General features: G+C 43.3%; 1 protein-coding gene and 1 pseudogene across 1 annotated transcript; both read right to left on the bottom strand.

Moving 5' to 3' along the window:
* Nucleotides 1-74,777: 74,777 nt before the first annotated feature.
* Nucleotides 74,778-137,912, bottom strand: LOC127673704 (histocompatibility antigen 60c-like; annotated as a pseudogene).
* Nucleotides 137,913-138,459: 547 nt separating this feature from the next.
* On the bottom strand, nucleotides 138,460-140,821 carry LOC127673703 (histocompatibility antigen 60c-like). The gene is made up of 4 exons (XM_052169493.1): nucleotides 140,707-140,821; nucleotides 139,723-139,908; nucleotides 139,201-139,464; nucleotides 138,460-138,590 (listed from the first exon to the last, which is right to left on the bottom strand). Exons 1-4 carry the CDS (start codon nucleotides 140,819-140,821, stop codon nucleotides 138,460-138,462), a joined length of 696 nt encoding a protein of 231 aa, XP_052025453.1.
* Nucleotides 140,822-144,179: the final 3,358 nt, after the last annotated feature.

The raw sequence follows: 144,179 nt of genomic DNA, 5'->3' as shown, positions 1-144,179 counted from the left end.
TAAAAACAAACAAACCAACAATAACAACCATAAAAAAAAATCCAACAACAAAAAGGAAAAGGAAAAAGAAAGAAAGAAAGAAAATGAAAAAAAGGCTGGTCCATGCTTGGCATGGGTGCCTTGTGCTAGGCTGAATCTATTGAATTTTCTAGGGGGGATAAAAAAAAAAAAACACAGTGGGAAAGGGGAAAAAGAAAGTCTAAAGGCAAAAAGCTCCCTGAACAGTGGATGATGTGTGAAGATTCCTCATGTGTGGGAGGCTGAATCTTTCTTCAGAGTACAGCACTTTTTAGACCCAGCAGAGCTGTCTGAGACTGCTTCCTGGAGCCTGTCTGCACTGTTGCCATCAGGAGACCCCAGTGGGTCAGAGGGCCACACTAGCCACTCCCCTCTGCTACCTCGACCTCCCCATCCCTGCAGCCCTTTCCTGGCCCACCATCAGTAACTTTCCTGCTAACTTTGTCAATCTGCCAAAGAGGTTGTAGAAGGAGCATGGTAAGGACTCTTGGTAACAGTGAAGTGGAAAGAGTACTGTGACCTTCTGGAGTCAGGGGCCTGGTGTCCCCATCCCTGACACAGGCTGGCCTTGTAGAGCATCAATAGGAGGAGAAGCCTTAGGCCCTCTGAAGGATCTGTGCCCCAGTGTAGGAGAATGCCAGTGCTGAATGCCAGAGAGGAAGCAAGAGAGGGTGGGTGGGTCAGGGGAGAGCCTTCATGGAAGCAGGGGGAGGGAGGATGGGATGGAGGGTTTCCAGAGGGGAAACCGGGAAAGAGGATAACATATGAAATTTAAATAAATAATATGTCCAATAAAAACAAAAAGAAATAAAAAATAAATCCTAGTAACTCACCAGCCATCGAGACAGTTCCCAGACAGCTCAGCAGAACTAAAGCTTTCATTGCAGAAAAGATTGGTGACTGCTCTCTTTCCTTCCTAAGACCCAGGAAGAAAAAGGCAGGAGTGATTGGAGGTGCAGAGAGAATCAGGAATTCCTCAGTACTGCCATGCTAAGGACCAGCACACAGAATCAGAAAAGTTCAGGACCTTGAATTCAGGCTTTTCAGTGACCAAGCCAGGAAAGTTCTTAGTCCATTTTGCCTTACAGTTCTTCGGAGATGGCTCCAGACCCTGTGGCTTCAGGACTCTCTCCCTCACTAAAGATGGAGGTCCCTGTCACCCTCAGGTGCACAGGGGCCACAACATTGAACTGAGTGGAAAGGACAACTTTTTCCTGGGATCCCACACCCTGAGGTCCCTTTAACTCACTCACCTGTGATTGTGCCCCAGGGTCTGTTGGCTACAGAATCAAGGATTAAAGATGAAGAAAAGTCCTTCCCTTGAGCTGGTCCCTCTGCAGGTCTCAGCTAGATTCAGAAATGTTTAAGTTAAGGCCATACCGAACACTTACCCTCACTGCTCACTTATGAAGTTCTTGCACTCACTTACAAAGGAGCTATTGTTTGTATTTTGTCTAGGTTCCTCCCACAGTTAACTGGCACTAGCCAGCTATGCAGGACTCACTCTAATAGGCGCTGCTTGCCCCCTCCTCTCTCTCTTGCTCTCTTGCCTTTTGCCCTCACTCTGTCCCCTCACCCCTTCCCCCACTCTCCCCATTCCACACTCCTCCCTGTGCTCTTTGCTAGCCACTAACACCCCCTCCCTCTCTCAGCTCCCCTCCTCATGCCCTTAACAAACTATTCTAAACTGTACCACCTTGTGACTGCTCCCTCAACATGGAGACAAGCCTCCCCCCTCACACCTGACTGCACATCCAACAAACCAACAAACCATATTTCTTCCCTCCTTGTCTTTTTATAAAACACAACAGGGATCGGTGGGGTCTCTAGGTCTGTGCTCCTCCCCTAACTTCGCACCATTCAGAGAGAAAGACAGAAGCTCAAACTCCTACAGGGTTTTCTTTCCGCCACTCTCTGACTAAGAGGTCTAAGGCCTCCATTGTGCTTGGCACAGAATACAGGAGGTCCAAGAGTGGAGGAGAAGGTTGCAAGTCTTAGCTACCTCAGCACTTAGGGCTTCCTGTTGCTTAGTTTTCATCCCATTCCAATGCCCCTCCCCACATGGATTGATCGCTGGCCTCTTCCTGGAGAAATATTAAAAGAGGCCCATCTTCTAGTACAAAAAAATTGCAACTGGGATTTCAAGACCCTTCAGTTAGTCCTTTGAATGCCCCCATTTTTAAATTTCATAAGGAATGAACTTAGACTGTTAGACCTTAGGACACAAATGTGATTGTGACAATGAAGAGGGCTCTCCACTCAGGACGCCTTGCTTCCCTGTGACTCCACAGGGACATTACCTCATCACCTCATGACACTTGACCTGAGAGACTGCCTTTCTCCCTTCCTTAACAGACTGATGATAAAGACATCTCCGCGCCCCTACAAGACAGGGTTTCGCTGTGTAGCCCTGGCTGTCCTGGAACTCACTCTGTAGACCAGGCTGGCCTCGAACTCAGAAACCCACCTATATCTACCTCCCAAGTACTGGGATCAAAGGCGTGTACCACTACTGCCTGGCTGATAAAGACCCTTTGTGTTTTTAAAACATTCTCCATTCTACTTGAAACAATTAAAATGATATCTATAGAAACTTTCTGACATGAAAATAGCCTTGGTATATGTCAATAGCATGTACAGAAGCACTTAAGTCAGTGCTGCCTGAATTGGCTGAGGTATTGGTCATTCATTCTATGGGTGACATTCATTTCTGCTGCTCTTAAGTCAGTGCTTACATGAGTGTTTAACCTTCATGTAAATACACTTAGAAGAGTAAACGTTAAGCATGACTTGGGCTACCATGCGCAATCATCTTGTCATTATGTAGGGTATATTCTTACTCTCTCTTCTCTTTCTGTCATTCTCTGTCCGCATTCTGAATCTGTCTCTATTCCCTTCCCAGACACCCTTCCCAGGTCCTAGAAAACCTCCTTTTATTACTAGACCTGTCTCTTGACTGGTACCTCCTAGGGTGGGAGGTGGGGATGCCTCAGCACGGGCCCACTACTGTTCCCTCTTCTGCAGCATCACACTGTGTTTTATAAAAGAGGTTCTACAGATGACTTGTTGTTCAAGCATGTGCTCGGCTGCCAACAACTTCCTGGCATGCTTTGCCTTAATAATAGTGTAGGGTGCAAAGGCTTCTGTCCACTCTGAGAATTTGGCAAGAGACACTAATAGATACTTACACCAGGAGTGAGGGAGCTTCATCTCTGAAGTTGAATTACCATTTCTTATCAGGCCCTAGTCACCTTAGACAAACAGAAGAGACCTTAGGTTTAACTGCTTGCAAGAAAGACATTGAAAGGCAGCCTGGGCAGCCACCTTCTGAGATGCAGAAGCCAGTACCTGGACGACAGTAACTCAGTCCAGCTGGTGGCACCCAGATGGGTGGTCTGGCACAGTTGATACACCAAAAACATATGCAAGGGCAGCAGGAAGGACAATCTTGATTCTGGCAAGATCCACTATCCACTTGGATCCTGTGTTGCATTTCAGAAGAAGGTCTTGTCCTCTTCCTGCTGGGATTCAGTGTGTTGGGGAAGGAGTTGTGCATTAGAGAAGGCAATGGGCAAGGTAGAAAGGGCTCCACAGGCATCTCTTGTGCTTGTCAGGCTTCATGGTCTGCGCTCTGGCTGCCATGGTGTCCAGGGTGTTGACTGCTAGATGTGCCTTGCACTGGATAACAGCTCCCTGAGGAGCCTGACTGCCTTAGGGAGAGAGACACAATCTCCTCTTTGTTTGAAAGTCTGTCATAGCCAGCAGTCAATAGGCCTCTCTCCTTTTAATTCATGAGGTACACAGGAAGGGGAACAAAAGTGTTCCTCCTGTCCATATCCATGTTTACTGTTTGTCCTTTTATCAGCATTCGGACATTACTAAGAATGATCAGCTCTGCCTTTGGAGATCAATATACCCAGCTTGTGCCCATATAGTGGCCCTTTGCACAGCAGGTTCACAAACTGGGGGGATGCAAACCCTCTGGAATGGAATGACCAGGGGGTTGCATATCAGATGCCCAGCAGGTTCTCCACCTGTGCATCACAACCCCCCTTGGGGTAGAATGACTCTTCCTCAACCTGTAAGTCACAACTCAACCTGGTGGTGGTGACACATCTGAGGGATAGAAACACCCTTTCCCAGGGGTCAAATATCAGGCATTCAATAAGTTCTCAACCTGTGGTTCACCACCCCTCTGGTGATGTAATGACACTTTCCCGGATGTCCCCTAGCTAACATCCTGTGCTTCTTAACTGGGGATTCCACTACTCTTTCCCAGGAGTCACACACACATAGGATATCCTGTGGTTCTTAAGGTGTGATTTAATGGTCCCTAATGGTGCTGTGGATTCCTGTACTGGCATCTTTATATTGGTAATTAGCCCCATATGATATTTAAAGTAGAAATTGATGGTCTGGTTAGAGTACATGTTCCCTTCTCTTTGAGCGAACTTTCTCAAATAGAAAGCAGACTGGGTTCTTATACCTCTAACTCCTCTAACTTTATTAAAGAATTTCAGTACATTACTCAATCTTGACTTTTCATGATGTCTATATGATTCTTACTAACAATTTACTTCCTGATGAATGCAGGCGAGTTTGGGAAGAGGCAAAAACGCATGCAGACGAAATTCATCAGACAGACAGAAGCTGTCCAATTGGATCTGAGGCAGTGCCTGACCAAGACCCGCTATGGGATTATAATTCCTCGGCTGGTATTTTAGCCAGAGACAGGTTTGTTACATGCCTTCTAGCTGGTCTCAGAAAGGCAGCTTTAAAGCCAATAAATTTTGAAAAACTCCAAGAGGTTGTCCAGGAAAAACAGGAAAATCCATCTCAGTTTTTACAACGCCTCACGAAGGCTTTGTTGCAATACACTAATCTAGATCCTGACAATCCGGAAGGTAAGCAACTCTTAATGACTTATTTCTTTTCCCAAAGCTATCCAGACATAAGAGCTAAACTTAGACGCTTGGAGAGAGGACCCCTGACTCCACAGGTGGAAGTCTTGGCGCTGGCCTTCAAGGTATACCATGAGAGAGATGAAAAAGCCCAAAAAGAAAAGTACCACATGCTGGCAAAAGCTGTCCGACCAGCTCCAGCTATCACCCCGGGCTCCGGGCCTTCCAAGGCTCAGGAACCATCAGCTCCCTGCTACAGATGTGGTCAATCAAGTCACTGGGCAAGGATTTGCCCCAACCCCCGCAAGCCAAGGGGACCATGTCCTAAATGTCATCGTGAGGGCCACTGGACAGTCGACTGTCCCCATGTTACACAGAACAGAAGGCCATCTCGCCCAGAAACCCCTCCTACTGACCTCCTAGGCTTGGCTATGGATGAATGAAGGGGCCGGAGCTCCCTCAACCCGACCTCGCCCATCACTAACAGGGATCCCCGGGTAACTATCGTGGTATGTGGAAAGCCCATCTCTTTCCTTCTGGATACGGGGGCCACTTACTCAGTCCTGGTGGAATTTTGGGGCTCCACTTCACCCTCGCGTCTTCCTATAGTCGGGATAGGTCCTCATCAGACCCCACCACTTAGCTGTACTTTTAGAAATATACCCTTCACCCATTCCTTTTTGGTAGTGCCAACCTCTCCCGTCCCCTTATTAGGAAGGGATCTTTTAGTTAAGTTGGGAGCTTCAATTTCTTTTGCTCCCCCCACTCGCCTGAACCCGAGCTCGCCAGCAGTTCCCTACTTCTCCTTCTAGCCAATCAACCTACTAACACTAACGTGTTATTTCCTCTACCAGCTTCTCAGGTGAACCCCAGAGTTTGGGACGTCCAGAACCCCTCTGTTGCTAAACATCACTCTCCCGTTGTCATCCAGTTACTGGACCCTACCAGGTACATCACCCAAGCTCAATACCCCCTCTCTCTCCAGAGCCTCAGGGGACTTAAGCCTATCATTTCTGACCTCTTAAGGAAAAAGCTTCTTCATCCCACTTCTTCTCCTTTCAATACCCCTATACTAGCAGTTAAAAAACCTAATGGTACCTATCGCCTGGTTCAAGACCTCAGGCACATTAATGCTGCAGTGGTTCCTCTCCATCCTGTCGTAGCTAATCCCTACACACTCCTTTCTACTATCCCCTCAGGAACTTCTCATTACTCAGTCCTAGATCTAAAGGACGCATTTTTCTCTATCCCTCTTGATGCCCAGTCACAGAACGTATTTGCCTTTATCTGGACAGATCCTGACACCCACTTTTCTACCCAACTTACCTGGACTGTTTTACCTCAGGGATTCCGAGACAGCCCACACCTATTTGGCCAGGCCCTAGCTTCTGATTTACTTTCTTTATCTCTCCCCAGATCTAAAATTCTTCTTTATGTAGATGATGTCCTTGTCTGTAGTCCATCTCTAGAAATTAGCCAAGCTGACACCTCTACTCTCCTAAATTTCCTCTCCAGTCGAGGCTACAGGATCTCTCCCTCTAAAGTTCAACTGTCCACTCCTCAGGTTACTTATTTGGGATTAACAATTACCCCAACCCATAAGGCTATTACCTTAGATAGAAAAAACCTAATTCAGTCTTTAACTGTTCCTTCTACAAAGGAAGAGATTTTATCATTCCTAGGAATGGCTAGCTTTTTATGTTCTTGGGTTCCTTCCTTCTCCCTCCTCTCTCGACCCTTATATGAGGCAACGTTAGGCCCCACCCACGAACCTCTTCTCATATCTGTTGCCAAACCCTTTCAGAGGCTCCAACAGGCTCTCCTTAAGGCCCCAGCCTTACATCTCCCTGACCTGACTTGCCCTTTTTCCCTCTATGTAACTGAAAAAGAGGGATTTGCCCTTGGAGTCTTAGGCCATCAACTGGGACCTTCCTTTGCACCTGTAGCATACTTGTCAAAAAGACTGGATTTAACCATCCAGGGATGGGCACCTTGTATTTGTGCCTTAGCTGCTGCTGAACTTCTTATTTGAGAATCAAAGAAATTAACCTTGGGGTCTCCTATAACTGTGCTCTCTTCTCACAACCTGTCACAGCTCCTAACCTACAGAGGCCTGCAGACTCTACCTCCCTCTAGAGTTCTTTCTCTCCAGGTAGCGCTAATAGAAGATTCCACGCTCACCTTTCAATCATGTCCTCCTCTTAATATTTCTACTCTTCTCCCCCGACCTAATACTAACCACTCCCTGTCTCATTCCTGCACTGAGACTTTAGAGCAACTATTACCTCATCCTTCACACATACAGGAGGGCACATTGCCTCAAGCCATTTATACTTGGTACACAGATGGAAGCTCCTTTCTATATGAAGGGACTAGAAAAGCTGGCTATGCCATAGTGTCAGACACCGAGGTGGTAGAGGCACAGGCCCTTCCTGTACACACCACTAATTAACAGGCTGAGCTGATAGCTCTCACCCGTGCCTTTCAACTGGCACAGGGACAATCCCTCAATGTTTACACAGATTCTAAATATGCCTTCCATATCCTCCTGTCCCACGCTGCTATCTGGAAAGAGCGCAGGTTACTTAGCACAACTGGAGGATCAATAACTAATGCAAACCATATTTTAGCCTTTCTAAAGGCCTCCCATCTCCCCACAGCTATTGGGATTGTCCATTGCAGATCTCACCAGACGGATGACTCTATTGTATCTAAGGGAAACAACCGAGCTGATGAGGCAGCTAGAGCTGCAGCCCTTAGGGGGCTAAACTCATCTCACCCTCCCCAAGACATCCTTACACTACAACCCACATCTCTACCTCCACCCCCTGACACTCGCCAAACTCTATCCTATCTTCACCAGCTCTTTCATCCTAACAGTCGAGCATTATCTTCTTTTGTTAAGACCCACTTACAGCCTACTCCTGAAGACTTAAATTTCTTAAAATCTATCACTGCTTCTTGTAAAATCTGTCAGATGTCAGATTCTAACTCGAGGTATCGTAGTACCCCTTTCCCCACCCATCAGGCTAGAGGTTCCCTTCCTGGAACTGACTGGCAGCTTGACTTTACCCATATGCCTACAGTCAAGCGTTCCAAGTACCTCCTGGTCTTGGTGGACACCTTCTCGGGGTGGGTAGAAGCCTTTCCTATCACTAACAAAAGGGCTCAGACAGTCTCTGATCTCCTCCTCTGAGAGATCATCCCCCGATTTGGTGTTCCAACCTCCCTTCAGTCAGACAATGGTCCTGAATTTACTTCCCAGATCTCTCAGAGTTTATCCAAGGCCTTAAATATCCCTTGGCATTTTCACATTCCTTACCATCCCCAATCTTCAGGTAAGGTAGAAAGAACTAATCGCTCTTTAAAAACCAATCTTGCCAAGCTGTCACAGGAACTTCACCTTGACTGGGTAAAACTCCTACCTCTAGCTCTTTTCAGGCTACGAGCTCTCCCCAAGTGACCTCTTCTCATCTCACCCTTTGAACTCATGTATGGATGTCCAGTTTTAACTCCTGGTCTCTCACCTAAATGCTCTCTCCTCCCAGACCACCTACTCACCCCATTGCTTTGCCACCTTCGCTCTCTCCTATGGTACTTTGCTGACCACCACCTACCGCGGCCACAGACTGTCTCCTGTCCACTGCCTGTCAACATTGGAGACCAAGTCCTCTTATCCCCTCCAGATCATCGGCCCTCACCCCTCTCTCCCAAATGGCAGGGCCCTTTTAAGGTGATTCTCGTGACCCCTACAGCTGCTAAACTTGAAGGATTTCCTCATTGGGTCCATCTATCTCACCTTAAACCTTTCATCCCTCCACCTAAAGATAACTCTTCTTCATACACGTCAACCCTGACAGGACCGTGCTCTATTAAGCTCCGGAGGACATCGGGACCACCCACCTTGTCCCCAATTCCAGAACATGAGACTCCACTCCGGCAGCCGAGCTCGACCTCATTGGATTAGACATGGGTTTCTTGTCCTACCCCTGCTGTTCTTCATTTCCATCCAGGGCAGTCCTTACATTTGGAGATTCGAGGTTCAAGAAACCCCCACAGATAACAAACAGTCTTTCCAAATAGGGTCGGGAAACTGCTCCATAGCCGGATGTCAGGTACCGATCCAAATCGCGATCATCCCTGTATCTGTTATCCCATCTAAGTATTATGATCTCTATACTTGCTTTCTCTTTGACCAGACAGAAGATTACTGTAAAAAATGGCCAGACGAATATGGGGACTGCCCATATTGGTCTTGTCAGATACATATGCTAGGATCACGGGTCAATCATTTCTTCTATCAACACCGCAAGACACTTTTCTTCCACATACAAGACCCGTGGGATTCCAGGTGGGAAACAGGAGTTGTTGGTAAGCTCTATCGTAAAAACCAGCCCAGTTCCCCAATAAGTACCATCCATATTCAGAGAAAGTATATCTCAATCGCCCAACCCCTAGATATTGGAAAAGTGGGGGAGATAATTAAACACTCCTCTAAGGTCCTTGATTCTTCGACAGCACCCCTCATAAATGGCACTAACTTGTCATTTCGCCTCTTGCTTCAAACCTTGACCTCAGCGTACCAGCTCCTTAATGTCACCAGGCCCGGTCGCTTTAAAGATTGCTGGTTATGTGTACCCCCAGGGACTGACTCAAAACTGTCACTTACAGCTTCTCCAGTGATACTGCCAAATAACCTCACCTCACCTTTTGTTAGCTGTCCTGACTCCGATGTCACCATGGCTCCGTACCTTACCCCTGTCCCTCTCTTTGGCATGGCAAACTGTTTTAAGAACTCTGGGACACGTTCTGTAGGAACATTAAGCTCCCTAGACTGTAATAAAACCATAAGCCTTGATATATCATCTCTGCCACAATGCCCTGCAATCCAGAACATGTCAATTCTTTGTGGCACTCAGGTATATCATCGCCTACCTGCCAGCTGGTCAGGAGTTTGCACGTTGGTACTCCTTTTCCCTGAGGTGGGAGTGATCCAGGGAAATGAGCCCCTGCCAATCCCAGTTATAAATATGGTAGCTGCCCGATGCGAGAGAGCAGTTCAGATCATGCCTCTTTTGGTAGCTACAGGAATAGCCATAGGTGTTGGCACAAGTGTGGCAGGAATAACAACTTCTCTGGCCCAATACAATACATTTACTTCTCAGTTTAAAAGTGACCTTCAGGGAATGACTGAAACTGTGCTTACTATCCAGAAACAGATTGATTCTTTGGCAGCTGTGGTGCTTCAGAACCGAAGGGGCCTAGATGTTTTAACAGCTAAGGAAGGTGGTCTTTGCCTGTTCCTCCAAGAAGAATGCTGTTTCTATGTCAACCAATCTGGGATAGTGAGAAACAAAATCCAGGAACTCCAGACAGACATAAAGAACTTCAGAGATCGTGAGACCTCCAGCTCTGACATTTTTGAAAACCCTATATGGAAGTGGATATTCCCTTTTGTAACACCTCTCCTAGTCATTTTCCTGGTGTTATTGTTTGCTCCCTGCCTAATTAATCTTGTTTCTACATTCCTCCAACGGCAAATGCAAAAAATTTCTAACCAAACTATTAATCAGCTTCTGTTACAGAATTACCAACCGCTGCCCACGGAAGAGCCCCCGTCCCCAGATGTAGTTGATGCCAACATGCACCAGGTGGACCCCGATGATGAAAGTCATCTATACCCCAAAATTGACAACGCCCCTAGACAGCAGGAAGTAGCTTAAGAGACACAGCGCCCACACTCCTTTTCATCATCGGGTCCCCCCCCTTCCTTTTCTTTTTCTTTTTCTTTTTTAATAAAAGAAATGCAGGAATGTAGGTACCTGAGGTCCGCGACACCATGCAAAGCAATGTATAGGTCCGTTGCCCAGGCAACGGCTGCCATCTACCCAAAATTCCATAGCCCACCTTTACCTGTAATTACGTCACCACCCCTATATAACCTAGCAGCGCTCCTTTCCTCTCTCTCTTTCCTCCTCTTCTCACTCCCTTTCCCGCTGGCTACCCCCCCTTCTTAAATAAAGTCCACGTGGAACCATTTGGTCTAGCATGCCTCATTGCGGTTCCCAGCTCCACTGCGGCCCGCGGCCCGGCGCCTGGGGTGCGCGCATGCGGGCCGGCCAGCGGCAGCAGCCACAGACGTCAACGCAGAAACCAACCGGCGCAGAAACCAACAGAAATCATTGCCATGTTGTCTACCAAAATCTTACCTGATGCCTCCTATTGACACGATTAACAAGGGTTCTTGGAGACTTGAGCAGGCAGAGCCCCAACCCCTTTGCTCTGATTCATTTTCCATCTCCCTTGTGCTCTGGACAGTCTTTGTCTTCCTGGGTTTGGGACGACTGGAACATTCAGTGTCCCTTTTCCTCATAATGACCACATTGGTCCCTTTCAGCCTACTCTTCTCCAGTGTTCCTGGGGCTCTTTCCTTTGGACAGTATCCCCCGGAAGTTCGAGGTGATGACTCAACTGAAAACAGACAGTAAAATACATCTCTGCCTGTGGCTTGATCTGCAGGCAGTTTTTGCTTTTTACTGTCTCAGTTATAAAAAGCCTTCTGGGCCACTTTGGGAAGCTGGAAGGTATTGAACCCTGCAAAGTTCTCAGCCTTTGGAATCCCCCGTCCATGTCTCAGATATCTAGGGTAGGTTGAATGAAAACATTAATTGTAATATCGTGGCAGTTTCCAGAGCCAGAAGTTTAGAAGGGCTGTGGTTTCTGAAACCTTCTTGGAATCACTGGAGAAATGCCCATGAGGTTCTCCTTGGCCCTGAAGAAATTCAGTAGTCTTAGATAAATTAATGTTGTGTTTTTTTATTTTTTTTTTATTTTTTTTATTTTGTCTTATAAAGGACAACATTTAATTGGGGCTGGCTTACAGATTCAGAGGTTCAGTCCATTATTATCAAGGTGGGAACATTGCAGCATCCAGGCAGACATGGTGCAGGAGCTGAGAGTTCAACATCTTCATCCAAAGGAAGCCAGAAACAGACTGGGCATGCTCAGGCAGCTAGGAGGAAGATCTTCAAGGCCACTTCCACAGTGGCACACTTCCTTCAACAAGGCCACTCCTTCTAATAATGCCACTCCCTGTGAAATGGAACAATCCCATCGGAGTTGTTCTGTCATGGCCAGTGTGGATTAGAAAGCTGTGGTATCCGATGCTGTATCGTCTTTGCATAGACTGAATACTTCATTGCCCATCAGTGGAAAGTGTTGTTGACTCATTGACCAGACTGAGTAGATGGAATGTAACCATGGAAGAGGCTGATCCCCACTTCTCATTTGTCTCTTCTAGCCCTCAGATGAATCTCACCCCCAGTTGCATGGCCTGCAAACAATATGTTTGCCATTTTCAAGAATTAACATCTCCAGCACAGATGATGTTCATCAAAATTGTAATCTTATTCGGTTGGGTTACATACTTCTTCCTCTCCTGCCCTAGGCAGTCTGAGTCTGAGAAATTCAGAAGTGGAGAAAGGACAGCATGTCTTCACCCTAAACAACTCTTTCTCCTCTTCTCTTGGGAGCATGGGACACAAAGAGAGGCCTTAGGAGCTGAGCCTCTCTTACCCACCTGGATGTTCATGTCTTTCCTAGTTTCACACTGCCATTCATCATACTGAAATTTAAGAAGCCTCTTTTGCAGGCAAATGCAAAACTTTAAGGGCATCTATTTAGATGCCCAGGGGCTAGACCAGTCCCTGCATTCATAGACAACCCTCCCTCCGGAGAATGAGGGGCCACTCTCTTCTTGAAAGCACTCCACACTTTGAGGTGAATTCTCTTTAAAAAGGTCCTTACTTATTTGGAAGAGAACACATGTCAATGAGAGAAAGGAAATACATAGTATTCCTCACAAGCCAACGAGAGATCTGGCCATCCGCTGACCCCTTAGCTATACATTTATACCAGCTTCAGATAAATACATGAAGGTGTGCTACAAGCATCACATGGCTGAGGCCTCTAGGTTCCTGGGAGTAGGGTCTACTCTGATTTTTCTGTTCTTCATTGTCTTTTGTCGTTGGCTTTGGGTTTTAATTGTCACCTGGAATTTTTCTGTTCAACAAACTATCTGTAAACTGATATTATTACCCTATAGTATTTAAAGTCAACAGAAACCATGCCTACTTGTACACCATAGTGACAAATGCAGGTGAAGTCTATTTATGCAAAGCCTACAGTCCAGGAGAGACTCAAGCCTAACCCATTCACAGACCCCACAAAGTATGGACTGTGAGGATTATCTTTATAGAAAACATGAAGGAAATTTAAAGTATGTAATAAGAAAAAGCTAGCTCAAGGAGCTGACATCTCGGCTAGAATTGGAGAAAAAGGGGAAAGGATATCATGTTAAAAGGAACATTCCAGTAAATAACAAGAAATTATACAAATGTCCTGAAGTGAAGGCACCAAGAGTAGAATAGGAAGAGGCAAGAGAAGGAAGCTTGATTAGGAGACATGAGTAGGTAATGGATCTTATGAGAACTAACCCCTAAGGAAAGGATTGTTTAATGCACTACAAAGCCATTGGAAGATTTAAACAGGAAAATGTTATGGCAAATGTTTGAAAGTGTTTTTTTTTCCTTCAGTTCTTTTTTGGGAGCAGAGAGCAAATGGATCTTGTGAGACAAAGGTGGAAATGGATACTAATTTAAACAAAATATGATGGGTAGCATAAATTCAATCCATAGCAGAGAGAATAGAGAGGAGAGGATAGACTTAAGGGATGAGGGGCTAGGGAGATGACTCAGAGGGCTTGATAAGCAAGCATGAGGACCTGAGTTCAAATCCCTAGCACCCATGTAAAAGCCAGGCATGGGCTGGTCAGCTAGTAATGGCATACAAAGCTCCTAAATTCTCGAGAAGCTACTGCAGTGTAGCAGACCTGGATCTGCACAGCAGGGATCAAGACAGGAGTTGAGGTGAGTGTGGCTGAGGACTTATGTCTCTGACATCCAGAATCTCTAGCAAGGCAGGCAAAGGTGAAGCTAGCTATGGTGGGTGATAACCTTCTTGCCCCTTGAATCCTTCTCATCCTCCCGCCCTTTCTCCTACCCATAAAAATGTATGGATCCAATTTGGCATCAAGAGCTATGTTTAACAGTTGCCTATCTTTCTCTACTGACTAAAGTTTGCCAAACCTTAATTCAGTCTTTTATTTTGCAGGTAAATGTCTCACTCCCTGCTGCTAAGACCTTTCCTCTGAATTCAAAGTCTGTTTGCCTGTTTCTAGAAATATCCAGATTAGAAACTTAAGAATGCAAACACCTGTTTGACAGGTTCCCTCAGGGACCTTAACTACCTCTCTGCAGATGGTGTAAAGGATAAGGGGAAAGCGAGGGTAAGATGTTCATTTCCCTTAACCTTGGAGACCAAAGCAACTGGAGATTTAGAAGTTTAGACATTTTCCAAACTGTAGCCACATGTGAGATAGCCTCTTCTAATTTGCCTGATTAAAAAAAAAGGAAGGATCATATCTTCCACAGCCTTTGTCATTCTGGTCGCATTGATGAGGAGGAAATTAGGGAAAAAAGAGGGATAAGAACACACACACACACACACACACCACTTTCTACTTAAGGGAAACAACCCAGGCTGAGTCTGACTCATCTGAAAGCAAACAAGTCAGTTAAACCAATGATGCACCAAGGTAATCAGGTCCCTGCTACAGCTCAGCTACTATATTGTATCATGTTTACTCCCCAGCTACAAGACAGGGAGAAAACAGAAGAGGGAGGTGTGGGAGGACTTATATTTAAAGAAATAATAGTGATAAAAGATGGAGCATTAAAAAGCAAACACTCACCAATCTTCCAATTAGAACTGCTTAAAACAGCACCAACACAGAAGAAATGCACACATACAAGAGGTTGGTAGAATGCCTTTAGACACAGTCATGTCTACTTATACAATACCACAGTAATAAGGAGTAATGTGGTTCTGACTCTACCCCTCCTACCACCCACCACACTGCACCCAATACACAAAGAATTCTAGAATTTCGAACAGGTCTAAAGAAAAAAGAGTGGAGATGGCACCTAGAATTTACCAAAATATTCGAGAGAAGAGGACAAACTATCTCATCAGCTCATGCTTCTGTCTCCTCCTTATCTAACAGAATGAATGCCTTGCCCATGTGGAGGGTGTCTTGGTGTGAAGAGCAATTTCATATATGATCCTATATAAGGCTCTGTAACACTGTGAAGGAACTCAGAATTGCCACCCTTCTTGTTTTAATATGTGAAGAAACTAAGACACGGAGATATAACGGGATTTGTCCAAAATTACTTCCCAAGTCGACAGTACTTTGAGGAATCAAGCAGAGGTTCAGGCATTCACTCTCTACAGTCACCCTGAAGTTGGATGGTGATACAAAGGGCAACTCCATCATTCTCACCATGGGACAAATTGTGCACCCACCCCTCCAAAGTGTGCCCAGTTCTCATCTATGGATCACCTCCTAGTGCCAGACTGTGAAGACCACCAAATCAAGTTTATTTGTCTCTCAACTTGTCAGGGCCCAGAATCACCAAGGAGTCCAGCCTCCTAGCATAACTGTGCTATGTAGCAAACAGCCTCCCCTCCTGCCATGACTCCCCAGCGGTGATGGACTGCACCCTTGACTTGTGAGCTGAAGCTAACTTTTCCTTCCTTTACTTGCTTTTGTTGAGTCTTTTATCATAGCAATAGAAAGTATACACTTAGCACTGGTATGTCAGAACCATGTCAGCTAAGTGGAAAACGGTTTTAAAATCCTAAGATGTACCAGCTCATCATAGGTTCCAGCATGGCCAGTGCATCTTGAGTAGAGGAGAGAAGTGTGGGAGACAAATAGTGATAGAAAGGGTGAGGGAGAGAGGGCTAATAACAACAGTGGTGCCTTCATTCCTCATCCATTGTTTATCTGCCTGAGTCAGTACCAGGTGGTGGTGGTGGCAGCAGCAGTGTCTGTCTTCTTTGGTCATGGTGGTAAAAATGATAATGTTGCTATTGGTGGTGGTGGTAATGGTGTCTTTCATCATGGTACTAATGATGATGTAGGCGACTGTCTCCTCCCCTCCCACAACTAAGCTGGCTGGCAAGCTCCCAAACTCTTCCGATGGCTACCTCCGGCCTTTGTTCCTGTGAACAATAGGCTCCGCACCTCAACTATCGACACAGCCCCCAAGCCGGTGTTTACCTGACTTGCCAGTCTGAAGGCAGGCGACCCGCTGAGACCTGGAGCCAGAGAATTCACAGGAACGCCTTTGAAGAGAACGACTTCTAGGGGGGTGGTCGATCCCCCAAAATACTATATAACTTGCCTTAAAAATTATTAAAACCAGTCTTGACCGGAATTCCCGCCTTGACTCATGTCTCTCCGCCTCCCTGTCCCTGTAACCTCAAAATTCTCTTAACAGGTAACCTGGTTCACATGTAGCTGCTGGCAGACTACATAATTGGCGCCTGAACGTGGGGCAACCTGGTACGGGAGAATTTCCTGAGGTAACCCTATCGAGCGAAGCTTCGCAGAAAAGGTGATAAGGAATGGTATCCGCACGGTAAGCAACATAGAGGCCAAAAACTAGCGCTAGTGGAAAAATTTTTCTATTGTTGTGAGTGCAGAGGGATACAGGTTTTTCAAGCAAACTGTGTTGACCCGGCACAGTGGCCGCTTGGGTTGAAAAGATAGGGAAAAATGGGACAAGAAAGTTCGCGCGAAATTTGCGCACGCAACATTCAAGAGTTGCTTCAGGCGAAAGGGATAGGGTTTGAAGAAGAAAGATTGGAGGATTTCTTGTACCAGATATATTCCTATCCTTGGTTCCAAGAAAAACAAACGTTAAATGAGAGAACTTGGGTGAGAATTGGTAATTCACTAAAGGCAGCCAAGGCAGACAATATCACCCTCTGCCTTTGGACGCTTATTAAAGATATCATAGATGAAGGAGGTTTGGAAGAATTCGGTGTCATTCAAGAAATTGAGGATTCTCAAGTAGAAAGCCTTATAGAAAGGATCCCTGTAAGAGAAGACTCTCCACACCCTAAGTCTCGTAAACACAGAGACAGTTCTGATGAGTCTATTGTAAGAAAAAAATAGCTCATCCCGAGAAAGGAGCGACTGAAGTTCATGGAGAAGATTGGCCCCCTGTAGCGCCATCTGCTCCGCCTATGACCTTCATGGCAGAGGCCGAGATCCAGAAGAACATGCAATTACAAAAGTTAGAGTTTGAAATTAAATTTCAGAAATTGACTAATGAGTTACAGGAGCTAAAAAGGATCTCTAATACTAGAGAGAACAATAACTCGGAGAGCCGCCAGTCACCATTAGAAAGAGTTATAAACCAGGCCCACGGGGAGGGGCAGGATACGTCAGAAATCTTAGCTTTTCCAGTCCTTGAGATAGAAGACCAGGACAATGTGATTAGACAATATCAGACCTTGGAATTTAAAGTGATAAAAGAATTAAAGCTAGCCGTAGCCCAGTACGGCCCGACAGCTCCCTTTACACAGGAGTTATTGGATACTGTGATAGAGTCGAATTTAACTCCACAGGATTGGAAAACGCTGTGCAAAGCCACGTTGTCGGGGGGGGGGGGGGGAGATTTCTTGCTTTGGAGTTCTGAATGGCGTGAGGCTAGCAAAAGAACCGCCGCCACTTACACTCAGGCAGGCCATCCAGAATGGAATGCTGAGATGTTACTGGGGGAAGGCCTATATGAAGGAAATAATAACCAGATGGGGTTTCCCATCGCAGTGTATGCGCAGATTGCGGTGGCCGCCCGCCGTGCATGGAATCTTTTACCATTTAAGGGAGATCTTAGTGGAAATCTAACAGCTGTGAAACAGGCTCCCGACAAACTCTTTCAAGATTTCGTAGGTCGATTGTTAAAAACGGCTAATAGATTTTTTGGAAATTCTCAGGCAGAGAATCCACTGGTTACTCAACTAGCCTATGAGAATGTTAATGCGGTCTGCCGGGAGGCGATTAGACCCCATAGGGGAAAGACGGACCTAGCTGGTTACATTCATCTTTGTTCTGAAATCTGTCCCTCCTATAATCAGGGTTTAGCTATGGCTGCAGCGCTGCAGGGAACCACAATCCAGGGGATTCTTTCGCAGAGACGAGGAAATAAAAGGTGTTTTAAATGTGGTAGTCTGGGTCATTTTAAAAGTGATTGCCCTGATAATAAGACTACTATAAACGGGCAATCAGGTGGTCCACCAGGAACATGCCATAAGTGTAGAAAAGAAAATCATTGGGTAAAGGGATGCAAGTCCAAAAATAATTTCCAAGGCAGACGCGTGTCGGGAAACGGGGGGAGGGGCCAGCCCCAGGCTCCGATGCATCTAGGACAAACTGTCTGTGGGGCACAGCTGCTGCCAAGCCAAGGAAATCTATCTTTGAACTCGCCAGAGCTACACCAGGAAGTGCAGGATTGGACCTCTGCAGTGTATTCCATGCCGTACTAGCGCCAGAGATGGGTGTTCAGGTTTTGCCCATGGGAGTCTTCGGACCATTACCTGAAGGCACTTGGGGATTGCTGTTAGGACGAAGCAGTTCTACTGTAAAGGGACTGTAGATTTATCCAGGGGTCATAAACAGTGACTATGAGGGAGAAATAAAAATTATGGCTGCTTCTCCTCATGGTGTCATAACTATACCGGCTAATCAAAGAATTGCTCAGCTAGTTTTGGTTCCTTTACATCCACTGCCTTCCAAATTCATTAAAGATAAAAGAGGGGAGGAGGGTTTTGGCTCCTCCGGAGTGTTTTGGGTTCAATCTATCACCAATAAAAGACCTAACCTTAAATTGACTATTGAAGGAAAGAGTTTTGAAGGATTAATAGATACGGGAGCTGATGTTAAAATTATTAAGGGACAGGATTGGCCGTGTAATTGGCCATTGACTGAGACCCTAACGCATCTCCAAGGTATCGGTTACGCAAATAACCCCAAACAGAGCGCGAGACTTTTAACTTGGAAAGATGCAGAAGGGAATTCGGGACAAATTCGGCCTTTTGTGATGCAGAACTTGCCTACTACCCTCTGGGGTAGAGACCTCCTATCTCAGATGAATTTAATCTTGTGTAATCCAAACGAAATCACCTCTAAGCAAAAGACAGTGTCGGAGGAATCCGTACCTGCTCAGGGGCTTGGAAATGAAGGACAAGGCACTAGAAAGTTTAAAAACCCCCAGGCAAACCCTAACTCTAGAAGTCTGGGGCATTTTCAGTAATGGCCACTATCTTGCCTGCACCCCACACCGATAAAATTCAATGGCTTAGTGACAATCCTGTGTGGGTTGATCAGTGGCCTTTATCTAAGGAGAAATTGGAGGCCGCCTCTTTGCTAGTGCAGGAACAATTAGAGGCGGGACATTTAATAGAGTCATTATCTCCATGGAACACGCCAATATTCATAATTAAAAAAAAATCCGGCAAGTGGAGATTGTTACAGGATTTAAGAAAGGTAAATGAAACAATGTTGCCCATGGGAACCTTACAAGCGGGTCTTCCATCCCCGTGGCTATCCCTAAAGGGTTTCATAAAATAGTCATAGATCTAAAAGATTGTTTCTTTACCATTCCATTGCACCCTGAGGATTGCAAAAGGTTTGCATTCAGCGTTCCTTCTATTAACTTTACAGAGCCTATGCAGAGGTATGAGTGGACAGTGCTTCCCCAGGGCATGGCAAACAGCCCGGCTTTACGCCAGAAATTTGTAGCACAGGCTATTCAACCTGTGAGACAAAAATGGCCAGATATTTACTTTATCCATTTCACAGATGATTTTCTAATTGCAGGAAAAAATCCCCAGACCTTGCTTTTATGTTTTAAAGATTTACAGCAAGCCTTTGCCGCCAAAGGGTTACAGATAGCGCCGGAAAAGTTTCAGATCCAGGAGCCTTATAAATATCTGGGTTTTAAACTTACAGACCAGGCAATTTTTCCCAGAAGATGATTATCCACAGGGACAATTTGAAAACTTTAAATGATTTTCAGAAGTTATTGGGTGACATTAATTGGCTTCGGCCGTATTTAAAGCTTACAACAGGAGAATTGCAACCTTTATTTGATATTTTTAAAGGGGATGCTGATCCAACGTCTCCTAGGTTATTAACTTCGGAAGGACTTTTGGCTTTACAGACAGTGGATAAAGCTATTAAAAATCAATTTGTTACCTATGTAGATTATTCTTTACCTCTGCATCTGCTAATTTTTAATACTACTCACTCGCCTACAGGTTTATTATGGCAAAAGGCTCCTCTGATGTGGATTCATTTGAGGGTGTCTTCAAGGCGTAATATTTTGCCATATTTTGAGGCGGTGGCCCAAGTAATTATGCTTGGTAGAAAGCAGGCGCTGACTTATTTTGGCAAGGAGCCGGACGTTATTATACAACCTTACAGTGTAAATCAGGATTGATTGGCTGCTAGCCCAAATTGGTTTTAAAGGGTGTATAGACAATCATTATCCTCAAGAGAAGTTAATACATTTTTAAATATGCATGAGGTTGTATTTCCTAAAATGACATCTCTACAGCCGTTGCAGAATGCCCTCTTAATTTTCACAGACGGCTCGTCTAAAGGAAAAGCCAGATATCGTATTAACAATCAACAGGTGGTCGTAGAAACGTCTGGGTTATCCGCTCAGTTATCAGAGCTTACAGCAGTGCTGTGTGTTTTTCAAACTGTAAATAGTACGTTTAATCTTTTTACTGACAGTACTTATGTTGCATTTTCTATACCGCAATTAGAAACCTGTGGCACGTTTAATTTTAATACGCCAGCTGGATCCTTGTTTTCACAATTGCAAGGTATCATTCTTGCTAGGAAAAATCCTTTTTATATAGGACACATCAGAGCCCACTCAGGTCTTCCTGGACCTCTGGCTCAGGGTAATGAGTGCACTGACAAGGCGCTAATAGGACAAGACTTGGCACTCACACCTGTAGAATTGGCAAAACGTGATCATGATAAATTTCATCTTTCTAGTCATACATTGAGACTCCGTCATAAGATCACAAAGGAGCAAGCTAGAATGATTGTAAAGCAATGCCCTAATTGTCTCACTTTAGCACCAGTGCCCCACTTAGGGGTTAATCCACGTGGTATTATGCCCAATCAAATTTGGCAAATGGATGTAACTCACTATGCAGAATTTGGGAAATTAAAATTTATACATGTTTGCATTGATATGTGCTCGGGACTTATTTTTGCTATCCTGCATATGGGAGAAGCCTCTAAAAATGTAATTGATCATTGTTTACAAGCCTTTAATACCATGGGATTACCCAAGGTCATTAAGACAGACAATGGACCAGCCTACACTGGTAAGAACTTTATCTCATTTTGTAAGGAATTTAATATAAAACTTAAAACTGGAATTCCTTATAATCCAATGGGGCAAGGAATCTTGGTGCGTGCCCATCGCACCCTTAAAAAATTGGCTTATTAAAACTAAGAAGGGGAATTTATATCCTCCTCGGTCCCCTAAATCACATCTTGCCTTTGTTTTATTCGTTTTAAATTTTCTCCAAACGGATGCTAAAGGCCAATCTGCTGCAGACCGACACTGGCATCCAGCTACTTCCAATTCCTACGCCATGGTTAAGTGGCGGGATCCCTTAAATAATTCATGGAAAGGCCCAGACCCCGTTTTGATTTGGGGAAGAGGGTCGGTTTGCATTTTCTCCCAGGAAGAAGACGGAGTGCGTTGGTTACCAGAGAGATTGGTAAAACAGGTAAATTCCACCCCCAAAACTGTTGGTAAGTATAATTAATTCAAAAGGCTGTTTTTCAAGCCGCTTCCCACTTACTTGGGAAGGTATAGTTCCTTTGTGTTCTTGCAAATTAAGTTGCAAGCCAGGCCTCTTGCCTGAGGCCACTGAATTTCAATTAAACTAAAACCGGTTTGAGCTTCCAAGACTAACCAAACAGGTTGTACTCTTAATCTCCTTTTATATTTCAAGCAGATAATGCCCAGAAGACAAAATTCCTTCAGCATGGCCCCAGGTTGAGGATGGGTAGACTTTACAGCCAGCCAGCGCTTATCCGCAGAACATTTACTCTGCCAGTGGATTCCTCAGAGAGGAGGCTGCATGGTACTCGGAACTATGCATGTTTGTTAATATAACAAACATGGGCATCAGTTGAGGTGCGAGGCGAGGCACTGCAAGGGAAAGGGAAAAAAATCCTGGCTCTGAGTTTCCCTGAAAAGCATGCCCAGCTGCATGGGGGTTTGACATCGAAAGACAGTCCTTGAATAAAAAAAAAAAAAGGCAGTCTATTTCCCCCCCCCTGAAAAAGATGTCCTTAACGCTTAAGGGGGTTGGGCCTCTGCCTTCACTCACTGATGAATGCCCATCATCCATTGGATGAACTTAATTATTTCCACTGAGTTGTTTAAAATTAATAATTAAGGGGGAATTGTCTCCTCTCCCCGCAACTAAGCTGGCTGGCAAGCTCCCAAACTCTTCCGATGGCTACCTCCAGCCTTTGTTCCTGTGAACAATAGGCTCCTCACCTCGACTATCGACACCGCCCCCAAGCCGGTGTTTATCTGACTCGCCAGTCTGAAGGCAGGCGACCCGCTGAGACCTGGAGCCAGAGAATTCACAGGAACGCCTTTGAAGCGACCGACTTCTGGGGGGGGGGGTCGATCCCCCAAAATACTATATAACTTGCCTTAAAAATTATTAAAACCAGTCTTGACCGGAATTCCCGCCTTGACTCATGTCTCTCTGCCTCCCTGTCCCTGTAACCTCAAAATTCTCTTAACAGGTAACCCGGTTCACATGTAGCTGCTGGCAGACTACAGGCGACTATCAGTCACATTGCTGAAAGAGTACAAGTTTAAAGGTTAGACTCACCTAGATATTTAAATTTATCACTCACTAGCTGAGTCTTCTCCCAAACAGAGATGGTGTTAAGTCACCTTGCTTGGCCTTAACTGGATTCTTTTCAGGTCAACTTGAATACTTTTCTGCACCAATCTTGGTGCTAAATGCCATGTGTCTATGAATGAATGAACTCCATCCCTAACCCTAAGAAGGTCATGAAAATCAGAGTTTTTGTTAGATTCTAATACTTACTATAAACTGCCCCAAAATGGCAGATATGTACAATGTGCTCTGGAAGTACAGACAAAGTGTGACTAATTCTATCTATGTTCAGTTCTAAGGAAGGCACCATAGAATAGGCAATTGAACTACAAAAATAAAAAATTTTACAGGTAGGTAAGGGGACCACGAATACAGATGTATAAGCTCTTGAGTCCCGTGGGGACAGCAAGTTCTGTGCTATGAAGCTTGTCTGTTGAGGGGAAGACATCTGCAGAGCATAAACCACCATCCCTGGACACTTAAGGACACACTATATTGATGTGGATCCATGGCCAGCATGAAGGCTACATGTCTAGAAGACCCTTTCATCTTCATCCCTACTACTAGCCCTCTGTCATGACTAGAAAACACCATCTCCCCTCCACAGCCCCAGGGCTGAACTCACTCAGTCAAAGAAGACAGGAAACCCACAGCATTTGTAAAAAAGATTCAGAAAAATCACTCAGAGACACACTTTGAGGTAGGAACGCTACTCATGTGGCCGACTGGAGCAATCAGGTGCAGTTGAATGAGTCAAACGCTGTGCTAATGAGAGGGCTTCGGGCTAATCACATTAGGAACTATCATAACTCATTACCCCACATCAAATAATGCACAGACCAGATAGAATACTAGAAAATAAAGCAAAAATAAAAGAATATGAACAACCTCATGACTAAGATAACTAACTTACATTTTTTTAACTTTTCATTTTTACAAAATTGGAATTACTCTAAAATAATTGTTCTGTAACTAGCCTTATTTCAAAAGAAAATATTATGCAAGTATTATCTCATGCCGTGGAATTTCCTCCATTTTAATTTTGAAATATTTCAGCTCTTAAACATGATTTGAAAAGATGCACAATACACTGCATGAACACACAAACACACACACACACACACACACACCCTAGATTAAGAAGGAAAATAATCACTGACCCCGCCTGTTAGCATGGTAGCTGTGAATCTGTGAGGAGGTAGACATGAAATCCTCCACCTTGCCACAGACCACTGCTCTGTCCTTGGTCTGGCCTCCTGGGTGCTAGTCCCTTGCTGAGAGGAGCCCTCCTCACTGGCTCAAGTGAGGTGTCATGGCTGGAGAAAGCAACTTATGCTCACTCCACCAAACTAGGTCTGCAGCCTCCCCCAACTACATAATTTCTATAGTTCTTCAGAGACTAGACCATAATGAGAAGCCCTTGTCCTGTATACAAACTCCCACTGTGGTGATCCATCACATATGATTGTCTTTGTCTCTTTTGGGTTGCTTTTCTTTCTTTTTTTTTTAATTGAATATAATCTTCATTTACATTTCTTTTTTAAATTTTCTATATTCTTTGTTTACATTCTAAAAGCTTTCCCCTTTCCTAGTCCGCCCCCCCCCATATGTCCTATAACTCCTCTTCTCTCCATCCATTCTCCTATCTTTCCCCCTCCCTTTTCTTTGTCCTGGTACTCCCTTACAATGCTGGATCAAGCCTTTCCAGGATTAGGGCCCTCTTCTTCCTTCTTCATGGGAATCATTTGATATGCTAACTGTATCTTCAGTATTCAGAGCTTCAGGGCTAATTAACATCCACTTATCAATGATTGCATTCCATGTATATTCTTTTGTGATTCTATTACCTTGCTTAGGATAATATTTTCCAGTCCCATCCATTTACCTAAAAAAATTCATGAATTCATTGTTTTTAATTGCTGAATAGTACTCCATTGTGTATATATACAACATTTTCTGTACCGATTCCGCCACTGAGGGATATCTGGGTTCTTTCCAGCTTCTGGCTATTATAAATAAGGCTGCTATGAACATAGTGGAGCATGTGTCCTTATTGCATGCTGGGGAATCCTCTGGGTATATGCCCAAGAGAGGTATAGCAGGGTCCTCCGGAAGTGTCATGTCCAGTTTTCTTAGGAACCGTCAGACTGATTTCCATAGTGGTTGTACCATCTTACAATCCCACCAGCAGTGAAGGAGTGTTCCTCTTTCTCCACATCCTCGCCAACATCTGCTGTCTCCTGAGTTTTTAATCTTAGCCATTCTGACTGGTATGAGGTGAAATCTCAGGGTTTTTTTTTTAATTTTTTTATTCGATATAATTTATTTACATTTCAAATGATTTCCCCTTTTCTAGTCCCCCTCTCCCCAAAAGTCCCATAAGCCCCCTTCACTTCCCCTGTCCTCCCACCCACTCCTTCCCACTTCCCCGTTCTGGTTCTGCCGAATACTGCTTCACTGAGTCTTTCCAGAACCAGGGGCCACTCCTCCTTTCTTCTTGTACCTCATTTGATGTGTGGATTACGTTTTGGGTATTCCAGTTTTCTAGGTTAATATCCACTTATTAGTGAGTGCATACCATAATTCACCTTTGGAGTCTGGGTTACCTCACTTAGTATGATGTTCTCTAGCTCCATCCATTTGACTAAGAATTTCATGAATTCATTGTTTCTAAAGGCTGAATAGTACTCCATTGTGTAGATATACCACATTTTTTGCATCCACTCTTCTGTTGAGGGATACCTGGGTTCTTTCCAGCATCTGGCAATTATAAATAGGGCTGCTATGAACAAAGTAGAGCATGTATCCTTATTACATGGTGGGGAATCCTCTGGGTATATGCCCAGGAGTGGTATAGCAGGATCTTCTGGAAGTGAGGTGCCCAGTTTTCGGAGGAACCGCCAGACTGATTTCCAGAGTGGTTGTACCAATTTGCAACACCACCAGCAGTGGAGGAGTGTTCCTCTTTCTCCACACCCTCTCCAACACCTGCTGTCTCCTGAATTTTTAATCTTAGCCATTCTGACTGGTGTAAGATGAAATCTCAGGGATGTTTTGATTTGCATTTCCCTAATGACTAATGAAGTTGAGCATTTTTTAAGATGCTTCTCCACCATCCAAAGTTCTTCAGGTGAGAATTCTTTGTTTAACTCTGCACCCCATTTTTTAATAGGGTTGTTCGGTTTTCTGGAGTCTAACTTCTTGAGTTCTTTATATATATTGGATATTAGCCCTCTATCTGATGTAGGATTGGTGAAGATCTTTTCCCAATTTGTTGGTTGCCGATTTGTCCTCTAGATGGTGTTCTTTGCCTTACAGAAACTTTGTAATTTTATGAGGTCCCATTTGTCAATTCTTGATCTTAGAGCATATGCTATTGGTGTTCTGTTCAGAAACTTTCTCCCTGTACTGATGTCCTCAAGGGTCTTCCCCAGGTTCTTTTCTATTAGCTTCAGAGTGTCTGGCTTTATGTGGAGGTCCTGGATCCATTTGGATTTGAGCTTAGTGCAAGGAGACAAGGATGGATCAATTCGCATTCTTCTGCATGCTGACCTCCAGTTGAACCAGCACCATTTGTTGAAAAGGCTATCTTTTTTCCATTGGATGTTTTCAGCCTCCTTGTCGAGGATCAAGTGGCCATAGGTGTGTGGGTTCATTTCTGGATCTTCAATCCTGTTCCATTGATCCTCCTGCCTGTCACTGTACCAATACCATGCAGTTTTTAACACTATTGCTCTGTAGTATTGCTTGAGGTCAGGGATACTGATTCCCCCAGATTTTCTTTTGTTGCTGAGAATAGTTTTAGCTATCCTGGGTTTTTTGTTGTTCCAGATGAATTTGATAATTGCTCTTTCTAACTCTGTGAAGAATTGAGTTGGGATTTTGATGGGTATTGCATTGAATCTGTATAGTGCTTTTGGCAAAATGGCCATTTTAACTATATTGATTCTACCGATCCATGAGCATGGGAGGTTTTCCCATTTTTTGAGGTCTTCTTCCATTTCCTTCTTCAGAGTCTTGAAGTTCTTGTCATACAGATCTTTCACATGTTTGGTAAGAGTCACCCCAAGATACTTTATACTGTTTGTGGCTATTGTGAAGGGGGTCATTTCCCTAATTTCTTTCTCAGCCTGCTTATCCTTTGAGTATAGGAAGGCCACTGAGTTGCTTGAGTTGATTTTATAACCTGCCACTTTGCTGAAGTTGTTTATCAGCTGTAGGAGCTCTCTAGTGGAGTTTTTTGGGTCACTTAGGTAGACTATCATGTCGTCTGCAAATAATGATAGTTTGACTTCTTCCTTTCCAATTTGTATCCCTTTGACCTCCTTATGTTGTCGAATTGCCCAAGCTAGTACCTCAAGTACAATATTGAAAAGATAAGGAGAAAGGGGGCAGCGCTGTCTAGTCCCTGATTTTAGTGGGATTGCTTCAAGTTTCTCTCCATTTAGTTTACTGCTTTGCTGTATATTGCTTTTAATTGGACTTGACTGATATTTATAGAGCATTTCACCCTAAAACAAAAGAATATACCTTTTTTTCAGCACCCCATGGTCCCTTCTCCAAAATCGACCATATAATTGGTCACAAGACAGACCTCAACAAATATAAGAAGATCGAACTAATCCTATGCCTCCTATCAGATCACTATGGAGTAAAAGTGGTCTTCAATAGCAACAAAAACAACAGAAAACCCACATACATGTGGAAACTGAACAATATTCTACTCAATGATACCTGGGTCAAGGAAGAAATAAAGAAAGAAATTAAAGACTTTTTAGAACACAATGAAAATGAAAACACAATATACCCAAATCTATGGGACACAATGAAAGCAGTGCTAAGAGGAAAACTCATAGCCCTGAGTGCCTCCAAAAAGAAAATGGAGAGAGCATACATTACCAGCTTAGTGACACACCTGAAAGCCCTGGAACAAAAAGAAGCTATTTCACCCAGGAGGAGTAGAAGGCAGGAAATCATCAAACTCACGCCGAAATTAATCAAGTAGAAACAAAGAGAACCATACAAAAAATCAACAAAACCAGGATCTGGTTCAGGTACTTGTTTGGGGGAATTATCTGTTTTGTTCAATAATTTATTTATTAATTAGAAGGCACATGCATGTGTGTGTGTGTGTGTGTTTGTGCGCACATGTGTGCATGCCTGTGAGAGAAACACAGAGAGATTTATAGTTCTTTATACAGGCAGACTTCAGCCCTGTCTGCAGTGCAGTTGGCAGTGCTTCCCTGTGCTCTGTGACTTCCTCTGCATTCTGCTGATTGTTCCCGCGGCCTGCAGAAGTTTATTCAATCTCATTTTGTCAACCTTGAGGAACATACCTTAGGAGATAGTTCTTATTTCCTATGGTATGTGAAACCCTTTTCACAGAGTTCTTGTCTATGCCTAGATCTTGTTCTGCCCTTGTGATTTTCCAGCAGTTTCACAGTTTCAGGTGTTATCATAAGGCCTTCGATCTGATTTTAGTTGATTTTTGTGCCAGCCCACTTGTGGAATGTAACATGGGCAAGCATGCACTCTTAAAAATAAGTTTTAAAAGCTGTGGTAAACATAGACCAGATAACATACAAAGAGATAGTTTTCCATTTTATTTATTTGTAAATGACAGATGTCACCCTTTACATTATTATTAAAGTTTTCTCCACAGTCTTGTGTGTGTGTTTGTGTGTGAGTGTGTAGGGGTGAGCAGGGAGACAACCTTGTGTAAAATGTGTGAATGTTCTTCATTTTAACTTTTTTAAAAAATTTACTTCCTTTTATTTTTTTCTTCACATTATATCCTGATCACAGCCTTCCCTTCTCCTAGACCCTTACCTGACAGTGCCCCACCCGCCTTTTCCTCATACACTAAATACTATTTGGTATCTATCAGTAAAAACAGCCTGTCTTGTTTGATATACTGTGTATTAGTTACATTACTGGTTGCTATAACAAACTACAAGAGAAAGGTGATTTAAGGAAGGAGAATTTGATTTTGTTACCCATATCAAGGGTACAATCTGCTATGCTGGGGGACGTCACAGGGCAGGAGGCAGCTGGGCTGATATCACAGCCACAGTCAGGAAGGATTGAGCAAGGGTAAGGAGAGAGGGGAAAGCAGGAGGGAGGAAGGGGGGAGGGAGGAGAGCTAGGAGAATGGAAGCAATGGGAGAGAGAGAGAGAGGGAGAGAGAGGGGGAGAGAGAGAGAGAGAGAGAGAGAGAGAGAGAGAGAGAGAGGGAGAGGGAGGGAGAGGGAGAGGAAAGAAGGGGGGCTGTGGTGGCTTCAGTAAGAATAAGCCCACAGGTCATAGATTTGAATGTTTGGTCACCAGGGAGTGGCAGTGGTTGAAAGGATTAGGAGAATTTGTCCCTGGGTTTGGGAAGTGGGTTTTGAGGTTTCACAGACTCAACCCAGACCTAGTGGCAATTTCTCTTCCTGTTGCCTGTGAATTTGGAAATAGAACCCCTTCTCTAGAACCATGTCTGCCTAGGTGCTGCCATGCTTCCTGATGTGCTGATAATGGGCTACATTTCTGAAACTGTAAGCAAGCCCCAGTTAAATGCTTTCCTTTATAAGAGTTGTTGTGGTCTACATGTGCTTGAACTTGTGTTTACTTCTAAGATTAGTACATGCAGAATTAACTATAATGGAATGAAATTTAAGATGTAACTTAAGCTATCTTAATTTGGTCTGCTAAGGAAAGCAGATCAACAGCTAAACACTTCAGACCACAAAAGTAACATAAACAGGTTACATTACGTCTCACAACAAAAGTTCTTATCAACCTCGAGTCAAACCTATAGAATCATAGTTTCACATGTAGAAACTTTATCTTCCCCTTAGTTTTCATGCCACACAGATGTTTGAACATGTGGTTTAGAGGGTGCATCAGTTAGATTTCTATGCTGTAGTAAAACGCTGTGTCAAGTTGGGGAGGAAATAGTTTATTTCATCTTATAACTCACAGTCCATCCTGAAGGGAAGTCAGGGAAGGAACTCATGGCAGGAACCTGGAGGCAGGAACTGAAGCAGAGGCCATGGAAGAACAATGCTTCCTGGCTTGTTTCCCCATGTTTTTCTCAGCCCACTTTCTTATATCACTCAGGATTTCTGCCAGGACTAGCACGATCCACCATGGGCTGGGTCCTCCCACACCAGTCATTAATCAAGAAAATGCCCTGTAGATTGTCCACAGGCCAATCTGATGGAGAGATTTCTTGACTGAAGTTCCTCTTTTGAGATAACTCTAGAGCTGACAAAACCTAACATGGACAGGCAGCTAGATTTAGGATAATTTGCCTTGACCATAAGCAAGGATGACTACAGATTCCTAATCAAGGAAAGACTTGATTAGACATAAAAGTATTTCCATTTGGGAAAGACATTGTACTCTTGCTGTTGGAGAACATAGTTTTAGGCGTTAAAAAATAATTGGACAGGGGTTAGAGTTCAGTGGGAGAGCACTTGTGTCACATGCATGAGGGCCTGGGTTCAATCCCTGGATTCACAAACACAAACAAATTGGGGCTGTAATCCAGAAAGCTGCCTGTGGTGGCTTCAGTAAGAATAAGCCCACAGGTCATAAATTTGAATGTTTGGTCACCAGGGAGTGGTACTGATTGAAAGGATTTAGGAGAATTTATGTCCTTGGGGTTTGGGAAGTAGGTTTTGAGGTTTTACAAACTCAACCCAGACCCAGTGGCAATCTCTCTTCCTGTTGCCTGTGAATTTGGAAATAGAACCCCTTCTCTAGAACCATGTCTGCCTAGGTGCCGCCATGTTTCCTGATGTGCTGATAATGGGCTACACTTCTAAATTGTAAGCAAGCCCCAGTTAAATGCTTTCCTTTATAAGAGTTGCTGTGGTCTTGGTGTCCCTTTACAACATCAGAAGAGTGGCTAAGATATGGGGCTACATCTCAGTCAAACGTCTTCCACTATGCTTAGCTTCCAATCCTAGAGTAGAGGAAGGGTTAGTCACTTCCCCACTTTTCACACCTGACCTTGTGGGTGTGGCTAGTTGATTCTTTTTCTTTAATTCAGCTACTACTCATCTCTTCTTGTCTTATGTTTTATAAAACTTGGAACTTACTGAAATTATAACATGCAGAAAATACTTCAAAAATACTTTATTTGAGGGAGCCTCATTAGAAACATAGAGCTAGGTGTAGCGGTATACTTCTGTAATCCTAGCCCTAGAAGGGGTGACAAAGGCAGGTGAATCTCTGTGAGTTCAATGCCAGCCTGGTCTACATAGTGAGTTCCAGGATGGCCAAGGTTATGTAAAGAGACTCTGTCTCAAAAAATTAAAAAAGAAGGAAAGAAATCAAAAATAATAAATTGACAATACAGAAGTCAAAGCAGGTGACTGGCACTACAGCTGTGCATTACCTAACAACCTGTGAACCCTGCAGTGACTCCTATTTCCAAGTTGTAGTTTGTTTAGGTATGCAGCAGAAAAACGATGGTTTTGTTGAACATGATTTATATCTTAGACAAAATGAATGTCAGAACCACATCAAGTTCTCTTACACTCTTTATCCTTTCTGTGTTTTATACATTTCATGAAGTCAGCTCATGTGATTCTAGATTGTAATTATGGTAGGTAAATAAACATTTAAGTCCCTTTCACAGTTAAACATACATATAAATTTGAGGCTATAAAATTAATCTGGGGCCAGAGTTCAGTGTCAGAGCCCGTGTGTGGCATGCACAAATGTCTGGGTTGCATCTCAGGCTCCTCAGACACAACCAATGCACAAAGACAGACAGTGAATTGTGTAGAACAGGCCCTCTTAAAAACTGCTCTCCACTAACATCATATGATAGGAGACATCTTCACGATTCCAGCAGAAGCTTAATGAATAAAGTTAAATAGATCTGATTATTTAATAGGCCTAATCTGTGCGAATTATAGTAACACTTTGTCTTTGTGTGTGTGGCTGGGGGAGTCACTGACTTTGATGCTAATATGCAAAAGCAAACATTAGGAACACAGGCAGAGAGTCAGGGGAATTGTACATTTAAAAACCCAACTGAGCATTGAAACCCTTATTACCAGAGTCACCTCATGGGAAGACTGGCTATTTACTTGTCATGGGAGTATTTTTCTTAGAAATGGCATGATTGACTGTTCAGCTCTTGCTGGCAGATGCCACGTGACCTAGAAACAGCAAAGGAAGAGAGCCAGGACAGACCTTTGCTAGGAATAAACTTATTTTAAATCCTTTTTTTTCTAAACTATTTTGGCAAAGATGCCTCTTCTTAACAAACTAATAAACAAGTAACAATGATAAATAGCATGTACTTCTCTTGGCATGTGTGTATTGGATTATTGTTTTACACAGCCTGGCTTCCTATTTACCTGAAAGTGTATGAGTACAAGACCAAAAGCTAACAATGTGCTTTTTAATGAAAGTACAAGAGCAGGCATGTGATAATAATTCAATTTGTCTTGTATATAACTAAGGAGTTAATGATGATAATTTTCCTTTCTGTTATGCTCTGAGTACTGTTATAGTTTATTTTTTTCTGTCTCTCACAATGATAAATGGTAAAATTGCTCTTCTAAAGAGAGCCACCCATCATCATTGCTGTCAAGCTATTTCAGATTTCTTTGTGTTGGTAATCCTTATCTCAAAGGAGTGCTCTTGCCTTCTGTTCAATTTCAGCTTGCAGAACAATCTTATCCCCCACTATTTGAATTCTTCCTTTTCCATTTCTGTCCCCAGTCCTCCCCAGATGTTCGAATGCTGTCTGTAATGACAGCCATGATCCAGAGGTATGCCTACTATGATATCACTGAGAACGAAAAATGGCCACCTCTTGTTCTAATTTCCTTTCTGCTATTGTGATAAAAATATCACAACATAAAACAACTTAGGAAAGAAGGGGGTTTCATTCAGCTCTTATGTTAAACCAGCTAGTGACATCTGAGCTACAGACCCTGATGCCCATGATAGGGTGGGGTTTCCAACATTAATTAACAATCAAAACAATCCCTCGAAGACACACCCACAGAGCAATCTCCTGTACACAATTCCTCAATTAGGACTCCCTTCTTAGGTGTGGTGGCTGACACCTTTTATCACATCACATGTGAGGCCAAAGCAGGCAGATCTTTGTGAGTTTGAGGCCAGCCTGGTCTACACAGCAAGTTCTAGGACAGCCAGGGCTGTACTATAGGGGAAAAAAAGACTTGCTTCCCTGGCATTCCAAATGGTGTCCAGTTGACATTATTTGAGGAAGTAAAGACACTGACAATCCTGTGTGTTTATGAGTGGAAACAAAAAATATAGTGATCAATGTCAGGTGAGGGGAGACATGGGTGAGTTTTGGCTAAAGATAGACAGAGAAGAGAAAGACAATCAGATTATGTAAGAATGGTCCTTTTTGTGAAGAGTCTTGAGATACAGAGAGCTGGAAAACCATGCCAGTGTCCATGTTGTTTTTTGTTTGTGGGCGTTTTATTTTGTTTTGCTTTTGTTTTTAAGGCAAATGAAAAATACAAAGGATAAGAAGGGGGTACAAAATGTGATATATATTGAGAACAGAGCCAAATTTACCTTGGCTATTACATAAAGGAGAAACAGATATGAAGGAGGGTCTGGGAGGGCTGGTGAGCCTGATTACTGGATCCAGTCTCAGGTCTCTTGGAGTTTCTTACCTGGCATCTAGAAGTTTCTCTGGTGTTTGAGGAGAATTCCTGTGCAATGGACACTTATCTCCTCCCCCAGGTCTTCTTTTGAGAGACTGTGTTACAGATGCTGGTCCAGCCCCTGGGTGGTGCTTCTCGGGTTGAGTCTTAGAGGCTGCTCCTATCTTTGGTTGTTCCTTAAGCATTCTAGCTGTGGATACAGGTCCTGTCCCTTGGGTGTGGCCTCTCCAGTGTCCAGAGAATTGCTTTGCTTGGAGCATGCCCAAAAGTCCCTTTGCAGACTCTGGTCCCAACCAGAAAATATTCAACTCCCAGAGTACATATGGTCCCGATTTAAAGTTTCTTTCCCATAGCCTAGCAATATTCAGGTGGCCACTTTCAGTGTATAGTCTGCCCTATGACACCTGCTCTCAATTTCCTGAGAATGTGACTCACAAAGAATCTTGGGCTCCTGAGAAGATGCTGCTGTGGGGCCTTTTGGTTGCTGATGAGAAAGTAATAACCACACAGTACCAAGGGGAGAGAGGTTCCCCAGCATCTATCTCCCTCTTTGGTGCTACTGCTGTCTGGGTTCTAGCACTTCTTTCAGGTCTTTAAAATGTCTGTTATTGAAAGTACAGGGAAGATTTTCTAGGCCTCTCTGTTTCCTGCAGTCTGTAGTAAGATTTCCCTCTTAGTGGGGACAGAGTGTTACCTCAAACAAACCTAGTCTCTTCTAGTTCTGAACTTGTCTTTCTGTTTCTTCCTATTTTTCAACTTCTCTATTTCACTCATTTTGTTTGTTTTGCTTTGCTTTGAGACAGGGTTTCTCCATGTAGCCTTGGCTGTCTGGACCTCACTGTAGACCAGGCTTGCCTAACTTACATAGGCCCATCTTCTTCTGTCTCCTGCCTACTGGCATTAAATGCACACATCACCACCAACCAGCCTCAGTTTTCTAATTAAAGTAGAAATATTTGGGTACCAGTCTCTCTCCCAGTAATTGCTTTATTCTTTCAATTTCCCACAGATTATTTCCTAGCAGCTCTAGCAAAATATACCTGAGTGTCTTCTGCCATTTTACAAATCCCTCCCAACCACTTCTGCCACCGTTACAGAAAACCATCAAGCAAGACTAGGAAACCACAGTGGTCAAGAAGCCACAGCTGAGTTCCCATTGTGCATATGAGAATCTGCCCTTAACTGATTCTGAGAACCTCAAAGCTGTGACCACATCCTAGTATGCCTGCCAATGATACTTTGGTAGAATATCAGGTCTCTATAACCACGTGTGACAGGCAGGGAAACAGGTGCCTGGCTTTACTCCAATTCTGCTGTATTTGATTGATGGAATCTGAATCTTATTTTGGAGGTTAACTGCAAAGGACCCTGGAAAATGCAGTCTTAGCTTCACTGTATTTGTAACATAGGAAGAGGCAGCATTAGGAAGGTGACATGGATGCCAGACACCTGCTTGCCTTGCCCCACCACCACAACTGCATGTACAATTAACATGGCATTACTATAGTCTCAAAAGTGTGCAAATAATGCTTTATCTTGATTATTGGTTTGTCATATCTACATGCATGGTAATATATCTGCAGTTGTGTATATGTGTACATAATCTTATAAAGGCCGTGAGATTAATAGTGATTTTGAGCATGGGTTCTAGAATTGGGCTATGGTTAAAACCTCTGTTCATGTGATGTGGGGTATGTGTTTCCTCAACATCTCTCAAAGATCCCTCCTACCTCTAAAGTAAACATGAGAGAACTTCCCCCAGAACATGTTTGCGAAGCCTGAATAAGACAGTACATGAACTAGATTTAGCTAGTGCTTGGCTCATGATAGCTACTTAGTAAGTCATAACTCTTTTTGTTTTCTGGTAGCAGAAGATCTAATTGGTAAGGCCAGGGCATTATATGATCTTAGCTGGTTACACCATTTTTCTGGTTTTGAATTGTTATCTTTGTAGATGAATCCTAATCTATAAGAGGAGTTATCGTCTTATAGTCTCATAAGTACTTTCATGGAGAAAATGCAGCACTAAACGTTACTGACTAGTAGTGTGTAGGAAGGTGTGAGTGTGTGTGTATATGCACACATGTACGCACATGCACGTATGTGTGTGCATGTGTGTGCCTGTGTATGTGTGTATATGTGTGCATGTGTGTGTCCATTTGCATGTATATGTGTCTGTGAGTGCACATGTATGTGCTTGTGTGTGTGTGCATGTGTGTGTGTGTGTATGTATGTGCCTGTGTGTGTGTGCGGAGGAGTATGTAGGTATGCATGTAACTGTGTACCGAAGCCAAAGGATAATTTTGTTGCTGTTACTCAAGATTTATTCACATTTTCAATTAAAAACTATTTATTTTAAGTATGTGTGTGTATTTCACACATGTGTGGGTACCTGGGATGGCACAGAAGAAGGCATCAGACACATGGAGCTGGAACTGTAGGCAGTTGTGAGGTACCTATTGTGGGTACTGGGAACTAAGTCCAAACAAGAGAAAGTACTCTTAACTGTTGCGCCATCTGAGCCATTTCTCCAGTCCTGTTGGGGTTCAGGAGTCACCCCAGAAACCACACAAACATCTATCTCAGTCGGACAGGGATGCTTTATTGAACATAGGCCCTAATACTGAGTGATCAGGACCACAGCTCAGAATTCAGGCACTGAGCCATGGTACTGAACATCCTTCTTTGTCAGCTTATAAAGGAATAAAACACCACAAAACCACAATGAGCTCACTTGCAGATGCAAGAAGTGTTGCCTGGTTTGCTGTGACTCAAGTCATTTTACACATAACGGTTCATGATGCTCTGTGGAGTTTCTTAAGATTAACAAACATAGCAGGATCGGGCGGCGGCGGCAGCGGCGGCTGCAGCAGTAGCTAGTCCAGCTGAAGGGCCATCAGCGGTGGAACCAAGGCGACACAGGGTCCAGTTAGGCCCTGCGCCCACGACCACTGACCTTCGCTGACGAGCCGGGCGGCAAGCAGCTGCGGTTCTGTGGAGCCTTTCGCTGCACGGAAGCCACTTCAGAACTCGGCTTCCCGCCAGTCAGGAGAGACTCACCTCCATCTTGATTCCGGGCTCCAGAGATCGGACAGACTAAGGTACACAAACATAATCCTAGGTCCAACACCGCAGGGGTCTGAGCCTGACGGGCGTTGGCCTGCACCCAGGCCCTGGGCTGTTCGAGTGGCCATCGGGGCGCCAACCCAGCCAGGAGTTTTTTTTTGCCCTGGCCGGCGCACAAGCCGCCATTTTGCCTACAGGACCCAGAGTGCTCGGGAGGGCAGAGACTGCTAACAAGCGTAGCCTGAGGCTAACAAAACGGGGGTCTAGGCCCCAAAAGGCACAGGACTGACCCCAAGAACTGGGCGGCTTGGTGGGCCATCTGTGTGTCAACCCGCCCAGGAGGTTATTAGCACAACAGACTCTCCCGGTGCTTTCGGGGAGTGCGGACGCGCACGCCCACAATCCGGGTCACCTGGCAGACCCAAATAACAGTCATAGCCCTAGGGGAACTTTGCTCGGACCTTGGCCTCCCAGGCTTTTGCCTGGACTCAGGGCCTGGGCGACAAGGCTAACCTAGTGTGCGCCAGCACGGTTGGGGAAATCGGCTGCCCAGCTGAGTGAGCAGAACACAGGGGAGGTCACAGCAGCATACACCTTCGGAGCTCCCTGGGAGTGCACACGGGTTCCATCTGGTCCACAGACACAATCTGGGGCAAGGCCTCAGGCAGAAGCCCTCAGGTCAACTCTCTCCGCTTCAGATCAGCCTGGGTGGCCGCAGCACCATATCTCCAGGTCCCTCAAGAGGCTAGTGGGGGCTTCCGGGCGGCCAGCTGGGAGAAGTCGGTGTGCTCCAATAAATCCTGCGGGCCCCAGCGGGAGCCTTCAGGTGCCTGCTTCGGGATCTGAACAGCCTGGACAACAGCACCCTGTCTACAGGCAGTGCAGGGTGTAAGCTGTGCACCAGAGGCCAACGGGGAAGGGGCAGCTTGCACTGGTGAGTCCAGCACTGACAAGACCAAGTAACACCAGTGAGAACTAGATGGCAAAAGGCAAACGCAGGAACGTCACTAACAGAAATCAAGGCAATATGGCAACATCTGAACCCAATTCTCCTCTACCAGCAAGTCCTGGATACCCCATCACACCAGTAAAACAAGATTTGGATTTAAAATCACTGGTCATGATGCTGGTACAGGAACACATGAAGGACATTCAGGAGAAAATGGATCAAAAGTTAGAAGCCCTTGCAAGGGGAACACAAAAATCATTGAAAGAAATCCAGGAGAATACAAAAGCCAACAAGGAGGAAATGCAAAAAACACTTAAAGAAATACAGGAGAACTTTGGCCAACAGGCTGAGGTCATGAAAGACGAAACACAAAAATCTCTTAAAGAAATACAGGAGAACATTGGTCAACAGGCTGAGGTCATGAAAGAAAAAACACAAAAATCTCTTAAAGAATTACAGGAAAGCACAAACAAGCAAATGAAGGAGCTAAGCAAAACCATCCAGGATCTAAAATCAGAAGTAGAAACAACTAAGAAAACTCAAAAGGAGACAACTTTGGAGATAGAAAGCCTTGGGAAGAAATCAGGGGACAGAGATGCAAATATCAACAACAGAATACAAGAAATAGAAGAAAGAATCTCAGATGCTGAAGATTCCATAGAAACCATGGACTCAACAGTTAAAGAAAATGCAAAATGCAAAAAGCTTGTAACCCAAAATATCCAGGAAATCCAGGACACAATGAGAAGACCAAACCTAAGGATTATAGGCATAGATGAGAGTGAAGATTTACAACTTAAAGGGCCAGCAAATATCTTCAATAAAATTATGGAAGAAAACTTCCCTAACCTAAAGAGAGAGATGCCCATGAATATACAAGAAGCCTACAGAACTCCAAACAGACTGGACCAGAACAGAAATACTTCCCGTCACATAATAATCAAAACACCAAATGTTCTAAACAAAGAAAGAATATTAAAGGCAGTAAGAGAAAAAGGCCAAGTAACATATAAAGGAAGACCTATCAGAATCACAGCAAACTTTTCACCTGAGACTATGAAGGCTAGAAGGTCCTGGGCAGATCTCATGCAGACTCTAAGAGAACACAAATGCCAACCAAAACTACTATATCCAGCAAAACTCTCAATCACCATAGATGGAGAAACTAAGATATTTCACGACAAAACCAAGTTTACCCAATATCTATCCACAAACCCAGCCCTAAAAAGGATAATAGGAGGACAACACCAATACAAGGAGGGAAACTTCACCCTGAAAAAAGCAAGATAGTAACCTTTCATCAAACCCAAAAGAAGTTAAGCATTCAAATTTAAAAAATAACGTCAAAAATGATAGGAAGTAACAATCACTATTCCTTAATATCTCTTAACATCAATGGACTCAATGCCCCAATAAAAAGACACAGACTAACTGAATGGATACGTAAACAGGACCCTACATTTTGCTGCTTACAGGAAACACACCTCAGGATCAAAGACAAACACTACCTTAGAGTAAAAGGCTGGAAGACAATTTTACAAGCAAATGGTCTCAGGAAACAAGCTGGAGTAGCCATTTTAATATCAGATAAAATTGACTTTCAACCCAAAGTCATCAAAAGAGACTCTGAGGGACACTTCTTGCTGGTCAAAGGAAAAATACAACAAGAAGAACTCTCAATCCTGAACATCTATGCTCCAAATGCAAGGGCACCCTCTTTCATAAAAGAAACTTTATTAAAACTCAAAGCACACATTGCACCTAACACAATAATTGTGGGTGACTTCAACACTGCACTTTCCTCAATGGACCGATCAGGAAAACAGAAACTAAACAAGGACACAATGAAACTAATTGAAGCTTTGGACCAATTAGATTTAACTGATATATATAGAACATTCTATCCTAAAACAAAAGAATATACCTTTTTTTCAGCACCTCATGGTACCTTCTCCAAAATCGACCATATAATTGGTCACAAGACAGACCTCAACAAATATAAGAAGATAGAGCTAATCCCATGCCTCCTATCTGATCACTATGGAATAAAAGTGGTCTTCAATAGCAACAGAAACAACAGAAAACCCACATACACGTGGAAATTGAACAATACTCTACTCAATGATACCTTGGTCAAGGAAGAAATAAAGAAAGAAATTAAAGACTTTTTAGAACACAATGAAAATGAAAACACAACATACCCAAATCTATGGGACACAATGAAAGCAGTGCTAAGAGGAAAACTCATAGCCCTGAGTGCCTCCAAAAAGAAAATGGAGAGAGCATACATTACCAACTTAATGACACACCTGAAAGCCCTGGAACAAAAAGAAGCTATTTCACCCAGGAGGAGTAGAAGGCAGGAAATCATCAAACTCAGGGCTGAAATCAATCAAGTAGAAACAAAGAGAACCATACAAAAAATCAACAAAACCAGGAGCTGGTTTTTGAGAAAATCAACAAGATAGATAAACCCTTAGCCAGAATGACCAAAGGGCACAGAGAAAGTATCCAAATTAACAAACATAGAAATGAAAAGGGAGACATAACAACGGAAACTGAGGAAATCCAAAAAATCATCAGATCCTACTACAAGAGCCTGTACTCAACACAACTGGAGAATCTGGAGGAAATGGACAATTTCCTTGACAGATACCAAATACCAAAATTAAATCAGGACCAACTAGACCATCTGAACAGTCCCATAAAGCCTAAAGAAATAGAAGGAGTCATAGAAAGTCTTCCAACCAAAAAAAGCACAGGACCAGATGGTTTCAGTGCAGAATTCTACCAGACCTTCAAAGAAGAGTTAACACCAATACTCTTCAAACTATTCCACAAAATAGAAACAGAAGGAACACTACCCAATTCCTTCTACGAAGCCACAATTACGCTGATACCAAAGCCACACAAAGATCCAACAAAGAAAGAGAACTTCAGACCAATTTCCCTTATGAACATCGATGCAAAAATACTCAATAAAATTCTTGCCAACCGAATCCAAGAACACATCAAAACGATCATCCACCATGATCAAGTAGGCTTTATCCCGGGAATGCAGGGTTGGTTCAATATACGGAAATCCATCAATACAATCCACTACATAAACAAACTCAAAGAACAAAACCACATGGTCATTTCATTGGATGCTGAAAAAGCATTTGACAAAATTCAGCATCCTTTCATGCTTAAAGTCTTGGAGAGAACAGGAATTCAAGGCCCATACCTAAACATAGGAAAAGCAATATACAGCAAACCGGTAGCCAGCATCAAACTAAATGGAGAGAAACTTGAAGCAATCCCACTGAAATCAGGGACCAGACAAGGCTGCCCCCTTTCTCCTTATCTTTTCAATATTGTACTTGAGGTACTAGCTCGGGCAATTCGACAACATAAGGAGGTCAAAGGGATACAAATTGGGAAGGAGGAAGTCAAACTATCATTATTTGCAGACGACATGATAGTCTACCTAAGTGACCCAAAAAACTCCACTAGAGAGCTCCTACAGCTGATAAACAACTTCAGCAATGTGGCAGGTTATAAAATCAACTCAAGCAAATCAGTGGCCTTCCTATACTCAAAGGATAAGCAGGCTGAGAAAGAAATTAGGGAAATGACCCCCTTCACAATAGCCACAAACAGTATAAAGTATCTTGGGGTGACTCTTACCAAACATGTGAAAGATCTGTATGACAAGAACTTCAAGACTCTGAAGAAGGAAATGGAAGAAGACCTCAAAAAATGGGGAAACCTCCCATGCTCATGGATCGGTAGAATCAATATTGTAAAAATGGCCATTTTGCCTAAAGCACTATACAGATTCAATGCAATACCCATCAAAATCCCAACTCAATTCTTCACAGTTAGAAAGAGCAATTATCAAATTCATCTGGAACAACAAAAAACCCAGGATAGCTAAAACTATTCTCAGCAACAAAAGAAAATCTGGGGGAATCAGTATCCCTGACCTCAAGCAATACTACAGAGCAATAGTGTTAAAAACTGCATGGTATTGGTACAGTGACAGGCAGGAGGATCAGTGGAACAGGATTGAAGATCCAGAAATGAACCCACACACCTATGGCCACTTGATCCTCGACAAAGAGGCTGAAAACATCCAATGGAAAAAAGATAGCCTTTTCAACAAATGGTGCTGGTTCAACTGGAGGTCAGCATGCAGAAGAATGCGAATTGATCCATCCTTGTCTCCTTGTACTAAGCTCAAATCCAAATGGATCAAGGACCTCCACATAAAGCCAGACACTCTGAAGCTAATAGAAAAGAAACTGGGGAAGACCCTTGAGGACATCGGTACAGGGAGAAAGTTTCTGAACAGAACACCAATAGCGTATGCTCTAAGAGCAAGAATTGACAAATGGGACCTCATAAGGTTACAGAGTTTCTGTAAGGCAAAGGACACCATCAAGAGGACAGATCGGCAACCAACAAATTGGGAAAAGATCTTCACCAATCCTACATCAGATAGAGGGCTAATATCCAATATATATAAAGAACTCAAGAAGTTAGACTCCAGAAAACCGAACAACCCTATTAAAAAATGGGGTACAGAGTTAAACAAAGAATTCTCACCTGAAGAACTTTGGATGGCGGAGAAGCATCTTAAAAAATGCTCAACTTCATTAGTCATTAGGGAAATGCAAATCAAAACAACCCTAAGATTTCATCTTACACCAGTCAGAATGGCTAAGATTAAAAATTCAGGAGACAGCAGGTGTTGGAGAGGGTGCGGAGAAAGAGGAACCCTCCTCCACTGCTGGTGGGGTTGCAAATGGGTACAACCACTCTGGAAAGCAGTCTGGCGGTTCCTCCGAAAACTGTGCACCTCACTTCCAGAAGATCCTGCTATAGCACTCCTGGGCATATACCCAGAGGATTCCCCACCATGTAATAAGGATACATGCTCTACTATGTTCTTAGCAGCCCTATTTATAATTGCCAGATGCTGGAAAGAACCCAGGTATCCCTCAACAGAAGAGTGGATGCAAAAAATGTGCTATATCTACACAATGGAGTACTATTCAGCCATTAGAAACAATGAATTCATGAAATTCTTAGGCAAATGGATGGAGCTAGAGAACATCATACTAAGTGAGGTAACCCAGACTCAAAAGGTGAATCATGGTATGCACTCACTAATAAGTGGTTATTAACCTAGAAAACTGGAATACCCAAAACATAATCCACACATCAAATGAGATACAAGAAGAAAGCAGGAGTGGTCCCTGGTTCTGGAAAGACTCAGTGAAACAGTATTTGGCAAAACCAGAACAGGGAACTGGGAAGGGGTGGGAGGGAGGACGGGGGAAGAGAAGGGGGCTTACGGGACTTTCGGGGAGTGGGGGGGGCTAGAAAAGGGGAAATCATTTGAAATGTAAATAAATTATATCGAATAAAAAAAAAGTACAAAAAAAAAAAAAAACAAAAACAAAAAAATCAAACATAGCAGGAAATGTGATCAGTAAGATATTGGCCTGAATCAAGTTATCCTTCTGAGTCAATGACTGTCAGGCAAGTTACAGCAACAATGTGAAATAGCTGGCAGGCATGAACAAATGCTTATAGCTATGTCCTGCCGCAAGAGGAGCAGACCTCAACAGTCTAGTTGTCTGCCTTTTTTGGATAACGGGTCTCCCATTGGTCTGGGGTTTGTTGATTAGGTTAGAAAGGGTGGCCACTGACTGAGTACTACAGTCATGCTTATTTAATCTTGGGCTTGAAGGAGATTGAACCAAGGTTCTCATGACTGCAAGGCAAACACTTTACTGACTGAGATATCTGCATAGCTCACTGCTTAACATTTGTGTGAATCATAAATAACGGCCTCCGGGCATTTAGATGAGGGATGAAACGTCCCTAGTCTGAAATTAGAGCCTAAATCTTCAGAAATCAAGTTCTTTTGAGTAAGGCTGGTAAACTGTGTAGATAACCCCACTATGGAGCCAAACCAAGATTAATTAATTAAAGCATTCAAATTTATGTATTTATTGTGTTTCGTGTGGTGTGTATATACACATGTTGACTTGATTGTGCCACTGCATAATGTGTGGCAGTCAGAAGACAACTTGTGAGAGTCATCCCCTCCCCCACAAGCCCCCCCCCCCCCGTCTACACTGTGAATCCTGAGGAGTGAAAGATCTGCTGACTTATATGTTGCATGTAATTTTAAAAACACAATTCCTTCTTGCCCTGTGGCTAGAGCTCTGACCTCTCAGTTACCCTAGCTCCCACGGGATCTCGGCCATTACCAACCCCAGAAATCCGGGAGCTGCGGTCCACACCCCATCTACCCTTTTAGGCTTCTCCAAGCCACCCGCTATTGCTCAGCTTCCTGCTTTCTCCTGCCCACCTTAGTCCCATGGAAGAAAAAACACTAGAGAGCTTTGTTATTTTAAAACTAGCCAGATCGCACAATTGCTGGGCTCTTATCAGCTAACCTAGTTCAGTCAACTCGTGGTGGCAGAGGCCACCTTTTCCAGCCACCCAATATCTTACATGGTTGTAGCATGCCTCCCGTTCCAAACCTGCTGAAAAGCCCTTCCTTCCCTGCATCCCCTCTCTTCCTCCTCAATCCGGAAGTCCCACCTTTAACTTCATCCAGCAATTAGCTTTCACCTACTTTGTTGGACAAATCAAGAAGCAATTAGGGAACCAGATTTCAATCTCAGATCCTCCCACTACAGTTATGTTGCTGGCCTAGGCTAATTGTTTTTGTTGTTGTTTGGTTGGTTGGTTGATTGATTTGCTTTGAACCTGGACTCTCATAGCCAGTGAGTTCATATTGGCCTTGAATTCAGTGTGCTGCCAAAGAGGACCTTAAACTTCTGATCCTCCTGCTGATATCCCCTTAATGCTAGGATTAGAGGTGTGTGCCACCACACCTTGTCTGTATGGTGCTGGGGATTATGTATGGAAAGGCAATCATGCTAGGCAGTCCTCTGCCAACTGACATACATTGCCCAGCTCCACCAAAAGCGCTTATAGAATTACGCTAACATTATATCCTCAGTTATCCACCAGAGAAGACTATTCAGACAGGAGTTTGAGCCAATAAACGACTATACTCAGTATTTGGTATCCCAGTGTAGCTTGGAGGCTTCTCAGGGCGAGCTTTTAAGCAGAAAAATATTATCCTGGGTTGACAAAGGAAAATCATGCCACTTTCTACTGCATAAGAATATATATCGAACCATAAAAGTTGTGGGAAGTCAAGAAGAGGAAGAGGAGGAGGAGGGGGAGGACGAGGAGGAGGAGGAGGAGGAGGAGGAAGAGGAAGAGGAAGAGGAAAAAATAGATGTCAGGATTTTTATGTCAGGATTTTTATGTCAGGATTGTAAACTTTCACAGTCCTTCAGGGAAGATGTGCATTGTAAAGAAATGAAGAGTGGAGTCATAGCCATGATCACATGGAACTACAGCCTCAAGGAGAAACTGTTCTCAAAGACGTCTACAACAGGACAATAGCAAATACTGGTAGTCGATAAAACATGGATGGATGCTTGGTGAGTCATAGATTAAATTAGGTGCAATTACTGTGTTCAATTGAATCATTTTTATCTTTCATTTTGTTGAAAATAAGATAATTTAGATACAGTTTATTTTGATTACAGTTTCCCTCTTCAACTCCTAGACTCCTAGATCCTCTCCACCATTTAAACTGGTTCATTCTCTCTCTCTCTCTCTCTCTCTCTCTCTCTCTCTCTCTCTCTCTCTCTCTCTCTCTCTGCTATTTTGGCGTTTTTTACTCCAACTGTCTCTTACAATCTTTCTGTCTCCTGCAGAGTTCTCTGGACCCTGAGGGGAGGGATTTGATGAAGACATCCCATGTAAAATTGAGAATTGCAAGGTCTCTTACTCTGTACATTATCCAGTTGTAGTCTATGCATTTCTTCCCATTTTCTGCAGAAGAAAGTCTCTCTGATTCTGGCTGAGCAAAAAATTAATCTACAGGTATAGCAGAATGGCCTAAGTCTTTTTTTAAAATTTTAAAATTGAGACAGGTTTTCTCTGTGTAACAGCCCTGACTGCCATGGAACTTGATATGTAGACCAGGCTGTCTTTGGACTCACAGAGATCAACCTGCTTCTTTTGACTTCCACGGGCTTGAATTTAAGGCATGTATCACCATGCCTGGCTATATTGATTCTTTTTTTTTTTTTTTTTTTTTTTTTTTTTTTTTTTTTTTTAGTAGAACAGTAGCATTTGGCTTTCCCTTAAGTCCATGACCCTATTGACATAGAACCCATCCCCAACACATCCCCGGTGGTCAAGAACATGAGACTGTGTAGGCCATGAATTTAACAGAAAACCAAATAGTCCCAGGTTCTTGGCTATAAATGTTGAGCATGAGTTCTATGTCATGGAGTGGGTCTTAATTCCAGATAGTGGTTGGTCACTCCCACAAATTGTGTGCAACTACAGAGCCATTGTATCTTGTAGGCAGGTCACCACTGTAGATTAAACGGTATCCCAACCATTTTTACCTGTGAAAGAAGATACTGCAGGCTCACTTATGATTCTGGCTCTTAGATGAACAGAAACATTCTTGTGGTCCAGGAGAATGTGTAATAACAGGTAGGACTCTTCTCAAATCTACCTGACACCATGAGGACACTTAGGCCTACCAGTGTGAACAACCCAAATGGGACGTGAGTGTTGGGTGCTGTGCTAGCCACTTGCTGCCTAACATTCCTAGGAACGTCATTGGCATGACATCAGGAATGGTGGGCCTGTGCCTTCTCCCAGTTTATGGATGACAGTGTTGAAGCATAGTGACACTGGTGATGTCTCTTGTGTAGTCTGCCAGTCTTTTCCCCCAGCCCCACTTAGGACTCTTTTTTTTCACTATGCTGGTTTCTTCCCATCAACTTGAAATAATCAGAGACTTGTATATAAAGAGGAAATATCAATTAAGGAATTGACTCTATCTGATTATCCTGTGGGCATTTCTATGGGGTCTTTTCTTGATTATTGATTGCTAGGAGAGGGCCCAGTTCCTTGTGGCTGATGCCACCATTGCTTCAGAGATTGTATATGAAAGCAAGCTGAGCAAAATAAGTATGAAGAACAGATCAGTAAGCAAACTTCCCTCCATGGTCCCTGCCTCTGCTCCTGCCCATCATCTTTCAATGATGGACAGCGATCAGGATGTATGAACTGAACAATCCTTTTCCCACCAAGTTGGTTTTGGTCATGGGAACAACAATAGAAATGAAACTAGGATAATCACCTATCCTGAGAGGTCCCTGGTTTACAGTCCTCTCCTATATGGTGCTGTGAGTTACAAGAGGTTTCTTCTCTAGCCTCCAGAGTCTGTATTGTTGACGAAAATGGACTGGAAATACCATGAGGAAAGGGCCTATTTGTTTTACTTCTATGCAGTCAGACATCTGGAATGTCATGGAATTTGTGACTAGCAGAGTGAGCAAGTATATGAGTGAAAAGGTTAATAACATTTAAAAACAGTAAAAACAGCAAGTCTTCAGATGCTAGTTCCCCTGCCTTATGATTCCCTACAGCTTCTTAGCAAGCAATTAAGAGCCTCAGGCTCCTCCCACCTAGGCAAGGTGATATTCCCACCTCAGGCATTGTCACTGAGTAGAAAAGGATCTGAAAGGGGAATTTCTTCAGACTCTCTTGGCTCTGGCCCAGTTAACCCTGTTGGGGCCATCATTGAGCCTCATTCTGGGGTGCTCTGGTGGACCAGTGTCTCAAGAGGATAGTGTAAATTGAGTAGGAACCAATGAGCTAAAGCCAGCTCATCTCTTGGGGACTGCTTTCCATCCTTCCATCCCCTACTCACATCCCACATCCCACATCTAATTTCATACTAATGAATCCTGAATGCTCTTTACAGAGTCATTAAATACTCTGCGACTGTGTGCACCTTAGAGAAGATTTTGGTAGTTCCTGAAGCATTCTTTTCTGGGGTTGCCTCCTTTGGAAAGCCTCAAATACACTCTTATGCTGGGGTATGGGTTTCAAGGTCAATTAGAACAGTCAGCTTCTCACTCACGACCACAGGCCAGGAGATAACAACACCTAACTGGCCTCTGAGAGCTTAGTTGATGACAGTTTTCCAAGAAAGCATGGGCTAGGGCAGTGGTTCTCAATATTCCTAATGTTGTTACGGTTTAATAGAGTTATTTCCTCATGTTGTGGTGACCCTCACCTGTTGCCCTGCTAACTAAGGTCAAAGTCTACCATTGACTGGATAGCCTTCTGAGCTTGGCTAGAATAATGGAGGATGCTCTTCATTGGCATGCCTTCCCCTCCATTGGCCTTCTCTGGGGAGTTCAACCCCCTACTCATAACCCTCCCCCCCAAACATATACATCTACCTGCAGAATGTCATGTAGCCTTGGTTAAGATTACATGTTCAAATTCCTTTACCCTCATAAGTACCCCATCAGCTAGCACCTCAGATTGCTGAACTGCTTCCCCATGCTAATGAGGCATCTTCTTACCCTAAGCCAATGACCTTTGCCCATCCTGCATATTCTGACCCCAATCACCCAAATTATATAAACCTGGAATCACCCCAAGCACAGTGGACCTGCCTCCCTGCAGTTGGCCCCAGTGTCTCTGCTCCTAGAAAGGGTCACACTCACCCATAAAATTATTCTTGTTACCACTTTGCAACTAGTAGTAAACTTACCACTGTTTTTTATTATAATGTAAATATTTTTGGAGATAGAAGGTTGCCAAAAAGGTCACGACCTATAACTTAAGGACCACTGTGCTAGAATTGTATCACTGTCATGCTATTGAGTTGTGGATGTCTCTTAAATACAAACTTGGAGTGTACTAGAGGTTCATTTACCAAATTGTGTCATGATTTCACCTGTGTAGGAGAGGCTGATTGCCAACAGCTAAATACCTGGGCTGAAAGTTCACCTCTGACAGCTGGAAGAGTTTGAAAACCAAATTCTTAGTATCCTTGGCATGGTTACCCATGGGTAATCACCACCTCTTAGGTGTGGATGGGAAACAATGTGTTGAGGCTTGAACTTCCCATGTGATCAGTATCCATCCTCCCACAGGGCTGGGCCAGAGTGCTGGTTCATGCATGTTACAAGCATGCACTGGGCACTGTTGCCTGCCAGGCTCCATGGTCAGTAGTTCTCTGACCAGTGGGAGCTGATTGACCCACAGTTCCAAATATCAGTGATTAGCTTGACATAGAGTCGCGATTGCTGTGATGAAATGCTGTGAGCAGAAGCAAACTGAGGAGGGACCAGTTGCTTTGGCTTATGTGTCCACATCACTGTTCATTGTAGAAGGAAGCCAGGAATCTGGAGACACGAAATGACACAGATGCCATGCAGGAGTGCTACTTAGTGGCCTGCCCAATCTGCTTGTGTGTGTGTATAAATGCACATGTACATATCAGGACCTCGTTTAAAATCTAGGCCCTTCCACACCAATCACTAATAAAGAAAATGCCCTACTGGCTTGATTAGAGGCCTCTCTTACAAAGTCATTCTCTCAGTTGACACTTCCTCTTCTCCAGTTACACTAGTCTGCATCACATTGACATAAGACCAGCCAGCCCACTGTTAAAACAGGCAAGGACAATGCTTAGTGTGGAGGCAGCTCGAGATATCACTGCCTCAAAGACTGCTCTGACTCCAATCTGAAGGTTTCATCTCTCTGCATCACCTCTTACTAGCCAGGAGCTCTACAAAGGAGGTGTCATGTATGTTACTCTACCCAGTCATCTCACACCACACAGCAGACAACAGACCCTTAGGATTCAAGGGGCAGAGATGAGGGCTTGCATAACTAACATCACAACACATTGTTTGTCTTGTGTTCACTGATCTCCACTTCATTGAGAGAAGCACGAGAAAGTACTTCTCTCCATATCCCCATCGGTCCTGGTCCCTCCTGCTGACTATGCTGATTCAGCTGAGGCCTGGCTGTTTCTACTTGGGCATGCCACCACTGCTGACTCATGTTTGCTGTCCCAACACTACTAAACCGGACTACAGGTATATTCATGACCTGTTTGGGAACAGATTGAGCTGCTGCTACTGAATGCTGTGGCCTGAACTGCTGTTTTCCTGACCATGAAAATTGAATTTGCTCCAAAGAACAATTTCAAAACAGGTCCACCGCCCTTGTATCCTAATAACCTTTCTTTTATACTACATTTGATGTGTGGTTTGACAGAAGGGAGAGAAAAGAATTAAATAATCCATATTAAAAGTAGGTTCTTAAAAATGTAAGCCTCCAGAACCTAACAGCTGTGCGTGCATCTGTGGAATGGATGAAGGTTTGTGGAAAGCTCTCTGACACAGTGCTTGCAAATGAGGTGGTTTGGCCAGGAGAAGAAGAGAATGAGTGCTTCTGTAAGTCAAACGTGCCCGATTAAGATCTATGTACCTAGATGGCACTGGGAAATCCCTCACTTGTATAAGTAGTTCCAATAGCAGCATGAGCTTTGGCTGACTTCATATCTTCTAAGGGTCTTCTCTTCTGACTTGTGTGACACGTCCTTCCCTTGGGAAATCCTCCTAAGGTGCCCTGCATGGACTGTTGGATCAGGGTGGGACAGGAGCATCGGCCTTTCCTTTATTTCTTTATTTTGGCAGGAAAGATGGTAGAGAGCCATCCTTCTCTACCATCTGCTGCTGTGTGAACACAACTCCACATCTACTGCAGACTTCATTCCTGGTTCAGGAGTGTTGGGAGGTAGCAGTGACAAGGCATTTACAACATTAGCATGGAGCCCTCATGAATGTATTCAAGCTGATTAGAAAAGGCTTGATGACCAACAAGGCCATCCTCTGCTGCCTATGCATCTGGAGCCATGGGTAACACCATGTGCACTCTCTGGTTGATGTCTTTGTCCCTGGGAACTCTGGGAGTACTGGGTAGCTCATATTGTTGTTCCTCCTGTGGTGCTACAAACCCTTCAGCTCCTTGTGTTCTTTCTCTAGCTCCTCCATGGGGACCTTGTGCTCAGTCCAATGGCAGACTGAGAGTGTCCCCCTCTGTATTTGTCATGCAATAGCAGAGTCTGCCAGGTGACAGCTCTATCTCACTCCAGTCACTTGTGGGCATCAATAATCGTGTCTGGGTTTTGTAACTGTATATGGGATGGATCGCTAGGTAAGGTAGCCTCTGGATGGTCTTTCCCTCAGACTCTGCACCACAATTTGTCTCTGTATCTCCTTCTGTGGGTATTTTCTTCCCCCTTCTAAGAAGTACCAGAGTATCCATACTTTGTTCTTCCTTCTTCTTGGGCATCATTTGATATGTGAATTGTGTCTTGGGTATTCCAAGCTTCAGGGATACTATCCATTTATCAGTGAGAGACCCTGGAAAGACTTGATGCAGCAGTATAGGGGAATACCAGGACAGGGAAGCAGGGGGGAGTTGATTGGAGAACAGGAGGAGGGGAGATGTTTTATGGGACATTTGGGGGGGATAGGAAAGGGAAAATCATTTGAAATGTAAATAAAAATATATCTAATAAAAAAATAAAGAAAAGGTTTGAGGTTGTGAGTGAAAGTTCTCCTTAGTGTTAAAATTCACTTGTCTTTCTGTCCTATACCATAGCAACCATGTTGAACTAGATTTCTTTTGATTTCTTTTTTTTTTCTGAGACAGGGTTTCTCTGTTTAGCCCCCTGGCTGTTCTATAACTCACTCTGTAACCCACGCTGGCCATGAACTCATATATCCACCTGTCTCTGCCTCTCAAGTGCTGGGATCAAAGGCATGCACCACCACTGCCCGGCTTGATTTGTTATCTGATACAACTACAAGAATTCAATATCCAGTTTTTTAATAATTTACTCATCTCCTAGGGCTGGTGATGATTTGCATGGCCTCTCCCCACATACATACATCATAACACAATAAGTGAGTGTGTAAGTAAGTAAGTAAACAAACACAGTTGGTTGTCATTGTACGTACCATTATTTCTGGAACCATTACCCAGGTTTGGAAGCTAGTAACAGTTGCTGGGGAATGCCTGAGTGTTTGGCCTTATGGTGCTCTAACTTTAGGCATTCCTGAACTGTTACTGTGTTGAGGAGGCTGAAGCCTGGTGTGTTTTCTATTAGTAATTGACTTGCTCAGTTCTCAGGCCTATTCTACGGAACTGACAATTTGAAGCCTGTTGTGGAGTGAGTCTAGCCTTCTCATTTACCTCTACAAATCTGGGCCATCTCAAATCTTTGAGATGTTTAATACATTCTTTCTTTAACAAACCTGTCTAAAGCATTGATTATGTAGGGACAAGTCCAAACTAACAGCAGTAGTATCTGTTTGTAGTCACTTTCTGACTAAGGCCATGGATTCTGTGACCACCCCTGAGTGGTCAACATAGAAACAACATTCCTCACCTAAGGTTGCAACCTTCCTGTTGGAGGAACACATGTTTAGGCCTATTATGTAAGACTCCTTCTGCCAGAAAGGATAGGGAATTCTGCAGGACCCAGATCGACTTTTCCACCTCCTTCATATCTGCAGTTATCAACATTTGTAGGCCTTTTTAACTTTTATCTTGGAGGATTAGGGCTGAGGTCCCTACACTAGCAGCTGTAGTATGGAGAGCAAGGTTCCTTCACCTTTAAGAGAGGCAGGGAAACTGCTCTGCAGAGTGACTCAGTCAGCCTGGCTGAAGAGTTGACAAGCTACTACTTTCTGACCTTCGGTGGGTAGAGAACAGAGTTTTCTGAGAACATATAAACAAGGCCCTAAGAATCTAGAAATAAAGTTTTAACAAACAAAGTGACCAAGGTGTTCTGACCGTTCTGACCAAGAATCACCCCCTGCCCCTCCTGCTACTGGGTTCCAGGGAAGGCCACAAACTGTCAACAATCTTGCTACCAAGGTTCCCTCTTGACCTGTAAATTGAAAAATATTATACTCATAGTAATCCAGCCCCCCTTGCAAATAGGGTATAAATGATGTATGCATTCTGGGTTCGGGATTGACTCCTCTGCAAGGATGAGTGACCCAATGTACTTGAAACAATGAACCTCATGTTTTTGTATCAATCTTTCCTCAGGCTGTGTCCTGATGGGTTGTGTGCCTGAGCTCAGATCCCAAGGAGTCTGTTGAGTTACAAAAGCAGCCAGCCCTATGCCCAGGAGAGAACATAGTAACATGGTGAAAATTGCCATTCTTTTAACCTGATTGATGAATCTGACAGAAGAGTTGCTTAACAAACTACTTAGGTAGGATGGTTCAGCCTTCAGAGGTCAGAAACCATCAGATGTGACCTTGGCATTTCATCTGATGTTGTTTGTCTTTAGCAGTATATTCGTACATAGCTGTAGCACAGGGGGCAGCAAAGCTAGCAGGATATCAGCAGTGCAACCTCAGGTGACATCCCTTTCATCTTTATCAGGTAGTCTGTTCCCTTGGAATATTTCTGATGTCTTTTTCTGATGCCCAAGACAATGAATTATGGCCACTATAAGAGGAAACCATAATGTGTCAAATAAAGAAAGTATTATTTTGGAATTTTTGTTGTTTTTTCCCTCAGCAGTCAATAATCCCATCTGCTGTCAGTATAAATGTTAGCTATGGCTCCTTTTGTCAGTTTTAAAGCCTGGGTTAGAGACTTTAACTTAACTTTCTGGGCTGCAGTTCTAGGCAACAAAGCATTTGCCCAAAATATAGAGTCAAAGCTCTTTACTCTGGATGCCTGATTCCATTCTGGCTGAAGCTACTATCATCCATGAAGTAGACAGGATCCACGTCTGCCAGGGTATGTATGTCAGTCAAGTTGAGCATGATGTGGATGTGCCCCAGAACTATAGAGCAATCATGCTGCACATTTGAGGTTGGGTCAGGTAGCAGGGTGAATTGGTTTAGGGCAGATGATGGGTTTTATCTTATGTGATGGGGATTAAAAAGTAGAGCCTGAAAGTCCACCAGTCTGGCATCAGATAGCATCTGACTGGGTGGATTCTTAAGGGTCCTGTATGGGTGGTGGTGATACCCAGTTCCCACCCAGTGGTTCTTTTGTCAGCATCCTTGACTAGCTGGGCACTGGGAGCTATGATCGGGAGCCAGGCTGGCCATCCTTGGGCCCCTGCATCCATTTTCATAATGGTTTGGCTATCTCAGTGAACCCTTGCACCCAAAGTCTACAAAACCAGCAGATCTCAGAAATTCCCATACTTGCCTTCAGGTTGATGGAACTGGGATGGGGATGCTAATGAAACCTTGAGGCAAGCATGTCTAAGTTATTTGTACCTTGATGCCTCTCTCCAAGTAGTGCCATTCAAAGACAAATAGAGGCTGACTTTTGGGTGCCAAAGGCAGGCCACAAAGCCATTCAGTTGCAGAAGCTTCTAATGTTTTTGGGAAGCTTGGTTAACAAAAGCTCCATTCATATCTGACTAGTGCTCTCTGGCTATGAGTCAGAAGGAGTATAGGCTGTATAGGCTTCAAAAAATCTTTGTAGATATTCCCTGGGGCTCTTATTTTCTCTCCCTGCATCCCCTGACTCACCTTAGATAAATTAGGGGGCCAACTGGCAGCCTCTCAGAGGCTCCCCACCAGAACCTGGTGTTGTAGCTGGAGCCCCTCCTTATCTTGAGCAGTGTTAAAATCATGGTCAGGTTGAGTCAAAGGAAAGACTGGATCGATATCAGTCTAACCTTGAGTGGGCAACCCATTTGCTCCTCCTGAAGAGGACCTAGAGCAGTTGCTGACAGTTGTCTCAGGTGGGTAACAGATTCAACATTTAGAAGACCATTGGGCGCTGATGGTTTTTCTAAAAATGGGTAGTTCTCCAACTTCCAATTGTAAATATCATCATTGGTAAATAAAGCATATGTCATGAACTGTCATCTTTCCTGAGCATCTTGGGTTCTTGTAGCCCAGAGGGGTAAGGCCATAGTAGAGCTGGCCCTTTGGGCACTATGGGCCAGAGTCTGAGGTGGACACCTAGTGGAATCCGGAGAGTCAAGGGAATCAGGAGCAGCTCCTCCCTCCCCTTGTGATGGCTGAGCAGGGATAGCAGTGACTGGAGCAGGAACTTAAGAAGGGGACAGGGATCCTCCCAACGAGCTGAAGTGGAAACAAAGGCAGGGAGACTAAGGCTGACTATCCTTTAGTGCAAGAAGAGTGGGGAGTGGGGAAGCCCACAACACTTGGTCCAGACGGTCCCAGGCCTCAGAAACTAAACCTTCACCCTGTAAATGATGGGAGCTGGAAAGACCTTTCCTCATCCCTGCAAATGATGGTTAGATTGCAAGGATGCACAGCCAGACAGGAGTCTTCTGTGACTTGGTAAAAGTCATTAAAATGGTTCAGGACAAGGCCCAGTGGTGTGCTTTGTGCCTGGCTCATCTTAGGACTCAAAGGAAAATTTCTAAAAGAGGACAAAATGCACAAACAGAATATACATGGACAGACACAGAAGGACATTCTGGGGGAAACAAAAACAAACTGGAAGGCTATCTCAGATGGTCTTCCTCCTTGCACATGGAAGGCCCAACACACAAGTTGTTCAGAATCCAGATGGGAACTAGCTAGTCTTCCTGCTTCCGGGAAGTGGGTCAGGAGTGTCCTGCATTGCCCCTGGCTGGGGGACAAAATAGGTGTCAGCTTTGTCCCTCTTGGCCTCTAAATTAAACCTAAAACAGAAACACAGAGATGCACAAGGCAAAAGACAACCATGTTCCCAGACACAATGATTGAAAAAACACTCCACAATTTGCGTCAAGGGGTCTCCAGAAAATCCGGGTAAGACTCTCTTAATGTAAGGGTCCATGATTTGCTGAAGAAGACTCAAATAGTGTAAATGCAAGGAAAGTTTTACTCTGTAGAAGTCTAGCATGCTGGGGGCTCCTATTACCAAGATAAAGAAACAAAGATGTGAGTTTGCAGGCTCAATTTAATGCACATTGTAGTTCATGGTAGATGACCTTTATCTTTTTGCACCTCTATGCATTCTGGAACTATTACTGGGGCACGGAGGCTGGAGGCTAGTGTTTTCTCTGTTAAAAGTTGGCTTGCCTGGGCTTGCCCAGTTCTTAGGCCTAGTCTCCTAAACTACCAATTTGAAGCTAGTCATGGAGTCAGCCTAGCCTTCTTACTGGTTTACTTTCCTCCTTTCTAACTGAAATAAATGTATTGTCAGCACAGTGTTAACTGCTTATAGGTAAATCAGAAAACTCAGTTCATGACTCAGTTCAAACCAACAAACCTTCACTGAGTATCATGGCTTTTCTTGGTTGGCAACTTGACTACATCTGGAATTCACTAAAACCCAAGTGGTTGGGTACACCTGTTAGAGAATTTTCTTGATTAAATAATTTGAAGTGGAAAGGCCCATCTCTAATCTGGGTCACACCTTCTTGTTGCAGCCTTTATAAAAAACATGGAAGAATGAAGCTTTTGTTCTTTGCCTGCTTCCTACCACCCTCAATAGCAAGTCCATCCATTCACTGATGTAGAGTCAACTTCTTTGGGATTCTGGTGCATACTGGAGATCAGTTGAGATATCCAGCCTCTCGTACTGAACAACTACTGGATACTTGGACTTCCTGTTGGTAGACAGCTATGTTGAACTACCTGAATCACAACCTATAAACCCCACAATTAACCCACTTTCTCTCTGTCTCTCTTCATCTCTCCCTCTCCATATATACATACACATGCACATGCACATACACATATACATACACACACACATACACACACATACATACACATACATATACACATACACATACGCATACCCATACCATACACATATACATATACATATGCATCATCTACATATATATCATCAACATCTTCATATACATCTACATCTTCATATACATCTTCATATACATATACACATACACATACACATACACATCTACATCTACATCTTCATCTACATCAACATCTTCATATACATATACATGTACATATACATATACTTTATACATATACGTATACGTATATGTATACGTATACGTATACATATAGAATATATGCATATTCTATCAGTCAGTGACTAATATGATAAGAATCTGTAACCTTGAAGACACCTCATGTGAGAGGCTTCAGAAAGTGCAGGATGTGTGAAGCAGAGGCTTCCAGGAGCTTATTTACAGTAAATAAGAAAATTCATTACAGAAGCCACTGGAGTGCTGGGAAATACTTGTACCTGCATGAGTCACCCTCTGCCCCAGAGAAGGGAAACCTGTAGTAGGAGGGAGTCGGTCAGTGGGGATAAGACAGGGATGCTTGTAGGCACTGGGGAGCACTCAAGGGAATATAGTGAGATTGCTGGAAGGCTCAGGATTCACATAATGTAGGAAGGAGAAGTAAGATATAGCAGGGAAGAGAAGTTGGTCCTGAGCCATGGGAAACATAGAATATAGGATTTCAATGTTTCCAGGGTGACAGGAGAAGGCAGCCAGGTGGGGATTTAATCCTGTGCTCCATCTGATCCTGAAGACCTGATTTATCTCACTGGAGGTCTATGTAAACTGTTTAATGAAATTATCCATAATTGGGAGGAATGTGACAGACTTAGGAAGCCCTCACTGTCAGCTCAATTTGTAATTCCCAGCTTTTCTGGAAAAGGCCCACAGCAAAAGAGAAGCCTGTGGGAGAGGCAGGAGAAGGCTCTACAGGGAGAAAGGTTGGCACACAGCAACTGCAATACTAGCTCTTGATTATTAACTTGGAGACCTTCTCAAGTTTCTTTGAATGTGTGTGTGTGTGTGTGTGTGTGTGTGTGTGTGTGTGTGTGTGTGTGTGTGAGTGTGTGAGTGTGTGTGTGTGTGTGTGTGTGTGTGTGTGTGTGTGTGTGTGTGTTTAATTTGGGGAAAGAGAGTGCCTGTACTCCTACTGCTCTCTATAGAAATAAGGACAGAGCAGGAAGAGGAGAGCCTCAGATTCCAGGGTCCTAAGTGCTTGGCACCCTGGGTACATGAGTTTGTGGGCATCCTGGGATATTTTCCCTGGAAGAGCGAGCTAGGCCCTAGGCTCCCACTTTTAGGATCCTTTTTATGGTAAGCAGCTTTAATGGGAAGTGGAGAGTGACTTATAGTCTTATCAAAGAACTTTGAAATGAAAAACTTTTTGTAAGTTGCGATAATAATAATAATGATGGTTTTAATTTTAAGATAAATAAAAATATTGACTTTTTAATGTTTTGAAAAGACTTATTTATTTATTCATTTTATGTATATGAGCACACTCTAGCTGTACAGATGCCTGTGAGTCATCCTGTGGCTGCTGGGAATTGAACGCTGCACATCTCCTCACTTCTGGCCCCGATCACTCTGGCCCAAAGGGCCTCAGACTCACAGAGCTCTGCCTGTCTGCCTCTCAAAGAGTCTGTTATAAAACATGAACTCCCACAGTTGATACTGAGCTGAGACAAGGATACCCAGAGTTGGGTTAATCACACTGTCTTTGGGCTTCTTACATTCAGGTAGGTGATGAAAGGCCAGAAGTTAAGTGTTCACACCAAACTCCAGACTCCAACAACATCCTTCCAAGATACAGCTTTTGAGTAGCAATTTGACCAGGTAAGGAATGATAGCTCTGTAGGACGCATCTGTTTGATCAACAAGCTAAAAAATTCAGATGTGATGGAGCATGCCTGTAACCCCAGGACAAGGGAGGCAGAGGCCTGAAGATCAGGAAAACTATTCTGGGCTGCATAGCAATTGGGGGCTAGCCTGAGACTCTGTCTCAACAAACTAAAGAGTAAAATAAAAGCAAAATACAATAAATCAAAAGAGCATTTCACTGCTGAATACTTCATAATAATCTCTATTACACTGGGTAGATTGAATGAAACGATTTTGTCTTCTAGGCATGTAACAGATATTAGGGAAACGTTAATATCCTTTCTTGCACAAACTCTTCCTTTTATAAAGTTTTCATCTGAACTGGTTTTAGTAATTTCCACAGTAATTCTGAGATTTGAGACTCATAATAGAGATGAGAATCTGAAATTTGTGAAGAATTTTCCTACACAGTGCTGTCTGGGAGAGGAGGAGCACGGGGCCTCAGATCGGATTCTAACTCCAGCCCTGTATCTGTCCCTTCCTCCCTCCCCCCTTGTGACTCACATTCAGTGAACCTGAAGCTGAGCTGGCACAAGGGACCATAATTCCTTGTCAGGAAGCGCTTCTGTAAGAGATCATGTCTGAGGCAGTGTCAGGATTTTTGGCTCTAATTAATGATCCAAGTGCAGAGAGTGAATAGCTATATTCAAGTTTCTAATTTATATTCATTTTCTTTGGAGGTGAACCAATTCTGGGTTTCCATTTCCAGCTACCCACACACATTGTGACACACCTGGTGAAAATAATGTTCCAAGTAGAGCCATGTCCCAGAAATCCACTGACGTGATGGAGGCTGATAAAATGATTCATTCACACAGCTCGGCACTCAGAGTTATTTACGCTTAGCAATTTAACCAGTTATAGTCTCTGCATCATCTGATATTGTTTTTGTTGGTTTTTTAAGACAGGGTTGTATTTTGTTTGTTTGCCTCTGCCTCCTGAGTGCTGAGATTAAAGACTTGGGGCATCACCACCTGGCCTCTGCATTATCTTTTGCCCATTGCCGAAAAGATGTTCTCTGTAAAGATGCAAGGTATAATCATAAATATTAAGCAATAACAGTAGGCTCTTCCCTTAAGGATTATGATTCCTTCAGTCATAGTTGTTTGGCCAGGATTATAGTACAAGGCACAAAATACTTCATGGGAACACACTTCATATCAGAAAGCAGTTTATTACCCTGGAAATGTCGGGCCACTACTGTACCAACCATCAGGGCACATCTTGCCATTTGGTCAGTACTGTAGCATTCAGGATCCAGTGTTGAGTAAGAACATGAATATCTTTTTTCCTTCAGGGAGACTGAAAAGCACCTTCTAGCATTGTAAACACTAAAAGCATGTCCTCTTTCATGTTTCTTGGCTAATGAACATGTGCTGTAAGCTACTCATAGCCCAACCCTATCTGCCTTTGGGTGTTGGAGGTGAAGTGGCACAGAGTCAATGACTCAGACTCTGGGAGCAGCTGAGAAACACAGCAGCAAACTCATCTGAACACTGCTGCAAGCTCCTTTAATAACCTCCACCATGCCCCATTGGTTCCAAGGAAGCATCTCTTCTAAACAGCAGTTCCAAATTGAATGGCATTGTCTGCACCAGCAATCCTTGGTCTCTCAGGCAGTCCTCTCTTAGGTCCTCCTGCAGCAGATGCTTCTGTGGCCATGCAGCCCCTGGCATTTACAGAAGCAAACCTGCTGTTCTTGCTACATATCCGCACTTTTGTTTTTACATTCTCACAGCTTAGTTGGAGCCAGGGTGCCATTGACACAACATTGTTGACCCCACCTCAGAGGATTCCCAGCATCCTGGGACCATGACTTTCTTAGGTTGTCCTGTCTGCCAGGATCTTAAGTGTCAGTGAATACCAGCCCTCAAAGAGATATCACTCCAGGAACATGTCACACAAGGGGAAGATGAGGAACAGCCTACATGGTGGTCTCACAGATCTCTACCATCCATGCTTTGGTCACTTCCTTAGAGAATCTGCAATCATGATATTTGAGAGCCCTTAGCTCCTGGAGGGCTGCCTTGTTTATGAAGCACTGCCTGGAGATATGCCGTGCTACACACGTAGACAAAATAATTATTAGTATGACAATTCCTCCTATCATAGAAAAAGTGGCTATCCACTAGGGGTAAAACAGCCTCTTAATATTGTCCCTTTAAGGAGAGAAAGGAGGCATAAATAGAAACAATTAAAGGGTCCATATAAATCCCAATTGTTCATAATGGGGTCAAATTAGAATCTAATGGGATCCTTGCTAACATAGGAAGTAATATTGGAAGTATCATGTGAAGTAAACCTCTATATACTAAGTGTGAGGTTAGATGACAATATTGGGTAGTTCCCAGTGAGTTTCACACCTCTCCATCACACAGCCACATCTGCTTTGATATGATTGTGGACGAATATGTGACAAAATGTGGCCACAGCTTTTGCTACAAGTATATTCATCAGAGCTTGGAGGACAATAATAGACATCCCAAGTATTATTATGAGGTGGACAATATCGAACATCTCTATACCAATTTCTTGGTGAATGAGCTAATTCTCAAACAGAAGCAAAGATGTGAGGAAAAGAGATTCAAATTGGGCCACTCTGTGAGTAGCACCAATGGGGATGATTGACAAACTTTTCAAGATTTGCTGAGAACTGATCAAGATAACCTTGATTTGGCCAATGTCAAACTCATTTTGGAATTACTAGTGCAGGCTGGTAGTGCTCCTAAGGGATAGAAAGTCTCTCAAAAGTAGGCATTTGTAGGACCCTTGGACAGTGGCACTAGAGGACAGCTTGGAGCCTGATGGCTAGAAGATGGAGCAGAGGCACCCTGATCCTCACCACTAAAATCAATGTGTTTATCTGATTTTGGTCAGCAATGGTTAGGTCAATATTAGCCTGATCCTGGCAGTGTTTGTTATGGGCGGCCACCACTTCCACTGGAGAAGAAATCTTAAGGCTGGGCATGACTGCAAGGAGGATGGGGACAGTGAACAAGGGAAGGGTGATCCCAGACTGTACCTCATGCTTGCTGGCAGGGAAGAGAACACACATCCAGAGGGCAGAGCCCCTCACGTTCTTCAGTGATATCCAGGGCACAGTCTCCTTTCAAAATTGGTCCTGGTTGTGAGACTTAACCTTGAGGCCATGAGTAACCAGAAAGGTTTTCTGCGGTTCCTTGATGGTGGAGGGGAGGGAACCCATGACGACAAGCACAAAGGAAACAGAACAGATACAAGAAATGCAACACAAGAGGCGATAAAAGTAACTGTGTACTAATCAGGTGACTCCCTCCGGTATAACTCAAAGTTTTTATGCCTAGACAGTGTACTCAGGATGGAAAAGTCATTCAGGAGCCGATCCCTGGTACCACCACCTGGGGAACCAGCACCTATGACAGGTACCAGGATGAATCCAGACCAAAAGTTAAAATGAGCAAAGACAAGGAAGCCAGAAACGATGGCCACTATACACTTATCTTACTGCAGCACACTCACCAAAGACAAAGAAGAACAAAGAAGATGGCCGCCACATGCTCACCCTCAAACAGAAACAAATCTAAAAGCGAGGACACTGAGATGGACAGACAGAAAAGACAAGGAAGACAGAAATGAGGTCCACATGCTCACCTTTGTAGGACCCAGAACATAAAATACTAAGGGGCCAACTCACCAAAAAAGCCATTGAGGGGGCCACAGCAGCACCACGAGAAGAGCAGATCAGGGCAAACATGAGCACTGTCCTTGAAGCAACAGGTAAAAACGAGTCCCCAGAAAAGGAGGTTGACAAGCAGCCTCAAAATGAGGCTGATGAAGTAGTCCATCAACCATGCCAGGTGCTAGATGCTGCCTGAGCTCTGGATGACCTGCCTCCTGACCCTACCTGCCCTTGGGGGTTGGAGTCTGACAGACTCTGGGAGCAGGTGAGAAACACCACCAGAAACTCATCTGAGCACTGCTGCAAGATACTTGACTACCCTCCACCCATGCCCCATTGGTTCCAAGGAAACATCCCTTCTAATCAGCAATTCCTGATTGGCTGGCATTGTCTGCACCAGCAATCTTTGGTCTCTCAGACAGTCCTCAATTAGGTCCTCCTGTGGGAGATGCCTTTATATCAGCAGAGCTCTCAATGTTTACAAAGAGGCAGCCCCGCTGTTCCTGCTACACAGCACCTCTGGATTTAATCTGGGGACAAATACAATTCTTTCTTTCCATGTCTAAAGGATACAACTTTCTCTGAACATCACACATGTGCCAAGATTCTTGGAATGAGCCTGCTGCTGCTGTGGGCCAGCATTAATGCACCTTGATGTATCGCAAACCACTAAACACTTGGCTGGATTCCTCTTATGTCTGGAAGGTGGGTGAAGTTTTGTTCTGTTTCTTTAAGTTTAAAAAAATCCTTAATTTTAAAATTCCCGATACCACTATCTTAATTCACATGGCAATGTATCTGATGTAATGGAAAGATAAAGACAAAGCTCCACAGATAAAAGACCCCAGGAAGGCACATTCAATTGTTACTACATTGAGCTGCACATTTTTTACAAAGTATGGCTATTATCGTCCTGAAAAATAAGGGTTTCAGGCTTAAGCCGCAATAATTTTTCTGACAATGAAGAATTGTTTCCTCTGTAGCAGATTTTCCAGATCCTCTAATGCGTTTAGATTTTCTGTCTCTAAGTAACCTGCAGCTTTCCTGACAGAGCCTTGCTCTTTCATACTAACAATTGTAGCCCCTTCACACTGCCTTTCACCTTCTGCTACTGTCTCCACCACTGTCCACCCCAGATGCAGAAACACAGCAGATCTGCCAGGCTTCTTCAACCAAAACTGCACCCTCTTCATGGAGTCACAGCTTGATGGTTGCTGTCCTCTGTAATTTACACAATCATTACAGGTTCCTACCACCATCATAGTAATGCCCACTAAAATTTTCTCTATTATTGTAACCACGATAACCTCCCCCTCCACTACTAAATCTACCGCATTGATATACATATCCTGGTCCATCATCACTGTGAGGAGTTGAATAGAAGTGGCCTTCATAGGATGCTCATAATGCCCATAAGGATGACATTATTAGGAGATGTGGCCTTGCTGCAGTTGATGTTGTCTTGTTGGAGGCACTGTGCTGCTGTGAGCCTGGACTTTGTGGTCTCGAATGCGCAGGTTAGGCCCAGTGTGGCATTCATTTCTGCTGCTTACCAATGAAGATGTAGAACTCTCAACTCCTCCAGCACCATGTCTGCCTTCATGCCTCCATGCTTCCTACCAGAACAATAATTTCTTAATTGATAATCCTGTTTTATATATACATGTCTATGATGATTTCAAGTTGATAGGAACTAAATCCTGTGTAGTGACCTGTGGGCCTGTGTACTGGACGCTTTCCACAGAGATCTCTGGCCGGGCCTGGTTCGAGGGTTCAGGCAAAGAGGAGAGGGTGTGAGCAGGAAGGGGGAATCATCTCTGAGGCCTCCTCTGCTGCAGCTGGCTCCACCTCAGTCTCTGCCTTCTCGGGTGCTCCACTGACTCAATTGCTCTGCACTGAGTCAGGTTGGGCTAATAAGAGGCTGACTAGCCAGCGAGGAGTGCGGGGGAGCAGACCTCTTCCCAAAGGGCAGTGCTATAGCTCTCATGACAGAAGATCTCAGACCATGGAGTGGTTCTCACACACTTATTCCTTCCAGATAGGATTCCATATAGGGTTTTGGGGTAGGTCAAGGTCTGAGAACAGGTACTTCTCACTGGCTTGGTCTGAGATTTTGAGGAAACCTTATTTGCATATGGGAGGGCTTGCTGCTGCTCCTACATGACTGATGGCCACAGACCTCTCTGCTGGGGGTTGTGGGAGGCTGTAGCTATGTGTCAGGAAGCAGGGGCTCAAGAGGTGTGGCCAAATGTCTGCTGTTCCTTGCAGGCATCAGTCACCTGCTGGGTCACTGTGGTTTTAAGGCTGAGCTTAACTAGAGACCAGGCTACCTGTCACAGCTCACCACCCCACAATGACCAACAGATGAGTCTTAAATAGGGCTGGGGGGAGAAGACTGGCAGATAAACTACACAAGGGACAATACTAGTGTCTCTAAGCTTCAACACTGTCTTCCATTTTGAGTCCAGACTCAACTTTTCCAACTCAAGTTGAATATCTATCTGTAGTTTTTTTTTTTTTTTCGTTATTATGACTGGGATCATATGTACGGAGGCTAAAATCTTGGACAAGGAAGTTTATGGTGCACATGCAATCTTTTAAGCCAAGACTGTTAGATTCCAAGGCCTGCTCGGTATTGATTACAATAAAGAAGCCACCCTGTCTCTTTTGTTTGTTGTTTGTTTTGAGGCAGGGTCTCTCTCTTGGCCTCAAGGATATCCTCTTGCCTCAAGATGCCAGGTCCTAGGGAACACAATTCCTCCCCGAAAATTGAGATAAACATGTCATCACCTCCTGTATATTCTCCGTTCTAGAATAAAATGATTCCTACCTAAAAGCATCTAATTATCTCTAAGGTGACATGCAGGCGCTTGCTCAGGAGGGAACAAACTGGGTATCTGGGGGAGATGTTCTCTTCTTCTTTCCACCAGGCAGAGATGAGTGTTGAAAGTATATTTCAGTGGTGGTAAAATATCTTCCATTCTTGGCAGCCTCCCAAGGAATGTAGTTTCCTCAGTAGCAGACAGCTGGGGTGTGGCATTGGGTGGTTTTACAGCAGGCCCCTCTGCCAGCAAATCCATGGCTGTGTGTCAGCATTTTTTAATAGTGTTCCCGAATAACACAGGTTATGACAAATTAGTGATGAAGAAGAAACTTTCTTGAGTTAGAAGGAATGAAGAGTCAAAACAGACAAGGAAGAAGGCAGGGCATTGTCTACAAGGAATGTATACATTGTAAAGGGAGGTGCAGATACTAGGTCTAGTTCCCTAATTGATTTAATTGATTCTTGATTCTGTCAGTAAAGAAGGCAGGGAGCCAATTGCTATGTGAAAGGTACAGGTGGGACTTCTGGATCCCAGGAGGAAAATAAGGAAGGAGAGAGGCTTCTCTGCCATGCTTTGGAACAAGGAGCAGACAGCAACCATGTATGATCTTGGGGCCACTAGAATCAGTGGCCTCCTCTACAGGAGGATTGCCAAGGAGGGTGGCTGGGGCTAAGTGATGCAAGGCACTAATTCAGGGCAGGAGGAGAAACAGATGATAATTGATGAGGACATGCCTTTTCAGGAAGAGGATATCTGAGCCCAACACTTATGCCAGCTGGCAAGTTCTAAAATAATAAAGTTGTATATGTGTCCATTATCCGAGGATTCTAGGGTCTCAGGTGTGGGCAGGTAAAGTGACCCTTCCCAGAGCAAAGGCCCGTAAAGAGAGAGGCCAGGTCAGTGCTGGTGGCATGGATGCAGATAAGTCCAGGGGAACAAAAGTGAGGCTGGAGCTGGCTGGTAGGGCAGCCTCCATCCCAGGAAAGCACATGTGCCAAAAAACTACATGCAGCAGTAAATTCTATCTTACTTATCTCCCTAACTTTAGGTATACATGTTTAATTATTCCAGACTTATGAAATTCTCCTAGTTTACTAAGCTTCCTAGAGGAGGAGATGCCATTGTTCTCTGTAACCCCCATGGAAAAGTTGTCTTACCACTGGTAGACTATAATTCAAGTAATTTCACAGCTGACAATCTTGAGCTCAGATCTCATTATTCTCCTTAGGTGGAATCTGACCAAGCATCAGCTACTTAACTGAGAGCCGCATTGCTCTTCCAGGGCAGAGGGATTACAGTGTAGGAGGGCACTCATCTTATCCCTGGATGAGCTGAGGTTGAGAGTCAGTGCCCTGGAGTTCAGGGTAAGAGGAAGGCCAACTCCACCCTGTTCTCCATTAACTGTGACTTAGAAATTCTGGGGTCTCCATAAATGGTGTGTTTGCCTAACTTGTGTCTCTTTCTTTTGTGAAAATACATATAAGGGAAAAGTTCTAGAGCCGAGGATGTAGCTCAAGGGCAGAGTGCTTGCCTCCATGTGCAAGGAAGGCCCTCAGCTCCATTCACTGCTTACCACCCACAAACAAACAGTGCAGTGTACCATGCCTTTTGAGCAGAAATGAAGAATAGGGAGAGACAGTTGCAGGGTTATTTTGACCCCATGGAGAACTACACAAAAACAGTTCCAAAGCTGGTGAGCCAGGCTAACATTGTGATGCCAACTTATTGGTGGGAAGCAGAATGAGCAGTGATGACTTATGGTGGTCTGAACTGAAAAACACAGAAAAGCATGGACTTGTCTTGATTTTGTGGAGTCTCAGAAAGGATCCTAACATTGAGTCACACTTGGTATAAATTGTGTCATAATATAAGATGCTTTCAAAGGATCATGAATATTCACTTCACTGACTTCATCCTGATAAAAACATGTCACCTACTGGACTCTGGTATTATCTGGACCAGCCAAAGACTATTATATATGGAATTATATGTATGGGGATGGGAGAGACAAAAGAGGGTGGTGGTATCTTAGTTAGGGTTTTATTGCTTCCATAAAACACCATGAACAAAAAGCAAGTTGGGGAGGAAAGGGTTTATTTGGCTTGAACTTCCTCAAAACAATCCATCATTAAAGGAAGTCAGGACAGGAATGCAATCAGGCTGGAACCTGGAGGCTGGAGGTGAGACAGAGGCCATGGAGGATCCTGCCTAATGTCTTGCTTTCTATGCTGTGCTCACCCTGTGTTCTTACAGAACCCAAGACCACCACCGGCCGAGGGGATGGCATCACTGACAATGGGCTGGATCCTCACACATTGATCACTTTGATAAATTCCTTACCGATGGATCTCATGCAGACATTTCCCCAACTGAGACTCCTTTCTCTGTGATGGCTCTAGCTGTGTCAAGTTGACACACTCAACCAGCCAGCACAGGGAGTTACTGAAGGTAGGGTTACTATCTGTACCATAAGAAATCAGGCTTGGTCAGTGGGGGTTGGGGGCAAAAGACAAATTGACAGTAGAAAGAGGAAAGAGGAGGTAAAAGTGAAATAATTATTTGGTGTCATCCTATGGGGAAGAGAGAGGAAGGAGATCCAGTCTACCTACTGGGGCCAAAGTGATACCAAGCTTAAGGTCCTGGTGCAGTCCCAATGACTCACTATGGGATGGGCTTCAGTCTCTTCCTGCAGAGCAGTCTGACAAATTTTTAGAACCCTTTGAAAGCAGAAAAGTTACCTCTCTGACCAGCACTTTTTCTTTTTCCCTGCATGAGCTTCCTGCCAATGCTCCCATTTCCTTTGGACCCATTTTTTTCAATAGTGTGAGAGTGAGACTAAGATACATAAATATTTTAATTTTAAAATTTCTACCAGATAGGCTGTAAAAAAGGGAATCAAAACAATAGTGGGGGACGGGAAGGAGGACACTGGGGTGAATGGAGAAGCCTGAGAAATGTAACTCAGTTGGTTGTGTGCCTGAGTTTCATCCCAGGACCACATAAATTAGATGTGGAAACATATGTGATCTAAGAATGTAGAAACCAGAGGATTAGAAATCCAAGGCCATCCTCAATTACAAATTTAGTTCAAAATTGGCTTGTGGTGCATAAGATTTGAAAAAACAGATGAAGTAGATTTCTCAGAAAAGGTGGTCCATGCTATAATTACTGTTAAATGTCAATTTAGCAATCTAATCACTTGGACAAGGGCATTTGGGTGTGCTTGTGTAGACTATCGTCATTGCCTTCAGTGAGAAAGAAGCCCTGCCCATGCTCAATAGTTCTATCCCTTGGCTGGGATCCTGGACAGCTAAACAAAGGAAGCTGAGAAACACTGGATAATCAACTGTCCATCCTTGCCATGAGAGGTTGTCCAGCCCCTCCCTAAAGTCCCTCACAGGATACTATGGGGGAGCTTCTAGGCCTGTTGATTAAAGACTAATAGTTCCCTAGAACTTGTCCCAACAACACTCTTCCCACAACAATCGAGAAGAGCCTGGGGTAACAGTCTAAGTCGTAAATCTTTCATTTGTTTTAGATATTGAACTAGGTGGACATACTACTATGATAAAATCTTCCCCGCAGAGGTCACCATACTGATATTAATGGCCAACCTCACATCCCTAGAACCTCTGCTCCCTTACTAGGTGTTATCAATAACATTCCTCTCACCCATTTATTTTCTGCTAATATCCATATGGCCTACTCCCCAATCAGTCTGAAACCTCATGCAAATACTCTTCCACTTTGCTACAGTCAGACACTTTCTGAGTCCTCCCTGGTGTCCCCCCAGCCCCACAGTCAATACCGTAATATATAAATAACTTTAGTTCACCAGATATAATTGTGGTCTTGGAGGCATACTGCTGAGTAAGCTCACCCTTTCTAGTTCTTTCTGAATCCTGGCTGGCTGTTTCAATTCAGCTATTCCAGATCAAATAGCAGCTGTGGGCAAGTGAGCTCTGTGGAGATGGCCCACAAAAATGCTCATCTGTGATGGGGGAGCTCTGGTGGGCATGGGACCAGAGACTTAGTCTGAGAATTGCTTCTTGCTACTCATGTGCTTTCTCATGTTTGTCTCTGCTATATTCCTCACACACTTGACCTGGTGTGAGCAGACACTGGGAGACCTTTCCTGCCTATAGCCTGGTGTGATTACTTATCCTGGGTGATAGCCCACCATATTGGATAAATTTTTTGCAGATGTTCAACATGAAGATGAACTTTCCTGGACTAATGCTGTTTAGAAGAATTAATAACTTTATAAAAATCATTTCAAAGAATTTTAGGAAGAACGTTTAAGGGGATAGATTTATCTGTTTTGCCTGAAATATTTAGTATAGTTAGAATCAAGAACAGAATGCACCCTGCTTCCTGGAATAGGAAGTAAAGACTACATAATAAGGACTACAATGAGCTTTCATAAATTCCACTAAGAAGAGCAGTAAGCTTGGAACAGATTTGTGATCAAGGAATAACATCCTTTCTATGTTAGGTCCAAGGATAAAGCCACAGGTATACACTATGATAAAATAAGGCCATGTGAAACTTTGAGTTTTTGTTGCTTTGAGTTTGTAATGAGCTTATAGAATGAAGCAGTGCTTTGAACTTACTATCAACATCTGCAAATAGTGATAATTTTACTTCTTCCTTTCCAATTTGTATCCCTTTGACCTCCTTATGTTGTCTAGTTGCTCTAGCTAGAACTTCAAGTACTATATTGAAAAGATATGGAGAGAGAGGGCAGCCTTGTCTAGTCCCTGATTTTAGTGAGATTGCTTCATGTTTCTCTCCATTTAGTTTGATATTGGATACCGGTTTGCTGTATATTGCTTTAACTATGTTTAGGTACGGGCTTTTCTTAAAATATTCAGCTAATTTTGTCATTAGGTGAAATGATAATATGAATCGTATCAGTTTTCAGAGCCCTTTTGTTTGTGAGTAATGAGCCTTCCAAAAATTTTGTGAAAATCCATATGTTATCTTTATATATATGGTCATTGAAACATTTTTTACTCTTTGTAGAGTAGCTAACAAGACAGAGTTTATCTTCATAAATACAAAATAGATGATATAGTTGAACACATTTTTAGGATGAAGTATCATGCATTATTAAAATGAAAAGTGACTGTACGGCGATGAGCTAAGATCTTGAAGGTAACAGTGCTTCCTGTTAGTTTTTGTTAAAAGTAATCATTTTACATAGACATCTAAATCTTACTGAGTAAAGAGTTTTTATGATTTACTGGAAACATTTGTATCTCTTTATAAGAAAAATAAGTATGATGAAAATACCCAAAGTGGTGTAAAATAGTAATAAAAGTCTTTATTATTAGTTTGTGTTAAAAATGACTCAGCTGAGTCAGTCAATAGTGATGCCGAGAGTGAAGAGAACTTAAGACAGAAGCAAATTCTGACCATGATAATTTACCTCGGACCTATTTTCAGTCAGTACAGTTACATGTAGAAACTTCTATGCAGAAAGATTTATGGGTCTGATTTCAGTTATAGAATCATTTTAGAAAAAATGTATTTGTTTTATGGTTACAGAGTTTACTCTTGAATAAAATGAACAACAGCTTTTTTCATATTGTAGTGCTCTGCACCTCTAGACAATGAATGGTACAAAGACATTTCAGGAAGAAACCTCAAAAGTGTTCAGTGACCACCATGTCCTCTCCTCCTCGCCCTACCCCATTGCTTCCCCCCCTCCTCTCTCCCTCTCTCCATCTCTCCTTTTCTCCCTTTCTTCCTCTCTCCCTCTCCCTCTATCTCTTTCTCTCCATCTTTCCCTCTCTCCTTCTACCTCTCTGCTGACATTTCCTCAGGGCCCATTGCCCACTCTACTGGTTGTGCTCCTCTCTACACAGGAGCTTGTGACACAACCTGAGTCTGCTCCTCTGTTCATCTCTCTAATTTACTATTTTCCATTGAGTCTAGCAGTTTTTCTTTAGGCATAGATCTGTTCATCTTCTACTAACCTGTCCATCATGGTACAGACTTCGTCTCCACTGTGTCCTAAAGCTCTAACTGTAGCAGACTCCCTCTCTGAGGTACAGTGAGCAGTGCTCTGTCTTTTTCTCCCTGAATGTGAGATCCAAGGAACAGGTGAAAATTCAGCACCTTTAAGATCTATCCTAGGCTCTGGCACCTCTTCCTTAGGACCAGGATTCTATTCTCAGAATCCACATGGTGACCTGTTACTGTCAACTCTGGATTCAACAGATCTGATGCCCTCTTTTGGCCTCTTCAGAAGGCAGACATATACATGATACACAGACATATGTGTTGTCAAAACCCCCAGGTAAATGAAATTAAAAGAAAGTCTAGCCTTGGAAATGGGGCTATATTTGTGATAAGCTGACTTGTAGATTTGGGGAGGAAGAGGTATGGGAGAGTTTTAAATCTGAGGCTGGATACACTACTTAACAAGATCTCAGAGAGGAGGGAATTGTTTGAAATATACCATTTAGGGTTGAGTGGTCCAAGATCTGTCACTCTGCATAAGGCCTGGGTGTGGGTTGCTTAATTTAAAAAAAAAGATTTGTATACAGAGTCTTTGTGTTCACTGAGCTCGTCATGCCTGCACACATATGTGTTAACCATGTTCACAGCCCCCACATTCCGCTCACTCTTTCCAGATCCACTTTCATGACCTTCCAACTTTCGATCTTTGGAAAAATGATATTTTAGGGAATGAAGAGTTGGGACAGAGGTTCGGATCACTGGATTCTCTTCCTGAGGACCTGCACTCAGTTCTCAGCACTCACGTTCTGCCTCACAACTATTGAATAGCTCCAGTTTTAGGGGCTCAGTTGTCGCTCTGGCTTCTGCCAGCATTGCATGACATGGTGCCCTTATATATGTGCAACCATTACCTGATAATAACAATAATCACAGATGATGAAAGCATAAAATAACAATAAATCTTTATGCCAGTGAAGCAAAACTTACTACTGTAAATATTGGATCATGTGTTTCTGCTTCATAATGGCTCCTGAGCCTTGTGGGCAGGGCATATGATGAAATAAAACAAAGGGATATGTATAAATACTAATATGTGCAGCAAATGTAAAGCAAGAAAGGAACAATACATCTCAGCCAGATTAAACGTAGAATAGAAACAATAAAGAAATTCAATGGAAACACATCCTTTCCAGAGTTTACTCAAATTCACAGATCATTACACAGGCTGACTCAAAACAAAAAGAATACTACAAACATGTAATCACAAATGAAAAATAAGCCCCACCAACCCTGTAAAATAATATGAGAGAATACTCTGAAAATATTCTGAAAATTTGAAGTAAAAATTGTATAATATAGACAACACACATTCGCAAAAACCTAAACACCTGTAAACCAATCAAATGAAGAAAGTTTACAAACATCTAAATAGAAAGAGATTGTTTAAAGACAGTAAGTTAGCAGTTAGACATCCAGACCCTGTGGTAAGAACCTTCTAATAAGGACACTGGAGGATGGACAGTACTGTTCTAGGGGAATTCCGTAGAGAAGACTGTCAGACATTTGTTTCCATTAATTGATGACTTTACTTTATGTCCCCTTACTTTTCAGTTTCCCCTCCATGCTTCCTCCATGTTTGTCCTACCAAAGCTGTTTAAGCCAATAGAAAGACTTTATTATCTGGCTCTGATTATTCTAAATGTTTGGAATTCCAATGGAGAATGGAGCCTTTGCCAGGGTAGGCTTCTCAACAACAAAACACTTTATGGGTTGACATACTTCAGTTAACAGGAACAGCTATTAGAAGCCAAACAACAGAAGCCAAAAAGCAAAGTTATTACAATAAGAGACTCTCTCAGAACTATGGACTTTGATAGATGAGGTCTTTCTTTTTATTTATGCTAGAGGTTTTGTTTGTGTGCTGAGTTTTACAGCCTGAATAACACTTCCATCATGGAGTCAGTTGTGTGTAGGTCTGGGGACCTGTTGTAGTTACCACTGACCTCTAGTAAACAAACAGTCCACAATTTCTGTTTCCTATGCATAGTTGTTGAAGGTTTCCTTTATTGATGCCTCAGATACATTAATAGTGCCTGTCTATTAAATGCTGCTAAAGGTTGCAAAGTAATATGCAGCACCCATACCCAGAAGCATGAACATCTGTATGAAACAGGCAATTTTAAATCTCTAATACTTTAATATCACACCACTAGAGCTTAAAATCCAATGAGCAGCCAGGCATGGTGGCACACATCTTTAAATCTAATGCTGGCAAGGTAAATGTAGGTGTGTTCCTTTGAGTTCCAGGCCAGCCTGGTCTACAGAGTGAGACCCAGCATCAAAAAGCAAAGTGTTTCAACAGTGAACTTCACACTCTATGATCTCCACATTCTTGGGATGTGTGAGTGCAAGTGCACTTGTGCAAAAGTGCCCACATGTAGGTCAGAAGCAACAACTATGACTTCACTCTCCTCCCCCAGTTTCTGGATGTGCACAGAGAAGCTTCTCTGAGCACTGTGGAGAGCAGCGATGACCCAGAACCTGCATCAGAGGGTGTGACTCAGGAGTAACAGCTGCACAGGACCTTCCAGCTTTCACTGCCAGATTGACACTGCAGGGGCAGCCAGCCTGTGGGATGGAGTCAGTTCCAAGTTCTCTGCTGCTCCAGTGTGCATGTGGCCATGACTGGACTACTTAGTGAGTATCACACAGACTAATCTAGAATAGTAGTAATATTACAAACTCTCACTTTATGTTATAAAGAAGTTCATTTCCGTTGTATATAGTCATATTAAATAGCACATACATCTACTTTTCATTGGTGGTGTAGAGAATGTCACCCTGTATAGGCTCCTCCTATTCTGTCTCACTCTGACGTAGACACTGATGAGTTACATACACAGGAGTTAAACTTCACACTCCCAGTACTGATATCTAGTTATTCTATTTCTTGTGCTTGATATGGACATATAACTATGATTTTGTCCATGTCAAGTAATTCCATGTTATGGGTGAATCACCCAGAGAAAAAGTAGCCTGTGATTACAAAGGACCAGAGACTGGCACAGAGTGGGAAGGCCTGGACACTCTATGTCGGCAGCATGATGATGCCTGTGCTTGAGGATGACAGAAGGAGCGGTGGCTGCTCCAGATGAGTTCTCATGACTTCCCTGGAGCCTCTTCACCTACAGCAAGGAAACACATCTTATGAAGGGTCTGAGGACAGCCTGGGTCAGTTCCCTGGGTGACCTGTCCCAGTCATCAGCACCCATAAACCCTCTCCCTGAGGGTCATTCATTCCCTCCTCCCATCACTCCTGGGCTCTGCATCCCTGGAGCCTGCACTGTCTTCTTCCTCCACCCCCACATTACAGAGTCAGTCCCAGGCCCTGTGTCAGAGCATGGAGGTTCTGGTTGATGCACTGATGACTAACTCTGCTCCCTCACTCAGGAAGGGGCTGGAGAAGTGTGGAGGATCCCTGTCCAGAGAGGGTCCTGGGTCCTGGTTGTCTAAGCCTTGAATAAGGTTCCACCATCTTTCCCCATTCATTCTAAAACTATGAGTATCTGAGAGGGGCAAACAGATGTGGGTGTGATTGTTCCTGCCCCACCTTATCCATCAGGGTAGTCCAGATGGCAGCAGTGGACTCCAGGGAGAACTCAGTGCCACCTGTCTCAACTGGGAACACTGCTTCATAAGCTGCTGTTGCTTTGTTTGATTCTGTGTTATATTTATGAGGGTTAGCCTGCATGTCTGCAAGGGGGATGTACGAATGCCTTCTGTCTCCAGAGAAGAAGGAGCTGGACCTCCTGGACCGGGAGTGGTTGTGAGCTGATATTTGGGTGTTTGGAATAAAATATGGGTCAGCAAGTGGTCTTGCTACTGGGCTATCTCACAATTTCTATCTTCATTTTCTTGTTCATTAGGATGGAATTCTCTTCCCTCTACACACCAAAGGAACTAGAATGTTCTTCTATGTTTGTGCTGGTGCTGTATCTGCAGCATGGGACACTCCTAATTAGGAACTGGCTATGACCAGGCACCTGCTGTATGCCCTTGGAATTACCCCTGCTCTGTGACAAATTCTTCTCCTGTCCAGGCTGAGCAAGCCCAAGCTATTGCTGTGAGGTGACATGAACTCTGGATCCCCTGCCTCCTTTCTCAGCATGAATCTGCAGCTAAGGGATCAGAGCAGGACTCCTGAACTCACTCACTCCTGCTTCCCCAGTCCCCACCCCTCTGTCCCTTACTCCACTTCCAACATTGTGCCCAGTACTTGTCACTGTCAAAGATTCTCCTCAGAAAACATTTGTGAGGAGGAGGACGAGGCAGCTGAACATTATCAGCTGGACAGAGGGTTTGGAACTGAATGCTGTGGAAGAAGGTTGGTCCATATGTGCAGGAGTGGTTGGTAAGGCTAAAATGAAAACAGATGTTGAGGCTTTAACCAGACTTCAAATCTGAGCAAACCTCACCTCAATTTCTGGGTCCTCAGTAATTCAGCAGCACAGAGCTCTACCCCCTTTGCTGTGTAACACATAGCATATGAAATGATCTTACAGAGCTTGTTTCACTACCAAAGAAAGCAAAGGTGTACAGAACCATCAAACAAGGTGGCATATTTACTGTGGATAGAACTCTCTGGAGTTCTTTAATTGTGCTAGAGAAAGATAATGTGGCCTTCAAAAGTGATGTTGGAGCTGGTGGGAGGGCAGCTCTACCTGAGGATGAGAAGGCTGAAAGTTTACAGTGATGCACACAGACTTGGGGCTCATTAGCAGGCCATGTAGTGCCTGGGCCAATGGTTATGAGGAAATGTGAAGCACTGTGTGATGATATGGGAAAGAGAAATCCTTGTGGTCATCCCTGGAAGACCACCAATGAATCCCTCACTCAGTCTATAAAGTTTTCCATTAGGCACACCTGGCTCCCATCCAGACAGGGAAGTCATCAGACTTTGTAAGAGAACTGCCATAACTTTCCCACCCTGTGACTATTTTCTTGTGCTAATCTACCTAACTACTTACTTGGTATTTCTCTGGAGTGTGGCAACAATTTGTTGAGGCAGTCACTGAAATCTCCCATGAGGACTTTATTGAGACCTTGTTCTAGTTCCTTGTCATTCTTCCATTGCTCCATGGCACCGCTGGCTTCAGAATGACCTTCTTTCCAGGTTTTATTAAGTGGATAAAATCTATACTTCTCATTAAATTTTATGATCTCCACATATCCATCAATCAATTTTTCTTGAGTATATTGACAATTTGTGGTGACTTGTAAGGCATCATTACCTGCAAATGACATCATCTTCTAACCTTTATAAAACCATCACCTCCCCCAAAGGTCCTGTCTTTCTCTGTACACTTAGGACCTGTAATCTTTCCTTCCTGGCTTGCCATTGCTTACACAATGTGTGCCATGTAGTTCCAGGTAGAAAAAAGTGTTCATCTCTTCTAGTAGGACAATTCAGCAGCCCTATTCTGTCACATGCTCTCCTCTTCCTCTTTCTCATTTATCATGTCTACCTTTGCATTCTATTTCATACTTACCTGATTGCAGGCTCCACATCACTCCTAAAGTGTCTTTCAGGCTTTGGAACAAATAAGGACACAGCTCAGTGAGTGACATTTCCCTCCTGTTTTCCATCACCAAAACGAAGGAGAGGATTTCGATTCACTGAGCACTGTCCACGTAGCTCACGATAGTTGACACTGAGATTGCAATTTAGAGAGTCTTTATCTGTAAGAGAAACACAGAAGTGAGGTCCAAAGTAGGAGCAGGGGTCCAGAGAAGTCATGGATTTCTAGCTCTCATAATCACTCTGACAGGAAAAGTTTTAGGAAGAGAAGCCTCTAATCAACAGGTCCACCACCTTCTGGATCCTTAGTTCTGTGCCATCTGTAACTGTCTTAGGTTGATAGAACTCCTCAGGTGCACATATATAACCAAGGAGATTTATCTTACAAGTACTTGTAGTGACTATTATCTAATACTGAAGTATAAAATATGTCAGATATCATCCATGTTCCCGGGGATGTGTCACAGAGAGTCCCAGCTGGGAAGATAAGGATCCAAGGGGGAAACTTGGGGAAACTTTGGATCTCAGGAGAGGAACAGGTTCTGTGGAATGACACACACAAACAACCACACATAGGTGGTTTGAATCTGAATGTATTTAGGAGCTCTAAAGCAAGGATTTTTATATACACAGTGTCAGTATTATCATTTCAAAAGATCTAGCCAGTGAGACAGGCACAATTATCATAACCATTTGGCACAAGGAAATGTAAATCTATCAGGTACAATGTTTCTCATGTAACAGATACAGAGGATCAACTTACAGATGCCATCAAACTTCCTAATTAGGATACAAAGTCACTTATTGTTAACAGTTAACCTTCAAAGAGTTTGAAGTTTCTTATATCTCCTGGGTCTTAACAAATTTTGTGAGAAATTCTTATCTAACATTTAGCTTCTACCTTGTAAAAACTTCTTGGCTTAATCAATGCTTTCCATACCAGAGTGTCAAAGCCACCCTCCTCTACATACACATAGCCATATAAACCTGCATGTGGTTGGAAGGTTGTAATTATGTAAATGACTATGAGGGAAAGCATTGCAATTCTTAAAAAGGAGCTTGCAGTCAACTTCAAAGAACAGATTATTCAGCTGGGCCCTTAGGAATCCTTGTGAAGAGAGAAAAAGAGGAAGTTTAGAGTAATTGGCTTTGATTTTCTTAGCAAATTGCCAAGTGAAATTTTCCACTTCTAAATAAGGCTGTTCAGGAGTGCTCCAGGAGACATTTCTCACCTCAGTCTGCAGAACTTTGTCTTACAGAGTTTACTGGAGCCACTGCTGCAGAGATGAAAATCTAGCTGAACACACAGGAGAAATGAAGGTATCATAGGACACCTGGAGAATTCAACATGGACCTGGTGTTCAGGAAAGACCCTGGAGTAATGCTGCAGCCTGGCACAGAAAGGGAGCTGCCAGCTGTGAGCTTGGCACTCATCCCTGTTCCCACTGGGCCCCTTCACACAACACTTTTTGGCATCAGATCTCAGGTTCTGCCATGGTAAACCACACACCTACTCCATTCTCAAGGAGAGACCTCTGCCTGTCTGTGACCTGCTTGAAGTCCCAGTCTCTCTCCCCTTCTTCAGGTCCCTGTTTGCCAGCACACTTAATGGCCTATGGTTTCCCAGACTTCCACTAACAGTGGAAGAGGACACAGTGCCCTTCAGCTATCCTGGTCCACAGACTGCACAGGTAAGCAGACATCACCTAGTGAGGAATGTGCACATTTACTGTCCTGTATTAGTGTGAGCACTGGAATCTAAAATTAATAACACTTTATTAAAGGAATCTTCTAGAAGTATGCAATGTGATTAAACTTAAAAGGGGTGTTAAAAACCCGAACTCTTTCCTTTCCTTCCCCAGCCTTCAGCTGAGGTAACTGGTGCAGGTTTGGTGACTGCTCTCCTGGTCCCTTCCACCAGCTTCCTCTTCCCTTCCTCCCTCTGCTCCTTCCACCTGTTTTCCTCTTACCTCTGTGGTTTCCCTCACTCTTCTTTCCCTATCCCAACATTCCCAAGGTTTAAATTTGTTCTTGAGTGACTAGGATTCCTTCTTACTAAGTACATCCCTCTGAAAGATTTGGTGGCCATGAAAATGAGCTCTCTGGAGCCTGAGAACTGACTTGGTGGTTGTGAAGTAAAGGTCACCAACTCAGCACTTTGGAGGATCAGGATGAAATATGCATTTGTTATTCTCTAAGGAAAATCCACTTAAAAGATAGCTTATGGAAACCATTTTGCCAAATGAGGAAGAGTGAATAATGCAGGTGACTTAAAGAAAGCATTTCTGACTTCCATATATGTGCCAATAAATAGCAATAGTCATCATCATCATCATCATCATCATCATCATCATCATCATCTTTGAGGTAAGGTTTGCCCACACACCTCCAGATTTTTGTAAGGAAAGCACTTCTATAACCTTTTACAGTGTACTGCAGAAATATTGAGAAGACAAAGTTTATCAATAGCTTCAGTCATACTTCTGCCTTGGTGCTCCTAGTTCTAAAAAAAAAAAAAACAAAAACAAAAAACAAAAAACAAAAAAAAAACACCCACATAGCATCAAACTTGAATGTTATACATGAGATCTAGGCATAAACCCGCTTTCTCCTCAAGCTGTAGCCACACAGGACTTTTAATAATCAGCAAACAGCCAGAGCTTATTGGAGATACAGTTGATCCACACTACATGGACTACAGAATTCAGTACTTGTAAAATTGGTAGTAAAAAAAAATGTTTGTAAAAAGGATCATAGACACACATGCATGTCAAAGTAGATGTGCTATGAAATTCGGAGTGTGGGCATTTTGAAACAGGTGTAGCCTTATTGGAGGATATGTGTCACTAGGTGTGACCTTTGAACTTCCAGAATCCGTTCCAAACCGAGGGTCTCTCTCTCTTTTTCTGCCTTTATAGAATTCTCAACTACCATAGCTGCCTGTTTGTCACCATGCTTATACAATTATACACACAGAGAGACACACACAGACACACATACACGCACACACACAGACACACACACACACACACACACACACACAGACACATAGACACAGACACACACACACACACACACACACACATGCCCAATATCCCTAAAATAATTTAAACTGAACCACCTCAAAAACGGACCCAGACTGCTTTCCTATGGATCAGATCAGGTTCCAAGGAGAGAGACAACTCATCTTGGCAGCAAGGACAGTTATTCCCTCTGTCTTGCTTCATTGCTGCCCTGTCACTGGGGAATGAATCTCCAGAAGCTCCTGTGAATGTCTGATGCAGTGGTTTAAAGGTCAGTGTCCTCCACAGGCTCAGGTCCCCAGTTCCTGGCAGCTGTTTGCATAGGTTTAGGAGGTGTGACCTTGAGGAAGTGTATCACTGGGAGGTATGGCTGTGAAAGCTAAAAACCTCTGCAATTCTCATTTCTCCATCTCTGCATCTTGCTTGAGGCTTATGATACAGACTATCATCTCTCTTTCCCAGTCATCATGCCTGCCTGAGGCCGTGCTTCCTGCTGTGATGGTGATGGTCTCTTGTCCCTCTTTAAGCTATTGACCCACAAACACTTTTCTTCTCTATGGTACATTGGTTCTCGTGTTTCATCATAGCAATAGAAAAATAACTACTACAACAAACTACAAATGCGAGTGTTTGCAGGTCAGACAGTTTCAGTGATACATGCTCATCTCTCCTTGTAGCTTGAGAGCAGCAAGAGATAATGCATCCAGGAAGAGCAGACTGGACCTCCCTCTAGTGTTCTATAACCAGGGACCATTTGTCATGCAGAGTAGTCAAGCCTAGGAAATGGTCCTGGTTCAAATTCATGGCAGTTCCTCATTGGAAAATCACCTTGTTGGGTAGAAGCCAGCCTGGCTCTCCTGCAGTGGAGAAAATTCATTCCATTCCAAAATGGCTCCTCACATGTTACTGCACCCTGGGATATAGTGACTTCTGGTCCTGTGTTACCAGAAGGCCCATCAGTTCTCAAGGAGACAACATGAGGTGTTGTTCACAACAGGTTGTTAAGAGGACAGGCCACACTCAGACATCATACCCAGAATGGAGACACTGGTGCAAAGACAGAACAAGTCACTGTGTGTTGAAAGCAGGAAGGGACAAGGAATCTTGTCTGTCAGAACATCTCCTGTTCCCCAGGTGGTTGTAAATCTTATCTCATCTTGAGGAAATGACTAATGTCAATTAACAAGTAAGCTGCCACCTTTCCCTCAAAAGTACCTCAGTCTTCAAGGAGTGTCCTCTAGGTTCCAAGGAAGCCTAGAAATGCATTGGACAGCAGTGGCGAGATAAGAGGCCTTAACCCAGGAGCTCTCCTGTCATTTCCAGCTGACACAGAATCACAGGCAGCACAGAAGCCAGCACTGCCTGGGAAAGAGGCAGCTTTCTCAGTGCTCTTGAAGATGCTCTGGGGCATGGGCATCTCTAGCAGTAACAAGTTGGGGCGCCAATAGGGACCTGAAGTCTGCTAAGAGAGAGGGAAATGAGAATAATGGGGCAGAAATCAGGGAAGATTTTGCATCATTTCTTAAAGAATGGAGGAGCACAAGTATTAAAGTCACAGCTATTAGACTGCTTGAAAGTAGTTTGGGTTTTAAGCCCTGAGTTCCAGAAGAAGGAATTTTAGATTAAGAAGTATGGGACAGAGTCTGAAAGATTATTGAAAAGGCACAGTGAAAAATGGGAAGGCTCCTATTCAATTGTGGTTACTTGGAAATAAGAAAGATAAACGATTATTAATCACATATCATAAATGACTAATTGCCTCAGAACCATCCCTCTGAACCTTATGCTGACTCCATAGGGAGACACATTGATGCTATTGAAAAGCAAGTAAAGGGGAACAAATTCAAGAGTTCTTATTAAGACAATTTGCTTTGGATCATGCCAGGGATGCTTGACAAAGATAGATCAAACGGGTGAGGGGGGGTAGAGGGTGTGTGTGTGTATGTGTGTGTGTGTGTGTGTGTGTGTGTGTGTGTGTATGTGTGTGTGTGTGTGTGTGTGTGTGTGAGAGAGAGAGAGAGAGAGAGAGAGAGAGTGAGAGAGAGAGAGAGAGAGTAGGTAGATGGAGGGAGGGAGAGAGGGAGAATGGGGGAGAGAGACAGAGACAGGGAGGGGAAAGACAGAGACAGAGAGAGACATGTTATTCATTTTCTTAAGTTATGTAGCAATCGGGGAACCTACAGACATGGAGCCAAATTAGCTGCTTTAGAAAACTGTGCAGTTCAAAAGGCAGATGGCAGGAAAGTGTGTCAATTGTTGCAGACACTCACAGAAGGAGATACAGAGACAAAGTGTGGAGCAGAGCCTGAGGGAAAGACCATCCAGAGGCTGCCCCACCTAGTGATCCATCCCATAGACAATTACAAAACCCAGACACTATTGTGAATGCCCACAAATACTTTCTGACCAGATCTGGATATAGCTGTCACCTGGGAGGCTCTGCTAGTGCATGACAAATACAGAGGGAGACACTCTCAGTCAGCCATTGAACTGAGCACAGGGCGAGCTCCCAATGGGGGAGCTAGAGAAAGGACCCAGGGAGCTGAAGGGGTTTGCAGCGCCATAGGAGGAACAGCAATATGAGCCACCCAGTACTCCCAGAGCTCCCAGGGACAAAAACATCAACCTGATAGTACACATGGTGTTACCCATGGCTCCAGACACAGAGGCAGCAGAGGATGGCCTTGTTGGACATCAAAGGGAAAAGAGGCCCCTGGTCCTGGAAAGGCTTGATGCAGCAGTGAAGGGGAATACCAGGACAGGGAAGCAGGAGAGGTTCATTGGGGAAGAGGGGGAGGGAAGATGGGTTATGAGATTTTCGGGGCAGGGGAGGGAGAAAAGGAAAGGGGAAATCATTTGAAATTTAAATAAAGAATATGTCTAATAGAAATGTAAATTGCCATTACAGCAAACCAATGTGCAAAAGTGGAAGGCTTAAATCCCTAAGAAATAACAATTGTGCTGGTTTCATGTTGTGATCAATCTACTGTTTCCTTACCAGCTGCTACTGGAGGAAGGGCTGCCTCGATGGGCCTTCCTTGTGTCTCTCTTATTCTGGCCAACAGGTGAGTGCTTTCCTTCCCTGGCACTTCCTCACCATGACTCTCATCACCAGTCCTTAGCAATGGAGTAAACTGGTGGTAGGTGAGGCCTCCAATATCACAAATGCAATAAACTCTATTTCTCTGTAAGATATCCATTGCAGGTACTTCTTTAGAGACAGGAAGCTGACTGAAGGGATTTCCAAATCTTTCTGTACCCACTTTCTTGGATGCTGTATTCAAGATTTGTAAATTAATTATGAGTTTGTATGTATTTTTCAAGGTTTTACTTTTGTTTTCAAGTGTGTGTTTGTGTGTGTGCGTGTGTGTGTGTGTTGTGTATGTGTGTGTGTTGGTTTCTGCTTGAAGAGTTGAAGAGTGTTAGATTCTTATGTCCCTGAAGTTATAGGCAGACATAAGCTGCCCACCCTGGGTGCTGGGAACTGAACTTGGATCCTCTGGAAAATAGACAACTATTCTTAACTGCTTAGTGCTCTCTCTCTCTCTCTCTCTCTCTCTCTCTCTCTCTCTCTCTCTCTGTCTGTCTGTCTCTCTCTCCCCCTCTCTCTTTCCCAAGCTCCAGTATGTATAGGTTTTGTTAATTTAGCCTCTTGATAAATATTACCAATTGTCCTTCAGAAAAGGATCAGTTTCTTTTCATCTATTTTTATCATCTTTTGTCAAAGCTAAGTCTTTACGAATAGTATTTAGCTAATGCTGTAATTGGGTAAAATGATAATGTAAATCATATCAGTTTTCAAAGCCCATCTGTATCCAGGAACTATGCTTAAAGAACTGTATGGAAAAGCACACCGATATTTTTATAAATATGATCATTACAACATTCTTACTTGTATAGAGTAGTTAAAAGGAAAGACTTTGTCCTCATAGACACAGCACATATGGGCTCTTAGGACACAACTCTAGGATGACATGTTATGTGTTATTAAATTGAAAAGTGACTATATGTGCTGGTCTAAGAAAATCTTCAGGATTTATATGAGTGAGTACCTGGGCATTGCTATCCTCTTAGGTTTTGAAAAAGTTAGCATTTATACATAGACATCCCCAGATGGGAAGCGCTAGACTACCTAAGGGAGATTGACCAGCTCAGGCAAGACGGCTGTGTGGGTGCATTGTCTCCCTCTGGTCTTGACTATACATGACAGGATTTAATTCCTATTTGACTTTCTTTAATAATGGACTTTAACCTGGAATTATATGCCAGGCATGCCTTTCTCCTCCAAGCTGCTTTTGGTCCTGGTGTTTTGTCATCGGAACAGAAATGAAATCAGGCAGGAGTGAAAAACATGGAAGACAGTGGTCCACATGACTAGTGAGGTAACTGCAGTGTGGGACCAGACACCAGGGTGTTTGTTTGGTCATGGCTAAGGGAACACAGAGGGCAACAGATGATCAGCCAATCAGATGTTGCTATATTTTAATAATTAATTACTAAACTCAGGATTCATGATCAGGAAGGAGGCTGCATGCTGTCACTCATGAGAGAGCTGGGATCCTGATTTGGAGAATCAAGCTGGGTGTGGTGGGACATTCTTTACAGGCTGAGTGAAGTGACTGTTCCCACGGGCATCTAGGCTGCATTACTCAGTGATTTCCCCCTCCCCAGCCACCACCCCCATCAGACCCGAGGAACTCACCTCTACTCACAGGGTGGCAGGATCCAGGGTAGGGGCAGAAGAAAATACAAACACGGAGCAAATCCCAAAAAGTTTGGTAGTCAAGGCCATGGTTCCTCATTTCATGTCCAGCTAAAGGCAGCAGGCAAGACTGCTTTCAAGAGAGCAAAGGAAGCCTAAGTAACTAAGTGGATGACTTCAGAGTCATGGACAGTGCATTCCAGTGTCTCCTCTTTGTTGTGCCTGCTCTCTTGGTCCCTAGTCTCATCCTTTCCTAGAACTCTTAGAGGGAGTCGCTCCCGGGCCCGTTGGGCGTTGCCCATGTCTCCTTGGACCTCCATGATTCTTTCCGTTCAGCTCCGGTAGAGCACAGAGGTCATGACTATGAACTGACTAACCTGGGTCTCGGGGTTCCCAAGTCTTCCCAGGGGCTCAGGAATCTCTTCCCAGAACTTACCAGATCGAGATTGTCTTCTTCAGAAGTCGGACAAGTTGTTTCCTCCGGCTCAAAATGCTTGCTACCAGAGGGAGAAACTGGTGTCTGGGATCTCTTGTACCCTGCGGAAAAAACTGGTACAGACAGTGACGCATCTGTCTCCCCACCCAGCGAGGCGGAGCTTGGAACATTTCTGTTCCTCAGTTTGGCATGTCTGCCTCCCACCTCCTAGCCCAAAGTTGCGTAGTCACCTTCAGAAGAAAGACAAATTCTGGCTTGGTTTAATTTTAGTTATTGAAACACCTAGAAAGTCTCTTCCCAAATACTGCCCAATATGAAATCAACATAATTGAAGACAATTGTTGCCAAACTTTTAGCACCTTTGTGCATTCCCCGTAAACCTTGTAACTTGAAAAAAACTGAGATGTTTGAAAAGTGTGTGTGGAGTCCAGAGATTCCCTCGGGGCTCATTCCTCCAGTGCCTGGGCGTGGTACCTGACAACTATGGTGGCAGCCAGCCAGCCAGCCAGCAGATACTGAGGCATTCGCCTATTTTCTTTGCCAGAGTCACCTCAAGTCCACCATACCTCACCAGCAGCTTTTAAATGAAATTTAATTTTTAGAACGTGAGTTCTGAGGCCTTCACATTTGCAAGGCAAATACTTTAATAACTAAGCTATCTGCAAAACACACACACACACACACACACACACACACACACAGACACACACACACACACGCTCACGCACTAGCACATGCACACACAGTGCTTGCAGGGGCAGGGGCCTGGGGTCCCTTTTCTTGAGATTTCCTTTTCAGTAACTTTTGCCCCCCTGTTGTCCCTGCAGTTATTCATGGAGCGGCCCACCTATCTGCTAAACACTAGGTAAATAACCTCAAGTGACTGAGGCTGGTGTGGTGAGCAGTAGGGGTGAAATGGGATCACCTACATATGGAGTCTGAGAAGACTCAGGTTTGGTTGGTGGTCCCTTTTCTATGATCTTTCTCTTCTCCAGTCAGGGATTTTTCCATCTGTTCAAGTTGGTCCTGCTTAGGATATTGTTTCAGCTCGAATTAGGGGGAACTGGGGCCTGTGATGTCACAGAAACCAGAGGTATTCCTAAGTTAGTCACTTGTATAACTTATACCCCTCCAGGGCCATTTCCATAATTAACCCATTAATTCCTCCAGGGAAGACTATTCGCTTCTAGCTACATGGGAATTGAGCAGGATAAGTTTTTTAAATGCCACAATTGCATCAAAATTGTTAAACTTCTGAAAGCTATATCTGTAGCCCACAACTTATTAAAATCATCTCTAGGGCCAGGTTCATGACCATGTTGAGAAGGTTGTGTGTTTTGCAGGCAGAGGAAAGGCAGGAGGGCCCAGAGTCACATCCTGTCCTCAGCTGACTCTCCTTAAGAACCCGCTAATTCAACCTTCTGCCCTGTTCTTGTTCTCCCGGGGTCCTGCCTGATTCGAAAGCCTCACAGGCTTGGACTGACAAGCCCCTTCCAGTCCAGCATGGAGACACTTCTCCCTACCATACCCACAGCCTCAAGAGGCCCCTCACCTTGAGGGAGCTCTGCTGTGGTTAAGCCAGATTCTTGACTTCACCGTAGAAAAGAATTTCAAGATGAGCAAGTCTGGAGCAGAGTTGGAGTTCATTAAAAAGAGATTTTAAAAATGAAGGTCAGAGGAAAAAAGTCTGGGAGGGAAGTCAGGAGCTGAAGACTTCTTAAAGCAGAGTCACAGGAAGGTGTTCCTAGTGTTGCCAGCAGACTTTTCCTTTGTTTGGCAATCGCACTCAGATGTGGCTCTTGGGTTCACTGGATAAAATCCAAAGAGATAAGTATATACCTAAGTCAAAAGAAGGGCAGGGCATGATATATACATATACATATACATGCACACGCACACGCACACGCGCGCACACACACACACATGCACACGCACGTGCACATACACATACACATACATCATATATGTATACGTATAGGTATACATATACACATACATCATATACATGTGTTTGTGTATATATATATATATATATATATATATATATATATATATATATATATATATATATATATATATATATAAAACAGTGGTTTAGTTTTACTTCTGTGTCTTAGAAATAAATAACCCTGGATAGGAAAAAAGTTATATTGGTAGCTCACACAAGCTTGTTGCTATTCTAACATCTTTATTTGAAAATATCTATCTATAAAAGAAATAATGTCAGGCCAGGTATCCGGCACATGTCTTTAATTTCAACCTTCAGGAGTCTTGGATCTCTATCTATTTAGCTAGCTAGCTAGCTCCAGGATTTTTCTAGCCTAATCCACTAATTTCTCTATCATAGAGAGTCATTTGGAGGCTGGGACAGATGTTGTATCAGGAACTGGCTTTATGGTTGCAGTAGTCTCTGAATACAGCAATGATGATGATGTCACCCATAGGTGACAGGGAATGGGTATCTGTTGCCATGGTGATTGCCATCCATTCCCACATTCCCAGCATCTACCTGGCTCACCTCCCACCCTTCCCTGCCGGAGATTACATCACAGCCTAAATAAAAGGCAGACCCTCTTGACTGACCTTTGCTCTCTCTTTTTCCTCTTCTCCCTTCATCTCTGTTGCACCCTTTGCCCCCCCCCAATAAACTCTCTCAGGTGGTGCTGGCCTGGTGTGGTTTGTCCAGACAGGAGCCGTGTTTCCATCACAACAGAGAACAACAGAAATAGCCTTGTGCTCCTCCCTGAGCTGGTGCAACTCTGAGAGGAGCTGAGAGGAAGCAGCATGGAGAGACAGTGGGAAAAATTAGAGTCTTTGGAAGGGGGAGGAATGTGCTTGAGGGCTCTCAGCAGCTAAGAGCCAGGAATGCCATCAGGGTCACAGGTTGCTGTGGAGGTTGCTAACATAGACGCACTAGGTCTTTCTTTCTTTTCTCTTCTTTAGTTTTCTTTCTTTTCAGGTTTTCAGTAGTTTCTCTGTGTAGAACTGAATGGTTCTACATCTTATCTATTGAGAATACCCGGCCATTAAGCATGGATGTATAAACAGGTCTGTGGCAGGACTTAAACAATTTGAGAAGCTCAGGAGCAGTTTTTAGTTTTGATTTCCACAGTGGTTACTCACTCACAGTTCAACACAGCAGGAAGTCTGGGCTCACCAGTGTTGGCTACAGTTTGTTTTCTCAGTGACAACTAATTTGACCAGAGTGATAAACACTCTAATGAAGTTTTTGTGTTTGGGGTTTTTTGATTGTTAGTTTGTTTTGGGGTTTTTGTGTTTGGTTTTTGTTTTTGAAACAGGGTTTCTCTGTGTAGAGCTGGCTGTCCTGGAACTCATTCTGTAGACTAGGCTGGCCTAGAACTCAGAAACCCAGCAGCCTCTGCCTACCAAGGAATTAAAGGCATGTGCCACCACTGCCCAACTCTAATGTAGTTTTAATTTGCACTTCCCTGAAGGCTAAGATGTGCAACAGCTTACTTTCAAGTGTTTATTGCTCTGTTCTGGTACTTATTTTGGGAATTATCTGTTTAGTTCAATAATCTATTTATTAATTAGAAGGCACATGCATGTGTGTGTGTATTTGCATGCACATGTTTGTATGTGTGTGAGAGAGACACAGAGAGATTTATAGTTCTTTATACAGGCAGACTTCAGCCCTGTCTGCAGTGCAGTTGGCAGTGCTTCCCTGTGCTCTGTGACTTCCTCTGCATTCTGCTGATTGTTCCCACGGCCTGCAGAAGTTTACTCATCTCATTTTGTCAACCTCGAGGAACATACCTTAGGAGATAGTCCTTGTTTCCTATGGTATGTGAAACCCTTTTCACGGAGTTCTTGTCTATGCCTAGATCTTGTTCTGCCCTTGTGATTTTCCAGCACTCTCACACTTTCAGGTGTTATAATAAGGCCGTTGATCTGAAATTAGTTGACTTTTGTGCCAGCCCATTTGTGGCATGTAACATGGGTAAGCATGCACTCTTAAAAATAAGTTTTAAAAGCTGTGGTAAACATAGTTCAGATAATATGCAAAGAGATAGTTTTTTTTAATTTAATTTATTTATAAATGACAGATGTCACCCTTTACATTATTATTAGTTTTTCCCACAGTCTTGTGTGTATGTGAGTGTGTGTGAGTGTGAGTGTGTATGTGTCTGTGAGTGTGAATGTGTGTGTGAGTGTGTGAGTATGTGGGGGTGAGCAGGGAGGCAACCATGTGTAAAATGTGTGAACATTCCTCATTGTAACTTTTTTTTTAAAAAAAAATATACTTCCTTTTTACTTTTTTCTTCACTTTACTTCCTGATCACAGCCTTCCCTTCTCCTAGTCCCTTACCTGACATAGCCCCCCCTTCTACTCATGCAGTAAATACTATTTGGTATCTATCAGTAAAAACAGCCTGTCTTGTTTGATATATTGTGTATTAGTTACATTTCTGGTTGCTATAACAAACTACAAGAGAAAGGCAATTTATGGAAGGAGTTGATTTTGTTACCCAAATCAAGGGTACAATCTGCTATGCAGGGGGAATTCACAGGGAAGGAGGCAGCTGGGCTGATGTCACAGCCACAGTCAGGAAGGATTGAGCAAGGGTAAGGAGAGAGAGGAAAGCAGGAGGGAGGGAGGGAAAGAGGGAGGGAGGGGGAGAGGGAAGAAGGGGGAGGGGAGAGGCTACTGTCCACTGTTTATTTTTGATTTAGTATAGGCACCTACCCCGTGAGATGGTGCTTCAGGTATTGAGAGATGTCCTCACCACAAATGACCTGACCCTCACGGACATGCCTGGAATTGTGTTTTCTGAGTGGTTTGATCCTTCAGCGTGCCTATGACGATGAACCATCACATACTAAGCAACTTCACAATTTTAACCTCTTTATTTTCATTTAAAGAGCATCCTTAAAACCATACTTTGTTAGAATATATTTTTAAAGGTTCAACCTAAGAATTTAACTTATTTAATTGATGGATTTAGTAGCTTATTGTAATCACTAAAATAGTTTTCCCTGCCACCTTATTATCTCCTTATTGTGCATTTGGAGATTTTATTTCCCTTTGTCTGGGATCTGTTTTTATGTCGTATTTTCTTCTGTTTGAAATGTTATACATTCAGGTTTTCTTCTTGTGATGGTTGTGACTGACCTCTGACCCAAACCAACGTTGATTCACAGGAAAACAGTATATCCCATACATTCATATCCTTTCTCATGTGCTTGGTTATATAACTTGCTTAACTGTAGTGTTATTTCTGCTATCTCAGTGTAATCCTCCTCTCCCACTTTGCTGCACATTAAAAACCGTGAATGAATTAATTGGCCACTCATGTTGCTTAGTCCTTGTCACCTATTATTTTTGTTTCTTTTTAATTCTTGGCTTTTATTAATTATTTTACATATTTACATTGCAGCCATTGTCCCCCTTCCTGATCCTCCTCCCACAGCTCCTCCTTCCATTCCTGTCCCCCTTGCCTCCGACAGCATGCTCCCCTCTCCCCTTGTTTTGTTTCTTATTACAGTACTTTCCAGAGAACATGATTGTCAACTAAGATTTGTATTGGGCAAATAGATCTTAGGTATTCAATGTAATATATTTTTGTGCATATATATCATAAAATATGTAATATATTATTTTGCATCTGTCCTTTTCAAACAAAAGACCAAACCACTCACCTCTGCATCACAATTACTGAGATTACTGGTCTCTGCCACCATACCAAATTCAAAATATTTAAATACACATTCACAGGAAAATTCTACACTCTTAAGTGCCCGTCGTTTGGTTATTTAATCAAACTTAGGTAATTTTCAAAAGGCATTCTACAGTTATCATTATATAATTAGTCAGTTAATCATAAAGTATAAAGTCTTTCCTCAGAGTCTCTGAGGAGGCTCAGTGCTGCTCCTCAGAGAGCACTTTAAAACCAGAGAGGCTTCTCTGGACAGGGGATGAAGGGCAGAGGCAGAGGTGAGAGGGACTGCAGACAGGAGAAGAACGTGTGGTGCTGTATCCAGCTCTGTAATATGGGGACAGGGGAGAGGCCTCAAGAAGTTAAAGGTCCCCATGTCCCGGCCAGCAGGGAGGTAGGAACCTCAGGTCTGTAAGCTCGGGGCCCAGGCACCTGCTGTTGGCCAGCTGCATGGCAAGCACACACGCCTACTCTCCAGTGCATTCAAATAACAGTCAGGTTGTTTAGGCCTCAGGAGACCAAGATTGGCAACATCACCTGAGCCAACACAGATTTCTAACTTACAAAACTGTGACATGATAGTTTAACTATCACTTGGGACTCTCTACAACACCCTAGGAAGACTCTCAGAGATGGGTTATCGAGATCCAGTTGACCTTTGATCATGTCTGTGGGGGATTTTCCTGCTTGTATTGACTGGGGTGGGGAGACCAGCTGTGGTGGGTGGCACCCTGCCCTGGTTAGAGTCCTGAACTACATAAATGTAGACATGGGCTGAGCTCATGTGCACATGAACACAGACATTCATTGTTTCTCAGCTCGTGGCTGTGCATTTGACCATCTGTACCAAATCTTTGATGTCCCTCGTCAAATGCCTTGAAATAACGGACTATATCTAGATTTGGGAGCTAAAATAACCCATCTCTTCTCTCACAGATTGAATATGGTTAGTTCAGAGAGTGACAGTATTTGGAGGTGTGTCCTTGTTGGAGTGGGTGTGCCACTGTGGGTTTGGGGTTTAAGTCCCTCAACCTAGCTGCCTGAATTCAGCCTTCCACTAGCAACCTTCAGATGAAGATGTAGAACTCTCAGCTCCTCCTGCACCATGCCTGCCTAGACATTGCCCTACTTCCAACATGATAATAATGGACCGAACTTCTGAACCTGTAAGCCAGCCCCAATTAAATGTTGTCCTGATAAGAGTTGCCTCGGCCATGGTGTCTGCTCACAGCAGTAAAACCCTAAGTTGGTTTGCCCATCCTCCACCCACAGCCAACTCTGTATTTTATCTCAGCAACAGAAAGGAAAGTAGAACCTGTGGTTTAGACAGTGCATCACTTAGATTTCTATTGATATGATAAAACACCATGTCAAGTTGGGGAGGAAATAGTTTATTTCATCTTATAACTCACAGTCCATCAGGAAGGGAAGTCAGGGCAGGAACTCATGGCAGGAACCTGGAGGCAGGAACTGAAGCAGAGGCCATGGAAGAACACTGCTTCCTGGCTTGCTTCCCCATGTTTTTCTCAGCCCACTTTCTTATATCACTCAGGATTTCTGCCTGGGCTAGCATGATCCACCATGGGCTGGGTCCTCCCACACCAGTCATTAATCAAGAAAATGCCCTGTAGATTGTCTACAGCCAATCTGATAGAGAGATTTCTTGACTGAAGTTCATCTCCCGAGATAACTCTAGAGGTGACAAAACCTAACATGGACAGGCAGCTAGATTTAGGATAAGCGAGGATGACTACAGACCCCTAATCAAGGAAAGACTTGATTAGATATAAAAGTATTTCCATTTGAGAAAGACTTTATACTCTTGCTGTTGGAGAACCTAGTTTTAGGCGTTAAAAAATAATTGGACAGGGGCTAGAGTTCAGTGGTAGAGCACTTTTCTCACATGCACGAGTGCCTGGTTTCAATCCCTGGATTCACAAACACAAACAAATTGGGGCTGCAATCCAGAAAGCTGTACGGTGGTGGCTTCAATAAGAATAAGCCCACAGGTCATAGATTTAAATGTTAGGTCACCAGGGAGTGGAACTGGTTGAAAGGATTTAGGAGAATCTGTGTCCCTTGGGTTTGGGAAGTGGGTTTTGAGGTTTTACAAACTCAACTGAGACCCAGGGGCAATCTCTCTTCCTGTTGCCTGTGAATTTGGAAATAGAACCCCTTCTCTAGAACCATATCTGCCTAGGTGCCGCCATGCTTCCTGATGTGCTGATAATGGGCTACACTTCTGAAACTGTAAGCAAGCCCCAGTTAAATGCTTTCCTTTATAAGAGTTGCTGTGATCTTGGTGTCCCTTCACAACATCAGAACAGTGGCTAAGATATGGGGCTACATCTCAGTCATTCGTCCTCCACTCTGCTTAGCTTCCAATCATAGAGTCAGAGGAAGAGTTAGTCACCATCCCCACTTTTCATACCTGCCCTTGTGTATGTGACTACTTAATACTTTTTCTTTAATTCAGCTACTACTCATCTCTTCTTGTTTTATGTTTTATAAAACTTGCAACTCACTGAAATTATAAGATGCAGAAAATACTTCAAAATATTTTATTTGGTGGAGCATCATAAAGAAACATAGAGCTAGGTGTATGAAGAAGGAAATCGAAGATCTCAGAAAATGGAAAAATCTTCCATGCTCATGGATTAGCAGGATAATTATAGTTAAAATGGCCATCTTGCCAAAGTCAATCTACAGATTCAATGCTATCCCCATAAAAATCCCAACCCAGTTCTTCATAGAGCTAGAAAGAGCAATTCTCAAATTCATCTGGAATAACAAAAAACCCAGGACAGCTAAAACTATTCTCAACAGTAAAAGAACTTCAGGGGGATTCAGTATCCCAGACCTCAAACTTTACTACAGAGCAATAGTGATTAAAAACTGCATGGTATTGGTACAATGGCAGGCAAGAGGATCAATGGAATAGGATTGAAAACCCAGAAATGAACCCACATACCTATGGTCACTTGATCTTCAACAAAGGAGCTGAAAGCATCCAGTGGAAAAAAGATAGTCTTTTCAACAAATGGTGATGGTTCAATTGGAGGTCAGCATGCAGAAGAATGCGAATCGATCCATTCTTATCTCCTTGTACTAAGCTCAACTCCAAATGGATCAAGGATCTCCATATAAAACCTGACACGTTGAAACTAATAGAAAAGAAACTGTGGAAGACCCTTGAGGACATGGGCACAGGGGGAAAGTTCCTGAACAGAACACCAATAGCTTATGCTCTAAGATCAAGAATTGACAAATGATACCTCATAAAACTGCAAAGTTTCTATAAGGCAAAGGACACTCTCAAAAGGACAAAGTGTCAACCAACAGATTGGGAAAGGATCTTTACCAACCCTAAATCCAACAGAGGGCTAATATCTAATATATACAAAGAACTCAAGAAGGTAGAACACAGAGAACCAAATAACCCCATTAAAAGTGGGGTATGGAGCTAAACAAAGAATTTTCACATGAAGAAATTTGGAGGGCTGAGAAACACCTTAAGAAATGTTCAACATCATTAATCATTAGGGAAATGCAAATCAAAACAATCCTGAGATTTCACCTCATAGCATTCAGAAAGGCTAAGGTCAAAAACTCAGGAAACAGCAGGTGTTGTTGCCTGGGTTGCATCTCCACTGCTGTTGGAATTGCAAAATGGTGCAAACACTTTGGAAATCAGTCTGGCTGTTCCTCAGAACACTGGGCATGACACTTCCTGAGGACCCTGCTATACCACTCCTGGGCATATACCCAGAGGATTCTTCAGCATGCAATAAGAACACATACTCCACTATGTTCATAGCAGCCCTATTTGTAGTAGCCAGAATCTAGAAAGAACCCAGGTGTCCTTTAACGGTGGAATGGATACAAAAAATGTGGTATATTTACACAATGGTATACTATTCAGACATTAGAAACAATGAATTCATGAAATTCTTAGACAAATGAATGGAGCTGGAGAACATCATACTAAGTGAGGTAACACAGTATCAAAAGATCAATCATGGTATGTGCTCACTGATAAGTGGATATTAGCCTAGAAACTTTGAATACCCAAGACATAATCCACATATTAAATGATGTCCAAAAAGAATGGAGGAGTGGCCCCTGGTACTGGAAAGACTCAATGCAACAGTATAGGGGAATACCAGAACAGGGAACTGGGAAGGGGTAGATGGAGGATCGGGGGAGGGAAGAGGGCTTATGGTACTTGTGGGGAGTGGGGACCCAGAAAAGGGGAAATAATTTGAAATGTAAAGAAAAAACATATCAATAAAGAAACAAAACAAAACAAACAAACAAAAAAATAAACATAGAGCTAGGTATAGTTGTATACTTCTGTAATCCTAGCCCTAGAAAGGGTGACTAAGGCAGGTGAATCTCTGTGAGTTCAATGCCAGCCTGGTTTACATAGTGAGTTCCAAGATGGCCAGGGTTATGTAAAGAGACTCTGTCTCAAAAAACTAAAAAAGAAGGAAAGAAAACAAAAATAATAAATTGGCAATACAGAAGTCAAAGCAGGTGATTGGCACTACAGCTGTGTGTTACCTATCAGTCTGTGAACCCTGCAGTGACTCCTATTTCCAAGTTGTACTATTTTTAGGTAGGCAGTTGAAAAACTATGGTTTTGTTGAACGTGCTTTATATCTTAGTCAAAATGAATGTCAGAACCACATCAAGTTCTCTTACATTCTTTATCCTTTCTGTGTTTTATACATTTCATGAAGTCAGCACATGTGATCCTAGATTGTAATTATGGTAGCTAAATAAACCATTTAGTCCCTTTCATAGTGGAACATGCATATTAATTTTAGGCTATAAAAATGGTCTGGTGCCAGAGTTCATTGTCAGAGCCCGTGTGTTGCATGCACAAATGCCTGGGTTGCATCTCAGGCTCCTCAGATACAACCAATGCACAAAGACAGACAATCACTTGTGCACAACAGTCCCTCTTAAAAACTGCTCTCTGCTAATATCAGATGTTAGGAGACATCTTCAGGATTCCAGCAGAAGCTTAATGAATAACGTTAAATAGATCTGAATATTTAATAGGCCTAATCTGTGCAGATTATAGTAACACTTTGCCTTTGTGTATGTGTTGCTGGGAGTCACTGACTCTGATGCTAATATGCAAAGGCAAACATTAGGAACACAGGCAGAGAGTCAGGGAAATTGTACATTTAAAAGCCCAACTGAGCAGTGAAACCCTTCTTACCAGAGTCACCTCATGGGACGACTGGCTGTTTACTTGTCATGGGAGTATTCTTCTTAGAAATGGCATAATTGACTGTTCAGCTCTTGCTGGCAGATGCCATGCAACCTAGAAACAGCAAAGGAAGAGAGCCAGGACAGACTTCTGCTATGAATAAACTTATTTCAAGTCCTTTTTTTTCCTAATCCATTTTGGCAAGGATGCCTCTTCCTCCTAACAAACTAATAAACAAGTAACAATAATAAATACCATGTACTTCTCTTGTCTTGTGTGTACTGGATGCTCATTTTACAGAGCCTGGCTTCCTATTTACATGAAAGTGTATGAATACAAGACCAAAAGCTAACAATGTGCTTTTTAATGAAAGTACATTACCTCAAGAGCAGGCATGTGATAATAATTCAATTTGTCTTGTATTTAAGTAATACAACTTGTATTGATGATAATTTTCCTTTCTGTTATGCTCTGAGTACTGTTATAGTTTAGTTTTTTTCTGTCTCTCACAATGATAAATGGTAAAATTGCTGTTCTAGAGAGAGCCACCATCCTCATTGCTGTCAAGCTATTTCATATTTCTTTGTGCTGGTAATCCTTATCTCAAAGGAATGCTCTTGCCTTCTGTTCAATTTCAGCTTGCAGAACAATCTTATGTAACACTATTTGGATTCTCCCTTTTCCATTTCTGTCCCCAGTCCTCCCCTGATGGTAGAATGTTGTCTGTGATGACAGCCATGATCCAGAGGTATGCCTACTATATAAACACTGAGAACTAAAAATGGCCACATCTTGTTCTAATTTCATTTCTGCTATTGTGATAAAAATATCACAACATAAAACAACTTAGGAGAGAAGGGGTTTCATTCAGCTCTTATGTTAAACCAGCTAGTGACATCAGAGCTACAGTCCCTGACTAGGAGATGATGCTGCCCATGATAGGGTGGTGTTTCCAATATTAATTAACAATCTAAACAATCCCTTGCAGACACATCCACAGAGCAAACTGCTGTAGACAATTCCTCAATAAGGACTACCTTCTTAGGTGTGGTACCTGACACCTTTAATCACATCACATGGGATGCCAAGCAGGCAGATCTTTGTGAGTTTGAGACCAGCCTGGTCTACAAGCAAGTTATAGGACAGCCAGGGCTGTACTATCGAGGGAAAAAAGACTTGCTTCCCTGGTATTTCAAATTGTGTCCAGTTGGCATTATTTGAGGAAGTAAAGACACTGACAATCCTGTGTGTTTATGAGTGGAAACAAAACATATGGTGATAAATATCAGGTGAGGGGAGACATGGGTGAGTTTTGGCTAAAGATAAACAGAGAAGAGAAAGACAATCAGATTATGTAAGAATGGTCCCTTTTTGAAGAGTCTTGAGATACAGAGAGCTGGAAAACCATGCCAGTGTCCATGTTGTTTTTTGTTTGGGGACTTTTTATTTTGTTTTGCTTTTGTTTTTAAGGCAAATGAAAAATACAAAGGATAAGAAGGGGGTACAAAATGTGTTATATATTGAGAACAGAGCCGAATTGACCTTGGCTATTACATAAAGGAGAAACAGATATGAAGGAGGGTCGGGGAGAGCTGGTGAGCCTGATTACTGGATCCAGTCTCAGGTCTCTTGGAGTTCCTTACCTGGCGTCTAGAAGTTTCTCTGGTGTGTGAGAATTCCTGTGCAATGGACACTTATCTCCTCCCCCATGTCTTCTTTTGAGAGACTGTGTTACAGATGCTGGTCCACCCCTGGGTGGTGCTTCTCGGGTGGAGTCTTAGAGGCTGCTCCTATCTCGGTTTGTTCCTTAAGCATTCTAGCTGTGGATACAGGTCCTGTCCCTTGGGTGTGTCCTCTCCAGTGTCCAGAGAATTGCTTTGCTTGGAGCATGCCCAAAAGTCCCTTTGCAGACTCTGGTCCCAACCAGAAAATATTCAACTCCCAGAGTACATATGGTCCCGATTTAAAGTTTCTTTCCCATAGCCTAGCAATATTCAGATGGCCACTTTCAGTGTATAGTCTGCCCTATGACACCTGCTCTCAGTTTCCTGAGAATGTGACTCACAGAGAATCTTGGGCTCCTGAGAAAATGGTGCTGTGGTGCCTTTTGGTTGCTGATGAGAAAGTAATAACCACACAGTAGCAAGGGGAGAGATATCCCCCAGCCTCTATCTCCCTCTTTGGTGCTACTCCTGTCTGGGGTCCAGCACTTCTTTCAGGTCTTTAAAATGTCTGTTATTGAAAGTACAGGGAAGATTTTCTAGGCCTCTCTGTTTCCTGCAGTCTGTAGTAAGATTTTTCTCTTAGTGGGGACAGAATGTTACCTCAAACAAACCTAGTCTCTTCTAGTTCTGAACTTGTCTTTCTGTTTCTTCCTATTTTTCAACTTCTGTATTTTACTCATTTTGTTTGTTTTGCTTTGCTTTGAGACAGGGTTTCTCCATGTAGCCTTGGCTGTCCTGGACCTCACTGTAGACCAGGCTAGCCTAACTTACATAGGCCCATCTTCTTCTGTCTCCTGCCTACTGGCATTAAATGCACATATCACCACCAACCAGCCTCAGTTTTCTAATTAAAGTAGAATTATTTGGGTACCAGTCTCTCTCCCAGTAATTGCTTTATTCTTTCAATTTCCCACAGATTATTTCCTAGCAGCTCTAGCAAACTATACCTGAGTGTCTTCTGCCATTTTACAAATCCCTCCCAACCACTTCTGCCACAGTTACAGAAAACCATCAAGCAAGACTAGGAAACCACAGTGGTCAAGAAGCCACAGCTGAACTCACATTGTGCATATGAGAATCTGCCCTTAACTGATTCTGAGAACCTCAAAGCTGTGACCACATCCTAGTATGACTGCCAAAGATACTGTTGTAGAATATCAGGTCTCTATAACCACGTGTGCCAGGCAGGGAAACAGGTACCTGGCTGCACTCCAATTCTGCTGTATTTGATTGATGGAATCTGAATCTTATTTGGGAGGTTGATTGCAAAGAAGCTGGAAAATTCAGTCTTAGCTTCACTGTATTTGTAACATAGGAAGAGGCAGCATTAGGAAGGTGACATGGATGCCAGACACCTGCTTGCCTTGCCCCACTCCCACAACTGGCAAGTACAATTAACATGACATTACTATAGTCTCACAAGTGTGTAAATAATGCTTTATCATGCTTATTGTTTCATCATATCTATATGCATGGTAATATATCTGCAGTTGTGTATATGTGTACATAATCTTCTAAAGGCAGTGAGATTAATGGTGATTTTGAGCATGGTTTCTAGAATTGGGCTATGGTTAAAACCTCTGTTCATGTGATGTGGTGTCTGTGTTTCCTCAACATCTCTCAAAGATCCCTCCTACTTCTAAAGTAAACATGAGAGCACTTCCCCCAGAACATGTTTGTGAAGCCTGAATAAGACAGTACATGAACTAAATTTTTCTAGTGCTTGGCTCATGATAGCTACTTAGTAAGTCATAACTCTTTTTGTTTCCTGGTCTCACAAGATCTAAGTGGTAAGGCCAGGGCATTATATGATCTTAGCTGGCTACACCATTTTTCTGGTTTTGAATTGTTATCTTTTTAGATGAATCCTAATCTATAAGAAGAGTTATAGTCTTGTAGTCTCATAAGTACTTTCATGGAGAAAATGCAGCACTAAATGTTATTGACTTTTAGTGTGTAGGAAGGTGTGAGTGTGTGTGTGTATGCACACATGTGCACACATGCACGCATGTGTGTGCATGTGTGTGCCTGTGTATGTGTGTGTGTATGTGTGTGCACGTTTGCATGTATATGTGTCTGCGAGTACAAGTGTATGTGCATGTGTGTGTATGTGTGTGCATGTTTGTGTGTGGGGAGGTGTATGTAGGCATGCATGTAACTGTGTACTGAAGTCAAAGGATAATTTTTGATGTTGTTCCTCAAGATTTATTCACTTTTTAATTAAAAACTATTTATTTTAAGTATGTGTGTGTATGTCAGACATGTGTGGGTACCTGGGGTGGCACAGAAGAAGGCATCAGACACATGGAGCTGGAACTGTAGGCAGTTGTGAGCTACCCATTGTGGGTACTGGGAACTAAGCCAAAACAAGAGAAAGTGCTCTTAACTGTTGAGCCATCTGAGCCATCTCTCCAGTCTATGGGGGTTCAGGTGTCACCCCACAAACCACACAATCACCAATCTCAGACAGACAGGGATGCTTTATTGAACATAGGCCTTAATACTGAGTGATCGGGACCACAGCTCAGAATTCAGGCTCTGAGCCATGGTACTGAACATACTTCTTTGTCAGCTTATAAAGGAATAAAACCCCACAAAACCACAATGAGCTCACTTGCTGATGCAAGAAGTGTTTCCTGGTTGGCTGACTCAAGCCATTTTAGACATAACAGTTCGTGAAGCTCTGTGGAGTTTCTTAAGATTAACAAACATAACAGGAAATGTGGTCAGTAAGATATTGCCTTGAATCAAGTTATATTTCTGAGTCAATATCTGTCAGGCAAGTTACAGCAACAATATGAAATAGCTGGCAGGCATGAACAAATGCTTATAGCTATGCACTGCCACAAGAGAAGCAGACCTCAACAGCCTGGTTGTCTGCCTCTTTTGAATAACGGGTCTCCCATTGGTCTGGAGTTTAGGTTACAGAAGGTGGCCACTGACTGAGTACTAGAGTCATGCATATTTAAACTTGGGCTTGAAGGAGGATTGAACCCAGGTTCTCATGATTGCAAGGCAAACACTTTACTGACTGAGTTACCTGCATAGCTCACTGCTTAACATTTGTGTGAAGCATAAATAATGGCCTCCGGGCATTTAGATGAAACATCCCTAGTCTGAAATTAGAGCCTAAATCTTCCAAAATCAAGTTCTTTTGAGTAAGGCTGGTAAACTGTGTAGATAACCTCACTATGGAGACAAACCAAGATTTATTAATTAAAACATTCAAATTTATGTACTTATTGTGTTTTGTGTGTATACACACGTGTTGATTTGATTGTGCCACTGCATAATGTGTGGCACTCAAGGGACAACTTGTGAGAGTAATTCCCCCCCTCTCCCCCCATCTACAATGTGACAATGCCAATTGAATTTGCTCCAAAGAACAATTTTGAAACAGGTCCACCTCCTTTGTATCCTAATAACATTTCTTTTATACTACTGCTGATGTGCGGTGGGCCAGAAGGGAGAGGAAAGCATAAAATAATCCATATTAAAAGTAAGTTTTTAAAAATTAAAGCACCCTTAACAGCTGTGCGTGCATCTATGGAATGGATGAAGGTTTGTGGAAAGCTCTCTGACACAGTGCTTGCAAATGAGGTGGTTTGGCCAGGAGAAGAAGAGAATGAGTGCTTCTGTAAGTCAAACGTGCCCGATTAAGATCTATGTACCTAGATGGCACTGGGAAATCCCTCACTTGTATAAGTAGTTCTAATAGCAGCATGAGCTTTGGCTGACTTCATATCTTCTAAGGGTCTTCTCTTCTGACTTGTGTGACACTTCCTTCCCTTGGGAAATCCTCCTAAGGTGCCCTGCATGGACTGTTGAATCAGGGTGGGACAGGAGCATCGGCCTTTCCTTTATTTCTTTATTTTGGCAGGAAAGATGGTAGAGAGCCATCCTTCTCTACCATCTGCTGCTGTGTGAACACAGCTCCACATCTACTGCAGACTTCATTCCTGGTTCAGCAGTGTTGGGAGGTGGCAGTGACAAGGCATTTACAACATTAGCATGGAGCCCTCATGAATGTATTCATGCTGATTAGAAAAGGCTTGATGACCAACAAGGCCATCCTCTGCTGCCTATGCATCTGGAGCCATGGGTAACACCATGTGCACTCTCTGGTTGATGTTTTTGTCCCTGGGAGCTCTGGGAGTACTGGGTGACTCATATTGTTGTTCCTCCTGTGGTGCTGCAAACCCTTCAGCTCCTTGGGTCCTTTCTCTAGTTCCTCCATTGGGGACCTTGTGCTCAGTCCAATGGCAGACTGAGAGTGTCCCCCTCTGTATTTGTCATGCACTAGCAGAGCCTCCCAGGTGACAGCTATATCCAGCTCTAGTCATATGTAGGCATCAATAACAGTGTCTGGGTTTTGTAACTGTATATGGGATGGATCGCTAGGTAAGGTAGCCTCTGGATGGTCTTTCCCTCAGACTCTGCTCCACACTTTGTCTCTGTATCTCCTTCTGTCGGTATTTTCTTCCCCCTTCTAAGAAGGACCAGAGTATCCATAGTTTGTTCCTCCTTCTACTTGGGCATCATTTGATATGTGAATTGTGTCTTGGGTATTCCAAGCCTCTGCGCTAATATCCACTTATCAGTGAGAGGCCCCTGGTCCTGGAAAGACTTGATACAGCAGTATAGGGGAACACCAGGTCAGGGAAGCAGGAGGGGGTTGATTGGAGAACAGGAGGAGGGGAGATGGCTTATGGGACATTTTGGGGCAGGGGACTAGGAAAGGGGAATTCATTTGAAATGTGAATAAAAATATATCTAATAAAAAAATAAAGAAAAGGTTTGAAGATGTGAGTGAAAGCTCTCCTTAGTGTTCAAATTCACTTGTCTTCCTGTCCTGTAACATAGCAACCATATTGAACTTGATTTCTTTTTTTTTTCTAAGACAGAGTTTCTCTGCTTAGTCCCCTGGTTATCCTATAACTCCCTCTGTAAACCAGGCTGGCCATAAACTCATAAATCCACCTGCCTCTGCCTCTCAAGTGCTGGGATTAAAGGCGTGCGCCACCACTGCCAGGCTTGATTTATTATCTGATACAACTATATGAATTCAATCTCTATTTTTTTAAGAAGTTACTCATTTCCTAGGGCTGGTGATGACATGCATGGCCTCTCCCCACATCCATACATCATCACACAATAAGTGAGTGAGAAAGTAAGTAAACAAACACAGTTGGTTGTCATTTTACATAGCATTATTTCTGGAACCATTACCTGGGTGTGGAACCTAGTAACTGTTGCTGGGGAATGCCTGAATGGGTGGCCTTATAGTGTTCTACCTTTAGGCATTCCTGAACTGTTACTGTGTTGAGGAGGCTGAAGCCTGGTTCATTTTCTATTAGTAATTGACTTGTGCAGTTCTCAGGCCTAGCCTACGGAACTGACAATTTGAAGATTGTTGTGGAGTGAACATAGCCTTCTCATTTCCCCCTTCAATTCTGGGCCATCTCAAATCTTTGAGATGTTTAACAAATTCTTTCTTTAACAAACCTATCTAAAGCATTGATTATGTAGGGACAAGTACAAACTAACAGCAGTAGGATTTGTTTGTAGTCACTTTCCGATTAGGGCGATGGATTCTTTGACCACCCCAGAGTGGTCAACATAAAAACAACATTCCTCACCTAAGGTTGCATCCTTCCTGTTGGAGGAACACATGTTTAGGCCTCTTATGTAAGACTCCTTCTGCCAGAGAGAATAGGGCATTCTGCAGGACCCTGATGGACTTTTCTACCTCCTTTATATCTGCAGTTATCAACATTTGTAGGACTTTATAACTTTTATCTTGGAGGATTAGGGCTGATGTCCCTACACTAGCAGCTGTAGTGTGGAGAGCAAGGTTCCTTCACCTTTAAGAGAGGCAGGGAAACTGCTCTGCAGAGTGACTCAGTCAGCCTGGCTGAAGAGTTAACAAGCTCCTACTCTCTGACCTTCGGTGGGTAGAGAACAGAATTTTCTGAGAACATATAAACAAGGCCCTAAGAATGTAGAGATAAAGTTTTAACAAACAAAGTCACCAAGGTATTCTGACCGTTCTGACCAAGAATCACCCCCTGCCCCTCCTGCTACTGGGTTCTAGGGAAGGCCACAAACTGTCAACAATCTCGCTACCAAGGTTCCGTCTTGACCTGTAAATTGAAAAATATATTACTCATAGTAATCCAGTCCCCCTTGCAAATAGGGTATAAATGATGTATGCATTCTGGGTTCTGGATTGACTCCTCTGCAAGGATGAGTGACCCAATGTACTTGAAACAATAAACCTCACATTTTTGTATCAATCTTTCCTCAGGCTGTGTCCTGATGGGTTGTGTGCCTGAGCTCAGATCCCAAGGGGTCTGTTGAGTTACAAAAGAAACCAGCCCTATGCCAAGGAGAGAACCTAGTAACATGGTGAAAATGGCCACTCTTTTAATCCGATTGATGAATCTGACAGAAGAGTTGCTTAACAAACTACTTAGGTAGGATGGTTCAGACTTCAGAGGTCAGAAACCATCAGATGTGACCTCCTTGGCATTTCATCTGATGTTGTTTGTCTTTAGCAGTATATTCATGCACAGCTGGAGCACAGGGGGCAGCAAAGCTAGCAGGATATCAGCAGTGGAAGCTCAGGTGACCTCCCTTTCAGCTTTATCAGCTAGTCTGTTCCCTTGGGATATTTCTGATGTCCTTTTCTGATGCCCAAGACAATGAATTATGGCCACTATAAGAGGAAACCATAATGTGTCAAATAAAGAAAGTATTATTTTGGAATTTTTGTTGTTTTTTCCCTCAACAGTCAATAATCCCATCTGCTGTCAGTATAAATGTTAGCTGTGGCTCCTTTTGTCAGTTTTAAAGCCTGGGTTAGAGACTTTAACTTAACTTTCTGGGCTGAAGTTCTAGGCAACAAAACATTTGGCCAAAATATAGAGTTGAAGGCCATTACTCTGGATGCCTGATTCCATTCTGGCTGAAGCTACTATCATCCATGAAGTAGACAGGTTCCACGTCTGCCAGGGTATGTATGTCAGTCAAGTTCAGCATGATGTGGGTGTGCCCCAGAACTTAAGAGCAATCATGCTGCACATTTGAGGTTGGGTCAGGTAGCAGGGTGAATGGGTTTAGGGCAGACGATGGGTTTTATCTTATGTGATGTGGATTAAAATGTAGAGACTGAATGTCCACCTGCCTGGCATCAGATAGCCACTGACTGGGTGGATTCTTAAGGGTCCTGTATGGGTGGTGATGATACCCAGTTCCCACCCAGTGGTTCTTTTGTCAGCATACTCTACTAGCTGGGCAGTGGGAGCTATGATCGGGAGCCAGGCTGGCCATCCTTGGGTCTCTGCATCCATTTTCATAATGGTTTGGCTATCTCAGTGAACCCTTGCACCCAAAGTCTACAAAACCCAGCAGATCTCAGAAATTCCCATACTTGCCTTCAGGTTGATGGAACTGGGATGGGGATGCTAATGAAACCTTGAGGCAAGCATGTCTAAGTTATTTGTACCTTGATGCCTCTCTCCAAGTAGTGCCATTCAAAGACAAATAGAGGCTGGTTTTTAGGTGCCAAAGGTAGGCCACAAAGCCATTCAGTTGCAGAAGCTTCCAATGTTTTCGGGAAGCTTGGTTAACAAAAGCTCCATTCATACCTGACTAGTGCTCTCTGGCTATGAGTCAGAAGGAGTGTAGGCTGTATAGGCTTCAAAAAAATCTTTCTAGATATTCCCTGGGGCTCTTATTTTCTTTCCCTGCATCCCCTGACTCATCTTAGATAAATTTGTGGGCCAACTGGCAGCCTCTCAGAGGCTCCCCACCAGAACCTGGTGTTGTAGCTGGAGCCCCTCCTTATATTGAGCAATGTTAAAATTATGGTCAGGTTGAGTAAAAGGAAAGACTGGATCGATATCAGTCTAAACTTGAGTGGGCAACCCATTTGCTCCTCCTGAAGAGGACCTAGAGCAGTTGCTGACAGTTGTCTCAGGTGGATAACAGATTCAACATTTAGAAGACCATTGGGCGCTGATGGTTTTTCTAAAAATGGGTAGTTCTCCAACTTCCAATTGTCAATATCATTACTGGTAAATAAAGCATATGTCATGAACTGTCATCTTTCCTGAGCATCTGGGGTTCTTGTAGCCCAGAGCAGTAAGGCCATAGTAGAGCTGGCCCTTTGGGCAGTATGGGCCAGAGTCTGAGGTGGACACCTAGTGGAATCCGGAGAGTCAAGGGAATCAGGAGCAGCTCCTCCCTCCCCTTGTGATGGCTGAGCAGGGGCAGCAGTGGCTGGAGCAGGAACTTAAGGAGGGGACAGAGATCCTCCCAAGGAGCTGAAGTGGAGACAAAGGCAGGGAGACTAAGGCTGACTATCCTTTAGTGCAAGAAGTGTGGGGAGTGGGGAGGCCCACAACACTTTGTCCAGATGGTCCTAGGCCTCAGAAACTAAACCTTCACCCTGTAAATGATGGGAGCTGGAAAAGATCAGTTGAGACATCCAGCCTCGTGTACTGAACAACTACTGGATACTTGGACTTTCTGTTGGTAGATAGCCAGGTTGAACTATCTGAATCACAACCTATAAACCACACTAATCAATCTACTTTCTCTCTGTCTCTCTTCATCTCTCCCTCTCCATATATACATACACATGCGCATATACATAAATACACACACACACACATACATACACATATACATACACATACACATATATATACACATACACATACACATATACATATGCATCATCTACATATATATCATCAACATCTTCATATACATCTACATCTTCATATACATCTTCATATACATATACACGTACACATACACATACACATCTACATCTACATCTTCATCTTCATCTTCATCTACATCTACATCTATATCTTCATATACATATACATATACTTACATATACATATACATATACACATACACATATACATACATATAAATATACATACACATAGAGAATATATGCATATTCTATCAGTCTGTGACTAATATGATAAGCATCTGTAACCTTGAAGACTCCTCATGTGAGAGGCTTCAGAAAGTGCAGGATGTGTGAAGCAGAGGCTTCCAGGAGCTTATTTACAGTAAATAAGAAAATTCATTACAGAAGCCACTAGAGTACTGGGAAACATGTGTACCTGCATGAGTCACCTTTTGCCCCAGAGAAGAGAAACCTGTAGTAGGAGGGAGTTGGTCGGTGGGGATAAGACAGGGATGTTTGTAGGCACTGGGGAGCACTCAAGGGAATATAGTGAGCTTGGTGGAAGGCTCAGGATTCACATAATGTAGGAAGAAGAAGGAAGATATAGCAGGGAAGAGAGGTTGGCCCTGAGCCATGGGAAACACAGAATATAGTATTTCAATGTTTCCAGGGTGACAGGAGAAGGCAGCAAGGTGGGGATTTAATCCTGTGCTCCATCTGATCCTGAAGACTTGATTTATCTCACTGGAGGTCTATGTAAACTGTTTAATGAAATTCTCCATAATTGGGAGGAATGTGACAGATTTAGGAAACCCTCACTGTCAGCTCAATTTGTAATTCCCAGCTTTTCTGGAAAAGGCCCACAGCAAAAGAGAAGCATGTGGGAGAGGCAGGAGAAGGCTCTACAGGGAGAAAGCTTGGCACACAGCAACTGCAATACTAGCTCTTGATTATTAACTTGGAGACCTCAAGTTTCTTTGAATGTGTGTGTGTGTGTGCGTGTGTGTGTGTGTGTGTGTGTGTGTGTGTGTTTAATTTGGGGAAAGAGAGTGCCTGTACTCCTACTGCTCTCTATAGAAATAAGGAAAGAGCAGGAAGAGGAGAGCCTCAGATTCCAGGGTCCTAAGTGCTTGGCACCCTGGGTACATGAGTTTGTGGGCATCCTGGGATATTTTCCCTGGAAGAGCGAGCTAGGCCCTAGGCTCCCATTTTTAGGATCCTTTTTATGGTAAGCAGCTTTAATGGGAAGTGGAGAGTGACTTAAAAGTCTTATCAAAGAACTTTGGAATAAAACTTTTTGTAAGTTGCGATAATAATAATAATGATGGTTTCAATTTTAAGATGAATAAAAATATTGACTTTTTAATGTTTTGAAAAGACTTATTTATTCATTCATTTTATGTATATGAGCACACTCTATCTGTACAGATGCCTGTGAGCCATCCTGTGGCTGCTGGGAATTGAACGCTGTACATCTCCTCACTCCTGGCCCCGATCACTCTGGCCCAAAGGGCCTCGGACTCACAGAGATCTGCCTGTCTGCCTCTCAAAGAGTCTATTATAAAACAAGAACTCCCACAGTTGATACTGAGCTGAGACAAGGATACCCAGAGTTGGGTTAATCACACTGTCTTTGGGCTCCTTACATTCAGGTAGGTGATGAAAGGCCGGAAGTTAAGTGTTCACACCAAACTCCAGACTCCAACAACGTCCTTCCAAGATTCAGGTTTTGAGTAGCAATTTGGCCAGGTAAGGAATGATAGCTCTGTAGGACGCATCTGTTTGATCAATAAGCTAACAAATCCAGATGTGATGGAGCACACCTATAACCCCAGGACAAGGTAGGAAGAGTCCTGAAGATCAGGAAAACTATTCTGGGCTGTATAACAATTGGGGGCTAGCCTGAGACTCTGTCTCAACAAACTAAAGAGTAAAATAAAAGCAAAATACAGTAAACCAGAAGAGCAATTCACTACTGAATACTTCATAATAATCTCTATTACACTGGATAAATTGAGTGAAAAGATTTTATCTTCTAGGCATGTAACAGATATTAGGGAAACGTTAATTTCCTTTCTTGCACAAACTCTTCCTTTTATAAAGTTTTCATGTGAACTGGTTTTAGTAATTTCCACAGTGATTCTGAGATGGGTTAGCTGTAATCCACTTTACATAGAGACTCAGAATAGAGATGTGAATCTGAAATTTGTGAAGAATTTTCCTACACAGTGCTGTCTGGGAGAGGAGGAGCACGGGGCCTCAGATCGGATTCTAACTCCAGCCCTGTATCTGTCCCTTCCTCCCTCCCCCCTTGTGACTCACATTCAGTGAACCTGAAGCTGGGCTGGCACAAGGGACCATAATTCCTTGTCAGGAAGCGCTTCTGTAAGACATCATGTCTGGGGCAGTGTCAGGATTTTTGGCTCTAATTAATGATCCATTTAGACCCCAAGCACAGAGAGTGAATAACTATATTCAAGTTTCTAATTTATATTCATTTTCTTTGGAGGTGAACCAATTCTGGGTTTCCATTTCCAGCTACCCACACACATTGTGACACACCTGGTGAAAATAATGTTCCAAGTAGAGCCATATCCCAGAAATCCACTGACGTGATGGAGGTTGATAAAATGATTCATTCACAGCTGGGCATTCAGAGTTATTTATGCTTAGCACTTTAACTAGTTATAGTCTCTGCATCATCTGATTATGTTTTTGTTGGATTTTTAAGACAGGGTTGTATTTTGTTTGTTTGCCTCTGCCTCCTGAGTGCTGAGATTAAAGACTTGGGGCATCACCTCCTGGCCTCTGCATTATCTTTTGCCCATTGCCGAAAAGATGTTCTCTGTAAAGATGCAAGGTATAAACATAAATATTAAGCAATAGCAGTGGGTTCTTTCCTTAAGGATTATGATTTCTCCAGTCATAGGTGTTTGGCCAGGTTTATAGTACAAGGCACAAAATACTTCATGGGAACAGACTTCATATCCGAAAGCAGTTTATTACCCTGAAAATGTCGGGCTACTACTGTACCAACTGTCAGGGCACATCTTGCCATTTGGTCAGTACTGGAGCATTCAGGATCCAGTGTTGAGTAAGACCATGAATATCTTTTTTCCTTCAGGGAGACTGAAAAGCACCTTCTGGCACTGTAAACACTAAAAGCACGTCCTGTTTCATGTTTCTTGGCTAATGAACATGTGCTTTAAACTACTCATAGCCCAACCCTATCTGCCTTTGGGGGTTGGAGGTGAAGTGGCACAGAGTCAATGACTCAGACTCTGGGAGCAGCTGAGAAACACTGCAGCAAACTCATCTGAACACTGCTGCAAGCTCCTTTAATAACCTCCACCATGCCCCATTGGTTCCAAGGAAGCATCTCCTCTAAACAGCAGTTCCCAATTGACTGGCATTGTCTGCACCAGCAATCCTTGGTCTCTCAGGAAGTCCTCACTTAGGTCCTCCTGCCGCAGATGCTTTTGTGGCCATGCAGCCCCTGGCATTTACAGAAGCAAGCCTGCTGTTCTTGCTACATATCCACACTTTTGTTTTTACATTCTCACAGCTTAGTTGGAGCCAGGGTGCCATTGACACAACATTGTTGACCCCACCTCAGAGGATTCCCAGCATACTAGACCATGACTTTCTTAAGTTTTCCTGCCTTCCAGAATCTTAAGTGTCAGTGAATATCACTCTGGGAGCATGTCACACAAGAGGAAGATGAGGAACATCCTACATGGTGGTCTCACAGATCTCTACCATCCATGCTTTGGTCACTTCCTTAGAGAAGCTGCAATCGTGATATTTGAGAGCCATTAGCTCCTGGAGGGTTGCCTTGTTTATGAAGTGCTGCCTGGAGATATGCTGTGCTAGACACTTAGACAAATTAATTATTAGTATGACAATTCCTCCTATCATAGAATAAGTAGCTTTCCACTGGGGGTCAAACAGCCTCTAAATATTGTCCCATTAAAGAGATAGTCACCCTCTTAGGAAAGAAAGGAAGCATAAATAGAGACAATTAAAGGGACCATATAAATCCCAATTGTTCATAGTGGGGTCATATTGGAATCCAATGGGATCCTTGTTAACACAGGAAGTAATATTGGAAGTATCATCTGAAGTAAACCTCTACATACTAAGTGTGAGGTTAGATGACAATATTGGGAAGTTCCCAGTGAGTTTCACACCTTTCCATCACACAGCCACATCTGCTTTGACATGATTGTGGACACATAGGTGACAAAATGTGGCCAAAGCTTTTGCTACAAGTATATTCATCAGAGCTTGGAGGACAATAAAAGACATACCAAGTATTATTATGAGGTGGACAATATCAACCATCTCTATACTAATTTCTTGGTGAATGAGCTCATTCTCAAACAGAAGCAAAGATTTGAGGAAAAGAGGTTCAAATTGGACCACTCTGTGAGTAGCACCAATGGGCATAGGTGGCAAACTTTTCAAGATTTGCTGGAAACTGATCAAGATAACCTTGATTTGGCCAATGTCAAACTCATATTGTAATTACTAGTGCAGGGTGGTAATGCTCCTAAGGGATAGAAAGTCTGTCAAAAGTAGGCATTTGAAGGACCCTTGTACAGTGGCACTAGAGGACAGTTTGGAGCCTGATGGCTAGAGGGATGGAGCAGAGACACCCTCATCCTCATCACTAAAATCAATGTGTTTATCTTATTTGGGTCAGCAATGGTTAGATCAATATTAGCCTGATCCTGGCAGTGTTTGTTATGGCCAGCTACCACTTCCACTGGAAAAGAATTCTTAAGGCTGGGCATGACTGCAAGGAGGATGGAGACAATGAACAAGGGTAGGGTGATCCCAGACTGTACCTCATGCTTGCTGGCAGAGATGAGAACACACATTAGGAGGGCAGAGCCCCTCAAGTTCTTCAGTGATATCCAGGGCACGGTCTCCTTTCAAAATTGGTCCAGGTTGTGAGTCTTAACCTTGAGGCCATGAGTAACTAGAAAGGTTTTCTGCAGTTCCTTGATGGTAGAAGGGAGGGAACCCATGACGACAAGCACAAAGGAAAAAAACAAAGAACAGATATAAGAAATGGGACAGAAGAGGTGATAAAAGTAACTGTGTACTAATCAGGTGACTCCCTCCGGTCTAAATCAAAGGTTTTATGCCTAGACAGTGTACTCAGGATGGAAAACGCTTTCAGGAGCCAATCCCTGGTACCACCACCTGGGGAACCTGCACCTATGACAGGTACCAGGATGAATCCAGACCAAACGTTAAAATGAGCAAAGACAAGGAAGCCAGAAACGATGGCCACTGTACACTTACCTTACTGCAGCACAATCACCCAAAGACAAAGAAGAACAAAGAAGATGGCCGCCACATGCTCGCCCTCAAACAGAAACAAAACCAAGAACAAGGTCACTGGGATGGACAGACAGAAATGACAAGGAAGAAAGAAATGAAGTCTATATGTTCTCCTTAATAGGACCCAGAACATAAAACCCTAAGGGGCCAACTCACCAAAGAAGCCATTGAGGGGTCACCACAACAGGACCATGAGAAAAGCAGATCAGGGCTAACATGAGCACAATCCTTGAAGCAACAGGTAAAAACAAGTCCCCAGAAAAGGAGGTTTAAAGGCAACCTCAAAATGAGGATGATAAAGTAGTCCATCGACCACACCATGCTCTAGATGCTTCCTGAACCTTGGATGACCTACCTCCTGACTCTACCTGCCCTTGTGTTTGGAGTCTGACAGACTGTGGGAGCAGGTGAGAAACACCACAGCAAGCTCATCTGAGCACTGCTGCAAGATCCTTTACTGCCCTCCACCCATGCCCCATTGGTCCCAAGGAAGCATCCCTTCTAAACAGCAGTTCCTGATTGGCAATTATTGTCTGCACCAGCAATCGTTGGTCTCTCAGGCAGTCCTCAATTAGGTCCTCCTATGGGAGATGCCTTTACAGCCACAGAGCTCTCAATGTTTACAAAGACGCAGCCCCGCTGTTCCTGCTACACAGCACCTCTGGATTTAATCTGGGGACAAATAGAATTCCTTCTTTCCCTGTTTAAATGATACAACTTTCTCTGAACTTCACACATGTGCCAAGATTTTTGGAATGAGCCTGCTGCTGCTGTGGGCCAGCATTAATGCACCTTGATGTATCACAAACCACTAAACACTTGGCTGGATTCCGCTTATGTCTGGAAGGTGGGTGAAGTTTTGTTCTGTTTCTTTAAGTTAAAAAAAAATCCTTACTTTTAAAATTCACGATGCCACTATCTTAATTCACATGGCAATGTATCTGATGTAATGGAAAGAGAAAGACAAAGCTACACAGATAAAGACCCCAGGAAGGCACATGCAATTGTTACTACATTGCATGAATCAAGAGCTGCACATTTTTTACAAAATATGGCTATGATCGTCCTGAAAAATAAGGGTTTCTGGCTTAAGCTGCAATAATTTTTCTGACTATGAAGAATTGTTTCCTCTGTGGTGGATTTTTCCAGATCCTCTAATGCATTTAGATTTTCTGTCTCTAAGCAACCTGCAGCTTTCCTGACAGAGCCTTGCTCTTTCATGCTAACAACTGTAGCTCCTTCATACTGCCTTTCACCTTCTCCTACTGCCTCCACCACCGTCCACCCCAGATGCAGAAACACAACAGAACTGCTAGGCTTCTTCAACCAAAACTGCACCCTCTTCATGGAGTCACAGCTGGATGGTGGCTGTCCTCTGTAATTTACACAATCATTGCAGGTTCCCAACAACATCATAGTCATGTCCACTAAAATTTTCTCTATTATTGTAACCACCATTTCTTCCCCCTCCACCACTAGATCTACCACCTTGATATACATATCCTGGTCCATCATCTCTGTGAGGAGTTGAATAGAAGTGGCCTTCATAGGATGCTCATAATGCCCATAAGGATGACATAAGGATGGCCTTGCTGAAGTTGATGTTGCCTTGTTGGAGAAACTGTGTTGCTGCGAGCTTGGACTTTGTGATCTCTAATGCCCAGGTTAGGCCTAATGTGACATTCATTTCTGCTGCTTACCAATCAAGAAGTAGAACTCTCAACTCCTCCAGCACCATGTCTGCATTCATGCCTCCATGCTTCCTACCAGAACTATAATTTCTTAATTGATAATCCTGTTTTATATATACACGTCTATAATGATTTCAAGTTGATAGGAACTAAATCCTGTGTAGTGACCTGTGGGCCTGTGTACTGGAGGCTTTCTACAGAGATCTCTGGCCGGGCCTGGTTCGAGGGTTCAGACAAAGAGGAGAGGGTGTGAACAGGAAGGGGGATTCATCTCTGAGGCCTCCTCTTCAGCAGCTGGCTCCACCTCAGTCTCTGCCTTCTCTGGTCCTCCACTGACTCAATTGCTCTGCATTGAGTCAGGATGAGCTGATAAGAGGCTGACCACCCAGCGAGGAGAGCGGGGGAGCAGACCTCTTCCCAGATGGCAGTGTCATAGCTCTATGACAGAAGATCTCAGACCATGGAGTAATTTTCACACACTTATTCCTTCCAGATAGGATTCTCATATATGGTTTTGGGGTAAGTCAAGGTCTGAGAGCAGGTACTTCTCACTGGCTTGGTCTGAGAGCTTGGGGAAACCTTATCTATATGTGGGAGGGCTTGGTGTTGCTCCTACAAGACTGATGGCCCCAGACCTCTCTGCTGGGAGTTGTGGGAGCTTGTAGCTACTGTGTGTCAGGAGCCAGGGGCTCAAGAGGTGTGGCCAAATGCCTGCTGTTCGTTGCAGGCAACAGTCACCTGCTGGATCACTGGGGTTTTAAGCCTGAGCTTGACAAGAGACCAGGCTGCCTGTCACAGCTCACCACCCCACAGTGACCAACAGATGAGTCTTAACTGGGGCTGGGTGAGAAGACTGGCAGATAAACTTCACAGGGGACAGTACTAGTGTCTCTATGCTTCAACATTGTTATCCATTTTGAGTCTAGACTCACCTCTTCCAACTATCTGCAGTTTTGTTCGTAATTATGACTGGGATCATATGTATGGAGGCTAAAAACTTGGACAAGGAAGTTTATGGTGCACAAGCCATCTTTTAAGCCAAGACTGTTAAATTCCAAGGCCTGCTCGGTATTGATTACAATAAAGAAGCCACCCTGTCTCTTTTGTTTGTTGTTTGTTTTGAGGCAGGGTCTCTCTCTTGGCCTCAAGGATATCCTTTTGCTTCAAGCTGCCAGGTCCTAGGGATCACAATTCCTCTGTGAAAATTGAGATAGGCATGTCATCACCTCCTGTATATTCTCCCTTCTAGATTAAAACGATTCCTACCTAGTATCATCTAATTATCTTTAAGGTAACATGCAGGTGCTTGCTCAAGAGGGAACAAACTGGTTATCTGGAGCAAACATTCCTTGCTTCTTTCCACCAGGCAGAGATGAGTGTTGAAAGTATATTTCAGTGGTGGTAAAATATCTACCATTCCTGGCAGCAATCAAAGGAATGTAATTTTCTTGGTAGCACACAACTGGGGTGTGGGATTGTGTGGTTTTACAGCAGGCCTCTCTGCCAGCAAATCTATGGCTGTGTGTCAACATTTGTCAATGGTGTTCCTGTCTGACACAGGTTATGGCAAATTAGTGATGAAGAAAATCCTTTCTTGAGTTAGAAGGAATGAAGAGTCAAAGAAACAGACAAGCAAGAGGGCAGGGACATTGTCTAAAAGGCATGTGTAAATTTTAAGGGGAGTTGCAGATAGTAGGTCTAGTTCCCTAATTGGTTCTTGATTTTGCCTATAAAGAAGGCAGGGAGCCAATTGCTATGTGAAAGGTACAGGTGGGACTTCTGGATCCCAGGATGAAAAAGAGGAAGAAGAGAGGCTTCTCTGCCATGATTTGGAACAAGGAGCACACGACAATCATGTATGATCTTGGGGCAGCTAGAACCAGTGGCCTCCTCTACAGGAGGATGGCCAAGGAGGGTGGCTGGGGCTAGCTGATGCAAGGCACTAACTTCAGGGCAGGAGGAGAAACAGATAATAATTGATGAGGACATGCCTTTTCAGGCAGAGGATATCTGAGCCCAACACTTATGCCAGCTGACAAGTTCTAAAATAATAAAGTTGTATATGTGTCCCTTATCCAAGAATTTTCGGTTTCAGGTATGGGTAGGTAAAGCGAATCTTCCCAGGGCAAAGGCCCCTAGAGAGAGAGGCCAAGTCAGTGCTGGTGGCACGGATCCAGCTAATCCCAGGGGAACAAAAGTGAGGCTGGAGCTGGCTAGTAGAGCAGCCTCGGTCCCAGGAAAGCACATGTACCAAAAAAACTACATGCAGCAGTAAATTCTAGCTTACTTATCTCCCTAGCTTTAGGCATACATGTTTAATTATTCCAGACAGATGAAATTCTCCTAGTTTACACAGCTTCGTAGACAAGGAGATATCATTGTTCTCTGTAACCAACATGGAAAAGTTGTCTGACCACTGCTAGGCTATAATTCAAGTAATTTCACAGCTGACAAAATTGAGCTCAGATCTCATTATTCTCCTTAGGTGGAATCTGACCAAACATCAGCCACTTAACTGAGAGCCACATTGCTCTGCCAGGGCAGAGGAATTACAGTGTAGGAGGGCAGTCATCTTATCCCTGGATGAGCTGAGGTTGAGAGTCAGTGCCCTGGAGTTCAGGGTAAGAAGAAGGCTAACTCCACCCTGTTCTCCATAAACTGTGACTCTTAGAAATTCTGGGGTCTCCATAAATGGTGTGTTTGCCTAACTTGTGTCTCTTTCTTTTGTGAAAAATAAGTATAAGGGAAATATTCTAGGGCTGAGGAGTAACTCAAGGGCAGAGTGCTTGCCTCCATGTGCAAAGAAGGCCCTGAGCTCCGTTCACTGCTTACCACCCACAAACAAAACAGGACCATGTACCATGCCTTTTAAGCAGAAATGGAGAATAGGGGGAGACAGTTGCAGGGTGATTTTGACCCCCACACTGAACAACACAAAAACAGCTCCAAAGCTGGTGAGTCAGGCTGACATTGTGATGCCAACTTATTGGTGGGAAGCAGATTGAGCAGTGATGGATTATTGTGGTCTGAACTGAAAAATGCAGAAAAGCATGGAGGTGCCTTTATTTTGTGGAGTCTCAGAAAGGATCCTAACATTGAGTCACACTTAGTATAAATTGTGACATAATCTAAGATGCTTTCAAAGGATCATGAATATTCACATCACTGATTTCATCCTGATAAAAACATGTCACCTACTAGGCTTTAGTATTTTCTGGACCAGCCAAAGACTATTATATATGGAAATATATGTATGGGGGGGGGCAAATGAGGGTGGTTGTATCTTAGTTCGGGTTTCATTGCTTCCATAAAACACCATGACTAAAAAGCAAGTTGGGGAGGAAAGTGTTTATTTGGCTTGAACTTCCTCATCACAATCCATCAATGAAGGAAGTCAGGACAGGAATGCAAGCAAAGCTGGAACCTGGAGGCTAGATGTGAGGCAGAAGCCATGGAGGATGCTGCCTAATGTCTTGCTTTCTATGGTGTGTTCACCCTGTGTTCTTACAGAACCCAAGACCACCACCAGCCCAGGGGATGGCATCACCCACAATGGGCTGGATCCTCCCTCATTGATCACTTTGATAAATTCCTTGCAGTTGGATCTCATACAGGCATTTCCCCAACTGAGGCTCCTTTCTCTGTGATGGCTCTAGCTGTGTCAAGTTGACACACTCAACCAGCCAGCACAGGTAGTTACTGAAGGTAGGGTTACTATCTGTGCCATAAGAAGTCAGGCTTGGTCACCCATCCTCAAAAAGCCAGTGGAGGTGGGGGGGAAAAGCCAAATTGACAGTAGAAAGAGGAAAGAGGGGGTAAAAGTGAAATAATTATTTAGTGCCATCCTATGGGGAAGAGAGAGGAAGGAGATCCAGTCTACCTGCTGGGCCTGAGTGAGACCAAGCTTAAGGTCCTGGTGCAGTCCCAATGACTCACTATGGGATGGGCTTCAGTCTCTTCCTGCAGAGCAGTCTGACAAGTTGTTAGAACCCTTTGAAAACTGAAAAGTTTCCTATCTGACCAGCACTTTTTCTTTTTCCCAGCATGAGCTTCCTGCCAATGTTGCCATTTACTTGGGACCCATTTTTTTTCAATAGTGTGAGGGTGAGACTAAGATACATAAATATTTTAATTCTAAAATATCTACCAGATAGGTTGTGATAAAGGGAATCAAAACAATGGTGGGGGAGAGGAGAGAGGACACTGGGGTGAATGGAGAAGACTAACAAATGTAATTGGGTTGGTTGTGTGCCTGAGTTTCATCCCAGGACCACATAAATTAGATGTGATCTAAGAATGTGGAAACCAGAGGATCAGAAATCCAAGGTCATCCTCAGTTACACATTGAGTTCAAAATTGGCTTGGGGTGCATAAGACGTTGAAATAACAGATGAATATATTTCTCAGAAAAGCTGATCAATGATATAATTACTGTTAAATATCAATTTAGCAATCCAACCACTTGGACACGGGCTTTTGGGTGTGCTGGTGTAGATTATCTTAATTGCCTTCAGTGAGAAAGAAGCCCTGCCCATGCTCAACAGTTCTAGCACTTGGCTAGGATCCTGGACAGCTACACAAAGGAAGCAGGAGCCCTAGGTGTTTCTCAATTTGTGTTCCCTGGGATTTCTTTATTACAAAAGTCTGATGTCTCAATCTAATTAAAATTGATGGAGTCAGACACTGCACCTGGGATGGGGCTGTCCCCCAGAGGCTCCTTGTGTTAGATAGAGGCTTGATTCTTCCTGAAGTGCTCTTGGAAAGGGGTAGACACAGTAAGAGTTGGGGTCTGTTGGGAGGTTTTAGGTTACTGGGGACAGGCAAGTGAAGGGGATCCTGGGGCTTTGTTGGTCTTCTTCTCTCTTCCCTTTGCTTCCTGGCATCTAGGAGGTAAGCAGCTTTGTTCTATCTCACATAGACCCCAAAGTAAAGGAGGTGATTTGTTATGCATTGAAAACTCTGACACTGTGAATCATGATAAAACATTTCTTCTTATGCTGATGTATGTGCAAAGGCATATAGTGGCCAGAGGTCAACTTTAGGTATTACCTTATGTTGCTGTCTACATGTTACATGAAGCTGTCTACAATTAGCTCTGAATCCACCAGTGATGTCACCCCTAGGAGACCAGAACCCTCAATGTGTCTATTGCCATGGCAACTCTCACACATTCCCAACATGCATCTAATCTGTGCTGTGGTGTGTGATTAAGGTACAGCCCACATAAAAGGCAAAGAAACCCTTGCCACCCCTTCTTCTTCTGTGCCCTCCTCCTCTTCCCTGCTGCTCCTAGTAAACCCCTTCTTGTAGAGCTGTGCTGGCCTGGTGTGATCTGTTCAGATACAAGCCACCCTCTAACACAACTTTTGGTGTTACTGCCATCACTATGTGTGTTTTAATGCCCTGACAATGACATGTGTTTTCTACCACTACTGCCACAGACTACCACCTATCATTGCCACTACCTCCATGGGGCACCAGACTTCCACTCTGTGGGATTGCTGCTGTCACATGGGTTAAGCTCCAAGGACCAAACCTCATTCCCACAGGCCCAACCACGAAACCCCACTCTTCCTGCTAACAGATCACCAGACTTTCCCACACGAGCATTGGAAGATTGGTAAGGTGTTCTCTCCAGTCAGCAAGGCAAGTCCTGTTCCCCAGAAAGGTCTGGACAACCTCAATGGGCTTAGTGGTTGGTATTTCATGGTCCCTGAGTAGACTCCTAACCAACATACAAAACAGGAATAGAGCCCTGGGTGATTCCCCTCTTGAAAGCACTTCTCATAACCACCTCAGGCTCTTGCAGCCATGCAGTAAAACCTAGGGCTAGCTGGACTGCTTTCAAGTGAGTCTCGGACTCATCTCAGCCCCTAGTTTTTCAGGTGACAACCTCAACATCTAGCCTGGTTGATTACTTATAGTTTGTTGTTGAACTCTTTCTCAGGATACTGGCATGAATAATTCAATAACATCCCATCCTCATGACCCAATAGGTACCTTATCATCTTCAACTGTGCCTCCAGTCTCACCACTGGGATGTCTCTTGGAAAATCCCAAATCTCCAACATTTACACTCAGCTTGGGGGCATCAAAGCTGGTACACCTCTGCAGTAATGTCTGGACTCAGTACCCATTAGATAATGGCTGTAAATTACAAATTAATGGCACAGTATATCCAATTATTTTAAGGGATCTTCAGACATACTGCCAGTGGTCTGGAAAAGGCCCAAGCATTTATCTATCTTCGCTCCAACCCCTCTCTCCATTCTTCTTGTCCCAAGTTCAACTTTTCCCAGCCATGGAAACCTCTACTAGATGACACTACAACCCATGATGCAGCTAACAAAGTTTCCAATGCAGTCTTGTCTCTATAATTTTCAAAATCACCTCTTCAGCTTCTTCTCACTAGACTTCCCCAGAGCCTCCTTGCTCAAACTCTTCAGACCCCTCCCCTGCTCCTGTGCCAGCTGCAGGCTGCTCCAATCACTCTGCATTGGCATCTACTTTCAGCACTCTTATTACTCGTTCTAAGACCACATCCAATGCTCTCCCCCCAAATAAAAATTCCTCAACCCTTGGGACACCTAATCCAACATCATTCCTTCCTTTATGGGAAGTTGCTGGGGTAGATGGTCTAATCAGAGGACATGTCTCTTTCTCACTAAGTCAACTTTCTCCAATAGAAAGCAGACTGGGATCTTATACCTCTAACTTCTCTGCCTATATTAAAGAGTTCCAGTACATCACTCAATCTTATAGCTTGACTTTCCACGATGTACATATGATCCTCACTAATAATTTACTTCCTGATGAATGCAGGGGAGTTTGCAGACAAGACTCATCAAACAGATGGAACATATCCAATCTGACCTGAGACAGTACCTGACCCAGATCCTCGATGGAATTATAATTCCCCAGATGGTATTTTAGCCAGAGATAGATTCATAACCAGCCTCCTGGCTAGTTTCCTTAGGGCAGCCTTAAAACCAGTAAATTTTGAAAATCTCCAGGAGTTCATCATTCAGGGCAAACATGAAAACCCATCTCAATTTTTAGAGCACCTTACAATTTTAGAGCACCTCAAATTTTAGAGCACCTATTACAATTTACTAATCTAGATCCTGAAAACCCAGAAGGTAAGCAACTTCTGATGACCTATTCTACCCTCAGAGCTACCCCACCTTCTCACACAATACCTTAGTCACTTACATTGGCCCAAGATGGAGTCACCAAGATGGAGGACCACTGTTGGAACCAGCTCCTTTGGGGAAGTGAAAGGTGAACATTCTGTTATTTTCAGAAGGCACCTGACCATCACCTCTGTGGAACGTATTGACCACAGCATTCTGCCATCTTAACCAGCTGAAGTCGCTCCATGACATATGTTACTTATTACAGTTATGTTTCTTAAAACACTTCCTGTTCCCTCCATGCTCCCCATCACTTGCCCCTCCAAATAAAATCACCCCATGAAACACATACTTTATTGAGGCAGGGCTGCTTTCCATTTACTTGGACACAGCCTGGCAGTTTATGGCTAAGCTAAAGCTCTTTTGCCTTCAACACGGCTCTGGTTCTTTTCTTTCATGAGGCCTCACATCTGATGTGGTGAATCAGACAGATTATTACATTGTTGCCCCCTAGGCCACTGATACTCTCCGACATTCCTTCTGATTTGACCATTAAAGTACCAATGGGGTCTCTGATTACCAAGGACCTCCTGCTGGTGACTGTCTTCTTTACTCAACACTGATTTGGAATTCTCCTGTCTTGCTTTCTTGAGTCTCTCATCTGATCTCCTGTTTGGTAAGTGTCTATCTATGGCTGGCCTGTTCTTAAAATGTGTCCCTTCCAGGCTAGCCTGTTGTTTGTGTGTGTCCTTTCTGGGCTTGCCTGCTCTCAGGGCTTTACATCAAGCTACATTTCATGCTGTCATGCCAGGTGGTGCCTCTCATGCTTAGAGCTCCTAGGCCTCAGTTAGGGACACATTCCAATCCTGGCTTTCACCTCACCCACGGTCAAAGTCTTGCTTGCAATGCAGAGCTGAGAAACACTAAGAAACAACTGTCCATCCTTGCCATGAGACGTTGTCCATCCCCTCTCTAAAATCCCTCACAGGATACTATGGGGGAGCTTCTAGGCCTGTTGACTAAAGACTAATAGTTCCCTAGAACTTGTCCCAACAACACTCTTCCCACAACAATCGAGAAGAGCCTGGGGTAACAGTCTAATTTGTTTTAGATATTGAGCTCGGTGGACATACTACTATGATAAAATCTTCCCCTCACAGGTCTCCATACTGATATTAATGGCCAACCTCACATCCCTAGAACTTCTGCTCCTTTACTAGGTGTTATTAATAGCATTACTCTCACCCATTTATTTCCTAGTAATATCCATATGGCCTACTCTCCAATCAGTCTGAGACCTCATGCAAAAACTATTCCACTTTGCCTACAGTCAGACAATTTCTTAGTCCTTTCTGGTGCCCCTCCAGCCCCACAATCATTACCGTAATATATAAATAACTTTAATTCACCAGATGTAATTGTGGTCTTGGAGGCCTACTGCTGAATAAGCTCACCCTTTCTAGTTCTTTCTGAATTCTGGCTGGCTGATTCAATTCAGCTGTTCCAGATCAAACTCCTCTCTCAGCTGAGTGATTCAAACTGGCTTCTGACTGAATTTCTTTGCTAGTTCTTTCAAACTAACTCTGGCAATCTATTGCAATCTTCTTGGTGGACACCATGCAGAAATAGCAGCCGTGGACAAGTGAGGTCTGTGGAGATGGCCCACAAAAATGCTCAGCTGTGATGGGTGAGCTCTGCTGGGGCATGGGACCAGACACTTAGTCTGAGAATTGCTTCTTGCTACTCATGTGCTTTCTCATGTTTGTCTCTGCTATATTCCTCACACACTTGACCTGGTGTGAGCAAACACTGGGAGACCTTGCCTGCCTATAGCCTGGTGTGATTACTTGTCCTGGGTGATAGCCCACCATATTGGGTAAATTACTTGCAGATCAATATGAAGATGAACTTTCATGAGCTAATGCTGTTTAGAAGAAGTAATAACTTTACAAAAATCATTTCAAAGAATTTTAGGAAGAAAGTTTAAAGGGTTATATTTATCTGTTTTGCCTGAAAGATTTAGTAAACTTAGAATCAAGAATTGAATGTGCCCTGTCTCATGGACTAGGAAGTAAAGACTACATAATAAGGACTACAATGAGCTTTCATAAATTCCACTAAGAAGAGCAGTAAGCTTGGAACAGATTTGTGATCAAGGAAAAACATGCATTCTAGGTCAGGTGCAAGGATAAAGCTACAGGTATGCACTATGATAAAATAAGGCCGTGTGAAACTTTGAGTTTTTGTTGCTTTGAGATTGTAATGAACTTACAGAATGAAGCAGTGCTTTGATCTTACTATCAACATCCTGTAACTCCCCTTTTGTGTAACATTTTATCTATGAGGAAATTTTTCCATACATAGAGAACCTTTTCTCTTAAAAGGTATAAAAAGGTGAAAGCAACAACAAAGTTTTGGAATAATCCTTTCCTACTTGATCCAGTGTGTATGTCTGTGTGCCTGACCTTTTCTTTTCCCTTCTCTCTAACTCATGAAGGATTAACAAACTCCAAGCCTCTTGCCTGATCAGAGAGAGGTCCATGAGCCAGTGTATAGAGCCTAAGTAACTAGGATCTTTTAATCCCCTGCTGCTATCAGCAGGAATTAGACTTCCAGAAGCCATTAGCTTTTGTTCCCATAATAGCAACAAAGTTAAATTGCCAAGGGTCATGTGCACTGACCTACACCTCACTTCCTGCCTTGATTCACCCTGTGATGTCAGAGATGGTCTTTGGGATCTTCTGGCTCCTTGTTATTCACTGGCTTCAACTTCCTTTGCTGACTCCCACTGAACTGCATAAACTCATAAACAAACTCAACTACATTGTACTGCACTCATTGCATGGACTCTCAACTAACTCTGTCCAAATCATTTCACTGGTCTCAACTGAACTGCACACACTGACTGACTTCTGCATTGTCTGTGTTGCTGTCTCCCTGTGTCTCCTTCTTCCTTGAGCCATGCATTTCATATGGAAGCCTCTTACTTTTCTTTTCTTTTTTTTTTAAATTTTCTATATTCTTTGCTTACATTCCAAATGATTTCCCCTTTCCACATTCCCCCTCCCCATATGTCCCATAAACCTTCTTCTCTCCTTCCATTCTCCAATCACCTCCCTCCTTTTTCTCTGTCCTTATATTCCCCTCCAATGTTAGATCAATCCTTTCCAGGATCAGGACCCTCTCCATACTTCTTCATGGGAGTCATTTGTTATGCGATTTGTGCCATCGATATTCAGAGCTTCTGGGCTAATTAATATCCACTTATCAGAGATTGCGTTCCATGTGTATTCTTTTGTGATTGGGTTACCTCACTTAGGATGATCAAACCATTTGCCTAAAAATTTTGTGAATTCATTGTTTCTAATTGCTGAGTAGTATTCCATTGTGTAAATATACCACATTTTCTGTATCCATTCCTCCTTTGAGGAACATCTGGGTTCTTTCCAGCTTCTGGCTATTATAAATAAGGCTGCTATGAACATAATGGAGCATGTGTCTTTATTGCATGCCGGGGAATCCTTTGGGTATATGTACAGGAAAGGGATAACAGGGTCCTCCGGAAGTGTCATGTCCAGTTTTATGAGTAACTGCAAGACTGATTTCCAAAGTGGTTGTACCATCTTACAGCCCCACCAGCAGTGGAGGAGTGTTCCTCTGTCTCCAACATCCTCGCCAACACCTGCTGTCTCCTGAGTTTTTGACCTTAGCCATTCTGACTGGTGTAAGATGAAATCTCAGGGTTGTTTTGATTTGCATTTCCCTAATGACTAATGATGTTGAGCACTTCTTAAGGTGCCTCTCAGCCATCCGAATTTTTTCAGGTGAAAATTCTTTGTTAAGATCTGTACCCCATTTTTAATAGGGTTATTTGGTTCCCTGGGGTCTAACTTCTTGAGTTCTTTGTATATATTGGATATTAGCCCTCTATCAGATGTAGGGTTGGTGAATATCTTTTCCCAATTTGATGGTTGCTGTTTTGTCCTTTTAACAGTGTCCTTTGCCTTATAGAAACTTTGTAATTTTATGAGGTCCCATTTGTCAATTCTTGATCTTAGAGCATAAGCTAAAAGTTCAGGAACTTTTCCCCTATGCCCATGTCCTCAAGGGTCTTCCCCAGTTTCTTTTCTATTAGTTTCAATGTGTCTGGCTTTACATGGAGGTCCTTGATCCACTTGGAGTGAAGTTTAGTACACGGAGATAAGAATGGTCAGCATGCAGAAGAATGCGAATTGATCCATCCTTGTCTCCTTGTACTAAGCTCAAATCCAAATGGATCAAGGACCTCCACATAAAGCCAGACACTCTGAAGCTAATAGAAAAGAAACTGGGGAAGACCCTTGAGGACATCGGTACAGGGAGAAAGTTTCTGAACAGAACACCAATAGCGTATGCTCTAAGAACAAGAATTGACAAATGGGACCTCATAAGGTTACAGAGTTTCTGTAAGGCAAAGGACACCATCAAGAGGACAGATCGGCAACCAACAAATTGGGAAAAGATCTTCACCAATCCTACATCAGATAGAGGGCTAATATCCAATATATATAAAGAACTCAAGAAGTTAGACTCCAGAAAACCGAACAACCCTATTAAAAAATGGGGTACAGAGTTAAACAAAGAATTCTCACCTGAAGAACTTCGGATGGCGGAGAAGCATCTTAAAAAATGCTCAACTTCATTAGTCATTAGGGAAATGCAAATCAAAACAACCCTAAGATTTCATCTTACACCAGTCAGAATGGCTAAGATTAAAAATTCAGGAGACAGCAGGTGTTGGAGAGGGTGCGGAGAAAGAGGAACACTCCTCCACTGCTGGTGGGGTTGCAAATTGGTACAACCACTCTGGAAAGCAGTCTGGCGGTTCCTCCGAAAACTGGGCACCTCACTTCCAGAAGATCCTGCTATACCACTCCTGGGCATATACCCAGAGGATTCCCCACCATGTAATAAGGATACATGCTCTACTATGTTCATAGCAGCCCTATTTATAATTGCCAGATGCTGGAAAGAACCCAGGTATCCCTCAACAGAAGAGTGGATACAAAAAATGTGGTATATCTACACAATGGAGTACTATTCAGCCATTAGAAACAATGAATTCATGAAATTCTTAGGCAAATGGATGGAGCTAGAGAACATCATACTAAGTGAGGTAACCCAGACTCAAAAGGTGAATCATGGTATGCACTCACTAATAAGTGGTTATTAACCTAGAAAACTGGAATACCCAAAACATAATCCACACATCAAATGAGATACAAGAAGAAAGCAGGAGTGGTCCCTGGTTCTGGAAAGACTCAGTGAAACAGTATTTGGCAAAACCAGAACGGGGAACTGGGAAGGGGTGGGAGGGAGGACAGGGGAAGAGAAGGGGGCTTACGGGACTTTCGGGGAGTGGGGGGGGGCTAGAAAAGGGGAAATCATTTGAAATGTAAATAAATTATATCAAATAAAAAAAAAGACAAAAAAAAAAAAGAACATCAAAAAAAAAAAAAAAAAAAAAAAAAGAATGGATCAATTCGCATTCTTCTGCAGGCTGACCTCCAATTGAACCAGCACCATTTGTTGAAGAGGCTATCTTTTTTCCACTGGAAGTTTTCGGCTCCTTTGTCGAAGATCAAGTGACCATAGGTGTGTGGATTCATTTCTGGATCTTCAATTCTATTCCATTGGTCCACTTGTCTGTCACTCTGCCAATACCATGCAGTTTTGTTTTGTTTTTTTAATTTTATTCAATATATTTTTTATTTATATTTCAAATGATTTCCCCTTTTCTGGTTCCCCACTCCCTGAAAGTCACATAAGCCCCTTTCCCTCCCTCTGTTCTCCCATCCATCCCTTCCCACTTCCCTGTTCTGGTTTTGTCTTATACTGCTACACTGAGTCTTTCCAGAACTAGGGGCCACTCCTCCATTCTTCTTGTACCTCATTTGAAGTGTGGATTATGTTTGCATATTCCAGTTTTCCAAGCTAATACCCACTTACTAGTGAGTGCATACCATGATTGATCTTTTGAGACTGGGTTACCTCACTTAATATGATGTTCTCCACCTCCATCCATTTGCCTAAGAATTTCATGAATTCATTGTTTCTAATGGCTGAATAGTACTCCATTGTGTAGATATAGCATATTTCTTGCATCCATTCTTCTGTTGAGGGATACCTGTGTTCTTTCTAGCTTCTGGCTATTATAAATAGGGCTGATATGAACATAGTGGAACATATATCCTTATTACATGCTGGGGAATCCTCTGGGTATATGCCCAGGAGTGGTATAGCAGGATCTTTCGGAAGTGACATGCCTAGTTTTCTGAGGGATTGCCAGACTGATTTCCAGAGTGGTTGTACTAATTTGCAACCCCACCAGCAGTGGAGGATTTCCTCTTTCTCCACATCCTCACCAACATCTGCTGTCTCCTGAGTTTTTAATCTTAGCCATTCTGACTGGTGTAAGGTGAAATCTCAGGGTTCTTTTGATTTGCAGTTCCATGATGACTAGTGAAGTTGAGCATTTTTTAAGATGTTTCTCCACCATCCGAAGTTCTTCAGGTGAGAATTCTTAGTTTTTAATCTGTACCCTATTTTTAATAGGGTTATTTGGTTTTCTGGGGTCTAACTTCTTGAGTTCTTTGTATATATTGGATATTATCCCTCTATCTGATGTAGGGTTGGTGAAGATCTTCTGCCAATTTGTTGGTTGCCAATTTGTCCTTTTGATGGTGTCCTTTGCTTTACAGAAACTTTTATGAGGTCCCATTTGTCAATTCTTGATCTTAGAGCATAAGCTATTGGTCTTCTGTTGAGGAAATTTTCCTCTGTGCCCATGTGCTCAAGGGTCTTTCCCAGTTTCTTTTCTATTAGTTTCAGTGTGTCTGGCTTTATGTGGAGGTTCTTGATCCACTTGGACTTAAGCTTAGTACAAGGAGATAAAAATGGATCAATTTGCATTCTTTTGCATGCTGACCTCCAGTTGAACCAGCACCATTTGTTGAAAAGGCTATCTTTTTTCCATTGGATGTTTTCAGCCCCTTTGTCCAGGATCAAGTGGCCATAGGTGTGCGGGTTCATTTCTGGATCTTCAATCCTGTTCCATTGATCTGCCTGCCTGTCACTGTACCAATACCATGCAGTTTTAAACACTATTGCTCGGTAATATTGCTTGAGGTCAGGGATACTGATGATCTTTGGGACACAATGAAAGCAGTGCTAAGAGGAAAACTCATAGCCCTGAGTGCCTCCAAAAAGAAAATGGAGAGAGCATAGACTAGCAGCTTATGGACACACCTGAAAGCCCTGGAACAAAATGAAGCTAATTCACCAAGGAGGAGTAGAAGACAGGAAATCATCAAACTCATGGCTGAAATCAGTCAAGTGGAAACAAAGAGAACCATACAAAGAATCAATGAATCCAGAAGCTGGTTTTTTGAGAAAATCAGCAAGATAGATAATCCCTTAGCCAGACTGACCAAAGGGCACAGAAAAAGTATCCAAATTAACAAAATTAGAAATGAAAAGGGGGATATAACAACAGAAACTGAAGAAATTAAAGAAATCTTCAGATCCTACTACAAAAGCCTATACTCAACACAACTGGAGAATCTGGAGGAAATGGACAAATTCCTAGACAGATACCAAATACCAAAATTAAGTCAGGACCAAATAGATCATCTAAACAGTCCCATAACCCATAAAGAAATAGAAGGAGTCATAGAAAGCCTTCCAACCAAAAAAGGTCCAGGACCAGATAGCTTCAGTGCAGAATTCTATCAGACCTTAAAAGAAGACCTAACACCAATACTCTTCAAACTATTCCACAAAATAGAAACAGAAGGAACACTACCCAATTCCTTCTATGAAGCCACAATTACGCTGATACCAAAACCACACAAAGATCCAACAAAGAAAGAGAACTTCAGAGCAATTTCCCTTATGAACATCGATGCAAAAATACTCAATAAAATTTTTGCCAACCGAATACAAGAACACATAAGAACGATCATTCACCATGATCAAGTAGGTTTTATCCCAGGGATGCAGGCAGGGTTAGTTCAATATATGGAAATCCATCAATGTAATCCACCACATAAACAAACTCAAAGAAAAAAAACACATGGTCATTTCATTGGATGCTGAAAAAGCATTTGACAAAATTCAGCATCCTTTCATGCTTAAAGTCTTGGAAAGAACAGGAATTCAAGGCCCATACCTAAACATACCATGCAGTTTTTAACACTATTGCTCTGTAGTATTGCTTGAAGTCAGGGATACTGATTCCCCCAGAATTACTTTTGTTCTTGAGAATAGTTTTAGCTATCCTGGGATTTTTGTTATTCGAGATGAATTTGAGAATTGCTTTTTCTAACTCTGTGAAGAACTGAGTTGGAATTTTGATGGGGATTGCACTGAATCTGTAGATCGCTTCTGGCAAGATGGCCATTTTAACTATATTAATCCTGCCAATCCACGAGCACGGCAGATTTTTCTTCCATTTCCTTCTTCAGAGACCTGAAGTTCTTGTCCTATAGATCTTTCACTTGTTTGGTTAGAGTCACACCAAGATACTTTATATTGTTTGTGGCTATTGTGAAAGGGGTCATTTCCCTAACTTCTTTCTCAGCCTGCTTATCCTTTGAGTATAGGAAAGCAACTGATTTGCTTGAGTTGATTTTATAACCAGCCACTTTGCTGAAGTTGTTTATCAGCTGTAGGAGTTCTCTGGTGGAGGTTTTCGGGTCACTTAAGTAGACTATCTTGTCATCTGCAAATAGTGATAATTTGACTTCTTCCTTTACAATCTTCTTGACCTCCTTATGTTGTCTAATTGCTCTAGCTAGAACTTCAAGTACTATATTGAAAAGATATGGAGAGAGAGAACAGCCTTGTCTAGTCCCTGATTTTAATGGGATTGCTTCAAGTTTCTCTCTGTTTAGTTTGATGTTGGCTACCAGTTTGCTGTATATTGCTTTAATGATGTTTAAGTATGGGCCTTGAATTCCTGTTCTTTCTAAGACTTTTAGCATGAAAGGATGCTGAATTTTGTCAAATGCTTTTTCTGCATCTAATGAGATGATCATATGATTTTTTTCTTTGAGTTTGTTTATTTAGTGGATAGCATTGATGGATTTCCTTATATTGAACCATCCCTGCATCCCTGGGATGAAGCCTACTTGATTATGTTGGATGATCGTTTTGATGTGTTCTTGGATTCGGGTGGCAAGAATTTTATTAAGTATTTTTGCATCAATATTCATAAGGGAAATTGACCTGGAGTTCTCTTTCTTTGTTGGATCTTTGTGTGGTTTTGGTATCAGCGTAATTGTAGCTTCATAGAACGAGTTGGGTAGAGTTCCCTCTGTTTCTATTTTGTGGAATAGTTTGAAGAGTATTGGTGTTAGGTCTTCTATGAAGGTCTGATAGAATTCTGCACTGAAGCCATCTGGTCCCGAGCTTTTATTAGTTCAGAGACTTTCTATGACCCTTTTTATTTTCTTTAGGTGTTATGGGACTGTTTAGGTGATCTATTTGATCCTGATTTAGTTTTGGTGTTGGATATCTGTCTAGGAAACTGTCCATTTCTTCCAGATTCTCTAGTTGTGTTGAGTACAGGCTTTTGTAGTAGGAACTAATGATTTTTTTTGAATTTCCTCAGTTTCTGTTGTTATATCTCCCTTTTCATTTCTAAGTTTGTTAATCTGTATACTGTCTCTGTGCCCTTTGGTTAGTCTGGCTATGGGTTTATCTGGGCTCCAGGCTTCTATAGATCCAGAGTCTCCCATGTCTGTTTGGACATCCAGATGATCTCAAAGAACTGATGCTTTCTCTAGCCGCAATCCCAGGAAAATTTCTCCTCTGAGGATGACAGATGTCTCCTATCCTCTGTGACATTTCTGTTAGATGCCCCCAGTTTTTCCCCCTTTTGAACAGTTGGTTGGATGGTGTATTTCTGGGACGAACATATGAAGGAACATTTTATTAGTGGACATAGGTGTGAAAGGCTAAGTCAGACTTTTGAGTGAACATTTCACTGAAGCCACCACAGGAGAGATGCTGTTCTGCTAAAGGAAGCACCTTAAAGTACAGGTGATGAAGGATGCTTTGATAACAACACACATATATTTGTTCCCTATACAGTTTGTAGCTGCATTTGTCAGGACTCCGTAGAAAAAAGCCAAAACACTTCCAGTGGTGTAGTGCAGTTTCTTACTGCTTCCACAGAGTTGGGCTGATTGGATGTTTGTGCTGAGGAAAGACGTACACTGAGGCAAGGCACATGGAGGACAGTGATGCTTGAAGGGTATAAGTGGGATGCAACAGAGTGACAGAGACAGAGCTTGACTTGTTGGTACAGCTAACTGTGTAAAGGTTGTGGGTTTCAGACCTTTGCTGATCTTTAAGTTCCTGAGAGAGAAACAGCTGAGGACATTTCCTGTTGTTCCTCTTGGTCCCTCATGATGACTTGAGCAGAGACTGAGGCCTGGCTGTCTTTGACAGGTTGTGTCACTACTGTTGATAACTAGACTCTACCAAAATTGACTGCTGCTGTATCCATGAAGTGTCTGCTAGTGGATCGAGCTGCCACTGCCTGCTAACATGGGAATTGAACTGCTGATTTCCAGGCAACCTAGAAAGGAACTGTTCCAAAGAACCTTCCTCAGCAGATCCACTTCCCCTGTATCCTATCTTTCCTACTACCTCCAGTAGACGGTGGGCTTAAAGGGAGGGTATAGTGTTTAAGAACCATCATTAAAAATAGTATTTGAAAAAAATTAAGGTTACAACCCGGCATGGGTGCTGTAATGAAACTCTGATCCCTGATAGGGAAGCAGATGCTCTTAAGCACTGAACCACATCTCCAAGCCCAGATAGTTGTCTTCAGCCTGTCTAATAGTGTCTTAGTAGAGAGTAATCCTATGTTCTACCTTATGTATGGTTGGCTTAGGTCTGGGATCTGAGGTTGGTTTCTTCCTTTCTCCTCTGCTTTTTCCCTGATTTGTTTTTGCAAATTCTTTATGAGTTGAGACCCTGCACAAAGAAGCAATGCGCCTTCTCAGCCTTCTTCCCTCTGACTCTTGATCTTCCTGTATTTTAGGCTTCCCTCAGTTCAGCCCTGGGGCTAGAATCCCCCTGAACAGTGTAAGTTTATATTGCTGTATGAAGCAGGCCCTGGGTCAAAAGAACAAACTAACTCTCTGTTCATGAGACTTAGAAAAAGCATGATCAATTTATTTACATGACAAAATGGTTTAATTTGATTGATGAAAAATTGTGTATTTCCAATTACTTTCTCAAAATCTTGATTACTCATTTGATTCCATAACAAGTGGAGTCGTGCCCTGAAGATGCTATGTCAGAAATATAGGTGGATATGTTTGTGTCTTTCTACAACATCAGTATTGATGAAATACTAATGAATTCACAAGATACTGAATTTTATTGGATTCATTTTGCCCAGGTCTTCCAGTTTTAATAAGTGGCTACCAGCAAATATGGGTTCTCAAGTTCAGATCTTACAATATATATCACACTTTATGTGTATGTGTGCATGCATGAGATATGTTTATTTGTGCCTGCATGTGATGTGTGTGTGTAGATTGTGGAATGTCTATATGTGGTTTAAGGAGTCCACAGCATAGAAGTATCACTAAGTCCGAGAATTCGGTCAGATGTAGTTGGCCAGATAAGATAGTAAGGAGGCTGCAGGCTAACAGAGCCTGGTCAGCCTCAGAGTGGAATGGTATGGGGAAGGATAAAGTGCAGAATCATTGAGGTGGGGAAGGGAGGTGATGAATATGTAAGGATGAATAGACAGCAGAGGTAGAAACTGAAACATATGCTAACATTAGTCACTGAAGTGAAGTACAGGGGACCATCAGGAGTTTCTGCTTGTTGGCCTCGGGATACACATGAGGGTATCTGTTTGCAGGTTGCTGGTAGGCATCACCAGGTAGAAAGGAAGCTACAGAATCAGCATAAGGATGGTAGGTGTACTAATTATTTGTCTAGGTCAGGGTGATTCACCCCTGATCAATTGTGCTATTTGACAATTCCACAGGTCTGATTTTTCTTGTGTAGTTTTCATAGGACCACATACTCATGTGTCTAATTAATTGTGATATGTTTATAATTATAAAATTATATGTTTATAATTTTGAAGATTAGAAATAAATTATTCACCTGTTTTTGCCTATGGAGGGTGCTGGACAGAATGAGGGCCAATTTGTAGAGGAGACACTTGTTATCAACTTGTTGTCTGTAAAATGTAGCTACTTCAGGCAAGACCAAGCCTAAAAGCCATAGTTTTACATAATAAGGAATAATGAAGACAATGACAGCGCCTGACACTATAGAGTCATAGTCTAAGATTGAGAAAGGGAAAAGAAACAAGGAAAGATAGAATCACTGACTGTCGGCTGTAATATTTGACTCTACAGTTAGTTGAAAGTGATATGGCACAGATTACCAATACTATCAGAAGCTCTCTCTCTCTCTCTCTCTCTCTCTCTCTCTCTCTCTCTCTCTCTCTCTCTGTGTGTGTGTGTGTGTGTGTGTGTGGCTTTGGTATAGAAGAGTTGGCACAGTCATATTGTCATATCATTATCCAGGATTCTCTGTGAGATTTATGAGAGCTTTTGAGAAAAATCTTAGTAAATGAGACAAGCCTTGTAAATTCTGTTTCTCCTAAACCTGGGTTTGTTCTTAAAATGAGCTTTCATGCCCCTCCTAGGTGTAAACAGGGGTGGGTTTGCTCCAGATTACACATTGCTGCTTACTTGTGTGCCTAAGAAGTATTTCCAAGCATGGTGTCCTTATGACTGTGTATAGTCCTGTGAACTTTGCTCATGTGACCTTGCTTAACCCAAGGGTCTGATGCTTTGAATAAAGTTGGCTATTGCCTGAGACTTCAGTCTACCTCATTTTATGCTCTGCTCCCCCTGCTTAAGGCCACCACCTACAGTAACAAGCTCCACCTCAGTGGGGACCTGAAATCTGCCACAACCTGAGAATAATGGCGCCAAAATCAGGGGAGGCTTTGCCTTACCTCACGTTTGGACACCATTTCTTAAAGGAAGGAGGAGTGAAACTGTCCAAATATAAACTGTTAGGTGCTCTGACCCTTATGCTGATTCTGTAGTTTCCTTTCTACTATGGATAAAATATTTAACATCTTTTGACAAAACTAATTCTTTTCTTAAAATATTCTGCTAATTTTGTCATTAGGTGAAATGATAATATAAATTGTATCAGTTTTCAGAGCCCTTTTGTTTGTGAGTAAGGAACCTTCCAAAAATCTTGTGAAAATCCATAATATTATCTTTACACATATGGTCATTGAAACATTTTTTACTCTTTGTAGAGTAGCTAACAAGACAAACTTTATCTTCATAAATACAAAATAGATGATATATTTGAACACATTTTTATGATTAAGTGTCATGAATTCTTAAAATGAAAAGTGACTGTATGGTGCTGAGCTAAGATTTGAAGATAACAGTGCTTCCTGTCAGTTTTGTTAAAAGTAATCATTTTACATAGACATCTTAATGTTACTGAGTAAATAGTTTTCATGATTTACTGTAAACATTTGTATCTCTTTATAAGAAAAATAAGTATAATGAAAATACCCAAACTGGTGTAAAATACTCATAAAAGTCTTTAATATTAGTTGCTATTACAAATGACTCAGCTGTGTCAGTCAATAGTGATGCTGAGAGTGAAGAGAACTTAAGACAGAAGCAAAGTCTGACCATGATAATTTACCTCGGACCTATTTTCAGTCAGTACAGTTATTTGTAGAGGTTTATGGGTCTAATTTCTGTTTTAGAATCACTTTAGTAAAATTTAATTTGTTATATTTACAGAGTTTACTCTTGAATAAAACGAACAAGAGCTATTTTCATATCGTAGCTCTCTGCCTCTCTAGACAATGAACGGCACAAAGATCTTTCAGGGAGAAACCTCTAAAGTGTTCAGTGTCCACCATGTAGTCTCCTCCTGCCCCAAAACCTCCCCTCCCCCTCCCTTACCCCTCCATCTCCCTCCCTTCTCTCCCTCTATCCCTCTCTCCCTCTCTCTATCTCTCTCTCCCTCTGTCCATCTCTTCTTCTCTTCCTCTCTCCCCCCTCTCTCTCTCCCTCTCTCCCTCTCTCCTTATGTTTCCTCAGGGCCCATGGCCCATTCTCCTGATTATGTTCCTGTCTACACAGGAACTTGTGACACAATGTGAGTCTGCTCCTCTCTTCGTCTCTCTAATTTACTGTTTTCCATTAAGTCCAGAAGTTTTTCTTCAGGCATAGATCTGCTCATCTTCTCCTAACCTGTCTGTCATGGTACAGACTTCTTCTCCACTGTGTCCTAAAGCTCTGCTGTAGCAGACTCCCTGTCTGAGGTACAGTGAGGAGTGCTCTGTCTTCTTCTCCCTGAATGAGAGATCCAAGGAACAGGTGAAAATCAACATCTGTAAGATCTATCCTAGGACCTGGGACCTCTTCCTTAGGACCAGGATTGTATTCTCAGAATCCACATGGTGACCTGTAACTGTCAACTCGGGTTCAACAGATCTGATGCCCTCTTTTGACCTCTTCAGAAGCCAGACATAAACATGGTGCACAGACATATGTGTTGTCAAAACACCCAGGTAAATGAAATTAAAAGAAACTCTAGCCTTGGAAGTGGGGCTATATCTGTGATGTCCTGACTTGTAGATTTGGGGAGGAATGGGTGTGGGAGAGTTTTGAATATGGGGCTGGATACCCTACTTAACAAGATCTCAGAGACGAGAGATTTGCTTGAGATATACCATTTAGGGCTGAGTGGTCCAAGGTCTGTCACTCTACATAAGGCCTGTTTGTGGGTTGCCTAATTCAAACAAAAAATTTGTAAACACAGTCTTTGTGTTCATTGAGCTCGTCATGCCTGCACACACGTGTGTTAACCATGTTCACAGCCCCCACATTCCCCTCACTCTTTACAGATCCACTCTCACGACCTTCCAACTTTCTGTCTCTGGAAAAATGATATTTTAGGAACTGAAGAGATGATGCAGAGTTTCAGATCACTGGATGCTCTTCCTGAGGACCTGAACTCAATTCTCAGCACTCACATTGTGGCTCACACCTATGTATAGCTCCAGTTCTAGGGGCTCAGGTACCTCTGGCTTCTGTCAGTGTTTCATGACATGGTGCCCATACATATGTGCAGCCATTAGCTGATAATAACAATAAACTCTGAAGATGAAAGCATAAAATAACAATAACCTTTACGCCAGTGAAGCAAAACTTTCTACTGTAACGACTGGATCAGGTGTTCCTGCTTCACGCTGACTCCTGAGCCTTGTGGGCAGGGCACATGGCGTAGATGTCCCATTTGTATTCTGCAGACACGTTCTCTGCACTTGATGAGAACCAGCACATTTCTTCTTCCTGTTTTACTCTTTTGGTTTTTTAAGAATAGGTGTCTATGTATACACCTGATGGCATTGGAAATCTCTATGTAGACCAGAGAGGTTCCTCTAACTCAGAGATCTACTTGGCTCTAACTCCAGAGTCCTGAGCCATCCAACAACATATTTGGAATCAATATATATGAAATAAAACAAAGGGATATGGATAAATACTGATATGCACAGCAAATGTAAAGCAAGAAAGGCACAATACATCTCAGACAGATTAAACATGGAATAGAAACAATAAAGAAATTCAATGGAAACACATCCTTTCCAAAGTTTACTGAACTTCACAGATCATTACAAAGACTGACTCAATACTAAAAGAATACTACAAACATATAATCACAAATGAAAAATAAGCCCCACCAACCTTGTAAAGTAATATAAGTATGAGAGAATACTCTGAAAATATTCTGAAAATTTGAAGTAAAAGTTGTATAAAACACACAACACACGTTTGCAAAAACTTGAACACCTGTCAACCAATCGAATGGAGAAATTTTACAAACACCTGAATAGAAAGAGATTGCTTTAAAGACACTAAGTTAGCAATTAGACACCCAGAACCTGTGGTAAGAACCTTCTAGTGAGGACACTGGAGGATGGACAGTACTGTTCTAGGGGAATTCTGCAGAGAAGACTGTCAGACATTTGTTTAAATTAATGATCACTTTACTTTATGCCCTCTTCCTTTGCAGTTTCCCCTCCATGTTTCCTCCAGTTCCTCCCTCTCCCACAAAATCTTTTTAAGCCAATAGAAAGCCTTCATTACCTGGCTCTGATTATTCTAAATGTTTGGAATTCCAGTGTAGAATGGAGCCTTTGTCAGGGTGAGCTTTTCAACAACAAAACACTTTATGGGTTGACATACTTCAGTTAACAGGAACAGCTAATAGAAGCCAAACAACAGAAGCCAAAAAGCAAAATTATCACAATAAGAGACTCTCTCAGAACTATGGACTTTGATAGATGAGGTCTTTCTTTTTATTTTGGCTGGAGGTGTTGTTTGTGTGCTGAGTTTTAAAGCCTGAATAACACTTCCATTATGGAGTCAATTGTGTGAGGGTCTGTGTACCTATTGTAGTTACCACTGACCTCTAGTAAACAGTTCACAATTTCTGTTTCCTATGCATAGTTGTTGAAGGTTTCCTTTAGTGATGCCTCAGGTACATTAATAGTTCCTATCTATTAAATGCTGCTAAAGGTTACAAAGTGATAGGCAGCACCCATTCCCAAAAACATGAACACCTGTATGAAATAGGCAATTTTAAAGCTCTAATATTTTAGTATCACACCATTAGAGCTTAAAATCCAATGAGCAGTCAGGAATGGTGGCTCACATCTTTAAACCTAATGCTGTCAAGGTAAAGGTAGGTGTATTCTTGTGAGTTCCAGGCCAGCCTGGTCTACAGAGCGAGACCCTGCTTCAAAAACAAAGTGTTTCAGCAGTGAACTTCACACTCTATGATCTCCACATTCTTAGGATGGTTGAGTACAAGTGTACTTGTGCAAAAGTGCCCACATGTAGGTCAGAAGCAACAACTGTGAATTTACTCTCTGCCCAAATTTCACTGCCAGATTGCCACTGCAGAAGCAGCTAGCCTGTGGGACCAAGTGGGTTCCAAGTTTTCTGCTGCTCCAGTGTGCATGTGGCCATGGCTCTACTACTTAGTGAGTATCACACAGACTACTCTAGAATAGTAGTAATATTATAAACTCTCACTTTATGTTATAAAGTAGTTCATTTCCGTTGTATATAGTCATATTAAATAGCACATACATCTAATTTTCATTGGTGATGTAGAGAATGTCACCCTGTAAGGCTCCTCCTCGTCTGTCTCACTCTGACATAGACACTGATGAGTTATATACACAGGAGTTAAACTTCACAATCCCACTACAAAGATCTGGTTATTCTGTTTATTGTGCTTGGTATGAATACATAACTGATTTTATCCTAGTCTCTAGATCAAGTAATTCCATGTTATGGGCGAATCACCCAGAGAAAAAGTAGCCTGTGATTACAAAGGACCAGAGACTTGTACAGAGTGGGAAGTCCTTGACACACTGTGTCAGCAGCATGATGATGCATGTGCTTGAGGATGACGGAAGGGGCGGCGGCTGCTCCAGATGAGTTCTCATGACTTTCCCTGGAGCCTCTTCACCTACAACAAGGAAACACATCTTATGAAGGTTCTGAGGACAGCCTGGGTCAGTTCCCTGGGTGACCTGTCCCAGTCATCTGTACCCATAAACCCTCTCCCTGAGGGTCATTCATTCCCTCATCCCATCACTCTTGGGCTCTGCCTCCCTGGAGCTGCACTGTCTTCTTCCTCCACCCCCACATTACAGAGTCAGTCCCAGGCTCTGTGGTAGAGCATGGAGGTTCAGGTTGATGCACTGATGACTAACTCTGTTCCCTCACTCAGGGAGGGGCTGGAGAAGTGTGGAGGATCCCTATGCAGAGAGGGTCCTGGGTCCTGGTTGTCTAAGCCTTGAGTGGGGTTCCACCATCTTTCCCCCTTCATTCTAAAACTCTCAGCATCTAAGAGGGGCAAACAGATGTGGGTGTGATTGTCCCTGGCCTACCTTAACCATCAGGGCAGTTCCAGATGGCAGCAGAGGACTCCAGGAAGAGCTCAGTGCCACCTGTCTCTAGTGGGAACACTGCTCCAGCAGCTGCTGCTGCTGCTTTGTTTGTTTCTATGTTATATTTCTGAGGGTTAGCCTGCATGTCTGCAAGGGGGATGTACCAATGCCTTCTGTCTCTGGAGAAGAAGGAGCTGGACCTCCTGGACCTGAAGTGGATGTGAGCTGACATTTGGGAGTTTGAAATAAACTATGGGTCAGCAAGTGGTCTTGCCATTGGGCCATTTCACAATTTCTATCTTCATTTTCTTGTTTGTTAGGATGGAATTCTCTTCCCTCTACACACCAAAGGAACTAGAATGTTCTTCTATGTTCCGGCTGGTCCTGTATCTGCAGCATGGGACACTCCTAATGAGGAACAGACTATGACAAGGCACCTGCTGTGCGCCCTTGGCATTTCCTCTGCCCTGTGACAAATTCCTCTCCTGTCCAGGCTGAGCATGCCCAAGCTCTTGCTGTGAGGTGACATGAACTCTGGATCTCCTGCCTCCTTTCTCAGCATGAATCTGCAGCTAAGGGACCAGAGCACAACACCTGAACTCGCTCATTCCTACTTCCTCAGTCCTCACCCCTCTGTCCCTTACTACACTTCCAACATTGTGCCCAGTACCTGTCACTGTCAAGGATTCTCCTCAGAAAACATTTGCGGAGTGAAGGAGGAGTGAGAGGAGGAGGCAGATGAACATTATCTGTTGGACAGAGGGTTTGGAACTGCATGCCATGGAAGAAAGTTGGTCCATATGTGCAGGAGTGGTTGGTAAGGCTAAAATGAAAACAGATGTTGAGGCTTTAACCAGACTTCAAATCTGAGCAAACCTCACCTCAATTTCTGGGTCCTCAGTAATTCAGCAGCACAGAGATCTCCCCCCTTTGCTGTGTAACACATAGCATGTGAGATGATTTTACAGAGCTTGTTTCACTACCAAATAAAGCAAAGGTGTACAGAACCATCAAACAAGGTGGCATATTTACTGTGGATAGAACTCTCTGGAGTTCTTTAATTGTGCTAGAAAAAGATAATGTGGCCTTCAAAAGTGATGTTGGAGCTGGTGGGAGGGCAGCTCTACCTGAGGATGAGAAGGCTGGAAGTTTACAGTGATGCAAACAGACTTGGGGCTCATTAGCGGGCCATGTAGTGCCTGGGCCAATGGTTATGAGGAAATGTGAAGCACTGTGTGATGATATGGGAAAGAGAAATCCTTGTGGTCATCCCTGGAAGACCACCAATGAATCCCTCACTCAGTCTATCAAGTTTTCCATTAGGCACACCTGGCTCCCATCCAGACAGGGAAGTCATCAGACTTTTTAAGAGAACTGCCATAACTTTCCCACCCTGTGACTGTTTTCTTGTGCTAATCTACCTAACTACTTACTTGGTATTTCTCTGGAGTGTGGCAACAATTTGTTGAGGCAGTCACTGAAATCTCCTGTGAGGACTTTACTGAGACCTTGTTCTAGTTCCTTGTCGTTCTTCCATTGCTCCATGGCACCGCTGGCTTCAGAATGACCTTCTTTCCAGGTTTTATTAAGTGGATAAAATCTATACTTCTCATTAAATTTTATGATCTCCACGTATCCATCAATCAATTTTTCTTGAGTATATTGACAATTTGTGGTGACTTGTAAGGCATCATTACCTGCAAATGACATCATCTTCTAACCTTTATAAAACCATCACCTCCCCCAAAGGTCCTGTCTTTCTCTGCACACTTAGGACCTGTAATCTTTCCTTCCTGGCTTGCCATTGCTTACACAATGTGTGCCATGTAGTTCCAGGTAGAAAAAAGTGTTCATCTCTTCTAGTAGGATAATTCAGCAGCCCCATTCTGTCACATGCTCTCCTCTTCCTCTTTCTCATTTATCATGTCTACCTTTGCATTCTATTTCATACTTACCTGATTGCAGGCTCCACATCACTCCTAAAGTGTCTTTCAGGCTTTGGAACAAATAAGGACACAGCTCAGTGACATTTCCCTCCTGTTTTCCATCACCAAAACGAAGGAGAGGATTTCGATTCACTGAGCACTGTCCACGTAGCTCACGATAGTTGACACTGAGATTGCAATTTAGAGAGTCTTTATCTGTAAGAGAAACACAGAAGTGAGGTCCAAAGTAGGAGCAGGGGTCCAGAGGAGTCATGGATTTCTAGCTCTCATAATCACTCTGACAGGAAAAGGTTTAGGAAGAGAAGCCTCTAATCAACAGGTCCACCACCTTCTGGATCCTTAGTTCTGTGCCATCTGTAACTGTCTTAGGTTGATAGAACTCCTCAGGTGCACATATATAACCAAGGAGATTTATCTTACAAGTACTTGTAGTGACTATTATCTAATACTGAAGTATAAAATATGTCAGATATCATCCATGTTCCCGGGGATGTGTCACAGAGAGTCTCAGCTGGGAAGATAAGGATCCAAGGGGGAAACTTGGGGAAACTTTGGATCTCAGGAGAGGAACAGTGTAGGTACCTGAGGCCTGGGACACCATGCAAAGCAATGTTTAGGTCCGTTGCCCAGGCAACGGCTGCCATCTACCCAGAATTCCATAGCCCACCTTTACCTGTAATTACGTCACCACCCCTATATAACCTAGCAGCGCTCCTTTCCGCTCTCTTTTCCTTCCCTTCTCACTCCCTTTCCCGCTGGCTACCCCTCCCTTCTTAAATAAACTCCACGTGGAACCATTTGGTCTAGCGTGCCTCATTGTGGTTCCGGCTCCACCGCAGTCCGCGGCCTGGTGCCTGGGGTGCGTGCGTGTGTGCTGGCCAGTGGCAGCAGCTACAGAAGCCAACAGACCCAGAAACCAACACTGGCAAGCCGACCTACGGAACCCTCCCTCCCGCCCGCGCTACTGGCCACGCTGCTGCTGCTATGGACCACCGCCGAAGTCCCCCGCGCCACCGCCACTGCTCTGTGCTCCACCACGCTGCTGCGTGCCACCGCCGCCTGCCTCTCCGTGCTGCTGCCCTGCCGCTGCTGCTGCTGCCGCCGCCATGCTGCCGCCACGCTGCCGCCACTGCTGCTGCTGTTGCCACCGCCTAGGGCTCCAGATCGCGGCCGCTAGTGCGCCGCCTGGCTAAACCAAATTGTTCCACGTTCCCGGATATCGGTATCCCGATTGTGGTATACAAAGCCCCCCCACACCTGATGGGGAATAGAACATCTTCGCCGGTACCCCCAGGAAGCCCCCTCGGTTGCCTCCTAGAAAATCTCAAGTCTCTAAAACTAACGTACGATGTGAGGCGGTCAAAACTAATTAACCTCTGTAATAAGGTCTGGACTCAATATAAACTAGATAATAATTCCAAATGGCCACCTAATGGCACCCTAGATCCAATTATTTTAAGGGATCTTAATACATACTGTCAACAATCTGGTAAATGGGACCAAATCCTGTACGTCCAAGCTTTTATCTATCTCCGGTCTAAGCCTTCTCTCTGCGCTGCTTGCACTCCATCTCAGCTCCTCCTAGCCATGAAACCTGCTCACCCTCCACTAGATGGCGTTACTTTCGACCCTGCTGACGAACCACCTCCGTCCACTCGCCACAGACATGTGGAGACTACAAGATCTCAACCTTCAGCCCCAGTTTCTCCCTCCCACCAAGTCTCAGAGTCTGTCTCCTCTCCCTCTGTGCCAGTAAAGGATCACCACAGATGCCCTGAACTGGCACCAACCTTTACCCCTCCTATTACACGTTCTAAGGCCACGGCCAAGCCCCCAGCCTCTTCTCCTCCAAAGACACCTGACCCAGCACCAGTCCTTCCTCTGAGGGAAGTGGCTGGAATCGATGGTCTGGTTAGAGTACATGTTCCCTTCTCTTTGAGCGAACTTTCTCAAATAGAAAGCAGACTGAGTTCTTATACCTCTAACTCCTCTAACTTTATTAAAGAATTTCAGTACATTACTCAATCTTACAACTTGACTTTTCATGATGTCTATATGATTCTTACTAACAATTTACTTCCTGATGAACGCAGGCGAGTTTGGGAAGAGGCAAAATGCATGCAGATGAAATTCACCAGACAGACAAAAGCTATCCAATTGGATCTGAGGCAGTGCCTGACCAAGACCCGCTATGGGATTATAATTCCTCGGCTGGTATTTTAGCCAGAGACAGGTTTGTTACATGCCTTCTAGCTGGTCTCAGAAAGGCAGCTTTAAAGCCAATAAATTTTTAAAAACTCCAAGAGGTTGTCCAGGAAAAACAGGAAAATCCATCTCAGTTTTTACAACGCCTCACGAAGGCTTTGTTGCAATTCACTAATCTAGATCCTGACAATCCGGAAGGTAAGCAACTCTTAATGACTTATTTCTTTTCCCAAAGCTATCCTGACATAAGAGCTAAACTTAGACGCTTGGAGAGAGGACCCCTGACTCCACAGGCGGAAGTCTTGGCGCTGGCCTTCAAGGTATACCATGAGAGAGATGAAAAAGCCCGAAAACAAAAGTACCACATGCTGGCAAAAGCTGTCCGACCAGCTCCAGCTATCGCCCCAGGCTCCGGGCCTTCCAAGGCTCAGAAACCATCAGCTCCCTGCTACAGGTGTGGTCAATCAGGTCACTGGGCAAGGACTTGCCCCAACCCCCGCAAGCCAAGGGGACCATGTCCTAAATGTCATCGTGAGGGCCACTGGGCTGTCGACTGTCCCCATGTTACACAGAACAGAAGGCCATCCTGCCCAGAAACCTCTCCTACTGACCTCCTAGGCTTGGCTATAGATGAATGAAGGGGCCGGAGCTCCCTCAACCCGACCTCGCCCATCACTAACAGGGAGATCCGGGTAACTATCGTGGTATGTGGAAAGCCCATCTCTTTCCTTCTGGATACCGGGGCCACTTACTCAGTCCTGGTGGAATTTTGGGGCTCCACTTCACCCTCGAGTCTTCCCATAGTCGGGATAGGAGGACAACCTTACCTTCCTCATCAGACCCCACCACTTAGCTGTACTTTTAGAAATATACCCTTCACCCATTCCTTTTTGGTAGTGCCAACCTCTCCCGTCCCTTTATTAGGAAGGGATCTTTTAGTTAAGTTGGGAGCTTCAATTTCTTTTGCTCCCCCCACTCGCCTGAACCCAAGCTCGCTAGCAGTTCCCCTACTTCTCCTTCTAGCCAATCAACCTACTAACACTAACATGTTATTTCCTCTACCAGCTTCTCAGGTGGACCCCAGAGTTTGGGACGTCCAGAACCCCTCTGTTGCTAAACATCACTCTTCCGTTGTCATCCAGTTACTGGACCCTACCAGGTACATCACCCAAGCTCAATACCCCCTCTCTCTCCAGAGCCTCAGGGGACTTAAGCCTATCATTTCTGACCTCTTAAGGAAAAAGCTTCTTCGTCCCACCTCTTCTCCTTTCAACACCCCTATACTAGCAGTTAAAAAACCTAATGGTACCTATCGCCTGGTTCAAGACCTCAGGCGCATTAATGCCGCAGTGGTTCCTCTCCATCCTGTCTTAGCTAATCCCTATACACTCCTTTCTACCATCCCCTCAAGAACTTCTCATTTCTCAGTCCTAGATCTAAAGGACGCATTTTTCTCTATCCCTCTTGATGCCCAGTCACAAAACATATTTGCCTTTACCTGGACAGATCCTGACACCCACTTTTCTACCCAACTTACCTGGACTGTTTTACCTCAGGGATTCCGAGACAGCCCACACCTATTTGGCCAGGCTCTAGCTTCTGACTTACTTTCTTTATCTCTCCCCAGATCTAAAATTCTTCTTTATGTAGATGATGTCCTTGTCTGTAGTCCATCTCTAGAAATTAGCCAAGCTGACACCTCTACCCTTCTAAATTTCCTTTCCAGTCGAGGCTACAGGGTCTCTCCTTCTAAAGTTCAACTGTCCACTCCTCAGGTTACTTATTTGGAATTAACAATTACCCCAACCCATAAGGCTATTACCTTAGATAGAAAAAACCTAATTCAGTCTTTAACTGTTCCTTCTACAAAGGAAGAGATTTTATCATTCCTAGGAATGGCTAGCTTTTTACGTTCTTGGGTTCCTTCCTTCTCCCTCCTCTCTTGACCCTTATATGAGGCAGCATTAGGCCCCACCCACGAACCTCTTCTCATATCTGTTGCCAAACCCTTTCAGAGGCTCCAACAGGCTCCCCTTAAGGCCCCAGCCTTACATCTCCCTGACCTGACTCGCCCTTTTTCCCTCTATGTAACTGAAAAAGAGGAATTTGCCCTTGGAGTCTTAGGCCATCAACTGGGACCTTCCTTCGCATCTGTAGCATACTTGTCAAAAAGGCTGGATTTAACCATCCAGGGATGGGCACCTTGTATTCGTGCCTTAGCGGCTGCTGAACTTCTTATTCGAGAATCAAAGAAATTAACC

The sequence above is a fragment of the Apodemus sylvaticus genome, chromosome 23 (assembly GCF_947179515.1).
Source record: "Apodemus sylvaticus chromosome 23, mApoSyl1.1, whole genome shotgun sequence".
Classification (NCBI taxonomy): Eukaryota; Metazoa; Chordata; class Mammalia; order Rodentia; family Muridae; genus Apodemus; species Apodemus sylvaticus.
Note: the sequence above shows the minus strand (reverse complement) of the source record. Positions and strands in the feature narration are given on the sequence as shown.

What these genes read in the sequence shown, in the direction of transcription:
- LOC127673703 (XM_052169493.1), bottom strand. Translation starts at nt 140,821, where the DNA reads ATGGCGGCGGCAGCAGCAGCAGCGGCAGGGCAGCAGCACGGAGAGGCA. An exon ending in TGGCGCGGGGGACTTCGGCG is followed by an intron (nt 139,909 to 140,706) that starts GTGGTCCATAGC and finishes TTTCTCTTACAG; the next exon opens with ATAAAGACTCTCTAAATTGC. An exon ending in ACACTCCAGAGAAATACCAA is followed by an intron (nt 138,591 to 139,200) that starts GTAAGTAGTTAG and finishes TTTTCATTTTAG; the next exon opens with CCTTACCAACCACTCCTGCA.